The sequence below is a fragment of the Myotis nattereri genome (genome assembly GCF_964212035.1).
Source record: "Myotis nattereri genome assembly, chromosome: 8".
Lineage (NCBI taxonomy): Eukaryota > Metazoa > Chordata > Mammalia > Chiroptera > Vespertilionidae > Myotis > Myotis nattereri.
In genome coordinates, this window is record NC_138083.1 from 39,319,488 (window position 1) to 39,462,508 (window position 143,021).

General features: G+C 47.9%; 4 protein-coding genes and 1 long non-coding RNA gene across 5 annotated transcripts in view; 4 read left to right on the forward strand and 1 right to left on the reverse strand.

Annotated features, from left to right (window-relative positions):
• Positions 1-5,112: 5,112 nt before the first annotated feature.
• BPI (bactericidal permeability increasing protein) lies at positions 5,113-36,823 on the forward strand. The gene is made up of 15 exons (XM_081097538.1): positions 5,113-5,266; positions 9,551-9,665; positions 11,084-11,212; positions 12,651-12,812; positions 14,045-14,108; positions 18,979-19,042; positions 20,361-20,452; positions 22,552-22,728; positions 23,820-23,879; positions 25,176-25,343; positions 26,661-26,728; positions 28,827-28,869; positions 32,640-32,703; positions 33,661-33,737; positions 35,293-36,823. Exons 1-15 carry the CDS (start codon positions 5,137-5,139, stop codon positions 35,329-35,331), a joined length of 1,452 nt encoding a protein of 483 aa, XP_080953664.1. The 5' UTR covers positions 5,113-5,136; the 3' UTR covers positions 35,332-36,823.
• Positions 36,824-45,026: 8,203 nt separating this feature from the next.
• On the forward strand, positions 45,027-66,092 carry LBP (lipopolysaccharide binding protein). The gene is made up of 15 exons (XM_081096583.1): positions 45,027-45,153; positions 46,960-47,074; positions 48,458-48,586; positions 51,584-51,739; positions 52,353-52,416; positions 53,652-53,715; positions 55,536-55,627; positions 56,166-56,342; positions 57,649-57,708; positions 58,483-58,650; positions 59,880-59,947; positions 60,482-60,524; positions 62,563-62,626; positions 63,434-63,510; positions 65,715-66,092. The coding sequence occupies exons 1-15, from the start codon at positions 45,030-45,032 to the stop codon at positions 65,757-65,759; spliced, it is 1,446 nt and encodes a 481-aa protein (XP_080952709.1). The 5' UTR covers positions 45,027-45,029; the 3' UTR covers positions 65,760-66,092.
• Positions 66,093-91,416: 25,324 nt separating this feature from the next.
• Positions 91,417-114,401, forward strand: LOC308522920 (lipopolysaccharide-binding protein-like; the record flags this gene model as incomplete). The annotated part of the gene is made up of 15 exons (XM_081096544.1): positions 91,417-91,540; positions 92,184-92,298; positions 94,878-95,006; positions 95,878-96,033; positions 98,322-98,385; positions 99,819-99,882; positions 100,905-100,996; positions 103,239-103,415; positions 105,024-105,083; positions 105,621-105,791; positions 109,254-109,321; positions 111,323-111,368; positions 112,204-112,267; positions 112,957-113,033; positions 114,369-114,401. The coding sequence occupies 15 exons, from the start codon at positions 91,417-91,419 to the stop codon at positions 114,399-114,401; spliced, it is 1,440 nt and encodes a 479-aa protein (XP_080952670.1).
• Positions 114,402-114,820: 419 nt separating this feature from the next.
• Positions 114,821-122,067, reverse strand: LOC308522986. The gene is made up of 6 exons (XR_013996280.1): positions 121,926-122,067; positions 120,144-120,213; positions 118,565-118,657; positions 117,034-117,130; positions 115,817-115,917; positions 114,821-115,710 (listed from the first exon to the last, which is right to left on the reverse strand). It is a non-coding gene; the product is annotated as an uncharacterized lncRNA (long non-coding RNA).
• A 20,247-nt stretch (positions 122,068-142,314) lies between these two features.
• The window catches only part of LOC308522921 (oxalate decarboxylase OxdC-like), a gene marked incomplete at both ends in the record, with an annotated part of 11,581 nt that continues 10,874 nt past the window's right edge, over positions 142,315-143,021 (forward strand). Inside the window, one exon of the mRNA XM_081096545.1 lies at positions 142,315-142,398. Coding sequence (XP_080952671.1) covers positions 142,315-142,398 — 84 coding nt within the window. The remainder of the gene's footprint in view (positions 142,399-143,021) is intronic.

Genomic DNA, 143,021 nt, shown 5'->3' on the forward strand with positions numbered 1-143,021 from the left:
TGTCATCTAACATGCCTCTGGCTCTCCACATTTCAAATGTCTGTAAACCTGGAGCTAGAGAAATGAAAATGCATTTAAAAGACTTGCTAAATTTGCAGTGGCTTTTTCTCAACCTACTAGCTGCAGACTTAACTACTATCATGGGCAGACCTTCCTACTTGAAAAACTTGGGGGTCATTGGGTTCCAAGAACAAGTTCACATTATGATCCCATGGCCCACCCCCCACCCCCTATCCCCCCCCTCCCCCAATTTGTAATCCCACACTGAAGCCCCTGGGAATTCTAACCCACTGTGCCTTTGCTTAAATTGTTTCCTCCACCTGGTCTTCCCTTCCCCCACCTTCAGCTCAAGGGGGCATTCCATAGTCACCTCCATCGCACAACCCAACAGGAAGTGCTCCCTTCCCTCATTTTGAAGCCCTCAGCATCCCTTTGCCACTTCTCTGCTGTGTGGCTTTAAACAAGCTACTTAACTTCTCTGAGCCTCAATTTTCTCATCTGTGAAATGGAGCCAGTAAGACCAACTTTCAGGGATGGCTGATTAGCCAACGGTTTGCCTTGGTTTCCGGAGTGGTTTAAGCCCTCCAAAGACGGGACAGCTCTTATGGGTGAGGACCCTGGAGCTCAGAGAGGAGCAAAGACTCTTCCAAGTTCACAGAGTCATGTGCAGGCAAGCCAGGACTCAAAGCCAGGCCATTCCTCACCGCCCTCCCTCTAGTTCTGGTCTGTCTGTGTCCCCAGACTGGGAAGGGCCAGGCAAGGGAGCAGTTTGCTCTTTACCAGCAACACTTCCTTTGGGACCAGCCCTCGGCCCCCTGGGGCTGGCTGAGCACACACCTATTTCCCAATGTGACCGAGGGAAATGGCCTGGGTGTTGGAGGCCCTTGGACGTTTGGCAAGTGTTGCTTATACTTCCTGTGATCCTCCGGAGGCTGGAGGAGGCCCAGCCTGCTGGAGCCGAAGCTGTCACACGGGCCAAGTTCTGCAGTTTCCAGAGAGAAAGGAGAAGTGAGAGCGGGGCTCTCTCCCCTCTGCCACCCCCTCACCACGCCCCCAGCAACTTCTTTTCTGTTCTTCCCCTCAGTTCTTCATGCAAAGTCAATTCCCGCAGTCTCAGCAGCAGCCCGCCTTCTATCAGCCCTGAAGCACAAGGTGGGTTCCCACCACTCACCCACCCTCACCCCCAGGACCAAGGTCGATTCGTGTCTCCTGGAAGTCTGAGGGGATTGCCAGGTCAGGCTGAGCTTGCCCTTCTCAGGCCCCAAACATTTATTGTCTGGAATGTATGCTCTGGGTTCTGATCCTTCTTTCATTTATCCACTATTAAATATATCTTGTGATCTACTCTGGACTGCAATAATCCTACATAATAAAAGCATAATATGTTAAGTGTCCAACTGATCAATGGACCTTTTGGTTGACCACTCGACCAGTTGCTATCATGTCCACTGACCACAAGGGGGTAGACGCTCTGACCATTAGGTTAGCTTGCTGCTGGGGTCCGGCCTGTCGGGACTGGGTGAGAGGGCCAGACATGCCCTGGAGCCCTCCAGCGGTCCCTCCCCTGCCAGCTGGCCAACCTTCTGCAGCCCCTCCCCAGCTGGCCAGCCCCCACTGGCCCGGATTGGGACTGGGCAAGACAGCCCGATAGGCCCCCATCTCTGGCCAGGCGGAGGGACCCCACCTGTGCACAAATTCGTGCACTGGGCTCTACTAGTAATAATAATAATAATAATGCCATAAGAAAGATCTTCCAGGACCAGGGTACCCAAAGGGGTCCTTTTATGAGACTCAAGGCTCAGGCGACAGACAATTTTAGCATAACCAGGTAGGAGAGATACCCTAATAAAGAGGTTATCTCGATAGTGCAAAATGTCTGATTGCCCTTTAGATATGAGGTCAGATCTCTGGAGGGCCCACTCCCCTCTACCCCTCCACCCCCAGGGCCCACCATGAGCCACTCCTACTCTTGCATCCCTCATCCAGGATCAGAAAATGACCAACAATATACACTGGAAGCCAGACACAGAGGAGGCAGGACAGGGTGGGCGAAGGAGAGAAAGAGCAGGAGAAGCCAGGCCTAAGGGGGAAGGAGAGACTTGTGGGGCCTCTGTGGAGAAGGGCCTGGGCTGAGAATGGAGAGTGGGGACAAATGAGGAAACTGCGGTTCAACAAGGTTAAGGTCAAACTCCCACAGCAAGAAAGTGGAAGCTGGGATTCACGCCTACGTCTGTATGACCCCAGCCCAGCTCTTGACTGCTGTGCTGTGCTGGTACCGGCCGAGTCACACGGCCCAGCTGCCCCCGCAGGCTCGCCGAGGCCATGTGAGCCATGAACGCCTCCCTCTCTGCATGTATCCCACCCAAACCCAAGACCGGAGCGCTGAGAGCTCAGCCTGTGGTGCCAGAAGCATGTTTTCCTGAAGGTGGGGTGATTGTTAACTCAACACCTTCTCCATGCAGATTGCTTCATACCTATTATCTCGTTTAAGCCTCAGAACGACCCCCACGACAGGCAGTTTCCCCACGTTTCAGAAGGGTCAGAGGACTTGACCAGAGTCACACCCAGCGTAGGTAGCCTGGCTGGGACTGTGCAGGTCTGCAGGCTCCAAACCCAGTGCACTTTCTTCTGGAAAAAGTCAACATTGTAAGGGCACACTCACTCTGAGCCGCAGGTCCCTCATCTCCAAACGGAGCAATTACCCCTCCCTCCTGGGTGGTTCTAGGCTTGGAGGTAATGCATGTAGAGCCTCTGGAACAAAGTCCATGCTGTGCAGCCACGTTTTTCATTCTTAAGCAAGCCAGAAGGGTCTTGTTGTGGACGGGAGCATGAAGGAAGCCCTTTTAGAACCAGGCAGCCCTGACTGGTTTAGCTCGGTGGATAGAGCATCGACCTGTGGACTGAAGGGTCCCAGGTTCGATTCCAGTCAAGGGCATGTACCTTGGTTGCGGGCACATCCCTGGTGGAGGCGGTGCAGGAGGCAGCTGATCGATGTTTCTAACTTTTTATCCTTCTCCCTTCTTCTCTGTAAAAAAATCAATAATATATATTTAAAAAAATAATAATAATAAATAAATGTTTCCCCATTCTGCCCTTTAAAAAAAAAAAAGGAACCAGGCAAAGAGAAAGGAAAAAGAGAAGACACTCGGGAAGTCTCCCATCTTCCTGGCTCCGTGCGGGCTTCATTAGACTCATAAAATCAAAGTCGGGGGAGACAGGGCTCCAGGGGGCTGATGGGGACCCAGCAGGAGAGACGCTGGTCTCCCCTGAGAACCCACCCCCTTCTCTCATCACCATGGAGACGGAGCTGGCTGCCCTGCAGGGTTCCTGCCCACCCAGGGCCTGAGGTTGCTACAAAGGGAGGGGCAGGAGCTCAGCAGACAGTGACCAGTCTAGAAAGCTGGGGATTGGGGGAATTGTGTCTACATCTTCCTCCCTCCCACCCCCCGCCCCAATCCCCAAGGCGCTGAAGGACTCAGGCTAGTGTGGAATGTATCTGGCGGGTCTGAATCCCAGCTCTGCTAGCAGCTGGCTGCATGACTGTGGGAAAAACACTTCTTCTCTCAAAGCCTCCGTTCCCACATCTGTCAAAAGAAGGGGTAAAAGGAATAAAATGAACATTTGATGAAGAAAACTGTGGGATGAGGAAGAAATGAAATATGATGCACGTAGAAGAATATTTAGTGCTCAGGGAGAACATTTACTACATACTGTTTATTGAGAAAAAAAAGAGAATTTTACAAAACTGACCAGTGTGATCCCATTTCTCTTTGTTAAGAAAGCACACACTCTATTTATGTTTACCAAGAAAAGGAGCGGGAGAGGTGAAGTACTCTAAAACACTCTGCTTGTTGTCTCTAGAATGGGGACTGCAGGACATTTTTTATTATTTCTCAAATTTTGGCCAATGACCATGGATTACCTTTAAGGTCAGAGTGACATGAGTAGCTATCATCTGTGTTTATTATGTAGGGACATTGGCGTGCACGTGGTTTAAAGCCTCTTCTGCCTTCACAATCACGCAGGGAGGGAGAGTACCCTGATTGTCCCTACTTTACAGAAGAGGAAATTGAGGTTCAATGAGGTTAAGGGCCTTGACCAAGGTCTAACCACCGAGTGGCAGGGCTAAGATTTAAAATCACACTAAGATACTGGACTCCCAAATTCAAGCATTTAATCATTATCGCTACTGTCTCTCAGGACAAGAAAACACTAAAGGTCCTATTTTCTTAAATGGTTCACTATGGAAAATATCGAGGAAATAAAAAATCAAAAGCAGAAGGAAAAATGTAACTTTCAGCTGTAAAATGAGTAAGTCCTAGGGGTCTGATGTACAGCATGGCAACGATAGTTAAGAATACAATATTGCATACTTGGAATTTGCTAAGAGAGTAGATTTTAAGCGTCCTCACCACACACAACAAACGTATAACGATGTGAGATGCTGGACGTGTTAGCTTGGTTGTGGCAATCATTCACAATGTAAACCTACATCATATCATTATGTTGGCTTTGGCCAGGGAGCTCTCAGTTGGTTAGAGCGTCCATTTCCGGTCAGGACAAATACAGGAATCAACCAATGAATGCATAGAGACGTAGAACAACAAATCAATGTTTCTTTCTCTCCCCCTTCCTCTCTCTCTTAAAAAAATGAATAAAAAGAACCGAATCTCTAAAAGAAATCATTATGTTGTATGTATATATATCCTTTTATTATATAGGTCAGTTATGCCTCAATAGGACAGGAAAAAAGAAAAGTATTCTGAGCTCTGTCTGATGTACCCACCACCCAGCTCCCAAGGAGTCCTTAAATGAAGGGCTGTGGGTGGGCTCAGAGAGGGGGATGAGAATGTTGCCAGAGCCTTACACACACACACACACACACACACACACACACACACACACTCCCCACACCACACACACCTCCCAGACTCCACTTCTGGCTGCCTCTGGGGCTGTGGCCCCAATCTCGGTGGGGAACCGCAGGCAGCCGTCCTCCCCCTTTCCCGCCCCCACCCCAGTTCCTTCCTCCTTTCTAGCTTCTGGTGTAACTTGCGTTTCCCCAGCCGGCTCCTTTATAGGTCCCTAGTTCCTTGCCAAGACCTTGAGGCTTTGCCAGCTCCGGAGGACGAAGACATGGCCCGGGGCCCTGACAACACACCCAGGTGGGCAGCCCTGATGGTGCTGGCTGCCCTGGGCACAGCGGTGACGGAGACCACCAACCCTGGCATCGTGGCCAGGATCACCCAGAAGGGCCTGGACTACGGTAGGCCTTCCTTCCCTCCTCTCCCACCCCCAGGAGCATTCACTGAGCACCGGCTGTGTGCAGCCCTTTAACTCCAGTGCACGGCATGCTCACAGCTCCTTCACCCATCTGTATGAAGAAACCGAGGCAAGGAGAACTGCCCGAGATCACAGGGTTGGGCAGGAGCAGAACTGGGACCGGAGTGCGGGGCCTGGAGGACTCCAAGTCCAGGGCCCGGGCCCCCAAGGCTTTCATCTTCATGGTACCCGCCTTCCCTCTATCCAAACCTCAACTCCGGCGTGTAGGCGCTTTACTTTCTTCCCCAGCTTGCTCTCATTTGCCTACAGATCACTGGCCCCGTCTTCAGCGTGGGCAGAGCTCAGGCAGCGAAGAGGCTGAGTGGGCAGGGGGAGGGGCAGCGGGAGCCTAGGGAGAGCCCTTCTTAATGGCACCTCCAGGGCAGGGCTTGGCGGCCATACTGTGCACACTGCCCATCTGGGTCCCGCAGGCCGCTCATCCAGCCCCAGATAGAGGAGTGCGGGGCAGGAAGCGGCTCCTGCTGACCCGCTCACCTCTGAGCGAGGAGCTTTAAACACGTCATCTCGTCTCATCTTCATGTCCCCCTGGGTGGGGCATACTGTTACTAGCAACGTGAACGATGAGCAAACTGAAACTTGGAGAAGGCACTGACTGGGTAGGCCAGAGGGCCGCCTGGATTTGAGCTCTGGGCTGGTCTGATGTCCCCTGGTGGAGCTGCTCGATGCTGCCTCCCAGTGGCAGAATGATGAACTGCAGACGAGTGGAGACAGACCAAGAAGGCAGACCTCAGGCCCTGGTTTCCACTGCTGCATCAGGTCCCGACTCAGGGGGACCTGGTCTCTCATCCCTGAATTCCTACCCCGGCAGAGGCCGGATACCTCTGAGTCCCCAGGGGAAAGGAGTACGGCCCTTCTCTGAACAGTGCTGGGTGGCCCTGAAGGCTCGCCAGGAGCAGAGGTTGGGCTCAGCCTTTAAACCCGGAAGTCTCCAGATTCTGTCACAGCAGCCTGCTTCCCCTTCTACTCACACCCCATGTGGAAACCACAGCGGGTTTTCTGAAATGCAGACGACCTGCTTGTGTCCCCCTCCTACTTACACTAGTCAGTGGTTCCCTAGTGCCCTCAGATGCCCTGACCCCTGGGCATGCATTCGAGACCCTTCATGACCTGGCCACTGACGACCCACAGATCCCGGCCAGCCCACACCACTCCCCCCCACCCCTCCCCCACCCCCGGTAGTGACAATGTGTGTGTGTTATTTACTTTTGACCCCCCAGAAGGCTCATCCCAGGGTACAGGCTCTGGGACCAGAAGGCCTGGATTCAAATCCTGCTTCATCATGTGTCAGCTGTGTGGCCACCTTTCTGAATTTCAGTTTTCTCATCTGAGAATTGGGGGTGACAATGGACCTACTTCCGAGGATTGTTCAGATTCAGTAACTTGATGCATGTCCAAGGCCCAGAACAGTGCGGGGCACAGAGAGGTTGATAGATGTTTTATTATTATTATTATTATTATTATTATTATTACTACTAGAGGCCCAGTGCACAAAAATTTGTGCACTCGGGGGGGAGAGGGGGGGTACCTCAGCCCGGCCTGTGCCCTCTCGCAGTCTGGGACCCCTCGGGAGATAACGACCTGCTGGCTTAGGCCTGCTCCCGGGTGGCAGAGGGCAGGCCCAATCCCTAGGTGCAGCCCCTGGTCAGGCTCAGAGCAGGGCCGATTTGGGGGTTGGGCACTGCCCCCTGTCACACTCAAGGCAGGGTCGATGGGGAGGTTGTGGCGCCACACCCTATCAAGCACAGAGCAGGGCCAATCAGGGGGTTGGGGTGCTGCCCCCTGTCACGCACAGAGCAGGGCCGATCAGGGGGTTGGGAGCTCCCCCCTGTCATGCACAGAGCAGGGCCCATCAGGGGGTTGGGAGCTCCCCCCTGTCACCCACAGAGCAGGGCCCATCAAGGGGTTGGGTAGCTCCCCCCTGTCACCCACAGAGCAGGGCCCATCAAGGGGTTGGGGAGCTCCCCCCTGTCACCCACAGAGCAGGGCCCATCAGGGGGTTGGGGAGCTCCCCCCTGTCACCCACAGAGCATGGCCCATCAAGGGGTTGGGGAGCTCCCCCCTGTCACCCACAGAGCAGGGCCCATCAGGGGGTTGGGGAACTCCCCCCTGTCACGCACAGAGCAGGGCCCATCAGGGGGTTGGGGAGCTCCCCCCTGTCATGCACAGAGCAGGGCCCATCAGGGGGTTGAGGAGCTCCCCCCCATCACTCACAGAGCAGGGCCGATAGGGGAGTTGGCCCACCGCCCCCTGTCACACACAGAGCAGGGCGGATCAGGGGGTTGGGGTGCCACCACTGTCACACTCAGGGCAGGGCCAATGGGGAAGTTATGGCTCTACCCCATCACACACAGAGCAGGGCCCGTGGGGTGGGGGGTTGGGGCGCCGCACCCTGTCACACACAGAGCCGCAGTGTGATCAGGGGGTTGGGGAGCTCCCCCCTATCAGGCACAGAGCAGGGCCGATCAGGGGGTTGGGGCGCCTTCCCCTGTCACGAACAGAGCAGGGCCAATAGGGAGGTTGTGGCCCAGCCCCCTGTCACACACAGAGCTGAAGGGCGATCAGGGGGTTTGGGCGCTGCCCCCTGTCATGCTGATCCCGGTGCCGGGAGGCATATTACTCTTTTACTATATAGAATAGAGGCCTGGTGCATGGCTGGGGGCCGGCTGGTTTGCCCTGAAGGGTGTCCTGGATCAGGGTGGGGGTCCCCACTGGGGTGCCTGGCCAGTCTGGGTGAGGGGATGATGGCTCTTTGCAGCTGGTCACACACCCTTCAGGGTGGGGGTCCCCACTGGGGTGCCTGGCCAGTCTGGGTGAGGGGCTGAGGGCTGTTTTCAGGCTGGGACTGAAACTCCCAACTGCTCCTTTCTTTTCTTTTCTTTTTCTTATTCTGGGCCAGCTTTAGCTCTGAGGCTTGGCTCCAGCTCTGAGGCCTCAGCTGCTGAAAACAAGTATCTGGTTTGTTTCGGTTCTATAATCGAAACTCTGTATCAACTCCAGCTCTGAGATCCCAGCTCTCTGAAAGCTGGTTTCTGGGGTTTTGTTTAGCTTCTATATTTGTTACACTGTTTCTTAAACTGCAAGCTCAGAGGCCGGCAAGGCAGGCGGGGAACGTTGGTTTCCTCCATCACTGACGCAGGCAAGCCTCATGTTCACTTCCAGCTGCCTGGCTGCCTGCCGCCATCTTGGCTGGCAGTTAATTTGCATATCGCCCTGATTAGCCAATGGGAAGGGTAGCGGTCGTACGCCAATTACCATGTTTCTCTTTTATTAGATAGGATTATTATTATTATTATTATTATTAATTTATTAACTAGTTCTTGGAAAGCACAAAGCCTGGGATCCCTCATTTTACAAATTACTCCTTCTCACGTATTGTTTGCCTTTTTATTGGTTCTTTGACCAAGCAACAGGATTGGCACATGCAGAGACCCTATAGAGACATAGTCCAAAAGCCAGAGAGATGGATACCTGTGAGGGCACAGCACAAAGCTAGGCACAGAGTATATATGCAATCAATACCCATAGGAGGCATGACTGGGTGTTTAGGGGTGATACTTTAGATCAGGGGTTGGCAAACCACAGCCTGCAGGCCAAATCTGGGCCACCGCAATTTTTAAAATATGTTTTTATTGATTTCAGAGAGGTGGGGAGAGGGAGAGAAAGACAGAAACATCAATGATGAGAGAGAATCATTGATTGGCTGCCTCCTGCACGCCCCACACTGGGGACTGAGCCCGCAATCCAGGCATGTGCCCTTGACTGGAATCGAACCCGGGACCCTTCAGTCTGCAAACTGATGCTCTATCCACTGAGACAAACCAGCTAGGGCCCACCACATGTTTTTGTGTGGCCTAAGAACTAAAAATGACGTTTACATTTTTAAACATTGAAAAAAGCCAAAGGAAGAATAATATCTCACAACATGTGAAAATTATACAACATTGAAATTTCAACGTCCATAAAGTTGTATTGGAACACAGCCACACTCATCATTTCCATATTGTCCATGGCTGCTTTGGGCCAATAGGAGCAGAGTTGAGTGGTTATGACAGAGACAGTAATAGCCACAGAGCCAAAAATATCCACTCTCTGGCCCTTTACAGAAAACTGTAGCTTTAGACCTTTTCAATCCCACTGTCCTGCGATGGACAGGGGCCCAGGCTCCCAGGCTGTGCCCCTGACAATAACTCCTGCTCTCTTCCCTCAGCCCGCCAGCAGGGAGTGGCCACGCTGCAGAAGGAGCTGGAGAAGATGGAGGTTCCCTCTTTCTCAGGGAGCTTTAAGATCAAGTTCCTGGGGAAAGGGGACTATAGCTTCTACAGGTGAGGCCCGTCGAGCTCAATCGTCAGTAGCAGGACTTGGTAGTGTTCCGGGGCCACCAAAGCCTAGGATCGCAGGGCCACAAACTCCTAAACTCAGAGTGGAGTCCCCCAAGCTTCCGCCATAAAAACTGTCTTCCAGGAGCTCACCATGACTCCCCGGGGGACGTGTCACGAACCCCAACACTCTGTGGTAGGCCCCTATATCAATTAGGATTTGTGGGGAGAGGGTTTAAGGACAGAGAACCTAATCCAATAGGACCTAAGCAGAAATTACTGGCTCACATGGCTGAGAGGTCCCTGGAGTAGTCTAGCTTCAGGTCAGCTGGAGGCGGACTCAAATGTCCTTGCACCTGTTTCTCTCTGGCCACCCCTGGGCATCACTTCCATGGGCAGGTCTAACTCTCAGGCAGGTGTCTTCTCCAAGAGGCAAGGTGAAGTCCTGCAAGTCCTGGGGAAGGAGAGTCCCTTCTCCTGGCAACTCAAGCAAAAACCCTGATTTTCACTCTGGTGTATCTCAGGTTATGTACAGACTCCTGAACCACGCATCGTGGTCTGAGGAATAGAATCTGCTAATTAGCTTATGCCCAGTTCCTAAGCGTCACCCCCCTGAAGATGGAGGCAAAGTCAGCTTTCTTTGGAGCAGCACAGAAAAGTTAAATGACAGCTCTGTTAACGCAATAAGGGGGTATGGGTGCTGGTGGAAGACCCACAATGTTCTGTAGAGAATTTTATACACCTATTCATTCAACAAATATTTTTTTAAATATATTTTTATTGATTTCAGAGAGGAAGGGAGAGGGAGAGAGAGATAGAAACATCAATAACGAGAGTCATTGATCGGCTGCCTCCTGCACGCCCCCTACTGGGGATCGAGCCTGAAACTCAAGCATGTGCCCTTGACTGGAATCGAACCTGGGACCTTCCAGTCCGCAGTCCAACAGTCTATCCACTGAGCCAAACCAGCTAGGGCTCAACAAATATTTTGGAGCACTTACTATGTGTCTGACACAGTAGGCTTTGCTAAAATAGTGAAAAAAGACAGACACATTTCATCCCTTCACAGAACTTGCAGTAAATTGGATAACATTTAACTTTATTGATCGTCACGCACCATGCAAGACAGAATTTATTGTGCCCATTTTACAAATGAGGAAACTGAGGCTCAAGGATGATTAAGTGACCTGCCCAGGGTTACATAATAGTACATGTAAGAGCAGGATTCAAATACAGATTTGTCTGACTTCAAAGCTTAGCCACCCTGCCCAGTGCCCAGGGTTCCCAGGGCTGCTTTCATAGCGTCTGGGTTGGGTGGGGTGGATGGGGTGTAGGGCTTGGGTGGGAAGGATGATTCTACATGAACCCTTGGCTGAGTCCTTGTGTGGGCTCCCCGAAGGCTAACAAACATTTCTTCTTCGCAGCCTGGTTATCCGTGAAGTCCAGCTGCCCAGTTCCCAGATAAGACTGTTGCCCAACGAGGGCCTGGCTCTCTCCGTGACAGATGCCAGTGTCAAGATCAGCGGGAAATGGAAGGCACGCAAGAATTTCATGTGCGTTTCCAAGCCTGGGGTTGTTAAGTGTGTGGGTAAGCTCTTAGCGACACTTGGAAGGGATGAGAACCAGGATCTCAGGAATACCCAGTTTTTGCCTTGCCCATCACCACTTGTCCTCTTGGGGTTCCTGGGGGAATTTTTCACAGAAGATTCAACATAACCCTCGTTTGGTAACTGAACATGTGTCCTCATCTCAATGCAGGACACTGCCAAGGCTGAGTTAGTGCATGTGGCTTAGGATGGAAGGTGAAGTTACCCCTTTAACAGTTAGCTATTGCCGTGTAACAAACATTGCTATCTCAGTGGCTTAAAACAAGTCATATATTATCACTTGCACATCTATGTGTTGGCTGGGGTTCCCCTATCTAGGTTGGGCTTAGCTGAGGCGGCTCTTCTCCACTTGTACCTCTTCCTCCTCTCAGGGCCAATGGACTACCCAGAGCATGTTCTTGGCGATGCAAAAAGACAACAGGAAACATGCAGTTTCCCTTAAAGTCTAGACTCAGAACTGGCCCACGGTCACTTCTACTCATATGCCATTGGCCAAAGCAAGTCACAGGACTATACGGGTCAAGTGCATGGATGCACATCCCTCCACCCCCGCGCCCCAACACACACCATAGGCAATGGGGAGGGTTCAGATGCAGGAAGGGGTAAAACATTCGGGCAAATCAACCAAACTATACCCTGAATCTAACTAAATATTGGACTCTCACCACATTAGTGACCCTGTCCACTAATGATGGCTCAGACTCACTGTCACTTTAGCAACTTCTCTCCTTTGTGGGGAATCCAGGGAGGAAATGGAGGAGAAGAGTGTGAATCTGCCCTCCCTTACAAGGACCACTGGGTCTGTCCGTTCCCTACAGCAAGAATGGCTGAGGCCTTCACTTGGGCTCTTTTATAGCTATTATTTCACTTCCTGATCTCACACACACACACACACACACACACACACACACACACGCACAGAGTAATATTTCATTACTTTGTAGAAGAGTTGACTTCATTCATGTCCACCGTCTTATCCAAAACTCATCCCCAAGGGAGGCGTTATGAACTCCGCTAAGGAACAAGAACGTTCATTGATTAAAGTTATTGACCCCAGACAACCAGCTTTTTAGTGGCAAAGCTGGTGTCCCACTGCTGCTGCAGGCTCCGGATGAGGCAACGGAAGCTCAGAGAGGGGAAGAAATACTCCCCATGCTACACAGCATGGGCAGAGGCTGAGGCAGTGGGTGAGAGCAGGGTTCTGCCCGGCGGACATGGGTGGAAACTTCAGGGTGGACTCCAGCTTTCACTCAGCTGCGGTGTGACCGTGAGCACGCTGCCTCCCTCTCTGAACCTGGAGTGGGGGTAATAGCAAAACCTACCTTCTAGCATCGGCCTGGAGTTCAAAGTGCGTGCTCCAAGCCTTCTCTTTGTCTCCTTTCAGCAAAACCAGCGGCAACTTTGATCTCAGTGTGGAAGGCGTCTCCATTTCGGCTGGTCTGAACCTGAGCTGTGACCCCGCTTCAGGCCACTCCATCGTCACCTGCTCCGGCTGCAGCAACCACATTGACAGCATCCACGTGCACGTCTCAGGCAGCCACCTGGGGTATGGCCTCCTGGGGCTGTGGGTGGCAGGGGGACGTCAAGGAGGACTGTCCTAATCATCCCTGAGTTTAGAAAACATGCCCTGAGTGTCACCTCCCTGCCAGGCCTTGTTTAGAGACCTCGGGTGTAGGGGAGAGGACAGGAGCCCTCTGAGGGAGCAGACACCGTCCCTGCCCCCGGGGGGCACTTGCTCACTCAGCATGCATTCAGCAGACTTGCTGAGCTCACGCTATTGCCCCAGGCTCTGTGCCCACCGCTGGATGTGCAGCGCGTTATACAATCCTCACCACAAAGCTGCAGGCAGGTAGCCAGCCAGCCAGCCAGTCAACACATATCTGCTAAGAATCCTGTGCACCAGGCTTCTGCAATGTGCTCAAGAAACAGCAGTGGCCAATACCAATGTAGCAATAGCCAACTAGCTAGCAGCGATTGGAAGCTCACCGTAGTTGGCGCTGTTTGAAGCACCTGCATCCCCTCATTCAGTCCACACAATGACACTGAGGTTAATCCATTTTCAGGGGCGACAACCCAGGCTCAGAAAGGATAGGAAATAACCTGAGTTTTCATACCTAGTGATGATTGAGAAGGGATTCAGCCCAAGACTCTCTGGCCCCAGATTCTTAGCCACACAGTCCCTGTTCTCTTGAAGCCTCCAGCCCAGTGGGGAAGACAAACATTAATCAGATCATTACATTAATGAGTAGCTCACAGAGAATTGCAAAAAGAATTGAGGGAAAAAAAAAGAGGTACAGAGTGAGCAAACACATGGAACAGGAGGATCTGACTAGTCTGGGGGTTGGCCAGTCCTTCCTTGGTGAAATGACATTTGAGTTGAGATGAAAAGAATAAGTAGGAGTTAATGAGGTCATTGCTGGGGACAGGGATGTGTTAGCAGAGAGAACAGCACGTGCGAAGGCCCTGGAGTAGGAGGAAGCACAGGACACAAGAGGATCTGGCAGAGCCCTGTGGCTGGAGTGCAGAGGGGAAGGGGAGTGGCCAGGAATGAGGCTGAGACAGGGCAGGGGCCTGGCCACGCCCCTATTGAGGAAATAACCTTATCAACAGGCCCCTGCCCACAGGGGCAGAGGTGTGTAATGGGTGAGTGCATCCCAGGGACCAGGGTGCCTATGCCTTATGGAGCGGGGAGAAAGGCTTCCCAGATGAGGCAACCTTCTCGGGGCGGCCCAGGGACACCTGGGAAGCCTCATGTATGTCCCACATGTCAATCTCCAGGTGGCTGATCCAACTCTTCCACAAAAAAATCGAGTCTTCGCTCCAAAAGGCCTTGAACGACAAGGTAGGAGGGGCTCCGGTCAGAGCGGGAGGGGCCCTCCGTGTCCACACACTTCATGCATCACTGGACACTTCTGCCCTCACCAGACTCCCTGCAGTCCTTCCAGCCCTGTGAAACCACAACTCCAGCTCTAAAAACCAGGCATGTCTCTTTTTCTGAGGAGCCCAGTGAGAGGCAAAGAAAGGGTCATCGCCCCCACCCACAGCAAACCGCCACCTCGGCGTGAATTACCTCTGTTCTCCCCCAACATTCGTCCCTGCAAAGAAACTGCCATCCTCTCCCCACCAGCCCTCTCTTCTCTTAGCCCTCTGGTCTCCTTCCCCATCCCCAGACCACTCCAAACCCCCTTCCTGGTGTTTCCCCGCCGAAAGATGTGCAATTGCTGAGGTGGCCAAGCTATTCTCTGAGGCTGGAACTGGTATGGACGGCAGGCACTGGCCAGTCCTCCAAACCTGCCTTCACCCCAATTCTCCTGGCCCCACACAACTTCTACAGCAGAGAAAGGGGCCCTTCATTGGGCTGGTTTTCCATTAATAAGCCATCAGCTTGCAGGACACCCCAAGCCTGTTGCACAAGCCAAGTAAGCTGGGCTTCAGGGCACTGGAGAGCCAGGGAAGGTTCCAGGCCAGGCTACCTGCCTGACCTGTGCTTTAGAACAACCTCTCTGACTGCGTGGGAATGGCTGGAGAGGCCAGAGTGGGGCAGGAATTTCGGGGAGGCTGAGGAGGCTGTGCAGTCTTCAGGTAGGAGACGTTGGTTTCTCAGTCCAAGGCATGACAATGAGATCATTTACCTGAAGGAACGGTCAAAAGTTGTGTTTTGTTTTGTTTTTTTAAATCAATGCATGGTTACCAAAATATGTAACCATGAATTATACAATGGCTTTTAGAGTCAAACTTTTTGGGTTTTAATTCTGGCTCTAAGGCTGGACGAGGTGTATGAACTTGAGCAAAGTACTTGACCTTTCTGAGCCTCAGTTTCACCATCTGTAAAAAACCTTCTTCAGAAAGGAAGCAAGGATTACTGAGACAATGCAGGCAGTGTGCTTCCCACCAGCCTTGCAGACCCATCGTTCAACTCTCTTTGCAATTAAGTGATAGTATGAGGGGAGTGTTGGCATGTATTCAATATTCAGAACTGTTAAAACAGATTATTTCTTGGTAACACCTTTAGAGTGGCCCCTTGATAGCAGCCAAGCTCAAAAGCAATAATACTGCTGCTGCTGGTGAAGATGATAGTGGGGAAGATGGTGATAGTGAAGATGGTGGTAAAGATGGTGGAGGTGAAGGTGGTGGTGGTGAAGGTGGTGGTGGTGATGAAGGTGGTGGTGGTGATGGTGAAGGTGGTTGGTGGTGAAGGTGGTGGTGGTGATGAAGGTGGTGGTGGTGAAGGTGGTGGTGGTAAAGGTGGTGGTGGTGGTGAAGGTGGTGGTGGTGAAGGTGGTGGTGATGAAGGTGGTGGTGGTGAAGGTGGTGGTGGTGGTGACGGTGGTGGTGGTGGTGGTGAAGGTGGTGGTGATGAAGGTGGTGGTGGTGGTGACGGTGGTGGTGGTGAAGGTGGTGGTGGTGAAGGTGGTGGTGATGAAGGTGGTGGTGGTGGTGAAGGTGGTGGTGATGAAGGTGGTGGTGGTGAAGGTGGTGGTGGTGGTGACGGTGGTGGTGGTGGTGACGGTGGTGGTGGTGGTGGTGGTGAAGGTGATGGTGGTGAAGGTGGTGGTGGTGAAGGTGGTGGTGGTGAAGGTGATGGTGGTAAAGGCGGTGGTGGTGAAGGTGAAGGTGGTGGTGGTGAAGGTGAAGGTGGTGGTGGTGAGGAGGATGGCCTACATAGGCAGCGTGCTTTCAATGGGCTTGGAACTATGCAGAGAACTCTGTACAAGAATTAGCATTTAATCCATACAAAATCCTTACAAGGGCGTGTATGTCATGATTATCCCATTTTAGAGATGAGTAAACTGAGACACACAGAGAAGAAGTGATAGTGTGGAATGCAAGTCCAAGCCACCCCACTTCAGAGGCAAAGTTCTTAATCATAACAAGAGATTGTTTAGAAGAGGATACTGGCCTGAATGAATGGACAGATGGATGAAAGAATAAAGGAGGGGCCAGGGTGTCCATGATGCCAGGAAGGGCTGGAAAGGGGGAAGAGTGAGCTGGGGAATGGAATTCCAAGAAATCCAGAGTGAAGGGTGGTACAGGAGGGAAGAACAAGTCTATGTCAGGTTTGGGAGTGGGGGTGGAGCCAGGGAAGAGGGGCAGCAGCAGGGAGCCAGGCTGCAGCTGTGATGTGATTTGCTATGGTTTGGAGCCATCTGGAGGCACATGGGCAAGCAGCACTGGAAGCCAGCAGCCTTGGGCAAGCAGCCCAGGTGTCCAGCCGGCCCCAGTTACCAGATTTGCTGTCCTTCCCACCCCTGGGCCACTTGGAGAAGAGGCACAGGTTCCTCCAAGAATGACGTTCCAAGTCCTCTTGGGACACGCAGAGTCTTAGGCGATAGAAACACACTTCAGGAAACCAAGTTTCCTCCCTCCTTTATCCCTTTCCTTTTCCCTCCTGATTCCCTCCCACCTTGCCCAGATAAAATAATTTGATTGACTAAGGCAGCGGTTCTCAACCTGTGGGTCGCGACCCCTTTGGCGGTCAAACGATCCTTTCACAGGGGTCGCCTAAGACCATCGGAAAACACATATATAATTACATATTGTTTTTGTGATTAATCACTATACTTTAATTATGTTCAATTTGTAACAATGAAATTGGGGGTCACCACAACATGAGGAACCGTATTAAAGGGTCGCGGCATTAGGAAGGTTGAGAACCACTGGACTAAGGGGAAGAAGGGGAGTGTGAATGCACTCCGGACAGATGGCGGTGGGGACAGACCTGAGGAGGAGTAAGAACCTGAGGGGCTTGGCTGGGACAAGGTGGCCTTGGGGACCTGTGGCCAGGAGGCAGCTGGGCCCTCAGGCTGGGCCCTCAGGCTGGCGCTCCGGGGAGAGGTGTGGGCAGCTCACCCTAGACTTGGCCACATGCTGGGAGCAGGGAGGAGGTGACTGCTTGGGTCCCCTGCCCCAGGCAGGTGCTGAGACAGAGATTCGGGTGCAAGACATTAATTGGGAGGGGACCCCAGGCAGAACAGCGAGGGGGAAGAAGGGGCTGGGGCATTCTGAGTGGGCTAGCGCTGGGGTTGGGGACACTGGGGCTCAGTCCTGTGGGCGATTCTCAGGAACCATGGGGCACACACCTCAGAACTGCCCCTAAGGGGAGAGGAAGCTGGGGTATTTAGCCACCAACCCTCAGACCTCTTTGGTTGGGGCTGTTTCTGGCACTGTGACTCCTTGGCGCTTGGGAGCAAGGCCAGGAGAGTTGCGGGGTGTGGGGAGCTGTTCACACAGGTGCAGGGGACGCGGTGGGCCTAGCAGGGGCCTGGGTGCGCCTGGCAGGGCTCCGGGGAACCTGTGAGCGGACACAGGGAGCCCAGGAGGACGGAGCTCCGATATGCAAGAGGGAAGAGGAGCTCACAGGGTGTCCGGGGAAGAGCGAGGGAAGGGACAGGCGGAGAGCGGGGGGAGTCCTGGGTCCTGGGACGCTAGGAGGGCATTTCTGGGAGACAGTGGCTCACCTGCCAGGGGCTGCCCAACAGTCAAGAAAGGCGAGAACCAGGGAGACTGAGGCAAAAGTCACCAGATACTTGGGGCAAATCCCAAACGTGAAGGTGGGGGCTCATCTGACCCCAGCCCGCCCCCAGCCCCTATGCCTTCAGTTAGGGAAGCCCGAGACTTTTATCCTGTTTCCAGCTATGTCTGGCTTGGAAATAAAGAGCCCCAAATATGATGTCATAAAGCAACTGCAACTTTATATAATCCTCACAGGTCAGGGAATCAACAGGCTCGGCAAGGCGGCTTAGCTCGTCTCTCCTCCTTGCTGACTGGGTCCCATCAGGGGAGACTCAAAGCTCAGGGCTTGGTGCCTGGGCTGGAGACCCTTGAAGGCTCCGCTCAGCTGGGACTGCTGAGCCGAGCAACTACCCGTGGCCTCTCCATGCAGCTAAACAGCATGTCCCTGGGTTCCCGGAGGAAGCGACCAGAGAGGCAGCATTTCAAGAGGCCAAAGTGGAAGCTGCACAGCCGTTTATGGCTGGTTTCTGAAGTTACACAATGTCACTTCTGCTACCACGCCCCCCCCCCCCCCCCAGATTCCAGCGGGGAGTTCACAGATCCCACCTCCTGATGGGGGGTGGCAAGAATGGAAAATAGAAGCTGTCACGCTCCATTTTACAGATGGGAAAATACAGGTCTAGAGAAATGAAGTTACTCCCTCGGTGGCAAAATCAGCATGTGACCTAGGACTTTTCTGACTTGTGCTTATTTCCTTGAGAGTCATGTGAGGGGCAGGGAGGTCAGGGAGTGTCCATCTGGCCACACTCAGCAAAGGTGAGTGTGCCCAGGCTTGAGCAGAGGTCTGTCCCCTGCTCCCAGAAGCACAGACCGGAGAAGGCTGACACTGAGCGCCTCCTGTTTCTCACCACTCATTCCACAAAGGATCTGAGGCAGCAAAAACAAATGGATAAATACAAACAAACAAAAAGTCCCACGTTAAAATAGAGAAAACATAAATACCCAATAAGAAAGTTCCACACTTGAGTAGTCAATAAAATGCGGACATGCAGGTCATCCAGTCATATACAGTTACTATTTCCAAGCTACATGGTGGACTCTGAGCTTCCTGGTGGCCAAAGAGAAAAGGGAAACTGGATTAGTTACATGATTTTCAAGGAAGCATTCCAGGAAAGCAAGGCATGTCCAGATCATTATTCTCAAAGAACGTTTTTACACTATGGGAAGTCCTCCCTGATCACTTCTTTTGTTCTCGCCAGATCTGCCAGGTAGTGACCAAGTCTGTGTCCTCCAAGCTGGAACCTTTTTTCCAGACAATGCCAGGTGAGTGCTAGATGGGGTCGAGGAGACCGAGGTAGAAGGGGTTGAGGGGTAGGGAGACAGGAAGAATGTGATGGAGCCTGGGCCTGGGTGTGAAGGGGCAGAACAGATTAATTTCACATGGCTATTGACACTGGGTCCCTATTGGGCCAGGTCCTGGGGCAAGTCCAGAAGGGAGGTGGAAAAACACCCACTCATTCTCCTATCCCCACAACCAAACGCCCCCAGCTCTCTGAGGCCAGACACACATACTGTCCTGAGATCTGAGACTGATCACTTTGCCTCTCTGGGCCTTAGTTTCCGTATCTTTAAAACAGAGACAATTCTGTCTGTCCCCAAGTGCTTGGCAAACTGTGAAGAGCCACAGTAGGTGGGGGAGGACTCCCCTGGCCGAGTGCTCACCGTGTGCCTTGCACCCTGTAGAATTGTCTCTCCATGTCCTCACCACACCCCACTGAGTTTGCATTACCTCCCAATTTTACCACGAGGAAACTGAGACTCAGAAAGGAGCCGTGACTTGCCCTGGACTCCCTCCCTGGAAGCCTGGTGTGGCAGACACATGGTTTATGCCCACTGATGATGCTTTACCTTGCTCCAGGCACCACCCAGCCCCTCCAGGGACAGAGCCCATCATGGGGATGTTCAGTGCAGTTGCAATGCCCAAGGATTGGCCTCGCCAGGCAGGAAAAATATGTTGGGTTTGAGTCCCAGTTCCGTGCCATCTTGCCTTGGACAGGCTGCCATTTCTGAGCCTCTAACATAGGAAGAACGGGCTAAAGGAGAGACCGGTGTTTATTTAATTTGTACTGTTTGCTGCTGGGAAACAGAGAAACCTTTCAGACCTGAGCCAGCCGGGGCTCAGCCTGGGATATTATTGATGCTAATATCGGTGCCTTCTGGTGTTTGAGCCCCAACATGTACAGGGCACAGGGCATGTACCTTCTTCTCATTTAGTCCTCAGCACCATGAGCCACTGCTATCACCCCACTCTACAAATGACAAAAAGTGACTCAGAGAAGCAACAGGACATGGCCAGGGTCTTATAGAGTTTGATGCAAGCCCAAGTCTCTCTGCTCCTTTACCCTGTGTTTTAGCTTCATAGAGGGGCTGTTGGAAGAAGGGGGGAAGATGATGGCTGTGAATGTGGGGTGTGGATTCATTTTCTTTTAAAGGGAGCTCTGGGTGGGCTCCCTGGAGGAGGTGGAAACGGAACAAGCACTACAGTTCTTAATTCAACTTTAGGGGATACTGACCCTGCATCAAAGGCCCCAAAGACACTGCCATAGGGAGCCAGCTCATGGTCCGTCTTCTTTCCCTCTAGTGACAGCCAAAATAGATAATGTGGCCGGGATCGATTACTCACTGTTGGCACCACCGACAGCCACGACTGAGACCCTGGATGGGCAGCTGAAGGTGAGACTTATACCAACAATCATATACCCTCACTCCTGGGGCTCCCCATCATCCTGGGAAACAAAGACTCCACCCTTTCCTCTCTTCCTCAACCACCTGCACCCGAATCTTCTTCCTGCTCAGGCACACGGTCCTCCTGTCATTCCTGGAACACACTCGGCCTGCTCTATCCCTGGTCTTGGTCCTGGCCACTCCTTCTGCCCAGAGACCCCCCCGGCTCTCCCTTCCTTCCTTCAAGTCTCTACTCAAATACCCTCTCTCCCTGGAGACACCTCCTCAGACCAGTGTCACTAAATAGCTCCTCCTCCTGCCCCATATCTGCTTTATTTCTCTCAGCAGCATTTATTACTAACACGCACGTACAAACACACACAGTCACTCACTTGGATTGAAAGAGAAGGGGCTGTGACTGCTTTGTTCTTTACTGTATGTGCAGCACCTAGAACTGTGCTTGGCATATAGTAGGTGCTCAATAAATGTTTATTGAATGGGTGGATGCTGTGGAAGACACCCATTGATGTTCTCTCACATTGTTGTTCCCTCTCTCCCTGTCTCTCTCCCCTTCCTCTCTTTCTAAGATCAAGGAGCATATCCTCAGGTGAGGATTTAAAAAAACAAAAATAAATATGACCATTTTGTCATATTTGCCTCTGACTTTTTAAAAATGAAACACTGTAGACAAAAATAGCTCAGGCCCTCTTGGGCCCCCTCTCCAAACCTGCCATCCCACCCTCCTGAATTAATTACACTGAGGATGTTGGTGCGTGTCCTTCTTGCCTACGTGTGTCTGTAATTCTTACACAGTTGTTTTGTAGGCCTTTACATTTTACATAAATAGTATCTGACCATATGTATTCATCTACAATTTGCTTCTTTATAACGCAATATTATTATTTTTTAGCTAAATAGATTATTTTCTTTTGCAGTGTGTGGCTAAATTGCTCTTCAGAAACATATCCTAGCTAATAAAAGGGTAATGTGCAAATTAACTGTCACTCTGTCACAAAGATGGCGGCGCCCAGTCCTCTCAGCCCCACCAGAGTCCCCCAGTCCTGGGCAGCGTGAGCGGCCTGGTGGAATGCTTGCTTCATTGCCATGATGATGAGGCAAGTGTTCCACCCCGGCCACAGAGGGCCTCTGGGCAGCGGGCACGGAGAGGCAGGGGGAGGGTTGGGGAGGGAATGCTTGCGTCATCGCCCTGGCAACGAGGCAAGCGTTCCACACCTGGCTGCAGATGGGCCTCTGGGCCACGGAGAGCCTCTGGGCAGTGGGCGTGGAGCGGCCAGGCCCTGCAGAGAGCTATTGGTGCACGGATTCATTCACAGGGCTACTAGTAAAAATATATTCTCTAAGCCTGTGAATGCTTTTACCATAAACTGGATAGGGTGGGTTTAAAGTACATGTATACGGCCTAGCCAGCATGGCTCAGTGGTTGAGCATTGACCTATGAACCAGAAGGTCATGGATTCAAATCCCAGTCCAGGTACTTGGCCGGGTTGCAGGCTTGATCCCCAGTGTGGGGTGTGCAGGAGTCAGCCAATCAATGATTCTCATCATTGATGTTTCTATCTCTCTCTCCCTCTCCCTTCCTCTCTGAAATCAATAAAAATATATTACAAATAAAATAAAGTACAAGTATACTCACAACAGTTCACCTCTCTCTTTGAAATTGCTGCTAACTTGATGGATGAAAAAACAACACAACTCATTGTTCGTTTAGTAGAATGTCTGTGCTTCCTGGCAAGGTTGAGGCAGAGCCAATGGGATGGTGGGGAGTGTGATGCTGGGCCCCTGATGCCCGGGGTTCCATTCCGGCTCTGCACTTACCCGAGTGACCTGGGCCAGCCTCTTCACCTCTCTGTGCCTCATTGGGGGCTCCTGTGAAATGAGCATGATCGCACCTACCTCACAGGGTTGGTGGGAAGAGCACGTGGACCGTGGCACCCAGGAGACGTTTGGTGCTATTGTTAGTTTCTGACCACGGCTTTCTTCTCTGTGCACGCATGTTTGGTATCCTCAATGCATTTTTCCTGGAATGAACATGTTGAATGATAATGCCTGAAGGATGCCCAGGCTCACTCTGCTGCCTCCACCTCCAGGGGGAGTTCTTCAGCCTGGCCCACCGCAGCCCCCCTCCCTTCACCCCTCCGGTGCTGGCCATACCCATGGACCATGACCACATGGTGTACCTGGGCATCTCCGACTATTTCTTCAATACGGCTGGGCTTGTGTACCAACAGGCTGGAGTTCTGAACCTGACCCTCAAGGATGACATGGTACGTCCGGGCCCGGGGTGGGTGTGGGAAGAGCAGCAGACGGTCTGGATTTGAGTCTGTTCACTCTGGGGAGACCAAGGTCTGGACCTGAGTCAGCCAGACCTGAGTTCGAATATTGATTGGCCCCTCTTCTCCCGCTGGGTCACCTTCGGCTGGTTCCTCCACCTCTCAGAATCTCAGTTTCCTCATCTGTAAAACACCAATAACCATATCTGCCTCCAAAGGGGGTGATGAGGATTAAATGAGAGAGAAACGCACGGGAAGCACTCAGCGCAGGCTTGGCAGTGGGAGCACTCGGCGAGTGCTCCTAGTGACAGCCAGCACTGACTGAGTCCTTGCTTTATGCCAGGCTCTGTAATCCAGTCCCAGCATCATGTCACCATGATTGTCCTCCTCCTCATTGTCTCTAAATAGTCATGGCTGAGTCCCGCTCTAGGACTCAGTTTACCCATCTGTAAAATGAAGAGATGGCCATCGTCTCCAGAGTCTAGGTGCAACCTGATCCAACCCAGTCACCAACCACATGGGATTCCTCCTGTGCCTCTCCTGGAAGAGATGTCATATTCTCCCTCCCCGCAGAGGCACCACAGGGATGCTGAGGCCCCGCCTGCCCCTGTGGAAATAAATGAAGGCCACCCCAATGAGACTCTGTAGGGCAACGGGGTCAGCCACCACTTGCATTTGGCAAAGACTCAAAGGCAGGCAGGGGGGTGGGAAAGCTTCCTAGTGAGAGAAAGGGAGGGCTTCAATACATGAATTTGGGGATGAGGGGGACACGGAGGTGTGCGCTTTCGGAGCTTGTCAGGTGGGGAAGCTAGATGTGGGTTAATAGAAGCTGGGCATCCTAATACGATTGGTTTAAGAGCATATTTGACTTTGCGGGGCAAAAAACTTTGGGCAGCTGGCAGTCATGGAGCCGGTCCTGACTGGCCTGGGTTGGTTGCTACAGAAGCCCTGATCATTGTTCCACTGTCCTATAGGTCTGGCCATTGTGTTTGTATATTCTGTTTCTTGCCCTCATATGGAATTTGCCCCCTAATCTAGAACATAATTCCCCAGAATCTTTTTCTTCTTCTCTTTTCTTGCTACAGATTCCAAAGAAATCCAAATTCCGACTGACAACCAAGTACTTTGGAACCCTCATACCTCAGGTAAGAAAAGGCCTGATCCCTCCCACCCCCACTGTAGTCAGCTCATGCATCAGCCCGGGGGTGCTGGGAGAACAGGGCTCTGCTGAGCGGACTGACGAGAGCCCCCTCCAGACCCAGGGGTAGTCCAGCCTGAGAGGGTAGCAGTAATTTGCAAAGTCCATCCCCAAACAGAAAGGCTCAGGTGTGGGAGTGGCTGTGTGCTGGGGGCCCTGGGCTGGGTATCCAGCCAGAAAGACCATATCCCTGCCTTCCCAGGGCTCCAGTCTAGTGGAGAGAGAAAACGATTAGTCAGGCACCCAACACAATAAAAAAAGAAATGCAGACTGTGATAAGTGAAGCCAACAGGTTGATAAGGTCATTAGACAAGGCAGCTAAAGAAAGCCTCTGTTCAAACAGCTCAGCTGCCATAACCAAACGCCAGACTGGGTGGCTTAAACATCAGGGATTTACCTCTCACAGTTCTGGTCCAATATCGAGGTGGCAGCTGGTTCGGTTTCTGGTGAAGGCTCTCTTCCTGGCTGGTAGATGCTGCCTTCTGGCAGTGTCCTCAGATGGCCTTTCCTGTGAGCACTTCCGGAGAGGGGGAGCTCTCTGGGGTCTCTTCTTACAGGACACTAATCCTATCAGAGCAAGGCCAGACCCTGATGACTTCATTCACTTGCAATTATTTCCTTAAGGCCACATCTCCAAACACAGCCACACTGGGGATTAGGAATTCAATATATGAATTTGGGGATGAGGGGGACACAAATATTTAGTCCTAACAGCCTCTTTAGTGGTGATACTTGAAGGTGTGACTGATAGGGTAGCTAAGGGAATTGTCTTGAAGCTTAATTTGCATAGCATTCGCATTATTTTTACTCAGACTTTGAGTTTACCTGGGGAGGATTGGAGGCCAGCAGAGATGGGATGTCACCAAATCCCTCCTCATTCCTCCTTGAAGCCACCACTGCTTTCTGAGGGGGTGCCATTTGAACTAAGACCTGAGGGAAGGGAAAGAGCCAAGCTGGGAAAGAATGGAGGGACAAGCATTCAGGGAGAGGGAACAGAGAGTGCAAAGGGTCTTGGGAAAACAGCAGGTCCTATTTGCACAACAGGAGTCCCAGGTGGCTGGCACTGGAGGCGGGTAGAGTGGGGTTGGCAGGGTTTCAGCTGCCAGATCATGCGGTCTCAGGGTTTAGTCAAAATGCAATGGGAAGACATTGGAGGTGTTTATGCAGGGCCAGGACAAGACAGAACTTAGAAACAGTTAAGTAAAAGTGTCCCTTTTGTTGGTTGTCCCCACGGGGGCTGCAGTTGGCCAAGATGTTCCCCAACATGAGCATGCAGTTCCTCGTCAGAGTCTCTTCTCCACCGCACCTCACCGTGTCCCCCGCTGGCCTTGCCTGCACCCCGGTCCTGGAGGCCCAGGCCTTCGCTGTCCTCCCGAACTCCTCCTTGGCCCCTCTCTTCCTGCTTGGCATGGTAAGCTGTTCCAGGGTGTGGGCAGATGGGGGGCCCTGGACAGGGCTGAGGGCACGCCCTCGGGGTCAGGGGACCATGTGAATCCTGCCCAGATTCAAACCTGGACTCTGTAGCTGCAGGGCTGTGACCAGAGCCATTACACTAACTGCTTTGGGCTCCTGCAGGCGCTCATTCATTCAATGATTCATTCGTCATTGGTTTGAAGTATGTGTACTGTTTCTGATTCATTCACTCATATCTTCAGTCATTTATGCATTTGTGTATTGTTCATTCATTTATTCATTCAATTATTCATTAGATTGCTAACTTGAAATATGCTATATCTCTTCTGGTTTATACATGCATTATTATTCATTTATTCATTTACTTATACCCTTGTCCAATTGATTATTCATTTGTATATTTGTTCTTTCTTTTTTTTTTCCTTATTTTTTTTTAATTTATTGCTTAAAGTATTACAAAGGGTATTACATATGTGTCCATTTTATCCCCCCGCCCTAGACAGTCCCCTAGCCTCCCCTATCCCCCAATGTCTTATGTCCACTGGTTATGCTTATATGCATGCATACAAGTCCTTTAGTTGATCTCTTTCCCCCCTACCTCCTGCCCCGCAACCCTCCCCAGCCTTCCCGCTGCAGTTTGACAATCTGTTTGAGGCAGCTCTGCCTCTGTATCTATTATTGTTCAAAAGTTTATAATGGTCTCTATTATCCATGAATGAGTGAGATCATGTTCTTTCATTCATTATGTATTCATCCACACATACCTTTGTTTATGCCTTCATTGGTATGTTCAATCCCTCACTTATTCAAGTTTTTATTCCACTGTTGATTTGTGCACTCACTCATGTGATCACTGTGCCACGCCGTGAACTTTCAGAGGCACCCACTCTGGCCGCTGGGAGTGAGGCCAGACTTTCTCCCACCAGGAGGCACTCACAGGCCGCAGGCAGGTCTGCGCAGTCTCAAGCTGAGACCCATTTTCCCCACTTTGCAGATTAAATGGGTTCTCACAGAGTCGCTGAGGCAGGAAGCTCGGTTTTCTAACTCACCAAATATTTGTTGAATGAATAAATGAATGAATGGCTGTGGGAATAGGGCTGGCCTGTGGCCTGATTCACAAGTAGCTTGGGAACTCAGACATGGACTCAGAAGCTGGGGAGAAAATGGTACTTGGTCCCAGCCTATGATTCATCAACAAGGAGGAAGTAAAAGGGAGGTCACCCCCCACCCCAAGCTGACCCTCCCAGCCGTGGAGGCCTTCCAGAGCCCCCAGGCCTTGAGCCAGCACCTCACCTCCTGGGTTGTTGTTTTGCAGAGCGCGAACGCTTCTGTGGAGGTCGGTGCCATGTCCGACAGGCTTGTGGGAGAGCTCAGTTTGGACAAGTAAGTGGACCTGTGGGTCAGGGGGAGGGAGCTGCCCATTCATTCGTGGGGTCCATGGGCTAGCAATGACCTTACAGTGTGCCAAGTACTATGCCATTGCTTTCCCGTTCACCCATCACATCGAAGCTTCAGTGTGCAGAGGGCACAATGGTCCCATTTCACAGACAGTGAAACTAACACTCAGAGACGAAGGGACTTGCCCAAGGCCACACGTCGTAGGGTAACCAGCCATCTCAGTTTGCCCGGAGTGTCCCAGTTGGGGCGCCTCTCAGTCATGGGCCAACTCATGGCTGATGCCACTCCACACTGAACCACAGCAGCCCCCTGCCACACCACACCCCCGGCCTTCCTTGGCACTTGGAAAACCCACTTCACCCCCATCCTTGGGACCCTGTAAGCCCTCCCCTGCTGGGAGACTGGGGTCCATGTGCTGGGTTGAATCCCGGCAGAGGAGGTGTGGGAGCATGGTGTCTGACTTCCAGGCACCTGCATTGAAAGCATAGGTCGCTGTGGTAAGCAACAAACTTTCCAAACTTCGGCGTCCCTGGCTGTAAAATAAGCCCAAGAATTGCTCTTTCACAGCAGCATTGCCGTGAGGATGAAATGAGGCACTAATATGTGTTGTTGTGTTTGGAACACTTCAAGGGATAAAAATAAGTGCTCGATAAGTAAAAGGAAAAGAGAGACACAGAAAAAGAGAAACGCAGAAATTTCAGGAGAGACAGAGAAAGAGAGACATTCAGAGAGAGGGTCACACACACAAAGGAAGGAAGAGACGTCAAGAAAGAGAGACGGGGCGTGAGAGACAGAGAGACAGGCAGATGGGGAGACACATAAGAGAGAGACACAAAAGGAGGAAGAGGGAGGATAGAGGTGACACAAAGAAAAAGAAAGACACCCGGAGAGAGTAGATGCCGTGGCCCCAACATTTAGACCTGGCATCTACCTCTTACTCACACTCACGCTGGTTAAACGGAGTCTTGCTTGACCCAGGCTCCTGCCCATGCCCTCCTTCGCCCTGGCACGGAGGCGTCCTTCTTCACCTTGACATGGGTCCCTGAGGCCTCTATGCTGCTCATTTCTGTGACACCCTTTTGAGAAGTGTTACTGCTTTGGGAACAGATGGATTTAATGTTCCTTGAAGCTCCCGTGGGCCTCTCAGATAGAGGAGCCGGAGAGGACGCAGCTGGGTGGTGGCTGAGCACAGACTTTCTGAAATAACCCACAGGGCTGGGGTCCTGGGGCTCCTAAGTCTTGGTGAACAAGAGTGAGTTTTCAAACTTTGTAGGTAATGGAGACAAGAGTGTTGGCCTCTGGGGGACTTATTAGAAATCCTGCTTTGCTCATTGTTGGCTGTGTGGCCTCAGGCAGGTTGTTTGACCTCTCTGAGTGTCAGTTTTCTCGTCTGCAACATGCCAGTGCGATGGCCCTTGCCTCGTGGAGTCTTGCAGGAATTCATTGGGACAAAGTACTCAAGAGGGTGAATGATAGGGGTTTTAATAAATGGCCTTTTATTCCTCCCTTTCTCTGAGATTACATTTAAAATGCCATAAAGGCTATAAAGAGGAGGTAGTTGATTGGCTCAGGCAATTGAAAAGTCCAAGGGTTTCTGAAGGCCAGGGTGGATCCAGGTGCTTAAGTAATGTCCTTGGGACTCTGACTCCCTCGTCTCTTGGCTCTGCTATCCCCGACGCTGGCTTCATTTTCCAGAAGGCTATCGCCAAGTGGTGACAGAAATGGTCACCAGCAGCTTCCTGATTTCCCTGGAGAAAAAAGAGCATCTCATTGCCAATATTTCCAGCTGAGACCACCTCTCCTTGGGCCAGCCATGAGCCACAGGGCCAACCCTGAAACAATCACTGTGGCCAGGGAGGTGGAACCTGCCCCTTGGCCAGCCCACCCGCAGCTCAGCACTGAAGTGTAGAGAATGGGTGGTTTCCCCAAAGGAAAAATCGGGGAGCTGTGACCAGAAGAAGGGGGATGACTACTGGGAGGGGAAACCAAGCAGCCTTCACCAGAGTGGCCCGTCCTCCCCAGTAACTGAATTCTCATATGAATCAGGAAAATGGTGTCTCAGCTGCCCCTCCCCTTCTCACAGGCTGCTCCTGGAACTGAAGCACTCAGACATCGGCCCCTTCTCGGTGAGTCTGAGGCCCTTGGAGGCTCCTTCCTTCCCCTGATCTTGAGATAATGGTCCTGAAGACCCCTGGGCTCATGGCATCATTTCAGGAGGCCACTGGTCATTTGCATACAATTTGCATGTGAGGTAATGATGGGAGGAGCTTTGTGGACCTTGGGCAAGTCACTTTCCTTTCAGAACTTCAGCCCTTCCCCACAAGTCAGGGATAATCCTTCCCATTTGAGCTAATATGGTGAGGCTTCATTGGTGTTAAATGTGCGCAATCTGGTATAGAAAATCTGCCCAGTAAATGTTTGTTGAATGAACAAGTGAATTACTTTGCTGAGCACCTGCTATATGGCAGGCGCTGCTCCAGGCGTTGGGATATGCTCATGAAGAAGACAGGGAAGCCACCCCTTCTAGAGCTTCACATCATAGCGGGAAAGCAGACAATACGAAAGGAAGATTACTTCAGTCAAGATCAGTGCTATGAAAAACAAAACGGAAGTGGGGTAGGCAGTGATGAGAAGGTTGAGGGTTAGACAGTGAGACCAGGGAAAGCCTCTCTGAGGAGGTGATATCTGGGCCGAGGGAGGCAGCAGGGGGCAGATCTGCCGCAGGCAGAAGAAATAGCAGGGACAAAGGCCCCGGGGCTGGCTCACCCGGGCCTTCCCGGCTAGAGCAGATGGTGTCTGAAGGGCAGTGAGGAGCAGTGAACTGCTTCATACAGAGTGACATGACCTGACCTGTACCTTGCTGAAAGTTGCCCCAGGCTGGGATTAGGAGAATGGAGTCTGGGGACAAGGTTAGACCACATTAATAAATGGGGAGGTGGGCACATTTGTCCATGTGAGAGACGAGGCCAGGAAGAATGAGAAAGATGATAGATCAGGGACATGTACTTTGGAAGTAAGGTCAGACAAAACCTTTTTTTAAATTTTGTAAAATATGTTTTATTGACTTTAGAGAGAGAGAGGAAGGGAGAGATAGGTAGAAACATAAATATTGATTGGCTGCCTCCTGCACGCCCCTCACTGGGGATCCAGCCTGCAACCTGTGACCTCTTGGTTCATGGGTCGTCACTCAACCACTGAGCCACACTGGCCAGGGCAGGCAAAGCTTATTGAGAGATATGATGTGTGGGGTGAGGGAAAGGGCATTGAAGAATGACACCTAGATTTTTGGCTTGAGCAGCTGGGTGAGTGGCAAAGTCACTGAGATGGAGAAGGGCAGGTGGGAGGGAGAGGAGCAGGGTTCTCACCAGCCCAGGTAGATGATGCCAGTACCTGAAATCCCTGCCCATCATTAAGTAGACTCACCCCTGCCTCCCTCGCCCAAGGAGGGCCCTGCTGGTGAGCTGCCCACGTAAGTAGCAGCTCAAATGCTCTTCAACAGCTGCCCCGAGTGAGCATCACCCTGGTGACTCCCTTTAGACGCCACAGCATGCGGATTCTGCCCACAGCGCCTTACTGCACCTGGCCTCTTGGTGAACCCCTGGAGAACATTTCCTTGGATCTCCTGCCCTGCTGGGGCTCTTGTCCCAGCATCAAGAAGGGTTCAGGAATCTGGGAAAGGGGCTGTGCGTAGATGACATAGGAATCCAGAGACTAATAAAGAGTCCGGAGATGAGATATAATTTTGAAAGGCATTGGGGGTCAGAGGACCTTCAGCTAAAGGAACTGAAGACTCCCTCCTTGTCTAGGACCCTTGCTTTTATTCACACAATTTGTCCTAAGGCAAGGTGGAGATAATACACTTCAAAGGGTAAGGTTTCAAAGGCTACAGAAGCATTGTCAGTTTGGGGGAATTAGCCTACGGTTGTTCAGGTGTTTGGCCAGTAGGAGGCAATGACATGTAGATTAAGATGCCCCTTAACTGTCTGGCAGCCACAATCAGTTTCCTATTCAGGTTTGGGGAAATGCCTTTAGCCATTCCCAACAGGTGACTATATGTGTGACTCAACCCTGTTGAGTCCCCAAGTTTCATCAACCTTGATGAAACTCTTAAAATTATGTCATGCTGGAATTGGTCTACGGCACTGCCCCAGTACCCCCACCAAATGGGTGCAACCCCAAAGTCAGACCGCCCCAGTGTCCCTCCAAATCCGATGGAACTCCAACCAGCCCTTTCCATCTGATGAGAGATTACAACAACAACAACAAAACGGCTCACAGCTACCGCACTGTGTTCTCATGGCATCACTGGTGCTAAGGCACCACAGTGTGATGACTCAGTGGGTAACCAACTGCTGCTTCTGCAGAAGATAAAAATGTTAAGTTCCTAGATTCATGGGAAGAAGGGCACCGTGTTTGATGAGCCCAGAGAATTACAGCCTGGGAGAGGAAGCTCAATTGTTCCAGAAACAAAAATGTGCATAATTACAAGTTGTAAATGTCACCATGGCAGGCAATGCTCTTGAGGGTGTTACATTATAGTTGACTTTTTTTTTCATTGCAAAAGCAAAACATATACGTTATAGAACAATCAGCACCTACAGGTTTTCAAAAGAAAGAAAATAAAAACCATTTCCTAATTTCCCCATTAGCTAATAATTTGAAGTATATCCTTCCTCACCTTTTGCTATGAGTATTCAATAACAAAATGCAATTCTGTGGTTTCCACAGCCCACTTTCCTTACTCGAAAAATATCATAAATATGTGATTATAATTATACTTCTACACTGTCATGCATAACAATTGTGTAGTTTCCTAGCATCAAAGTGCCACCATGTCCTCCAGATGGCTCCCCAAGTGTGGACATGTAGGCTGCTTTTTGAACAACTGTTATTACAGTATAGCTGACATGCAATATTCTATTAGTTTTCAGGTGTACAACACAGCGACTTGACATTTATATTCTTTACAATGTGATCACCACACTAAGTCCAGTAACCATCTGTCACCGTGCCAACTTAGCACACTATAAGTGACTATATCCCCCTCCACCATGTTCCCCCCCCCTCCATCCCCTCCCCTCTGGCGACCACACATATAAGTGAAATCATGCTGTATTGTCTTCATCTGTCTGAGTTATTTACCCTCCAGGTCCATCCATGTTGTCACAAATGGCAGAATTTCATTTTTTTTATTTTTTTACTGCTGAGTAGTATTCCATTGTTTTTGTTACATTCATCACTCTTTGAGCATCCTTGCATCTGTTTCTGCCCACATCCTGGTCACTTCCTCAGGATAAATGCCTTAGAGGCATGTTCGCAGCCCACCAAACGCACACGTTTTTAAGGTTTTTGATGAACATCGCTGAATAACCCTGGGATAGGTTGAGCCAGTGTGCCCTCTAGCCCGCATTTTCACATTTAAATACTCTCTGCCTTGCACCTTAGAGTCCAGGACAGTGATGGCGAACCTTTTGAGCTCGGCGTGTCAGCATTTTGAAAAACCCTAACTTAACTCTGGTGCCGTGTCACATATAGAAATTTTTTGATATTTGCAACCATAGTAAAACAAAGACTTATATTTTTGATATTTATTTTATATATTTAAATGCCATTTAACAAAGAAAAATCAACCAAAAAAATGAGTTCACGTGTCACCTCTGACACGCGCGTCATAGGTTCGCCATCACTGCTCTAGAACTTGCGTTGCCACTGGAACCTTTAGAGTTAGAGACCACTTCCACTTCCGTGACCTTGACCGAGCTGCAGAATTTTCACATCACTGGGGTCCATCTCTCAGCCTTTTCCAGCTGGGAGGTGCCCTGCGTGGGAGGGAGGGTGATGGAAGACCGCGCTGCCTGCATTCCTGACGTGGGTCCCGTCCTCCTCTGGTTTCCAGGTTGAGCTGCTGCAGGCCATCATGAACTACATTGTGCCCACGACTGTGCTTCCCAAGGTTAACGGTAAGGAGCTTTGCAGAAACACCTGAGCTTTAGTCCTGGGAGAAGTAGTAGGGATAGTTCTTAGAGCCACCTAACACCTGGCTCCAGGTGTGGGGGCTGAGGGGTGGTCACCTCAGATGGCACCTGGCCCAGATTCGGGATGAAGAAAACGGAACTCCGCATGGGTGGCATTCTTATTAAGGCCCATCTGATCCTTATGAGGTGGGGGATTATTAATATCTCCTGCTTTCATGGGAGGAGGTCAGAGAAGTTGAATGACCAGGCCACAGAGCAGGTGAGAGATGGAGCTTGGGTTTCATCCCACCTCTGAAGCCAGAGCCCTTGGCCTTTCTCCAACTCTGGGAGGAAGGCCAGGGGAGAAGAGTCCCCGCTAAGGTCTTATGCTCACCACACTGGTGAGCCTGCCGCTAACATTGGCATAGCCAGGGGCGACGGTACACAGAGAGGCCCACATAGCATGTGGCTAGACTATTAAAAATAATAAATGAAGGCAACAAATTATCATATAGAGTCTGACTCATCCTCCCACCTGGACACATGTAGCTTCATAATGACCTAGGAGACCAGGTTTGAATTTAGCATCGTCCTGAGTTCCAATTCAGAACGTGGTGGTGTCAGAGAGCTGATCCCTGGCCACCGCCCATCTCTGATTTCATCCTAAACATGGAGGGGCTTCCTGCAACCACAAGTAGATACCCCCAATCACATGTCCACAGGCCGTCCACACTTGTGTGAGCAGCGCCCCCTGGTTGCCACCCAGGCCTGGTGCCCACCAGCAGGGTGCTCACCCTCAGCAGGTGATCGTGGTCAGGAGGCCTGCTCAGGTCCTGGACGTGAGCTTGGGTGATGGGGCGGGAATGCGAGGGTCCCAGGTTTCTCTCCAGTCCAGGGAGGCCGCCCACCTGGCCCCATCTCCTCCCGTCTCCTCCCTGATCCTTTCCTGAACCTCCATTGCAGAGAGGCTGCAGAAAGGCTACCCTCTCCCACTGCCCACCCACGTCCAGCTCTTCAACCTGGTGCTTCAGTCTTACCAGGTGAGTCCCAAAGGCCTCTTTTCACTCTGTCTCCTCCACAACTGCAACTGGTGCTGAAAAGCTTTCCCTATGCAAGCCCCGTGCCAAGCACTTTCTACCCTTACAGCACCCCTGGAAGGTGGGCGCTCTTGATAAACAGAGAAGGAAGCCCAAGACTCAGAAATGCCACGTGGCTATTTAATGAAGTTCAGATCCAAAGCCAGGCCCCTGCATATATTTTTTAATTGATTTTCTTAGACAGAGAGGAAGAGAGAGAGAGAGAGAGAGAGAGAGAGAGAGAGAGAGAGAGAGACATGGATGTGAGAAACATTGATTGGTTGCCTCCCATACGCACCCCAACCAGGGAGCCAACCTGCAACCTGGGCATGTGTCCTGACCAGGAATCAAACCAGCGACTTTTCGAACCAACTGAGCCACACCGGCCAGGGCCAGGTCCCTGCTTTTAACTGTTGGCTGCATCATTTGCACCTGACACCTGGTAAAAATGGAACTCCCTTGGTGCCATAGAGCCTCAGCGGCTGCATTTAATTATTGTTGCATGCCTCTTCTTTTGCATCGGCGTCATTCCACGCCTGTGGGTATGAAGCCTGGTTAGTGGCTGGCAAATTCAGATACCAGTCCGGCCCACCTCCTCCTGCCCTTCTCCCAGCCCGACCCCCAGCGGCATCGGGCACTCTTTACCTCTTTCTTGGGAGCAGTCTTCTTAGCTTCAAAGAGCCCCCTCTCCCTGTTTGCCAGCCGCCTCTCCCTGGGCCTTTCAGTCCCCTTTGCTGCTTCCTGCTTCCCCTTCCTTCCCAGAGGGAGCTCCCCGGGTTCCTGCCCAAGCTCTGCCTTCCCCACTATGGGCTTTCCCTGGTCACGGCCATCGGCTCAGGCTCAGCAGCCACCGTTATGCCACTCTGAGGCCCGAGCCTGTCCCAGCGAAGCTGATCTCTCTGCAACAAACCATCGCCTCCTGTTGCCCTCCTTACCTGAGTCATTGTCTTTCCTGATAACCTCATGGCCCCATGGGAACCCCACCACCCAGATTCCTTGCCGTCCCTCATTCCCAACATCCAAGCAACCCCCAACTCTTTAGACCAGGGAACTAATAGGGCGAAGAGACTGGAGAAAGTCGATGAGAGAGCAGAGAAAACACATCTCCTATTTGCCCACCTTTTCCCAAGTTCATCCTTAAAAGAAATAATGACCCCACGGCACCATTTTATTTCTTCATCTGTGAAAGTTCTGAGTAAAGGGCAGGAAGGAGCAGGGAAGTAGGTTGGCAACCTTGGCTGGAACAAGGGTTCCCTTGAGCTGCCATGAGGCCGGGGTGACAAATGAAGGCCCCGGAGCTGCCCGGGGGTCTGCACGTCTGAGAGCTGACGACACATTCAGGGGCGCTGTGATGTGCAGACCCCAGAGGCGCGACCCGAGTGCCCCTCAGTCCCGCCTTTCCGTCAGTGGACAGCACCACTCTGCCCTCTCCCAAAGTTCTCTTCTAACAACCCGGCAGCCCCACCCTCACCACGGGGGGTGCGCTTCCAGCTGTTGACAGCATTGTGTCTCTTCCTAGAACTTCCTGCTGTTTGGAGCAGATGTTCTCTACAACTGAAGTCGCCACCGGTGCGGGGCTGTCAGCACACCAGCACACCAGCGGCTGAGGGGTTGTCAACACTGTCCCCGACAGGCCCACAGGCCACCTTTCTCCAGGCGCCCCCTCTAGCTCTTGACCCAGAGACCCTTGCGAACGTCTCTGAACTCAGGTTTAGAAATGACCTAAGCATGGAGAGCCTTGTTGCTTGGGAGAGTGTGTGCTGTGTATTTTAGGGATTATGAGCTTCTTTCAAAAGCTAAGCCTGCCCAGACATTTCCGCCAGGAATTGCATTTCAGTTGCGTAACCACAATATGTCTCTTTGTGCTTCACACACACACACACACACACACACACACACACACACGAACAAAAAAGAGAAACACCTGGGTTTTTTTTAAACGTGGAATGCTGTGTGATGGTATTGTTTCTTGTTTTATGTCCATTCATTCATTCATTGGCTGTACCCAGCCTGGGCATCAGTGCACAGCACAGATACAGTCGCCTCTTCATTTTTCTAGTTACTACCTTGGGCCCCCACATGCCTCTGTTAGCAAGAAGCGCCATTGCTCCCCTTTGGACACTGACTAAGAGTCCAAAGGGAGTCTTGCTTTCTCATGTCAGAGTGCTGTGTAGATGGGCCCGCTGGGCTGTTGTTCCTGCCACTGCCACCTGGTGTCGCTGTTGAACAGTTATCCTGCAAAGCCTGTTTTCCCTGCCCCACGCTCGGGCCCAAGGATGATGGTTCCCTTAATCCAGTGGTTCTCAACCTTCCTAATGCCGCGACCCTTTAATACGGTTCCTCATGTTGTGGTGACCCCCAATTTCATTGTTACCAAATGAACATAAAGCATAGTGATTAATCACAAAAACAATATGTAATTATATATATGTTTTCCGATGGTCTTAGGCGACCCCTGTGAAAGGGTAGTCTGACCCCCAAAGGGGTCGCGACCCACAGGTTGAGAACCGCTGCCTGTGCTCTCCTCTCCTGCCCAGCCCTTGGGCCCAAAGCAGAACTGGGCCAGGGGACAGAGGCCATTGCAGGTTTCAGTCGATCGCATTTTCAGCTGCAATTAGCCCTTCCCCGTGACTTTCCAGGCTGGTGTGGAAGCCAGGTCACTAGTCCAGGCCGTCCTTGAACTCTTAGTGAGCCTCCTCCGGGGCTTCAGGATAGTTCCTGCCATGGAACAGCAGGTGTGGCTGTCTCAGGCCATTAGATGGGCTCTAACAGCATTTTATTTCAAATTGATTGAGCATTTCTGGAAGGCCTCTTTGAGCTGCTGACATCTGGTCTGAGACCAGAGGGGTGAGGAAGAGTTTGAAGCAGTCAGTGGGGTGTGGGGTGACATGACCAGGGTTAGCTTTTAAAATGTTTTGTTGTGACTTCTGAAAGCATTGGAGGGGCAAGAGTGGAAGGGGGTGTGCATAAGTTAAGAATCTGTTGTTCAGACTTCATCCAGGCAGGCGATAATAAAAACAGACAAAAGCGTTTGTCGTGATGAAAAAGCGGATAAAAGGTGTTTTTAAAGAAAAATGTACACACTTCTGCTAACACTATCAATCCTCTGACAAATGGAGGTGGAGGCTCTGGGGCCACAGGGGAAGGGAGGGTCATTGATCAAGCACAGCACATGAACGATTTTATTTAATCCCACGGCACTCTCACCTCCCAAAGTGGGAAGTGGCCAGTCCTCTTAGATTGAGTCACTTTCCCTGGGTTCACAGCTTGCAAGTGGCAGAGCTGAATTCCCACCCTCTCTGCCCTCACAGCCCATGGTCTTTCCACTCCTCCCAGGTGTCAAAGTCTTGTGTGTCTGATGCTTGGGACATGCAAGGCAGAACTACCAAGTTCAGTTGTACCGGTTTGCACTGTAGACAGGTGTCAGGCTGGGGGAACAAAATCCTTTCTCTAGTTTGCCCACCAAGAGGATGTGCCTTTTCCTACTTGCCTAGCGGAGGCTCTGAAATAAAACAGAAAAGCGGCCAGTGGGGCTGGAAGGAAGAGCATGAGTGGGGACACAGCACGGATGAGCAGGGGATGACACAATCCAATCCTCGTTTTTAAAAGACCCCTCTGGTTGGAATTGGGAGCAGAGCTGGTAAGTACAGGGACACAGCCCTGCCTCCCGCACCTTCACCTCATCTCCCACCTTCTCTTTGGACATAGTTGCCTCCCCACCCCCATCCTCTACTCTCCAAAAACACTCAGGCAGCCCCTGTTCCACTCTATAGGAAAAAAAGGCAGTATTTCTTGAGCCTGAGGACTGGTGAGTGGAACACACTGTGCCCTGGAGACCGCTCTCTAGTGGCTGAGAAATAGGCAGTTGTTTGGGGGTGTGATCTGAGGACTCCCCAAGACAACCCAACTCATCTGCCAGGCTGCCTACAAACCGCTGTCAGGGCAGCTTCTCCCTTAGGCGGTGCCGCTCCGAGGCCTGCTGACAGCCGGTTTCCTCGGGGAGTGCTGAAAGCGCTCTCAGATTAGATGACTGGGATAGTTGCACACGTCTGTAAATACAGCAAGAACCACTGAACTGTACCCTTTACATGGGCGAGTGCTACGGTATGTGAAATATATGTCGATAAAGCTGTTAAAAAGCAGAAAGAATTGCCTACTCCAGGCTTCCTAAAAGCTCTCCATTTAATCAGCTTCCTTTGGGGGTCAAGCATTGCCCTCTGGGGTTCCTTTTGGAAATGGAGACACTCAATATGATGGAGGGGTGCCCTCTGTGGGGAGACGAGGGGAGGGCCGTGCGGAGACTAACGCTGTGCTCAGCATTTTTGCCACATCCCCTCAGAGGCCATGAGTGCCCCAGCCCTGGGCTAGTCTCTTCACATCTGTTATCTCATCTAATCCTCACAACTCTGAAAGTAGACAAGGGGTCCCCATTTTCCGGATGCAGAGTCTGAGGTGTGGGGAGGTGCTGTGGCCCGCTCGAGGTCACTCAGAGCTTGGGCTAGGGAGCACCGGGCCCTTGTTTCAAAAGTCAACCCAGCTATGCACGGCTGCACAACTGTCCAGATGGTACTTACCCTCTCCAATCCTCTATTTCTTCCTCTGAAAGTAGAGGGAAAACCTCGCCCTTGTGTTTGGTGTGAGGTTGTTGGGAGGAATCGGTGGTATCATTAATAAGCTCATGGCATGGTGGTTATGAGCATGGGCGGTGCTCCCAGACACTCTGGGTTCAAATCCCAGCTCTGCTATTTATCAGCTGTGTGAACCTGGGCATTTAACTCTCTGGGCTTGGATTTTTCTTATCTGAATCATAAGAATACCAACCTCACAGGGTTGTTATGAGAATCAAATATATGTGCAACCTGTGGGCCCAGGACCTGACACATAGCAATCAAAGTTAGCTCTAAATATCAGTAAATCCAGTAACTCCTTCTCTCTATACTATAAGGACTTGCCATAGTTGCAGTCCCAATGCCTGGCATATAATAGGCGCTCAGTAAATATTTACTTTCAGAATCATCTAGGATTTGAATTTATGTCTGAATTCATAGTGACTCAAAGCCACTATGTCGGTGATTCTCAAAGTATAATCCTGAGCTGCCTGCCCAGAGAGGCCTGAGCCCAAGAATCGGAACCGCAGGCTGGCCAGAAAGCAGGGCTCAGGGCTGGCCCACAGTGTGACTTGGGCCAGTCTTCTCCCCCTCTCGGTTACAGTTTCACCATCTGTAAAAGCAGGGGCCCTCTGGAATTCCGGGAAAGGAATCCAATAAAGTGATCTCTGGCAAATATTAAAGAAGTTCTGGCTGAGAAATTTTCATTTTAACAGAAGCTCCTTAGGGTCCCCAAAGCTATCAAGACCCAGTGAAATGAGGCCACTGCTGGGATTTTAGATGCTGCCAATTGCAGAGGCAAAGGGGATGGGAGGGAGAGATGGGAGGGCTCTCAGGTTCCTCGGGGTCCCCCTGGGGTGAGGGGTGGTGTATCCATTTGGCCAGCCCTGCTCCAGGGGGTCTCCTGGCATCTCAAGTAGATGATACACAAGCTTCAAACCACACTGGATTGTCACTGACATTCCTATTTTTCTTCTGTACATCCCCATGCCTCAGGGCTCGTGTGTGTGTGTGTGTGTGTGTGTGTGTGTGTGTGTGTGTGTGTGAGAGAGAGAGAGGGGGGGGGGTGGCTAGGAGAGGGGCTGCCAACAATATTAAAGCCTGGAATTCAAAGTACCCTACGGAGATCCAGAACCGCAGGTCTTCATAACATCTTTGTCTTCCGGCGAGAGCTGATGCTCTCAGGAGTGTGGGCACCGCCAGGGGAAAGTGCACTGAAAACAGAAGTGAACAGAGACACAGAACTGCGAACGTGGAGCTCATTTTGCCCCTGTACTCGAAGCGAGGTCCAACATCAGCACCACCTGGGAGCTTGTTAGAAATGCAGAGACCTGGCCCCCAAAGGAATCTCCTGACTCAGAATTCGCATTTAAACAAGATCCCTGGCGTATATATACCACATTCTTTTTAAAAAATATATATGTTTTATTGATTTTTTACAGAGAGGAAGGGAGAGGGATAGAGAGTTAGAAACATCAATGAGAGAAACATCGATCAGCTGCCTCCTGCACACTCCCTACTGGGGATGTGCCCACAACCAAGGTACATGCCCTTGACCGGAATCGAACCTGGGACCCTTGAGTCCGCAAGTGGACGCTCCATCCACTGAGCCAAACCGGTTAGGGCTATACCACATTCTTATCCATTCATCCATCCATGGGCACTTAGGTTGTTTCTCGATCTTATTGTGAATAATGCTGTAATGAACATGGGGGTGCCGATATTTCATCCATATCCTGTTTTCATTTCCTTTGGCTAAATACCCAGCCCTGGAATTGCTGTATCGCATAGTAGTTCTATTGTTAACTGTTTAAGGAACCTCCATACTGTTTCACATAGTGGCTGCACCAATGTACAGGCCCACCAACAGTTCACGGGGGTTTCCTTTTCTCACATGCAGAAGTTGTGTGGTATGTGTATACAACGAGTGCTATGGAGCAGGAGCAGGAGCAAGGGAGCAGGAGACCCTGCCATGTGCAGCACATGGATGAAAGTTGAGAGCATTATGCTAAGGGAGATAAGTCAGACAGAGAAAGACAAAGACTGTATGATCTCACTTACATATGGAATTTTAAGTAGCCAAGCTCATAAAAACAGAGAGTAGGCTGATGGTTACAAGGACGAGGGGTGGGGCAGTAGGAGAGATGGTGTTCAGGGCGACTTAGAACCAGTGGATAAATAAGTCCTGGAAATCTAATACATGGCAGAGTGATCGGAGACAGCACCACTGTATTAGGGATGTTAAAGTTGCCAAGAGACTAGATTTCAATTGTTTCCACCCCCAAAACCAAAATGATAATTATGCGACAGGTAGAGGTGTTGGTTCATGCTATAGCGGCCATCATATTACAACTAGAGGCCCAATGCATGAAATTCGTGCATGGGTAGGGTCCCTAGACTTGGCCAATGATCAGGGCCTATCTGCGGGGAGACTGGCGGGGTGATTGGGGGAGCCCTCCCCCCGCCACCCCGCACTGGCACCCACCTTGGCTGGCCTGGGGACTGCAGGCTGGGGGCAGCTCCTGTGTTGAGCATCTGCCTCCTGGTGGTCAGTGCGCATCATAGCGACCAGTTGTTCCACCAATTGTTCCGCCATTTGGTCAATTTGCATATTAGGCTTTTATAATATAGGATTATATAGGACAGTGATGGCGAACCTATTGACACGTGTGCCAGAGGTGACATGCAAATTCATTTTTTTGGTTGATTTTTCTTTGTTAAATGGCATTTAAATATATAAAATAATTATCAAAAATATGTCTTTGTTTTACTATGGTTGCAAAGATCAAAAAATTTCTATATGTGACACGGCACCAGAGTTAAGTTAGGGTTTTTCAAAATGCGGCACGCCGAGCTCAAAAGGTTCGCCATCACTGACATAGGATATGCTAGTATAAATATATCAAATCAACACGTGATATACCTTACCCTTATAGGTCAATTATATTGCAATAAAAATACATTTAAAAATAAATAAATAGGAGCCCTGGAGGATTCAAGAAATGCTGTCCTGGTCCAACACCGTCATCTGTACTTGGAGGGAAAGTGAGGATCGGAGAGGGTCATGGTTTGCCCCATGTCACACAGCCCATCAGGAGAGGAGCCCAGACAAAGACCCAGGTTTCTTTGCTGTCAGTGCTTCCCACTTGAAGCAGTTCCCTCCCCCACAAAACCTCCGTGTGACCTTCCAGATCCAGCAGAATGTCGGCTCTCCACAAAGGCTTTCTCAATGGCCGCCCGAGACTCCCTTGGTGGCATTCATCTCTGTGTATTTTCAGTTCTCTCTCTCCCAGCCCACTGTCCCCGCACAAGACCTGCAGACTTTGGAAAAGAATTCAGAGCTCTCCACAAGAGGAAGGCGACTGCTACAAAAGATCCATGAACTGATTGTGCCACTCAGGGTCCAGGCAGGAAACCGGAATCCAGCTCAGATGGCTCTTGGGATTCAAATGAAGAGGCTGGGAGAAAGGCTTAAGGAAACTGGTGAAGGAAGTGCAGCCCCAGGAACTAGCATCCCTAAGCTTGAAGAGCAAAAATGGAGTCGGACGTCCACGCCCAGTGAGGGCTGGAGACTGGTGAGGGGCTCAGGGGTGACACGATCATAGCCAGAACTCTCTGCCCACCTGTGGCTGAACCCAACTACAGGTGGGGAAGCTGAGTCACGGAGTGCCCAAAGTACCCAGTGGGCGAGTTAGGGTTCACACCCAGGCCATCTGTCCCCAGAGTCCACACCCTTCACCTTGCACTATGTTCTGCTTTATGTTCATTCACTCTTTAAACCAGCAGTTCTCAACCTGTGGGTCGCGACCCCTTGGGGGTCGAATGGCCCTTTCACAGGGATCGCCTAAGACCATCCTGCATATCAGATATTTACATTACGATTCATAACAGTAGCAACATTACAGTTATGAAATAGCAACGAAAATAATTTTATGGTTGGGGGTCACCACAACATGAGGAACTGTATTAAAGGGTCGCGCAATGGGAAGGTTGAGAACCACTGCAAAAACAATTACCTCCTCCATCCACTCAGCATTCCGAGCACTGTGGTTTCCAAATTCTGGGTTTTCTAAATTCTTTTCAACCTTTGTAATCAGAACACAGTAAATATTGTTCTTTTGAAAGGGGGAGCATGTTCACTGCTGTGGGACTTCCTGGTGACAGGGTGGTGGCAGCTGTGGCTTTCATAGAAGTGAGTGGACAGCCTGGTAGGAGAAAGGCCTGGGGGTTCTGGCCAGCACTGGGGTCACACTGCTGCTGGGGCCCCTGCTGGGTCACCAAGGCTCCTTGAGCAGGGGGAGCCCCTATAGCAGTGGAGGCCTGGCCTGAGGCCACAGGGCACTCCGGCCAGGGCAGATCTAAGGTCCAATGTTTGCCGCCGTGGGAATTCCCCCAGCCCCCACAAATGGCGCTCAGCCTGGGACATCCTCCAACTGCCACCAGAAGACAAACCTCTGTGTCCCCATGAGGTCCTCACTCTCACACTCTCCAAGGGTGAAAGGGCCCATGGGAGTCACCTGCTCTGTCCTCATTTTACAGAAAGAAACTGGGGCACTGGAGGACACAAGGCTTGCTGAGGGTCACAGGCCAGGCAGGGCTGAGCCAGGTTGGGACACTGGTTTCCTGATTCCCAGCAAAGGACCGGTCCCCACCCCGGCAGGCTGAGCCCAGGAAGCAGAAGCCCCCAGGATGGCTGAGTCCTCTCAATCCTGCCTTCAGGAGCACCTGGGCTGCTGGGGCGACAGCCAGGACCTCAAGGAACCACAGCCCGAGGACAAGAGGAGCTGAGAGGCCTGGGCTGTGTGCTCCGTGTGGGGAGTTCCCAATTTTAGTGCCTTTTGTGACCCGCCGGGAAGACACTGTCACCCCACCCCGTTTGATTGGTTGAGGCAGTCACCATGACCTCCCAGTCTCAAGGGCGGGCACCCAGACTGCAGCTTTTGATGGGAGGAGTAGCAAAGAATTTTTGTCCGTATTTTTAAAGGACCACAATTAGGAAACAGCAGAGAATGGCTAATGCTGTGGTGGAGAAAGTGCAGAGGATTCTGGGACCGCAGAATCCCTGGGGGAGACGAGGGAAGGCTTCCCGGAGGTGAGGGTAGAACAAAACTCACAAATATAGGGAGTCCTTGGGGACCCCAATGAGTTTAGCACAACCCCTACTATAGATTTTGTTTTCCCAAATGAAATTTCATCATCTTTACTTGCTGCAAATACAATATTACCCAGAACCATGCCCCCAATAAAAATTTTAAATACCAACAAGCAAACAGATTTTTATTATTTTTATTTATTTATATATTTTTTGATTAATCCTCAGCCAAAGATATTGTTTCCATTGATTTTTGTTTGTTTGTTTTTTTAGAGAGTGGAAGGGAGGGCGGGAGGGAGGAGGAGAGAAACATCGATGTGGGAAAGACATAATTGGCTGCTTCCTGCATGTGCCCTGACCAGGGATCAAACCTGCAACCCAGGTACGTGCCCTTGAGTGGGAATCAAACCCAAGACCCTTCGGTGCACGGACCGACGCTCTAACCACGTAGCAACGCCAGCCAGGGCAAAAGAATTTTTTTTAAATACCTATAATCCTGCCCATCCAACCAGAGACAATCTCTCATAACTCCTTGCTAAGAATTCTTCTGATTGGCAAACATGGAAATAGAACAAAGAACAGAACCTCACCCGATGGTGCCATGAGAAACCGACCCCTCCTGGCCCTCCTTCCTTATCAAGAAACTCACTGATTGCTGCAGCCTCACTTAGCTTCACCAGTGCCCCTTGGTGGGACACCGTAGGTCGGTCCCCCTCCTCCTTCCTGTTTCACGTAGCGCAGCAACGGGCACCTTGGAGCAGCGACAGGTTTGCAGGCTGACTTAGCTCTGTAACGCTGGGTCAGGTGGCTGGTGTTTACTGACTTGCCGTTGTTACCTTCCTGAAATGTTACTACCACCCTGTTTTCCCAGGGCGGGGCGCGTGGGGGTGGGGAAGGTTCTTTGTTAAACAGAGTGGAGTATAAAGAGGAGAGAATCTGGAGGCGCCAGGCTGGCTTTGAGTCCCAGCTCTGCCCTTTCCTGGGTATAAATCTTTTAAAAAAAAAAAACTATATATATTATTGATTTTTTTTACAGGGAGGAATAGAGAGTTAGAAACATCAATGAGAGAGAAACATCGATCAGCTGCCTCCTACGCATCTCCCACTGGAGATGTGCCTGCAAACCAAGGTACATGCCCTTGACCGGAATAGAACCTGGGACCTTTCAGTCCGCAGGCCAATGCTCTATCCACTGAGCCAAACTGGGTAGGGCCTGGGTGTAAATCTTGAGCATGTGCCAGCCTCTCTGAGTGTCATTCCCCCCAGCCTTCCTAGCAATGCTCACGGGGTTTTGTGTGAGCGGGGTGGACAGATGTTGTCACCTGGGGCTGGGCCGACCTACCCTCTGACCCTGGGGCAGCAGCAACTGGCATCTAAGTCTGACCCATGACCCCGGCTGTGTCGCAAGCAGGTTCCAGGCCCTGTGCCTCCCCCTCCTGTCCTGATTCCAGGAACCTGTCCCCACACAGGAGCTGCCCCAGCCAGCGCAGCTGCTACTTAAGGAAGGCGGGCCCCGCCTGCACTTGCGCAGTCCTGCCCATCCACCTGGACTCCAGGATGGGAGCCCCGGCCAGGGCCCTGCCCTCTCTGCTGCTGGGGCTGCTGCTCTCCTCCTCCCCGGGGGCCCCGGGGGCCAACCCCGGCCTGGTCGCCAGGATCACCGACCAGGGCCTGCAGTATGGTAAGGAGCGATGGCTGTGGGCTGGACTGGCTGACCCGCTTGGCACCAGGCTGCTCTGGGTTCGCGGCGCACAGACAGGGCGCTCTTCCTCCGGGCATGTGGCCTTCCGGCCAGGCGGCCCTGGCTGGAACTCTGGCCTCCTCACCCAACCGCTGAGTCGCTCAGGCACTTCCTTGTCTTAGCTGGGTTCCCGCCAGTCAACAGACACAAGGATTGGGGTGCAAGTAGTTGATTTGGGAGTTGATTTCAGGACACACCGTAGGGGAGAGGCAACGGGAGATGGGAGAGGGCAGGAGGGCAGGAGGGGGATGTTAATAAACCAGCTCCCACCCAGGGACTGCAGCAATTCCACTGGGGAAATTCTTGGTAAAGTTTGAAAATATGTGCCTGAGAACTAGAAGTCAGAGCGGTGGTTACCTCTGGCCAGTGGAGACCGGGAGGCGTACGAGGGAGCCTGCAGGGTGCTGGGAAGGTGCTGCCTACCTCTCAGCTGGGGTGGTGGTTGCAGGTGTGTATCGAAGCTTTAAAATTACCTGGCAATTTCTTACGATTGGTGCCCTTTGGGTATTTACGTATTTTATGCCTCCATTTTAAAGAATAGGCAAAAGTAGGAGTATTTTTTAAAAGATGCTAAAACAATGCATCAGAATTCATCCATCCATGAGGGCAAGGGATCGGGGGTATTTATACACTGCTCCCCACAGAACTGATCAAGGGCAGCTCCTCATATTCATGGAGCCTCGATTGCCTTATCTATTAAATGGGGTAATAACATTCCCTCAGGAAAGGTTGCTGGGAGCCCAGACTGGCTGGGGGCAGAGAAGGAAGTCAGGGAAGTCTTCCCGGGGAGGGGAGGTAGAACAGGTAAGGGGAGTTAGCCAGAGGCAAGGGGTAGCACTCCGCACAGGGGCCGGCTCATGCTTTTGCTGAGGAAGGAATGCATGTTGAAAAGAGGCAGACCGCTGGTCAGCGGTGTAGCATGTCCTCCTTGAGGGCAGAATCCTGGCTCCCTCATACTTCAGCACAAGCAGAAGGTCCTGTTTATACTGAAACCCTAAATCAAGCAAAATTTGCCTTTGTCCCTTCCGCGTGTGACTGTGCCATGTTTATTTAACCCGCTCTCTGGCGTTGGGCTTTTTGGTCCTCCCAGTGTTTTTACTGTGTAAACCCTCCTGGCCGTTCAGGGCATTGCTGAGTGCCTGCTGTGCGCCAGGCACCACACCAGGGCTGCCTTTGATCCTCCCAGCCCCTGTGTGCTCTGCAGGGGTTTCCTTTCATCCTCGCGCACCCCAAGGAGGAAAGTATCATCACTGCGTTTTGACAGATGGAGAAAGTGAAGGCTGAGGACTTGTTCAAGGTCACCCAGCTAGAATGATGCCAAAGCCTGGATTCTATCCCTAAAATCCTCACAGTTCCTTCTGCTCAGGCTAGAAGACCCTTAGCTGGGTTCCCACGAGCCAACAGACACAAGGATGCAAGTAGTTGATTTGGGAGTGAATGGGAACCACCCACGAAGGAACGAGAACCACCCACACAAGCACACGGCTGCCCTTCTCCCCTCGTGGAGTTGCTGACACGGGCATTCTGCTTGCGCACCATGAAATGGGCACGTAACCCATGTAATGCTGTGATATCCCCAGTGTTTCTCAAGCCACCTGGCATGCAGAAGGGCTCCATAACCCATAACTGGAGTGAGCGTTAATAAGGAAGTCGGCGTCTCTCCCTGGGTGGTGGGAGCCTCTGAAGGGATTGGAGGGGAGGGAGGCAGGCTGACTAGGTTGACTCTCAGCTTCTTCCTGTCCACAGTGGCCAAGGAGGGGCTGGTGGCCCTGCAGAGGGAGCTGCATAGAATTACGCTGCCCGACTTCACTGGGGACTTCAAGATCAAGCATGTTGGACGTGGGCACTATGAGTTCCACAGGTGGGGCTCCCTTCTGCTGGGGCCCCGAGCGGGCTGGGCAGGGGTGGGAGCCTGGAGAGGGAGGGAGAGCCAGAGGAGTGGGTCGGAACCCTCTGGGACAGACAGTGGCATAGTTTCTCACCGAGTTCAGAAGGAAGTTCAGGGAGGGCACTGGCTCCGCTATTTGCTCATGAAACAAATATAAATGAAGACATACTGACTGTGGACCTGAGCCTCAGTTTCCTTACCTGTGAAATGGGGATGGCACTGCTACCTCCTTTGGGTAATAATAATCCAGGCTCTCCAGTCTGACCCCTTGGATATAGTCTGGAAGGGAAGATAGACCTTAAACTTTAGACACAGTAGCCCAAGGGTTAGAGCTGAGGTTTGAACATCTGGAAGATTCAAGGAAGGCTTCCCAGAGGAGGTGGCATTTGAGCTGAGTCTTCAAAGGATTATTATATACTAGAGGCGCGATGCACGAAATTCATGTACAGGTAGGGTCCCTAGGCTGGCCGGTGATCAGGGCCGATCAGGGCCTCCAGCTGCCAGCCGGGGCCTGCCTTCCTTCTGTGCCCTGGTGGTCAGTGCACATCATAGTGATCGAACTCCCAAGGGGACACACTTTGCATATTAGCCTTTTATATATATAGCTGAGCAACTGATGCTAAAAAAAAAAAAGACATGAGGCAGTGTTTGAGGGACAGACAATGAAAGGAGGGGAATTGAGCCCACAGCTCGTCACTCCCTCCCTGCTCACGACCATTGTTTCCTTCCTTCCTTCTTTTATTCAGTCCATCAGCAAGCGTTTATTGAGCACCTACTCGTTACCAGGCAGATAAAATGGAACGTGGCCATTCTTTTCCCATGGATGGCCCACAACAGTGTGTCATCTTGGTTTGCTGCCCTCGGCCCTTTTGGCGTCTTTATTCCAGCTGCCCTTGGCCTTCCCTGAATCTGATCCTCACTCCCCCCACGCACACACACCTGAATGCATTAAGGGAGGGGATGGCAGGGGGAAGGAGGTGCAAACCCAGAGGGGTGTGTCCACGGCCGTACTCAGATCCCCCCCTTGCCCCCCCCCCCCCATGCATGAGATCTGTAGGCTTGATCCTGAGTGTGTGACTTTGGGCAAACGCCCCTCTTCTGTGAGTTTCTATCTCCTTCTCTGTGAAAGGGAACAAGGATAGTCCTGACCCCTCTGTGAGGCTGTGACACAGTGGGTGCGAGGTGCTTGCCTGGCGGTGTGGTTGGTGTGGGGCGCACAGCAGGCACTTGGTACGTGGGGGGAACCAGACACCTGCCTGAAGCAGCCCTGCTGGTCCAATTCCCACTGGGGGGAGGTACTAGGCGAGATCAAGGCCCCGGCCAGGGCTGATGCTCCCTCCGTGTCTCTCTCCCCAGCCTGCACATCCACAGCTGTGAGCTGCTGAGCTCTGCTTTGATACCCCTTCCTGGTCAGGGCCTGAGCCTGTCCATCTCCGATGCTTCCATCCGGGTCCAGGGCGACTGGAAGGTGCGCAAGTCATTCCTGTAAGTTTGCTCGGCTCCCAGGCTCTCGGGCCCTTGGCCTTGGTCCCATTCTTCTCGGGTCCAAGGAGCTCCTCCCTCTTCAGAAGGCCACATGGTGGATGGAGGGAGTCCACGGCCAGAGACCCCCAGGTTCCAAGTCCTGGCTCTTGGGCCAATCTCTTCCCATCTTCTGCCTCCCTGGTGGGGTGCCCGTGAGAAAAGTGAGATAATCCTGTGCTTTCTCGGTTTGCTTCCCCCGACAGCAGACCCCAAGGCTTCACGTGAAGGTACCTTATCTGGGAAATGATCTAAGGAGGCACCCGTAGGCGTTGGGGGAAGGGAGGCAGGAAGGGAAGGAAGACACTCTGAGACCCTCTGGGGACAGTGTGGGTGGAGCACGCCTCTGAGTTACCCCAACGCAGACAGGCGACCGTCTTCCTATTTGCCATTGGTCAAGGGAGGCTCCCCAGGCACTTGGACCCTCTAGGGTCCTTTGATGGAAGGTGGGTTCGTCTGCCGTTAGGAAATACCCCAGACTCCCAGTTGAAGCATCAGAGTTTTATTTTTCTTGCACGTCTGGAGGCTAGGGGTCCGAGATGAAGGTGTCAGAAGGTCTAGTTTCTTCTGAGTCCCCTCTCCTTGGCTTGCAGATGGCCGCCCCCTGTGTGTCCTCACATGGTCACCCCTCTGTGCATGCACCCGGGCCTCTCTGCGTGGGTCCTAACTCCTCTTCTCACAAGGTCACCAGTCAGATGGATTAGGGCCCATCCTAGGGGGCTTGTTTTAACTTAATCACCCCTTTAAGGCTCCGTCTTCAGTACAGTCACATTCCGAGTCCTGGGGTTTAGGCCCTCTACGTATGGGCTGGGGGCGGGGCCCAATTCAGTCGGTAAAAGAGGGCTGCCCAGCCTCTTCTGGGGAACCTGGCCTGTCCACTTTAGACCTGCACTGTCTGTGTAGCAGCTGCTGCCACATGCCATCACTGAGGATGTGAAAAGAGGCTGGGACGACTGTGTGAAACCCCCGATTTGAAGATTTTAGCACAAAAAGAACACAAGAAACCTCATTAATAATTTTTAGATTGATTACATGTGGAAATGATAATTATAATGAATTACTCTTTCTTTTTGCCTTTCTTAACATAGCTACTAGAAAATTTTAATGACCAATGTGGCTCACATTATACTTCTGTTGGACAGTGATGCTTTAGCAAGATGCTCAGTGTGTGTGTGTGTGTGTGTGTGTGTGTGTGTGTGTGTGTGTATCAACTATCTATGCACATTCCTTCAATTCCATGAACGAAATCAGACCACACTCTTCTGCCCTGGCTTTTTTCACTGAAGTATATTCAAGATCTCTTCATAGGAGCATGTAAAGATCTACCTCATTTTTTTAAACCTTTTTTCCAATGTAAAATTTTTATTGAGGTGAAATCCACAGAATATAACATGAACCATTTTAAAGTATATACTGGTAAGTCAGTGGTGTTGGTACATTCACAGTGTTGTGCAACCACTACCTGTGTCTAGTTCTAAAACATTTTGTCACCCCAAGACATAAATGACCCCATACCCATTAATCAGTCACTCCCCACTTCCCCCTCCTCTACCCTGAGGTAACCACCCGTCTGCCTTCTGTCTGTGGATCTGCCCGTTCTGGACATTTCATATCAATGGAATCATACAGTATGTGACATTTCGTGTCTGGCTTCTTCACTTAGCATCATATTTTTGAGATTCATCACATTATAGCATACATCAGGCCTTTATCCCTTTTATGGATGGGTAATAGTCCATTGTATAGATAGACTACCTTTGGCCTTTTTTTAAAAAAAAAATCCTCATCCGAGGATATGTTCATTGATTTTAGAGAGAGAGGAAGGGGGGGGGGGAGGGGAGAAACATTGATGTGAGAAACATCGACTGGTTGCCTCCCATACATGCAACTTGGGTATGTACCCTGACTGAGAATCGAACCCTCGACCTTTTCGTTTATGGGACAATGATCCAACCAACTGAGCCACACCAGCCAGGGCTGGCCTGATTCTTTTAAAGGCTGCATGGCATTGATGCCCACAACTCACTGAACCGTCCCTGCTGGTTGACCTCTAGGTGGTTTTTTCTGTTTCCGCTATTACTCGTGACCCCCCAGTGAACTGCCCGCACATCTGTCTTGGCCAGAAGAGCCACAGAGTAAAGGCTTAGAGGTCAGGCCACTGGGCCAAAGATGTGTGTGTCATTAGGAGGGATCCCACAAATCTGTATTCCAGAGGTGTTCGCCCAGCCACAGCGCCTGGGGCTCCTGTGGCCCCTACCTTCGCAAGCGCTGGCCGTTAAAACTTCAAAAGTTTTATCAACCTGGTCGGTGGAAGCTGGCATCGTAGTGATTTTTATTTTTAATAACTTTCACATGCTCATTTGCAGTCAAACTTCCTGTTCCTGTCTTTGATCTCTTTTCTTTTTGGTTGGTTTGTCCTTTCCTTATTAATTAGTGTAAGCGTGTTCTTTGTGTATTAAGGAAATGAGCTCATATTCGAAGGAAATTAGCTCTGGCTCGCTCGTGGTGCGGTTTTGTGTTGTTTTTTTTACTTTGCCTGTGGCACTTTTTGTTCACTGGAGTTTTAATTTTCTGTGCTGGCAAGTGTACGACCATTTCCTTTGTGGCTTCTGAGAGCTGGATCCTTCCTAGAAGGGCCTTTGCCCATCCCTGACTACAAACAAGCAAACCCAGGCTTTCTTATAGACCAAGCATGTCAAACTCAGAGGCTAATACGGGCTGTATAAACAAGGCATGCGGACTGCGGGCTGCGAGTTGGATATGCTTGTTACAGATATTTTTATGGACTTCTTTGTAATAAATCTTTGCTTTGTAATAGTATTTGTAAAATTTTTTGTAATTAAATTTTTGCTCCAGCTCCACTTATTTTGGGGTGAGAACTGGGCTTCAGATTTCATATTTCCCCCCACACGGTGGCTGACCTAGCCTAGGAATTCACCATTCTTCTCTCATCTCCTCCAGGAGGCTACACGGCTCCTTTGACGTGCACATCAAGGGCATGACCATTTCCGTCAACCTGGTCCTGGGCAGTGAGTCCTCGGGGAGGCCCACGGTCACTACCTCCAGCTGCAGCACCCACATCCGTGATGTGGAGGTGGACATGTCGGGAAATTTGGGGTAGGTCACCACAGGGGCAGTGCCAGCTGGACCCCTGGCTGCAGCCCGAGGTTCAGCCAGCCAGCCAGCCGGCGACCTGGCCTCTGACAAGCACAAAGGTCCAGGCGTAATGCACGAGCCCGTCACAGGCACTTGGAGGTTGTTATTGGGGACACTGCTGAGATGGACAGATTAACAGACGCACATTCCAGCCAGGAGTCCTGGGGAGCCATTTCCACCAGACGTTTTCAGGAACTACCTCAGGCCAATGAAATGTGGCTGTTGGAGGAACACCAGGGCTTTTGGCCAAAGGAGAGTTTATGAAAAACATACAAGCCCTTGGGCAAGTGTCTTTGAGTGGAGTGTCCTTGATTAGGGAAATGTGGGTTCTTGAGCCCCTCCCCCAAATCGACTGAATTCGCTTGGGGCACAGCAGGGGCTGGGATGCCAGATGCCCTGAATCAGGGAGTGTGCCGGAGCTGGGGCTCAGGGTCACAGCAGGTACCACACCGGGGCAGGGAGGGCTCCCTCGGGAACCGGCCTGCCGGAGGCCAGGGCCTGGCTTTCCCGGCGGCCCCGCCGACACTGTGCTCAGTGGCACACGGCTGACCTTGCCCTGTGCTCCATTCCCCAGGTGGCTGCTGAATCTCTTCCACAACCAGATCGAATCCAGATTCCGAGAAATACTGGAGAGCAAGGTAAGAATGTCAGCGCCACGCAAGGGCTGGACTCAAGTCACACGTGGGCCAAGGCCCAGAGAGAACAAGCCACCTGCCGCAGGTGGCAGAGCTGGCGGGTCAGCTGGGCCAGCACGCTGGTCTCTGGACTCTGCGTCTGTCCTGTAAGGCAGAGAATGGTTAGACGCCTGGCCAAGGGTCGGAAGCAGGGGCCAGCAGACTCCCGCCCCACCCTCCGCTGGGTCTTGCTCACTGGCCCCCACTCCCCCACAAAGGCCCAAAGGAAAAGCAGCACTTAGATGCCTGCAGCACCCAGGCAGGAAACTTCAAGAGCGTGTGAACCGGGTGAGAACCTGGTCCCTACCTGGGCCAGCACATGAGCACCTGCCTGGGGGGGCAGGCAGTGATAGTCAGTTTTTCCCATTTAAAAAATTATGTGAAATCTCCAAATTGTTATATCTCTGGCCAAAACAAAAACGTTTCACTCCCATTTCGGAGGTATCATACACCTGGGGCTGTGTCTGTAGCAGCGTGTGCGTGGGGAGGGAGAAAGTAATGGAGGAGGAAAGAGAGAAATACACGCTCTTATATCCCTGCGCCTTGGCCCAAGGTCTGCTTTGGCTCTGAGTGCCCCCTGGTGGTTGAATCGGAATAGCGGGCATCCCCACAAACTGGTGTGGCAAGCTGCATTCTGTGCCTTATCTTCTGGGGTCCTGGGGTCTAGGTGAGTGTGGGAAACATGCAAATCTGCTTCTCCAGCACCTCACTGCCATGTTGTACTGAGTCGGAGGACACAGAGAGCAATGAGCAATCCAGCCAGCCTGTTAAGTGATGACATTTGGAAGTACCTACTTTAAATACACACTTATGTGGATGGCAGATCTACGTACTATCCAGTTCTGCTCTTCCCCTCTACATTCCAGGAGCCCGGGGCGGCTCAAAAGAACTGTCTGCAATGGGGGAGCTCAGGGCAGTGCCTCTGGCCAGTGTCCACTCATCAGGCTGTGTAGGCGGCTCCCTAACTCAGATGTCCAGCCCTGGGATCGACTTGGGAAGGTCTGATTGGTCCCTCTTGGGGTCCATGTAGGGACCTAAGTGTCTCTGATTATTTCTGTTTGTTCAGTGCCTGGCACATAGTAAGTACTTATACGTTTTTATGAGCAATGAGCAAATATGTGAAATGTGACTAAAGCAATTAGCACAGCGCTAGCCCAAAGCCAGGGAACTCCCTCAGGCTTTCTCTCCCATCCTTTCAGGTTTGCGAAATTATCCAAAAATCGGTGACCTCTGACCTACAGCCTTACCTCCAAACTCTTCCAGGTAGGGTGCCCCCCGCCCCCGCCACCAGACAGTTTATTTCTATTAATTCTCATAAGAGCATATATGTATCTTACAAAATCTTAAGTGGGACAGAAGTATAGAAAGTAAAAATTAAAAGTCCCTTTTTCTCCTCAAATTTTCTTCCAAGAGGTAATCTCTGTGTTGGGTGTATCCTCTTCAATATTTTCTTTGCATATACAAATATGCATATACATATAAATACACATGCACATATGAACATACATTCATATATATATTCCTTTGTTCACGAATATAGATGCATATGCATAATTGTGAGTAATATTAATGTACACAGGATAGACATTGTCCTTGTGTAACTTGTATATGTTGAAGATCTTTCTATATCAGTGCATATAAATTGATCTCATTTAAAAAAATCTCTTTGTGGAAGTCAATACTTAGAGAAAAGTGCTCCCATTATAAGTGAACAGCTTGAAGAATTTTTACAAACTGAACACATATATACCAGCTCCCAGATCAATATACAGAATATGATTGCTCTCTCGGGTATCCTTCTGTCACTATCCACCGCTCCACGGGAACCACTACCCCAACTTCTACCAGCAAAAGCTAGTTTTGCATTTTGTCCATGGATGGAGCCTTGCAGCACTTAAAGTCTTTTACCAAAAGCAAAGCCTTTCTTTGTTCAACCTTAAAATGAATTTGACCCGTGTTGTTGTAAACCGTGAGCTCATTCATTCTCCTTGCTGTGTAGTATTCCACTGAGTCAAAGTCCCTCCATTCTACTGTTGAAGGTCATTTGGGTAGTTTCAGTTTTAGACCATTATGCATAGCACTGCTATGAATATTCTAGCTCATGTGACGCATGTCTTTGGGTTACACTAGGAGTGAAATTGCAGGCTCACCTGGTATGCATAGTTTCAACGTGATTGGATCCTGACAAACAGCTTTCCAACAGAGTTGTAACAGACCTCATTTTAGTAGCTGTGTAGTAGTCCCTTGGATGGCTGTGTCTTCATTTATTTATTAAGTCCCCAGACTCTGGGCGTGCAGGCTTGGTGCCTTCCTTTGCTATCGCCCATATGGGGAAGGCGGCACCTCGCCCAACCTCCTTGCCTGCACATGTGAGTGTATCGTAGCACAGTCCTCAAAAGTGGAGACCCTGGGCTCAGGATGCACAGGTAAAGTTTGTGGTTCACTCCCTGACAAATAGCCTGAGGTGTCCTCTGATAGCATGGCCCCTACGCTCCCCTGTGGGCATGCCCCTCCAGTGGAGGCCCAGGCGGGCACAGACAACCCTGTGTGAGATACAGATCCCCTGTTCCTCCAGGGCGTTAGGGGGGAGAGTCTGAGCCCTCTGCACATGCCGACTTTCCTGACTAATTGGTTTGTGTTGATAGGAGGTCAGTTTCCCCTCAGTTGTAAACTTGGGGAGCAATACCCTTGGTCAGAGAATTCTCCTCATTGTGTAGCTTCCTTGGCATGAAGCTCCTGGTGTGAATGGGCTGGCAGACCTGGGCTCCTCTCGCCTTCAGGGTGTGTGTGTGTGTGTGTGTGTGTGTGTGTGTGTGTTCACGCACATATGCGTGCGTGTTCCTGGAACCTGCTCACGCTCAGGCAGAGCACACCCCTCCCCTGATGGCTAATCCACTAGTGGGACAAAAGACCCAGCTGGTCTCTCTCTTACAAAGCAGCTCTTTGCCCAGGGCTGGGCTGGGTGGAGGGTCTGGAGGCAGAGGGGCAGGGGCTCTGAAGAAAGTCACCGGAGTGTAGGTCATCAGAGCCCTCACACCTTCTCCTCCTCTGGCTCCTGATTCTGCCCCTCCCCCGGTTCACAGTCACAACAGAGATCGACAGTCTCGCTGGCATTGATTACAGCCTAATGGAGGCCCCACGGGCAGCGGCCCAAATGCTGGACGTGATGTTGAAGGTGAGGGTCCTGGAGCAGGGGCTTGGGTGGGTCCTGCCTCAGCGATGCATTCATCCGTCAAGATCAGCTCTTTCTTGGAGCCTCCTGTCCGCCTGGCTCAGCTCTGTCCTCATCTCCCCTGGTTCCAGCTGTGTTGAGGGCGGGGCAACCAGGAGTGGTGGGGAGTGTTCCCAGACCCTCTCACAAGGGTCTGGTCTGAAAACGCCTAGGCTTGTAGCTTCCCCTCCTTCCCTTCCTCTCCTTCACCTTGCCCACCATGCAGATGAGCTCAATCAGGAGGTCTGGCCAATAGGTCTTGTGGGTTAATACACCAAAGCTGGTGAGTGTTTTATTAAGGGATTCCAGACATGCACCACTTTAAGAAAGGAAAGATCCAAAGGAAAACATCTTTGATGGTGGAGTCTCAGGCAGTGTCTCTAGCCAATCCCCCCCCCCCCCCCCCACCTCCCCATCAACCTGTATAGTGACTACCTAGCTCAGAAGTCCAGCCCGGAGGTAAACTTTGAAAATTCAAATGGACCTTATTTTCTCTCTCCAGGCTGAAATTTTTAACCGTGAACATCGCACCCCAGTTGCTTTCCTTGCTCCTGTCATGAGCCTTCCTGAGGAACACACCCGAATGGTCTACTTTGCCATCTCTGATTATGTCTTCAACACAGCCAGCCTGGTATATCATGAGGCAGGGTACCTGAACTTCTCCATCACAGATGATGTGGTGAGGCTGGCGGCAGAATAATGCTTACAAATGATGATGTAACGTGGCTTCTCTTCCTTCTTTCCTTTCTGCCTGATTTACATCAGCGAAGTAATAAATTATGACTAAGAAAAAAGATCGGGACCAGGAAAAATATGTCAGTACAATTTCCCTTTTCACTTTGGCTGCCAGGAAGCTCAAAATCTAAATTCTTTCTTATAACAACTGTAGAAGGTTCTGTGGCTTGCTTGTCTGTGTTTTATTCTCTCCCCCTTCCCTCAGTCTATATCTGTTATTCTAATTCATAATTTCATTCTGATAGTTTGTAGGGTTTTGTTTGTTTGTTTGTTTGTTTTAAAAAAAAGATTTTAGAGAATGAAATGCATTAAGTTACATAGAATACTAAATAAAGACCAAGTTAAAAGTAAAGCACAATTATGAAAACACTGGACCCATAAATATCTGTCTGGGAGCTTCCTTGTAGCCAAAGTAAAAAGGAACATGATTTAGTGATTCGTGGTAAAAAGCAGAAACAAAGTTCTCCTAGCACATACCTCTAAAACAACGTTCTCAAAAGTGGCTTTGTATAAGGGATACTAAATCTTAGAGTGGATCACATCTTTAACCCTTTGCGCTCCAATTTTATATTTGGAATTCAAACAGTCTGGTCCGAATTGGAAGTCCTTCCTCTCTTGGTTGCAGTAGTTCCCTGGTGGAAATTGCCAGTTAGCTCAATCACCAACTCAGCTCGACGTTGGACCTGCTACTAGCGCCTGGTCTGTCGAGTCAGCCTCGATGTTGGAGCGCAAAAGGTTAATATGTCTGGGTTTCAGAAGGTCATTTCTAGTAGCTCTTATAGCCTGTGAACAATGTCAGGATGGTGGGAAAACACAGGGTGGTCCAATTTGGGTGATCCAGTTTCCCTGGTGATAAATCAGGAACCACCTGGTGAATGACTGGGTGACTTTCCCTCCCATCATCACATCTGATTCCCCCATCCCACGGTGCTGCAGTCCTTTCTCTTGCAGATGGGATCACATAACTATGTTTTACCGAGTGCCCACTATATGCTAGGCCTTGTGCCAGATGTGTTGTACCCACCATTTCACTGAACCCTCACGATGCCGTGGTAGGTGGGGACTATTGTTAACCAATTTCACAGGTGAGGGAGTCGAAGCTCAGAGAGGTGAAGGGAGTGGCCCGAGACCGGTAACCGCAGGCATTCGAGAAGTTCCAGTCCGAAACACCCCCCCACCTCTCCCTCTCTGTTCAGACCTTCAGTTCTGGAAGGAGCACCCTAAAACTTCTTTGTGTCTCTTCACTGCAGGTTCCACCGACCTCCAACATCCGACTGACCACCAAGTCCTTCCGCGCCTTCGTCCCCCGGGTAAGGCTCCCCTCGGCCCTCGGTGGTGCAGGCCAGCCTTCAGGGGTCTCTCTTTAAAACCCACAGGCTCCTCTCAGCTTGACCAAGAGTCAGAAGACAGCAATGAGCCCCTCAGTGAAGGCCAGAGTGCTGCAGGCTTTGGGACTTTCCTCCCTTCAAAGCCCCAATAGCACTGGCCTGAGCCCCGGGTCTCCTGGGACCACAGGTTGCCCAGCCTTACAGGTGCCATCTGAGAATCCCAAGGAATGCCATCATGACCCATGCACAATGGAATACAATGCTTGGGGACTGTCACTGATCTAACCCCACTGGGCATTAAGTTGTCTGTAAGGTTTTGGTTTTTTTTTGTGTGTGTGTTTTAAATATTTCTTTATTAATTTCAGAGAGAAAGGAAGGAGAGATAGAAACATCAATGATGAGAGAGAATCATTGATTGGCTGCCTCCTGCACGCCCCCTTCTGGGGGTCGAGCCTGCAACCCAGGCATGTGCCCTTGGCCGGAATCAAACCTGGGATCCTTCAGTCCACAGGCCGACGCTCTCTCCACTGAGCCAAACTGGCTAGGGCTGTCTGTAAGGTTTTGCCATGATAATGTCCACTCCCTGTGTTCATGGAACGGTGTCCTATGACACCGCTAAGAGAAAAAGGCACAGAGCATTTTATGGGAGTCAAACCCACCAGAAAGCATGCTCAGAGTTACCTGTCGCCCTCCAGGCTCTCCCTGCAAACCCGTACGTTTCCTTCTCTTGACATAATCTCCTCATTCTGCCCCCAGCTGGCCAAACGCTACCCCAACATGAACTTGGAGCTCCAGGGAAGAGTGGTCTCTGCCCCCGTCCTGAACTTCAGCCCCGGGAACCTGTCCTTGGCCCCCCAGATGGAGGTTGAGGGCTTTGTGCTCCTGCCTAACTCTGCCAGGGAGCTTATCTTCCAGCTCGGCGTGGTAAGGTTTGCTTTTGCAAGTGCTGTTCCTTTTTCCCCGTGTGCTTCCCCCCACTCACCACAGGTCCAGTTCCTTCAGATTTCAACTTGAACACCACTTCCTCAAAGAGGCCTTTCTCGATTGCTCTTACCCCAGTGCACCTTAGGCTCCTTGTCATTTTTCTCTTGTAGCACCCTAGTCATTTACTTCATTACATTTATTATGAATAGACTTAGGCAGCTGATGGCAGGTTTATTTGTTTAATGTAGTTGTCTCCCAGCAAGTGAGTCTGGGCTGCTGTGGGAAGGAAGGCATAGGGGTCTTTGACCTGTTGGCTCTGCATCGATAGCTGACCCCTGAAGACTACATTTCCCAGGATCCCTGGCAGCACTCTGACATCAGCTAGGTCAGCCAATCGAAGGCACTATCAAGAGAATGGAGGGCAGGAGGAAGGAAGAAGCGGAGTATTTTTTCCTCTCTTTGTCTAGGACGGAGACAGGGGGAGTGACCGTCTCCTCCACGGTGGCTCCCATAACCCCAGCTCTCTCTGTTCTTCTGGCCTTGAGGTGAAGTAGCTCCCTGCCTCTGTTAATCCCTGAGTGGCCACTTCAACTCTCTTTATTTTTTGGCTTTTCAGCAATTCCATCTCTTGTATCACCAAGTCCCTGGGTTACATTCCCTCTGAGTTAAATACCGAGAGAGCCCCCCCTCCCCAGGGGACCCTGTCTTCTAGGGAAGGGATTTGGAGCCTTTGGGGACTCTTGCTCACTGGGCAGAGAATTTTGTTCTTTTCTTTTAGGTTTGAAACCCAACAAGACACATTTCTGGAAGAGTAATTGCGCCCACATGCTATATCTATAACTTGATGTTGTTATGAGAATTTTTGCCACCAATATATTTTAAATGAAAATATAATCTATTATTACTCTCATGGCTATTGTTATTCCCAGGGCTGAATCGTAGTCCTGACATAGCGAGAAGTGAGCCCTTTGAGGTCTCGGGGACAGGCACTCTACACTTGCTCTCAGTAGCCTGTTCAAAGTTTACTGTTCTCATGGTCAACCATTTCAAGTAAAAATGGTTCAAGTTCAAACATCAAGCACCTACCGTGAGCCTTCTGGGAGTCTATAGTCTACTAGCAGGTTCCTGCTTTAATTCATCGAGCTGTTTATTTAGAGAAGACAGCTGGTCCTTGCAGTACGTGACAGCCTCCCTCACTCAGACCTGTTTCCTTCTCCTGGAATCTCCAGACCACTAACCTGTCGGCCACGTTGACCTTCAACGCCAGCAAGATCACTGGGTTCCTGAAGCCAGAAAAGTAAGTCAGCCTCCCACCCACACGGGGGCGCTCAACCAGGCTTGCTCCATCTGGCTGGCACTCGCTGATTCTCTGTAACTGGAGGTGGGGATGTGACCAGGTCCTCCTGTCAATGTTTAGGGCCCAACATTTAAGAGGGAAACTTAAATCTTGCCCCAGTTAGCCAAATTCTTTTGCCCCTCTAGCCCCACTTCCACCAACTTCTTTTCCACCTAAGCCCCATTACTTCCAGTCTTCTACAGAATGTAGCAATACTGCTTTTTCTTAATCTACGAATTTTAGACATCAGCTGTCCTGACTTCCTGAAGTGATAAAGATTGAGCTCTTGTACACTACCCACCTCCCCTCTTTGAGTCTTCCCAATAAGGTGATATCATTGTTTTTAGCTAGTCATCTTTTTCACTCCCGCCCGTACCCCACCCGTGGCCATGTGCCTTCTCAAGCCAGTGCCTCCTTCTTTCCAGGGAACGCCACCTAGCTTAGGTACCATGGGCGTAGTACCCACATCTCTGAGTCATTTCTGATCTGTTGTAGGGTACAAGTGGAACTGAAAGAATCTAAAGTTGGACTATTCAATGTAAGTTATTATTGTTTTTATCAATATTATTGTTTTGGTTGGGGTATTGATTAATCCAGAGTCTTTACTAAGCAATGCTACACGGTGCCTAAGAGTAGAAAATGGAAAAGGAGAAGAGCTGTTCTCTGCCCTAGAAAAGTATAGAAGCTCTCAAGGACATAAAACCCAGGGCGAAGCAAAAGTTACATCCCAATGTAAGGCCGTCTATCCTTAAATCTCCTGTTGGACCAATTTCTTAAACTGCAAGGAATAGAAAGCCAACTAAAAATGTCTTAAGCATACGAGAGGAATATATAGAAACATGTGATTAAAAAACAACCACAAAACAAAAACAATGAAAACTACTAAGGCTAGAGATTCCAGGCATAGCTGGACCCAGGTGCTCAAATTAATGCACCAAGAATCTCCATCTCTCTGTTTGCTTTTATCAGTGTTGGCTTTATTCTTGGGCAGGTTATTCCCATTGGTGAAAAACCCCTAAATTTCCTGTGGTTTCATTAAAAAAAAAAAAACACACACACCAAAATCCCTGTGCTAGCTCTCATTAGATCAACCTTAGCCACGTGCCCATTCTTTAGCCAATCACTATGGCCAGAAATACGACAAGGCCAGTCAGCCAAGTTTCCTGGAGCCAGAATTTTCAATCCCCAGTAGTATAGACTGAAATTGGAAAGGGCGTTCCCAGGAGGAAAATAGGGACTTGTATTAAAACAAGAGAAATTAATTGCTGGGCACACAAAATGAAGAGATGATTTTCACAAAGAGGAAAAAAAGTGGTGAAATAGTCCCCTATTAAAGGAGGAAAGAGAATGGGAAGATGGGTGTGGGCTGAAGCAATCATGGGGAAATTTCTGAAAAGAGAGAAGGTGGGATGATGGCAGCTGCTCCTCACAGGCCGAGGAGGAGATGGGAAGACTTGAACTTGTGGTAGTTGTTTTCCTCTTCAGCGTCCCAAGGATACTGACCTCTGACCACACTCACCTGTCCTCCTCTCCCAGGCTTTCCCTTAAGTACTTATGAAGAGGAAAGAAACACATGAAGTGTGGAGAGACACTGTGCACAGGGTCCCCAAAGAATGACTCCTTTCAGAGAACAAAGTGGATAATGACACACTAACATTGTATCTGGGCATGGCATGTAAATGTTCTAAAACATTTGTAAAACATATGTAAAGATTCACACAAAGAGTATTCATTAAGTTTTTGGAACATGTGATAAAAAAGAAAGCCAGAGCTATAGAATCAGATAAATCTGGATTCAGATTCTGACCCTGCAGCCCAGTGTCTAACAAGCCACTTTCATTCTGATGACCTCAGCTTTCTTATCCATGATATGGGGACATTGATGTCCACTTAAAGGGGTTATTGTAAAGACTAAAGCAGATATATGTAATGCTCTGGGTCCTACACCTGGCACATAGTGAATGTTAAAACTTGTGTATCTTGCCCTGACTGGTTTGGCTCAGTGGATAGAGCGTCGGCCTGCAGACTGAAGGGTCCCAGGTTAGATTCTGGTCAAGGGTATGTCCCTTGGTTGCGGGGTGTGCAGGAGACAGCTAATCGATGTTTCTCTCTCTCATCGATGTTCCTAACTCTCTATCTCTCTCCCTTCCTCTCTGTAAAAAATCAATAAAATATATTAAAGAAAAAACTTGTGTATCTTAAATTTTGTTTATTACACAAGTAATTCAGGAAAAAATTCTCACTGTAAAAAACTGTTTTTGAATATTTAAGACAATGCTAAGCCAAACTTCGATGTTCTTCCTAGAGGAAAGATGGTTGGGTGTGCAGTCTTCCAACATTTTTCTCTTTTTGCACACTTAAGTGTACATCTTGATGTAGGTATCTATCTGAAATTTGCTTTTTCCAAGTCTTTTGCCATGTCAGCACATACTGTACCATGTCACCTCCAGGGTGGCTGTGTGGGGGTTTATCGGTGGGCAGTATGGCGCACGTGGTCACAGTGTTCTCTGCCAGGTGGAGAACGCTGTGACCAGGTGAACAGTGGCCACATGTGCCATTCTCCTGTTCTCCACCAGGTGGAGCTGTTAGAGGCGCTGCTCAACTACTACATTCTCAACACCCTCTACTCGGAGGTCAATGGTAAGTATCACTATGGATTTTTCCAAGTCAAGAGTGGACACTGCTTTTGGGGGGAAAGAGAGCTGGACTTGGAGTTGGGAGACAGGGTTCTCCTGCAGGCTATGAGACCTGGGCGCGTCACTTCCCTATGAGCGCCAGGGGCTGTCTTCGTAATGGGAGTGTTGAAGTCCACCTCATCTCCCTCCAGGGCTTAATGAAGGCTGGGGCCTGGGGCAACAATTCAGAGCACAGGAAACGCCTTCTAAGAGAAGAAGAGACTCACGAAGGTGCCCCCCGCCCGCTGAAGTGGCAAGGGAAAGACTAAAGACCAAGTTCATATAGAGAGCACAAGACCGCCCCCTCTAAATTCACATTTCTGATTCGGTTGCCAACACCCTTTAAACATTTAAGCATAAAGACCTAAGCCCTGTTTCATTTGGCTGCAATAGAAAGCAACATGGGGTGGAGGGCAGATGCCCACGGCTTCTTATCATGAGTGCATCCCGCCCCATGCCTACCACTCCTTCCAAATAGCCTCATGGCGGCAAGCTCAGGCTCCTGTAGCAGCCTTCCTGGGTTTAAATCCCAGTTCGACCCCTTTCTAGCTGTGTGAGCAAGGATAAAGTTACTCGGCCACTCTGTGGCTCAATTTCCTTATCTGTAAAATGAGAATAATAATCCTATCTACTTCACAGTCTTTGGTGATAATTAAATGAGACTATGCTGTGTATAGAGTTTGCACAGAGGCCTTTTTTTAAAAAAAAAAAAAATTCTTTGTCTATAATTGCTATTAACAAATTTCTCTCAATGTTGTGCCTCGACCTCCAGCTAAACTGGCATCAGGCTTCCCCCTTCCTCTGCTAAAACATATTCAGCTCTACGACCCTGTTGTCCAGATCCACAAGGTGAGTGGGTTCAGGGGGCTCAGGTGGTTTGGGGAAGGGACTGTTGAGCTTTCCAGGTTCAGAGGCCAAAGCTCAGTGGGTGAGGTCCAGCCCAGCTCTGCAGCCGGGAAAGCCTGGCCTGGGGTGGGATGCTAACTGCCACGAAGCCATCCACCTGTCCTTCCAAAATGGCTCTTCTGTGGGAGCGGAAGGTAGTTGACACGGTCAGTGCTAAACTGCTTTCTACCCCTCACCGTGAGTGACCTGGGGCGGCCGCAACACTAATTCATTTTTAAATACTGTGGTTCTAGATATGCCAACAGGCTGAGTTCTAAAAGCCATTTGTAGCTTTTTAAAATGTCTTCTAAATTCTTAAGTGGAAGAGCTTTATTATAAACTAGTGGCCCGGTGCATGAAATTCATGCACAGGGGGCAGGGGAGGTATGTGTCCCTCAGCCCGTCTTGCACCCTCTCCAATGGGATTGGGCCTAAACCAGCAGTCGGACATCCCTCTTGCAATCTGGGACCGCTGCATGCCTGCATGCCTGATCGCCCCTAACCACTCTGCCTGCCAGCCTGCTCACCCTCAACTGCCCCCCCACTGGCCTTCTCACCCCCTTCTGCCCCCCCCTTGCTGGCCTGATCACCCCCAACTGCCCCCCACCAGGCTGCTCCCCCCGAGCTGCCCCCCCTGCCGGCCTGATCACCCCCAACTGCCTTCCCCTCCTGGCCTGATCGCTCCTAACCACCTCTGCCTCAGCCCTGCCACTATGGCTTTGTCTGGGCAGCGGCCATGGAGCCGGCTGGGGCAACCAAGAAAGCCAAGCTTCCCACGCTCGCTCTCTGGCCGGCTTGGTTCCATGGCTCCCACCGGCGCCACCATCTTTGTCACATCAATTTGCATATTCCCTCCTTATTGGCTGTGGGCGCCACCATCTTTATCGTGAAGTGGTGGTTAATTTGCATATTACTCGTTTATTAGATAGGATATGTGTTTGGTGTGCTCCCCCTCATAGACCCATTACCCCCACATATATCCACAGTTTGAATTTTAATATACTTCCTTCAGTATTTTTTATCTCGCTAAGCATTTGAAAAAATTGTGTTTTGAATAGTTGCATTGCTAGTACTCATACATGTTTTCTTTTTGTTGCAATCTAGTCCCCCACGCGCCCCCCCCCCCCCCCCAGTGTTAAGTACTGCCTCATCCATCAGATGGACCATAATTTACTGAACTATTTTAGGACTAAGGAACATATCTAATTCTTCACTATTCTCTCCACTGCTCGATCGAGCATTTTATGGTCCATCTGTGCCTCACAGTCCAGGGTATCTTTCTAGGGCAGCGTCTGTGAGGTGGGGTGACTGGGATGGTGGGCACTGAAGGAGAGGCTGCTTTGTGCCTGGCACAGCATCAACATCCAGCAAACAACAGCTGCGAAGAGAGCGAAGGGCAGCGGCGTGGCCAGGAAGGTTGAAGCTCTGGCCACCTGATATATTTGAAAGTCAAATCTCCAAAAGTCTTTTGGGCGCTGAGATACTCAACACCCAACTTCGGTTGGGCATTTACAAGGAGTCAGACGGATTGTTGTTCCGAGCAAAGACTGAGTGACAGTTCATGCAGCTGGCTCCAGTTTCCTCCTCTGTAAAATGGGGTGTAGCCCGTAGCCTGCTGGGCTCCTGGGACAGCAAGAGGCCAAGCACGGGAGCGTCTCGCTCAGTGTGGCACGTGGGAAGTCATTGGAAGATGTATGACATGCTCGTATTCATTAGAATTGTGAGCTCCATTCTGTCCATTCGTTTGACACCCAAAGGCAGGGGATGTCTCGCCGGGGGAAAGACTAGGACTTGGCCTTGAGTGCAGAATTCCTGCCCCTTTGGGTGATGGAAACCTACGAGGAAGTGGGAGTGGAAACCCTGGCGGCTCACAGTTTTGTATCGTTTGCCAAGGAGAGAACATTCAGGTGACACAGAGGACATTTATGAGGCCTGCCGGAAGCAGCAGCTTGGGAAATGGCAGATAAATCGCCGCCTTAGAGCAGGTCGCTGGCAAAAGCAGTGCTTTATGGAGACCTTGGGGACGGAGGCACACTGCGATTTATGTACTGACCTGGTTTCTGGCAGAGCTTGTGTCTCCAGAGCCGTGGGCCTCCTTTCAAATCGGAGAAGCATCTCTTTGAAGCAGAGGATGCGTTTACCATCCTGTTCTGTCTTGTCTCTCCTAGGACTTCCTGTTCTTAGGCGCCAACGTCCAGTACCTGAGAGTTTGAGGGCGAGGAGACAGACGGGCACGGAGGCCGCAGCGGGGTCAGCAGCGTGAAGCTCCAGATCTGCAGGCTATTCCCGGAGATTCTGGGAGGATGAAGACTTTCCTGTTCTCTCTGGGGGAGGTCTGCCTGGCCTCTGCCCCCCACTCCTCTTCGGGAAGTGTGCCCAGGCCCTCTTCAACTCCGGACTTTACTTTCTCCGCCAGGATGGAACATCGTCCTCACTGGCCTGTAGATCGTCAAGGGCAGGCACCGTCGTTTTCATTCACTGTCTGATCCCCATGCACAGTGCTGGCACGTAGTGGGTCCTCAATAAATACATACTGAATGCTTCACTGAAGGAACCACCTGGTCCTCCCTATTGCCCACGGGATCTGTGGATGGTCAGTCCCATCTGTGGTCTCCAGTGCCTGGCCCTGACCACACTCCCCTTTCCCATCCGCTGCTGCTGTGGGAACCTCAGTGAGAGAAGAAGGGATTCTGCTCCCCGCTCAGCCCTGGACCTGGCACTGGTGCCCTCTCTCTTAAGGGGCTTGTCCATCTTGGTTTATGGGGAATTCGTGGGCTCATTTTAATATATGCCTCCCAACCCCCTCACCTCTTGCTTGCTGCAGACATGGAGCCAATGGGTCTCCCAGAGCAAAAACTCAGCTTCCGACTGCTTTCCCCATTGACACGGGTGTAAATTAGGAGGAAATTGACCCGTCTCGGGTTTTGGTCTTACCCAAATAGAAAGCTCATCCCCCTGTTGTTTATAAGCTGCCAGCCTGGAGAAAGAGGCCTTGGTTTCTAATCATCGCGCAACCAGACTTTGATCAGACTAAAGAGCCGCTTCCAACCTATGTGGTTGGTTACCCCAGGACTGGGAATCACCAGGATCGTTTGGTATTTTTTTATTGTGCACATGAGCAGATGGATGGCGCTGCCCGTTAGCAGGTAGGTCACAGGGAATAGACGGATTTACTGTGTGTGACAGATGCGGTCCAAGATGGGACCATGGCTGTGTGAGCAGTGGCTGCCCCTCCTCCCTCCTAACTCCTTTGGCTCACTTGTCCGCCACCATCATCGGTCACTCTGGTGGATGGGGGAAGGGCCCAGGCTTCTTCCAGTGCTAGCCATGTGGTCTTGGGCAGTCCCTCCTCTTGGAATCCTCACCTATGAAATAGCGGTGATAGTAATAGTAGCTACTTCCCAGGGCTGTGATAATGATGAGGTTAGGTAACCTGTATAAAAGGATTTATTTAGCCATAGTGAGGACTCAATAGGTATTGGCCAGACCTGCTTACCACGCATCTCCCATTTGCAGGCACTGGGTCGCTCAGCGTGGGGTATGGAGAGGCAGCTTAGACCCAGTGCCAGCCCTGCTCTTAAGAGCATTGCCTCGGATGTGGTGGAGGAGCCAGCCTTGCTCCCGGTGTACTTGCTTTGGGCTCCTGGCAAGGCCTCGCTGAGTCTCAGTGTCCTCACATGTCCAGTGTGGCCGGGGACCCCTCCTTTCAGGGTGACTAGGGTCGCGATGGGTTCATGTCAGGCTTCTGGGGATGCCCCGGGCATAGCCAGGTCCTGGTAAACGGCTGGTGCTACTTCACCTGCCTCACTTTGGGGTCCCCGGGAGCAGACCCTGCGACAAGGAGGAGAGGTTTCCAGTGGAGAGAAAATGAGATGGGGCAGGGGAGGGAGCCTACGAAAGGTATGTGATCAACCAGTGAAGGGCCACGGGTGCTGGGGCATGTATATACCCTCCCCTCTCGGTCACTGTTTGAGGGGAGCTCCTGGCTCCAGTCTGGGCAGAGCGGGCACTAGCAGCCACAGAAACTTCTCATCAAAGAACAGCAAGTGTCCGATGCGCCTCTTCCCTTGGCCGACTTTAGTTGGCATCCTTTCCCTTTAATAAGCGGTTACTGTGAGTGTAACAGCTTTCCGCGAGACCCGTGAGACTTTCCAGTGAGTTATAGAACTGACGGGTGGCCCTGGCCAGTTTGGCTCAGTGGATAGAGCGTCAGCCCGCGGACTCAAGGGTCCCAGGTTCGATTCCGGTCAAGGGCATGTACCTTGGTTGCGGGCACATCCCCAGTGGGGAGTGTGCGGGAGGCAGCTGATTGATGTTTCTCTCTCATCGATGTTTCTAACTCTCCCTCTCCCTCTCTGTAAAAAATCAATAAAAAAACTGACGGGTGGTCGTGGGGACCTTCAAACGCACACCTGGTGGCAGAGTGAGGGTGGCCTGTGGACTGGGCCACATCTCCCTTCACAGGGGGGAGGGGGGGGGGGTCTCCTGTTCTCCGGCTCCTCAGGACACGCTGCTGCCTCAGACGCTGGGCCCGAGGAGAAGACACTTGGAACCTGTTCTCTGCAGCCTGGCTGAGCCTGGAGGGCCCCCACCTCCTGCCCCCAGCTGACTCCTCCTCAGCTCTGCTCTCGTGGCTGCTACAAGCCCTGTATCGGTCGGGCTCCCTAACTGCCCACGTCATAACCCACTGTGGTTAGCAGAAGCAGGAAGTCCGTCAGGCCACCAGTGGCTGCTCTCACCCTCATGCACAGTAAGTCCTCAATGTCTTCAATAGGTTCTGTGACTTTAAGTGAAGAGACACAATGAAACCAGTTTTACCACTGACATAAACAAGAATTAAGTTCCTCTGGCATCTCATCAACATTGTAATGAAAAGACACTGAATGAAAGAACAGTGTTCAAGGACCTGCTATCTATGCCTTTGGTCCAGACCTCTCTTCTGTCCCCTAACAACAGGCTTGACATCCCCTCGGGCGGACTGGCTGTGAGGGCTACGCCTGGCTCCTGTGACAAGGGAATCTGTAAAGGCGTCCTGAGGCTTTTCCCTGGAGTCTGGTGCATAAATCCCTCCACCCTCCCGCCCTCAGCACATCTGCCTGGGCCTGCTTCTCCCAGGCCGCAGAGGAACGCTGACAGTAAAACACAGCAACACAGACGGCTGCTTTATGGGCCGAAGAAACGATTTTCCACCTGGGGCCACTAAAGAATCCAGAGCTGAATCTCCACTTCCCTGAGCGAAGGCTTTCCTCTCGCCACAAGTGATCTCACGGGGCCCGTAGGCTGTTTCTAAAGGGATGCTTTCACCACTACCACCTCGTCTTGGGTGCAGGGGTAGGCCCGAGTCATCACCTGCACCCCCAAGACCCACTCAAGCCCAGCTAGATTTCAGCCCCACCCAGCCCACCCCCAGAAAGCTTTCTAGATCTGCAGTCCAATCAAGAATGGTTCTCTAAGAACTGTTCCTGCACAGAATCATTTTAAGAGTCAATATAGCCCAGCTGGCATGGCTCAGTGGTTGAGCGTCGACCTATGAGCCAGGAGGTCCTGGTTTGGTTCCTGGTCAGGGCACGTGCCCAGGATGCGGACTTGATCCCCAGTGTGGGGGATGCGAGAGGCAGCTGATCTGTATGTGATTCTCTCTCATCATTGATGTTTCTATCTCTCTCTCTCCCTCTCCCTTCCTTCCTGAATCAATAAAATATATATATATATATTTTAAAAGAGTCAATATAAAATGGCTAAAATGAAAAACACAGACAAAAATCTAAGCATTGGCAAGCATGTGGACGGAGTAGCTGGAACACTTGTCCATTGCTGGTGGGAGTGTAAAATGGGTACATCCAGTGGAAGGATCTGCTAACGTTGAACATGCATGTCCCTATGACAAGCAATTCCACTCCTCAAGGACTGGCTGCATATGTTCAACAAAAGACACGCGCTGGTACGTTTATGAAGCACTCTTCATAACAAGCCCTCACTGCAAATACCCCCCATGCCCCTCAGGAGGGCACAGGCGAACTGTGGAGGAGTCGCACATGGAATAGTAGGAGCACTGAGCCAAAATGAACGTCCCCTGCATGCAGTGACAGACGAATCCTGCAAACAGGATGCTGAGCGAAAGAGACTGGACACAAAAGGGTACGTACTGTTTGGTTCCATTGATGCAAAGTTCAAATACAGGCAAAAGGAATTCATGGAAGTCAAAGTTGGGAGGGCGCTCATGCTGCCAGGAAGGAGTAACCGGCAAAGGCCAGGAGGGTCTCCTGGGGTTTTGATACTGTTCTGCTTCTTGACACGTGTGTGAGTTCACTTGGTCAGCATCCATCTATGTGTACACTTATTATTTGCACACTTTTCTGCACATGTTATACTTCAAAGAAGTACATATAAGACACGCCTGTATTTATGAGACTTTTTATAATGTCTTTGATTAATTAGGCTCCCAATAAAGTTCCATTTCTCCGGGTTTTTCCATCCAATAAAACAGAAGCACAATTTGCATAGGCTGTTTATCACGGCACTGTTTATAACAGCAAAAGAATAACAAAGCACAACATAACAAAAACTGAAAGCCACCTGTGGCCTTGATAAGAACCGGTAGATAAAGTGTGGGGCATACAAGCAAAGGGAGACTATCAGTCTAAGAAGAATGACCGTATGAGCAAACATAAAAGCCGATAAAGGCATTATCAGGTGGAAAGAGTAAGCTAGGCAGATACGGTGTTCTCTCCTTTAACTGAAAGCGCTGTAGACACTTCCACATATGCTCATAAGTATAGAGGAAATTTCTAGGGGGTTATCCAAAATGCTGGGAACGAAGTCAGTTCTGAAGATTGGAAATGAAGGGTTTGTAAAGTTGGGAAGCTTTTACTTTCCTTCTTATACCTGTTTGGTTTTCTTTTCTTTCTTTCTTTCTTTCTTTCTTTCTTTTTTTTACACAAAATATTACTTAAAAAAAATGAAAATGTAAAGATGTAAATCAAAGTAATTTAGGCACATGCTTAAAAAATCAAATGTGCAAAAGGGCTTATAATAAGAAGCCACGGTCTCAAAGGGAATATTAGCTCCTTGCTAATATTTTAAAAGTATAAATCATAATGAATTCTCTTAGGAGCATTATACTTGTGTACTCTGTTGCTTTATGTCTCATTTTTAATTGGACATTAAGGGAATGCAGTATTTTAATTGTAACTCCGCCAATATCTTCATCTAGAGACGTGTTGCCGTTTTTGTCTGTTATGAAATTTCTGTTGCCAAGAAGGTCAGGATTACATTCTTTTCTTTCAGATTGCATTGGTGTAGTGCATTCTTGGTTACCAAAGTACTCAGATAGCTTAGGGGCTATGAAACGGTAAATATTCATGACGTGTGAGAGAGCATGATACATAACCGTACAATCCCAATTCCTAAAGAAAGGGAAGCTTAGCTGTGTAGGGACGCAGGAGACTGAGAAGGACACGTCAGGCTACACACTGCTTGTGATTATGGATGGCTTGTTCTTCGCTTCTTGTGTTTTTCAGTTTCCTACTATATGCACATGCTAACTTAAAAAAATAATGTTATTTTTTTTAAAAAAAAAAACAACAAACTAAAAACAGTTTCATTTTATTATTTTGCATCTAGATACCTAGTTTCCCCACCATCATTGGTTAAAGACAATATGTTTGTATGGGAAATAAAGCAACAATTAATAATCAATAATACAAGAATAAACTCTATGTTTCAAGTACTCACAACTGAAAACCTACTTTTGCCCTACCCTGTACTTTACCCTGCCCCCCCCCCCACCATTGTGTAGTCTGGCACCCTTGTTGAAGATCATTTTGCCATATATGTGTAGGTTTATTTCTGAGCTCTCTATTCTCTTCCATTGGCTTATATGTCTGTCTTTATGTCAGTACTGTTTTTATTTCTGTAGCTTTGTAATATGTTTTTAAGTCAGGAATTGTGAGGCCTCCAGCTTTATTTTTCTTTCCTGAGAATGTTTTGGCTATTCAGGACCCTTTTTGGATCCATATAAATTATAGGGTTGTTTTTCTACTTCTGTAAAAATATGTCATTTAGCCTGGCCAGTGTTGTTCAGTGGTTGTGTGTCGACCTATGAACCAGGAGGTCACAGTTTGATTCCCGGTCGGGGCACATGCCTGGGTTATGGACTTGATCCCCAGTGTGGAGCGTGCAGGAGACAGCCAATTAATGATTCTCTCTCATCATTGATGTTTCTCTCTTCCTCTCCCTTTCTCTATAAAATCAATAAAAATATATGTATTTTTAAATGTTATTTAGATATTGATAGGGATTGCACTGAGTCTGCAGGTCACTTGGAGGAGTATGGACATTTTGACAATAGTATTAAATCTTCCAACCCATGAACATAGGATGTCTTTCCATTTATCTGTGTCTTCTCTAATTCCTTTCAGCAATGCTTTTTAGTTTTCAGGGAACAAAGTCTTCTTTCTTAGTTAAACTTATTCCTAAGTAGCTTATTCTTCTTAATGCTATCATAAATGGGTTACTTTCTTAATTTCCTGTTCAGATTTTTCACTTTTCATGTGTAGAAATGCAACTAATTTTTATATGTTGATTTTGTATCCTGCAATTTTGTTGAATTTGTTTATTAATTCTAATGGTTTTATTGTGGAACCTTAATGCTTTATACATAAAAATCATGTCATCTTTGAACAGAGATAATTTTGCTTCTTCCTTTCTGATTTGGATGCCTTTTTTTCTTTCTCTTGCGTAATTGCTCTAGCTGGGACTTCCAGTACTATGTCAAATAGAAGTGGTTATAGTGGACACCCTTGCCTTGCCTTCTTCCTAAAATCAGAGTATAAGTTTTCAGTATTTCCCCATTGAGTATGATGTTAGCTGTGGGCTTTTCATATATGGGCTTTATTATGTTAGTTAGTTTCCTTCTTTTCCTCATTTGTTGAGTACTTCTTATCACGAAAGGTGTTGAATTTTGTTGAATCCTTTTTCTGCATCTATTGAGATGATTATGTGATGTTTATCCTTCATTCTGTTAAGGTGGTATTTGATTTGTGTATGTGGACCCATCTTTGCATCCCACGGATAAATCCTATTTAGACATGGTGTATGATCATTTTAATGAGCCGTTGAATTCAATTTGTTATCATTTTGTTCAGGATTTTTCTCATCTAGAGTCATCAGAGATATTGACCTAGTGCTTTTCTTTTCTTGTACTGTCTTTGTTTGGCTTTGGCATCGGGGTAACACAAGCTTCATAAAATGAGTTTGGATGTATTCCCTCCTCTACAGTATTTTGGAAGAGTTTGAGAAGAATTGGCATTAATTCTTTTTTAAAATGTTTGGTAGCATTCTCAGTGAAGCCATCTGGTTCTGGGCTTTTCTTTGTTGAGTGATTTTTAATTACTGATTTAATCTTCTTACTAGTTATAGGTCTGCTCAAATTTTCTATTTCTTCATGATTCAATCTTGACTAGTTTTATGTTTCTAGGAATGTATGCATTTCTTCTAGCTTATCCAATTTGTTGCATGTAATTGTTCATAGCAGTCTATTGTAATCCTTTTTATTTCTGGCATCAGTCATAATGTCTCCTCTTTCATTTCTGATTTTGAGTCTTCGCTCTTTTTTCTTATTCTAGCTAAAGGCTTATCAATTTAAGGCTTATCTCCGATGCACTGTGCAGAGGATCAGATGGTGAGGTGGCTGCTGATGTTCGGCATCCAATTATTTGGAAAAATCCTCATTGTTTCCATTAGAATATTCAGTTTCCTCAATCTATGTGCCAGTGTGGGGAGGAAAGGAAATTCACTCATAAGTTGATCTCTGTAAAAAAAAAAATGAAACAACTCTAAATTTTATTGATTGTCCTTGCTCAGTTAACCCTTTCTTTCCTCCAGGAAGAACATATGCACCTGTCTAGACAATAAATAACCAAATGATCACTTCTGGTTCAGAATTTTAGAAGCCTGTTTTCAGCTCTACAGTTCATCTGGCAATTGATCATGGGGTACTGTAACCTGCTATTTAATATTTTGTTATCTAACTTCTGAATTGCATGTCTAACCTCCCTAAGAAGATTATAATTTCCTTGAGGGCAGGAAACAGGTATTATGTCTTTGTGTCACCCACAGCTCATTGCAGTGCTCAGTCGGGCACTTAATATGTATCTGGTGGTTTAATTTGAAGTCCTTTGTCACTTGGCCTAACATTCCTATGTTTTCCCCAGTTACCAGCTGCCTTAGGAACCTTATCACACAGCTCCTCCAATCTACAGTCAGCTGTTCATTGTCTCCATGTCCTCTGCGTGTGCTGCACATGCTCAGTTGCCCCACACTCCTGTTCAGATCACAGGGCTCCCCAAAGGCTATCTCACCCTGTTCTCACGCTTTCTGATGGTTCCAAGCTGTCTGCTGGGGCTCCAGAGGGCACTCAGAAGGTGGATGAGCTGCGAAATGTTAAGTCAGGAGGGTGGAAACCCGGGGCAGCAGGACACAGAGGCCTACATTTTGGAGGGTGGTCAAGAGCAACAGGGATGGGAGGCCTGGTAAACTGAGATAATTTTTGCCACAGTTAATATCTGGGTGAATTTCCATGACAACTTCCCTTTCAGGAGAGCCTGGGCATGGTTAAGGTCATGCAGAGAAGGAGTATAGACCGTGTGGGGAGGAGCCTCCAAGGAAAAAGTCCCTTTTAGCTCTAACATTCCATAAGTTGAAGTTGCTTACTGTTAGGGGCTGAATTGTGTCCCCAAGAACCTATGCTGAAGTCCTAACCCCCAGTCCCTCAAACTGTGACCTTATTTGGAAACAGGGTCTTGACGGAGGTAGTCAAGTTAAAATGAGGTCACTAGGGTGGGCCTTGTCCAATCTGACTGGTGTCCTTATAAAAAGGGCGGATTTGGACAGAGACAGACACATACCCAGGCAAGATGCTGGAAAGGCAGCCCTGCGATGACAGAGGCAGAGATTGCACTGATACCGTTGCTAAGGAGCACTTGAAGCTACCATAAGCGAGGAAGAGGCAAACAACGTTTCTCCTCAAAGTCCGAGGGAGCCTGGCCCCTCTGTGGGTCCCTGGTTTCAGACTTCTGGCCTCCAGAACTGTGAGACAGTAAATATGTGTTGTTTTAAGCCACCCTTACCTTGTCCACATTTCCTTTCTCTTGTCCATAAAATGAGCACTTAAGGTCAACGTCCCGAGAGGGGGAGGGTTCCCCTTGAGATAAAGACTCCAATGGGCTTACTTAGCCATGCAGAAGTCAGCTTTCTCACCCAGGTTGCAAACTCACCACAGCTGTTTCAAGTATTCTCATGAGAGGAAAATCTCCCGAAGTGTTCCCTGGGAAAAGGGCTCCCAGGTTGGCATGTTCTCTCCTAGGGGGATGTCCTAGCTGCTCAGCGCCCTCAGGACTGCTCCTGCCCGCCGTGTGAATCTCCGATGCACTGTGCAGAGGGTCAGATGGTGAGGTGGCTGCTGATGTTCGGCGTCCAATTATTTGGAAAAATCCTCGTTGTTTCCATTAGAATATTCAGTTTCCTCAATCTCTGTGCCAGTGTGGGGAGGAGAGGAAATTCACTCATTCCACAAATATTTACCGAGTCTGCACTGTATGCCAGGTGTTAAGGTACTTGGAATATAGCCGTAAACAAAACACCTCTGTAAAGCTCTTATTCTAGTGGGAGAGAGAGGCAATAAACAAAATCATAAGTTAATTATATAGTAGGTTAAGGGATGATCATGGTTATGGGAGAAAATAGAACAGGGTTATAATCCAGGGCACATTCCCAGGTGTGGGCTCGATCCTCAGTTGGGGGTGTGCAGGAGGCAGTTGATCAATGATTCTCTCTCATCATTGATGTTTCTATCTCTCCCACTCTCTTCCTCTATGAAATCAATATAAGTATAAACAAATAAAAATAAATTTAAAATCTTTAAAAATAAAATAGGAAAATTGTAGTTAGAAACCATGATCTGGGCACTAGATATATAGGTGCGCTCATTGCTACTAGGATGTCATTGAACTAAGAAATACACATGGGTGAACTAACACATTCATACACACATTCATATTTATTTTTATGTTAATCCATCTCTAAATACATGTAAAATCATGGGTTTATATTTATATTTCATATTTCAACCCACACAGTGTTCATTCTAGCTCTTCTCTTAATATCTATATGTATAAAATCATAAGTGACCATTATGACCAGATGATCAGATGACCAGCCAGTAGCTATGATGCGCACTGACCTCCAGGGGGCAGGCGCCCAATGCAGGAGCTGCCCCCTGGTGGTTAGTGAGCTCCCATAGCCAACCTCCCTCGACCAGCCAATCTCCCGTGGTCCCTCCCCCATAGCCGGCCAGCCCTGATCAGCTCCAATCTCTGGCCAGGTTGAGGGAACCCACCTGTGCATGAATTTGTACACCCGGCCTCTAGTGTGTGTGTGTGTGTGTGTGTGTGTGTGTGTGTGTGTGTATGTTTCTTTTTTCTTATTTATTTTTTTATTTTAGAGAGAGGAAGAAGGAGCGAGAACAAAACATCAATTTGTTGTTCCACTTATTTACCCATTCATTGGTTGCTTCTTGTATGTGCCCTGACGGGATCGAACCAGTAATCTTGGCATATCGAGGCAATACTCTAACCAACTGAGCTACTCAGCCAGGGCTCTTTCTTTACTTTTAATTTCTTTTTCTGATGATGAGAAACATGGCTTTTGTTACCCACAACACATTTAGTTTTTTGTTCAATACTAGTATACATGTATTACTAGATAGAACACAACATATGTGTGCAATTCTGTCTGTGGCCGCTTGTACAGAGGAAAGACCATGTGAAGAGGCAGCAAGAGGGCAGCCATCTGCAAGCCAAGGAGAGAGGCTTCAGAAGAAACCAATCCTGATAACACTTTGACCTTGGACTTCTAGCCTCCAGAACTTTGAGAAAATAAATTTCTGTAGCTGAGCCCCCTGAGTCTGGTGTTTGTTATGGCAGCCCTAGCCAGCTGAGGCAGAGGGCTTCAACTTTTTGCTCTATTTTTATTTCTTTGACTTTTGTTTCAACTGCACATGTAGCCATGCATTATTTATATAATTTTAAAACACATATTAAAATGTCCTCTTATTGTGCTTATCTGTCATTTCCAATTGTGCTTTCTCTCCCTGATTAAGCTTGCTAGAGGCTTATCGCTTTACTCTGTGAGGCTTCTTTCCACAAGTCAGCTGTTTGATTGATCAATTCTACCTTTGTTTTGTTTTCTGACTCATTAATTTCTGCTTGTTTTCATTCTGTACTTCTTTCCTTAGATTTATTCTGTTGCTCATCGTATATCTTCCAGGGTTGAATGTTTAATTCATTTCTTTCTCTTTCTCTTTTCCTGAAATGTAAGCGTTTAGACTAAATTTTCCTTTCAATGTGGTTTTAGCTATATCTCATTGCTTTTGACATGTTGCATTTTCCTTTTTTTTGCTTTTTCCAATGTGGTTTGAGCTTGCAATTTTGACTTTCTTTACTTCTCAAATGGGAAATTTTGAAGAGGGGTTTTAAAAATTTTCATGGGGTTGGTTTTTGTCTCATTTCTACTTTTGTTTTAACTTCTGTTTTCATTTCTTGGTGGTGAGAGGGTTTCTACTGTATCTATTTTGGGGAAAAGGACTGATATTTTCTTTATAGCCATGGTCAATTTTTGTAATTGCTCTTACGGGTGTTTCAATGAAAGCTATGTTCTCTGTTTTCAGGATACACAATGCAATGTTATCACTAATATCAACCTGATTAGTTATTTGATTCAGATCCTCTGTATCCCTTTGTGGCCTATGGTTCACGGTAAAGCCTTGAGCCACCCTTTCTCCAGTGAGGTTCAGTTTGTTTATTGCTGGTCAGCTGGCATTGTGAAAGGGTGGTGTTGGAGTGCCATCCCATCTCTCCTCCTCTCGCCCTGCACTCAGGTTGTTGGTTTGGGTTAGGAGCCCAGCTCAGAGGAAAATGAGGTAGTGAGGTTCCTGGGTCTGCCCTAAAGCCCCAAAGACAAGCCCAAGTTGTGACCTGCCCTAACCCTCTTGAGTCCACCTCAATCAAAGATGTTGGCCAGTCTCTTCTGGGTCATCTCGTTTACTTTTTGTTGTTGTTAATCCTCACCTGAGGATATCCCCTCCACCGCCCTCCATCCCCCCCCCCCCCCCCCATTGATTTTTAGAGAGAGTGGAAAGGAGGGGGAGAGACAGCGAGAGAGACACATCAATTGGTTGCTACCCGCACACGTTCCAGCTGGGTTAAGGATTCAGCCTGATACCGAGGTATGTGCCCTTGACTGGAATTGAACCTGAGACCCTTCAGTCCGAAGGCCAACGCTCTAACCACTGAACTAAAACAGCTAGGCCTACTATTTTCACAGTTCCTGGCTAGCTCTTCAGAAGGAGGGTTCTCTCAAGGAGTGGCTCATCTCTGGCTTAGGAACCTCCAAGTGAGTTCTGACCACTTTAGGATCCTGGGGCACCCAAAGAAGTCACTCTGAAGGGGCAGCGGGGAGAGCAGAAGGCAGGCAGCTTAAGCAGCCAAGCTCTTTTGGTAGCTTCAACTCAAAGGAGGCATCACAGTGAGATGGTCCAGAAACGCCGAAGCTGCATTCAAAGTGCAGGCTGCAGCGCCATCTACTGGCCATGTCTTGGAATGTTATGGCTGGAAAGAATGAGACAACTGGTCACCTAGAGAGCAGGTTTACCATGCAAACTCCTCGTCCACACTCTCGTGGGTACAGAGGTGTCTGCATGTTTAGTCCCTCAGAGAATTTTCGTGAAGGTGGTACAGTGCTCCCCACCTCTTCCCATAGGGCACCCTATTTTAAGGTTGTGAACTAAAAGGTTCACAATGATGTGATGCACTGAGATGTACTCCTGCCCCAAACACCCAACCTGAATCTAATGCTGAGGAAACAACAGATAAACCTAAATAAAGTGACTGGCTGTACTCTTCAAAAATGTCAAGGTTATGGAAGACACAGAAGGCTAGGGACCTGTTACCAACTCAAAGAGTCTAAGGAGACAGGACAACTGAATGCAATATATGATCCAAGATTTTCTTGCCTATATAGGACATTACGGGACAATTGACAAAATCTGAATATGGTCTGCTGAGAATGGTATTGTATCAATGCCAAATGTCAATTTCATGATTTTGATCATTGTACTGTGACTACATAAGTGAATATCTTTGTTTTTAAGGAATACAAACTGAAGTACTTAGGCGTAAAGGGCCGTCAGGTCTGTATCTAACTTGCAAACAGTTCAGGAAGACAAAATATATATAACATATATATGTAATCTTAGCGAAGATTATATAGTGTTCAGGAATTCTTTGTACTGTCTTTCGCAACTTTTCTAACAGTATGAAATTATACTAAAAGAAGTTAAAAGATGGTTCACATCCCTCCTGAGAAAATAGAGTGGCATATGCTAACATAATTCAGTTACACATTAAAACAGTAACTTCTCACCTTTTTATGGAGCCCTTAGTAGGTGCCAGGCATGTGCTAATTCCTTTTCATGGTTTATCTCATTTAATCCTCACAGCAATCCTAACACAGAGTTGCTATGATTAACCTCCAATTTTCAGATTTGGAAACCTACATTTCAGAGAGGTGAAGTGACGTGCCCAAGGCCCACAGCTTGCAACTGATGGGACTGGGATGGGTTCTCTGAATCCAGAGCTGTACATATTCAACTAGCAGCACAGAGGGTCCACAGCAGTAAATGACAGGGTTCTTATTAGTGGAAGGACTGGGACCACCTCCTACGGCTGCCAGATTGAACTCTACAATGTCCTCCAAACATACTTGGGCATTGACTCTGCCGCTGGCCATGCTGTTGCCCCTGGCTGTCCTTCCCACTGTCTAATGTTCCTCCCCTCCCTCTTCTGCCCTCCCCCATCCATAGTTCCTTCCCAAGCCCTCTTCCTGGGAAGGTCCTCTTCCTCCTTTGCAGTCCCATCTCCTCCCATAATTCCTTTTGCAGAGGCAGAAGAGTGTAGCTATTGCTAGCTCCAGCTCTGGATTCAGTCAGGCCTGAATTTAAAACCTGGCTCTGCCATTCACGGGCTGTGTGGCTTTGGGCAAGTCACTTCACCTCTCTGATCATCTTATAAATAAAACGGAGCTATTATAACCCAACCTATTATAAAGAGAAAGTAAATTGAGCTATACAAAATTTTTCCTATCACATCTGGCAAGCAGCAAGTGCTTACATGTTAGCTACTATTATTATGTCCTATCTCCATAATGTCTCTTTTAAATTTTTTAAGATAAAATTAGTTAGAAGCATGTTTCAAAGTTTTATTTCAATCTTGCCACAAAGCCAAGTCTTTTTTTTGTTAAGGACATTTCACAGGAAAAGAAAATGGTTGGGTAATCATTAAAATGAATACAAGACAAAGAATGTCTGATAATAGGCTGAGTGTTTGGGTAGCTGATTTCCCCAAAGAGGTTTTAATCTTGTTAAAGTTTATCAGAAAATTGCTTAAGCATTTATCAGGAATGCTAATTTTCTCTCAGAAGAAATTGCATCAAGCCAGAGAGTTCTATACCAGACTGTGAATGGGACACGTTTCTTCATCACATCCACCATAATCAAGGCTGACATTTCTTGATTCCTCACTCTGCGTCCAGCCTCAAGCTGCATCCCTAGCTTAGCCTTGAAGCAGATCCTAGATCAGCCGTGGGCAAACTATGGCCCTCGGGCCAGATCCGGCCCGTTTGAAATGAGTAAAACTATTGAAAAAAAAGACCGTACCCTTTTATGTAATGATGTTTACTTTGAATTTATATTAGTTCACACAAACACTCCATCCATGCTTTTGTTCCGGCCCTCCGGTCCAGTTTAAGAACCCATTTTGTTAGGGCCCTCGAGTCAAAAAGTTTGCCCACCCCTGTCCTACATACATGTCAATATTGCCCCTCTGACCCTCCTTGCTCCCACCTAACCTATTCCCATCTAGTTCAGGGTCAGACTAGACAGGTGACTACTAAACCCTGATGGAATGGATGAATGGGTGTAGTAACAGTCTCATCCCAGGCCTTTGCACAGAGTGGGACACATACCCTTTCCTGTTCTCCACACCAGCAAGATGGAAATAAGTGGAGTTCGGAGAGTAGAAATCCAATTTAGTGGGTGTAAGCAGGTGCTATTCAGAAGAATGTGACTTGGTTTCCTGGTCCAATACCATCAAGTAAGGCCTCTACCAGTTAGATGACAAGATGTTTTATTCTGGCCATAGAGCCCAGTGGAGCCACCAAAGGCTCATTATCTAGCATGGATGCCTTTCCTCTGACAGACAATAAAGAGTTGGATCCAAGTTACTTGTTAGCTTCTGTAAGGATTTGTAGGATATCTGGCTACTGCATGAACAAACTGATGGATTTGGCTGTTGGCTGCAGGGATATTTTGGAAGAAGAGCTGCCTACCCATTGTGAAAAAGCAAAACACTGTATCCGAAGGGGGTGCACTGTGTCCAAGCTGGTTTTAGATGAGGTCAGTTGTCCTCAAAGTGGTCCCCAACAAGCAGCATTAGCATCACCTGGGGACTTACTAGAAATGAGAAGTCTTGGTCCCCACCCAAACCTGCTCAATCACAGACTGTAGTATGAAGCTCAGAAACATGAAGACTTCTAGGTGGTTTGGATGCAAATTGAATTTTAAGTTGGGTTAAGTTGTGATAACTTTCCGTCTTCTCTCACTTCCTATCACCTTCTCTTCCTCTGTATTGTCTCCCATCCTTAGATTCAATCTACATACCCAGGTGGGTTGTGAGACCCCCTTGGTGGATCACCAAGGAAGATGAAAGATGGAAGATGATTAAGCGCCAGGATTTGTCACATTCTCCAGGTGAATGTTTGAGAGCAGGCCTGCCTGGATGAGCTAGAACATCTTGATGGCATCTGAGGCCATGGCTCCGCATGCTTCTGGGGCAGATGCAAGATCAGGTCCAAGTTTGGAATCTGTGCTGATTATAAGGATGTTTGAAGCAACATGGTTTAGGAAAAGAATAGCAACTGGGAGAAGAGGTAGCGAAGTGGTGGAAGGTACCACAAGAGACACAATGGAGCCGTTCAGAGGAGAAACTACAACAGCTGTGGGATGGAGCTACTGAAACACATGAGCAGGCTCTTGTATGGATTTCTTGCAGATCTGGGGGCTGATGACATTCAGTGAATGTTCAAGGACAGAGTGACTCCTGAAGGCTGGAGAACTTGGGACACTTGTACAACACCCACAGAAAAGAAGACTCAACCCAACTGATTCTTTTAATAGTCATTTGCAATTCACCATGGCGCATGCTGGATGCGAAGCAGAGGGCAGATATGGTGCCTCGCTCTGGTATTATGGTCCCTTCTAGCCAGCTCCACAGCCATGTCTGGGTCTGCTTAGGCCACTCAGGATTCCCAGGCAGCTCAGGGAAACTAAATTTCAAGGCCTCCTGCTACGGACTTTGTCACATTTATAGTGCCAAAATTCATATGCCTAACTCCAATGTGACTGTACTGGAGTGAGGAGATAATTAAGGTTAAATTAGCATAGGTTGAAACTCTAATCCAGTAAGATTAGTGTCCTTGTAGGAAGAGATACCAGGCCATGGAGGCAGGAAGGTGTTTCTTTCTCTCTCTCTCTCTCTCTCTCTCTCTCTCTCTCTCTCTCTCTCTCTCTCCATATGAGAATGTGAGAACACAGTGAGAAGGCAGACATCAGCAAGCCAGGAAGAGAGCCTTCACCAGAAATCAAATTGCCTGGCAACCTTGATCTTGCACTTCCTAGCCTCTGGAACTGTGAGAAAATAAATTCTGTTGTGTAAGCCATCCAGTCTATAATATTTTGTTATGATAACCTGAGCTAACTAACACACCTCTCTCTGCCTGACCCCCACTCTAAGTTGTCCAGTTGTCCTATAGGCTAGGGCAGGGACAGTCTAAGAGGCGGCTTCTTTCAGAGTGTTATATGGGAAGCAAAGTCAACAATTCCCTCCTATCCTCAGTGTTTCCTCAAATGCACTTTCTCCTTTTCCCCTGCAAGCCAGTTCACAGAGGGAAAATGAAAATAGAAGTAAGAAAGTTCACAGAAGGGAAATAATACACCCATCTTATCTTTTTCCCCACCTACTTCTCTGTTCTCCTTCTCCTTCCTCAACCCCCCAAGGTCGACATGCAGCAGGCTTCTCTCGTGTGACTCTGAAATCTACGTTTATTCTTCCTGACTCCAGCTAAGCCTTAATAGTGGACAGAAGTAGCGAGTCCACATTCCTGAAAAAATTCTATGGGAATGTGTTCTTCAAGTTTGTTTTTTGGTATGAGAGAGAGAAAGGAATTGGGGGAACTCTTTCTTGCAAGGCTATTGACCTGTTGCACAGTCATATTTTTGAATGGCAAAAGATGACACCGATTTTCCTTGGCAAATTTTAATTTCTTTCTTTATGAATAGTCCCAAACCCTGAAATGGAAAAGGTCTGAATTTGTTAAAAAGGCTCAGAATTGTTTTAGGTTATGCACAGTTATGGTTATTTCTCTTGGAGGTGATGAAAATGTTCTGGAATTAGATAATGGTGATGCTTGTATAACTCTGTAAATTTCCCCCCAGCTAAAGTAAAGAAACTCTAAATAGGTTTACAGATTTAATTTACAAAATTTATAAAAACGTAAATACTTACATTTAACAACAAACACTATTGAAATACTCACACAAAATACCATGAAAAATAACTACATTATTCATGTGATAAATACAAAATCTGTTTTTTAAAAAATTAATTCATAGCGCACCAGATGCACTGTTGGCCCAGTAAAGAGACACAAATTTTGGGGTTATGGAATACTGTGTTAAGTGTTATAAAAATAGACAATAGGGAGGCAAGCATCCCAAAGGACTAAATTTTATTAAAAATTATTTTTTAAAATCTAAGTTTTCTCATTGGAAGAATATGTGAGGACTCTTGCAACCCCTCCTTAGAGCAATGCCAATTTTCTCAATCCTACATGTCCACAGGTCTCTTTCCCATAAGCTTCAACATTTCTTTACATATAAAATGCAAGGAATAAGGAAATTGGGGCACCTCGCAGCCAATGGACTGTGGTAACCTGTCTTTACAATGGAGAGAGTCCAACCTTCTCCCTGAGTCAGTATAAGGCCTTGTGGGGGTTAGATTTTGTCCTAAGAGATATGAAGAGCCATTGGAGTGTTTTAAACAAAGAAGTGACATAAGCAGATAATGTTTCATTGATTTTTTTTCCTTTGTTTTCTTTTTTTTTTTAGAGAGAGAGGAAGGAAAAGGAAGAAAGAGAGAAACATTAGTGTGAGAGAGAAACATTGATCGGTTGCCTCCTCCTAGTGGAGATCGAGCCTGAAACCCGGGCATGTGCCCTGACCAACTGGGAATTGAACCAATGACCTCTTGGTGCATGGTATGACACCCAACCAATTGAACCACACTGGTCAACTACTATGGCAAATAAGCTTATAGGGGAACAAGAATGGAACCAGGAAGACTAGGTAAGAAGTTACTTGCCATAGTCCAAGTTAGAGATATAGTGGTAGTTTGGACAAGCAGTTGGTGATGGTGAGAAGTGGTCAGAGTCTGGACACTAGCATGACAGGAGTTCCTAATGGATTGGAGTGGGGTCTTCCTCCCCTTAAGTATTTGGCTTAATTGCTAGATGGATGGATGATGGAGCCATTTGCGATGCCTACTATACATTCAAGTGGAGATGTTGGGTAGAAATTTGGTGCTATGAGTCTGGAGCCCAGGAGAGAGGTGGGAGCTGGAAATATAATGTGGGGTGTTTTACATGTAGAGCAGCGGTTCTCAACCTGTGGGTCGCAACCCCTTTGGGGGTCGAACAACCCTTTCACAGGGGTCACCTAAGACCATCGGAAAATACATATATAATTACATATTGTTTTTGTGATTAATCACTACGCTTTAATTATGTTCAATTTGTAACAATGAAAATACATCCTGCATATCAGATGTTTACATTACGATTCATAACGGTAGCAAAATTACAGTTATGAAGCAGCAACGAAAATAATGTTATGGTTGGGGGTCACCACAACATGAGGAACTGTATTAAAGGGTCACGGCATTAGGAAGGTTGAGAACCACTGGTGTAGAGGATATTTAAAGCCAAGAGGCTTGATGAGGTCACCTAGGAAGTGAGAGAAGAGAAGAAGGCCAAGGCTGAGCTCGGGACTCTTCAACGTTTAAAAGTTGGGAAAAGGAGCAAGTGTGAGCGAAGGACCCTGAGAAGAAATGGTAAATGAGGAGGAGGGAATCCAGGAGAAGGTATTGTCCCAAGGAGGGAGGAATCAACTGAGTCAAATGCTACTGAGATATGGCCTGTGAAGAGATTGGCCCAAATGAGGAATAAGAACTGACCATCGGATTTGGGGTGATGGAGTTTGTAGGTAACCTCAATGAGAACAACTTTGGTGAAATGGTAGGGGTGAAACCTGATTGCCGTGAGTTTAGACAAGACCAAGAAAGAGAGAGTAGTGAGCCATTACTTTTCCATTTGCTCTTCCAATAGTAAGGCAACAAAGACACCAACTGAACACCAACGGGGTTCCCTACCCTCTGGTTTCAAAATGGGTCTGACAAGAGATGGGAGAGAGGAAGATGAATGGGCGTATCCTCTACAGGAGGCCTCTATAAAACTCTTCTTCCAGTCCAGTAACTGCTTCCTCCCTTCTCCTTTTGTGCCTGGGCATATACCCGTTCAGCTGTCACTAACTTCATGTTCCTGCGCTTTTCCTTGTGGTTCCTCTATGACTATCCCATGCCTTTGAAAACGGACCCTTTGTAAATAAACCCTCCTTTAATTGTCCTAACTTAAATGTGTCTTTCATTTCCTGTTGAGACACTGATTATACAAGCTATTAGCCAAAAATTGAGCAGCTGGAAACCTTTAAGAAAAACTTTTTTATAATAAAATTTTTCAAAAAATATTAGAGAGCCTTTTATGATAAACTCCCATGGACAGATTACCTAACTTCAGCAGCTAACTATGGCCACTCTCATGTCATCGAACCCCCGCCCACTCCCCACCCCTCCACTGGATAATTTTAAAGAAGATCCTGGACATTTATTCATAAGTAATTCAGTATAGATATCTAAAAAGTAAGAATTGTTTCTACAATACCATTATCACAGCTGAAAATTTAATATGAATTCATAAATATCATCAGAATATCCAATCAGTGTTTGCATTTCCCTGATTGTCTCAAAAATGTTTTCTCCTACTTAGTTGGTTCGTACAGGGACCCAGACAAGCTCTCTTAAGCCTCTTAAGTTTCTCAATGTCCCTTATAGCTACTCTTTTTCTTTATCAGGAAGCCATCTCCAAGTGTTAATGTTACAAGCAGAAAGCAAGTGTAAGAACCTGTTTCCTGGTGTGCTCCTATGGTCACCAGGTGCTTCTGGAAGCATGAGAAGGACACAGCCTCTGGGGAAGGAGCTGGAGGACTGGAGACAGGGGTGGAAGGAAGAGTTCTTTTCACCTTTGTATCATTTGTACCATTTTTATCATGAACAGTTATTGCCTGTGAAGGTATTTTTTCATCAAGTGAGCTCGAGGATCAGCCCAGTCCTAGAAGAAGCAGATAAATGGAATTGAGCTTGGGTAAAGGACCAGTGACAGGCACAGCTTGGGTAAAGGACCAGTGACAGCCGCAGGTTAAAATCTGTACTGACCCAAGAGAGAAGTCAATTGGTCCCAACTAGGAAGAGAAAAAAAGTGCCAAGGCTAGGCCACCCATGGGTGTTCACAGATTGGAGTGAGTTCCCTGTCTGTGTGAGAAGAGGGACTTGGGTGGAGGGCGGGGGGACTATCATTCTCAGGGAACATTAAATCAGACATGTTCAAGATGCCTGGAGGGCCCATTGTGCTGTAAAAATAGCTTGAAGACACGTTTTTCAGCCCAGAGCTCCTGAATTCAGAAGCATGAGCTTACAATTTCCTCAAAAAAACTGACCTCAAGTTTTGGCCAAAGAAGAAGTGAAAGCTGCAGTTAGGTTCTTCTACTACTGGTTTCACTTTTCTACTAAGATCTGAAGTTTCTTGTAAGATTCAGTAAGATATTTCAGAAAGCCAGCTCAGAGGACAGTCCCAATGTGAATTGCCTCACTGCCCAAGCTCAGCACTCAATGCCTTTCCAAATATTATCTTATACTAGAGGCCCGGTGCACAAAAATTTGTGCACTCGGTGGGCGGGGGGGGGGGGGGAGGTCCCTTAGCCCGGCGTGTGCCCTCTCGCAGTCTGGGCCCCCTCGGGAGATAACGACCTGCTGGCTTAGGCCTGCTCCCAGGTGGCAGAGGGCAGGCCCAATCCCTAGGTGCAGCCCCTGGTCGGGCTCAGAGCAGGGCCGATTGGGGATTTGGGGCGCTGCTCCGTCATGCACAGAGCAGGTTGGATTGGGAGGTTGTGCTGCCACCCTCAGTCACGCTCAGGGTAGGGCCGATTGGGGGGTTGGGGCACCATCCCCTGTCACACTCAAGGCAGGGTCGATGGGGAGGTTGCGGCGTCACCCCCTGTCACGCACAGAGCAGGGCCAATCAGGGGGTTGGGGCGCCGCCCTCAATCACGCACAGAGCAGGGCCGATCAGGGGGTTGGGGCGCTGCCACTCTCACACTCAGGGCAGGGCCGATGGGGAGGTTATGGCTCTACCCCATCACACACAGAGCAGGTCCTGTTGGGGGGGGGGGGGGGTTGGGGAGCTCCCCCCTATCAGGCACAGAGCAGGGCTGCTCAGGGGGTTGGGGCCCCGCCCCCTGTCACACACAGAGCCGCAGGGCAATCAGGGGGTTTGGGCGCTGCCCCCCGTCATGCTGATCCCGGTGCTGGGAGGCATATTACCCCTTTACTATATAGGGTAGAGGCCTGGTGCATGGGTGGGGCCGGCTGGTTTGCCCTGAAGGGTGTCCTGGATCAGGGTGGGGGTCCCCACTGGGGTGCCTGGCCAGTCTGGGTGAGGGGCTGAGGGCTGTTTTCAGGCTGGGAGTGACTGAAGTTCCCAACCGCTCCTTTTTTTCTTTTTTTTTTTTTTAATTCTGGGCCAGCTTTACTTTGAGGCTTGGCTCCAGCTCTTAGGCCTCCCCGCTGAAAGTAGGTTTCTGGCCTTTGCTTACAATGTTGCGAATCTGCTGGCTGAAGTCCATCGGTATTTGTTACAATGTTTCTTAAACTGCCCGCTCAGAGGCCTGCAGTCGCAGGCGGGGAATGTTGGTTTTCTCCGTCACTGAGTCAAGCAAGCCTCATGTTAGTTTCAAGCTGCCTGGCTGCCAGCCGCCATCTTGGCTGACAGTTAATTTGCATATCTTGCTGATTAGCCAATGAAAAGGGTAGCGGTCATACGCCAATTACCATGTTTCTCTTTTATTAGTATAGATTGCAAAGTTGATAGTATTATGCCTATTTGGGGGATGAGATCCAAGCTCACGAAGAAACAATCATGACTCATATTTAGCATCTTCATTACTGCTATCTTCATGCCTAACAGAATGTGACCTTATTTGGAAATAGGGTCATTGCAGATATAAGTAGTTAAGATGGGTCAATATGACTGGTGTTCTTATTAAAAGAGGAATGTTGGAGACAGACACACAGGGAGAACGACATGTGAAGATGAAGGCAGCATTCAGGTGATGCATTTATAAGCAAAGGAATACCAGAGATTACCAGCAAACCACCAGAAGCAGGGAAGAGGACATTAACAGATTTTCCCTCACAGCCCTGAGAAGGAGCCAGTGCCTCCAAAACCTCAACCTCAGATGCCTACCCTCCAAGAAGTGTGAGAAAATAAGTCTTTTGTTAAAGCCACCCTGTTATGGCAGCCCTAGCACATGAATATAGGCAATATGTTCTGTTCTCTAAATCATTATTTTTTTTAAAAAAGTAATATATATTTTAAAAATTATTTCAGAGAGGAAGGCAGAGGGAGAGAGAGATAGAAACATCAATGATGAGAATCACCAATCAGTTGCCTCTTGCACGGCCCCCACTGGGGATCGAGCCAGCAACCCCGGCATGTGCCCTGACCTGGAATCAAATCATGACCTCCTGGTTCATAGGTCAACCACTGAGCCATGTCGGCCGGGCTCTAAATCATTCTTGTGTGTCCAACCCTGTGGGCCTCCTTAATGTAGATCAGCTCCATCCTGCAACTGCTGCTGTTCTCCTGACCACTCTCCTGATAAATTACTTCCTAGAAATTGCAAAGAAAGACCTCAGCTATCCCTTCCACACACCATCCTACGGCAAAGCATTCTCTACTGGTTGGTTCCCCTAAATAAAGCCAAGGCAGAAGGGCCCCCAAGAGAACAGCACCAAGAAATGTAGGGGCTCTGCACCAAGCAGACTGACCTCTCATTTCCTAATTGATCATCAGCTGTTTCTGGGCTTGTTGAGTGGCCCTAGTGACCCCGAGCAGGGAAAAGAGCATCGGTGAGGAATGACAGGATGTTATGGGCAGACGAACAAGGGGCAAGGACCACCTCCCTGAGGTGCTGGTTTCCAAAGGAAAGGAAAGCTGAACTCAGTTCTGGCCACCGGCCTAGGGTTGAGGTCATGAAATTGGGAACTGCAGGTAGAAGATGATTCTCCCAAGGATTGATCTTTGCCTAGAGTTGCTTGGAATGGAGGAGGCTCTGTTTACACACCCTGAGCTGACAGACATCAAGCTTGGTAATGACTCTCAGCAAGGGTCACCTCACCAGCACTAAGATAAACAAAGAGAATACCAAACTCCCCCAGGGAGCACAGTAACAGAGCAGGGAGGAGAGAAAGGTAGGTGAAAGAGAGACCATCCCTACACTGCACACACACATGTACACACATACATGCAAGCACATGCACGAACACACATGCTTGCTCACTCCATGCTATGAACAATGGAAGCCTGCATGGCAGTAGAGGGAAAACATTAAGAATATGAGACTGAGATTTGATATGGACAGGACGAAATCTTAAGTTGAACCAAACACAGCTGGAAAGTCATGGAATCAGGACTGAGATGTCATGAAGGGAACCCCCTATTCAGAAAAAAAAAGGAGAATTTTAGACAGCATTGGGAGTGTCAATTACTGGAAACTGAAAATGATTCCATGTTTATGCTTCAAGGACTGAATAACAAGGCCTTTCAAAAGGATATCCCTTCTCATGTTTGTGCCTCTTCTTCCACCACCTCTCCTCCGTTCACACCCCTCACCTTTGACTCTCCCACAAGTCTTTGTACCTTCTGGAATGTGCAGTACTCCTTCAGGTTTCCATGACTTGGCTCATGCTATTCTCTCTGCCTAGGATAACTTCTCTCTCTCAGTTGCTAAACTCCTACGTGTACTTCAAAACCAAGCTCGAGCACCTCTACCATCTTAATTGCTCCCTCTCTGTGTTCCCATAAGCCCTGGAATATAAACTCTCAAAGCACCTTCTATGTCTCCTAGCACTTATCATAGTGGAATTGTATGTTGATTTGATAAAGAGGAGATAGGAACTGGGAAGATGAAAAGAGGGATGAACATGAGATTTTTCACATCTTATTATGACTGATAGATTTTTGAACCATGAATGCATTTTCTCTTTGAAGAAAATTAAAAATGTTATGCAATGAAAGAATTATTCTCACTACTGTGCAGAGTACTACCCACAATAAAAAGTAATGAATTGTTGATACACAAAACAAATGGATTAGTCTCAAAACCTAATGCTGCATAAAAGAAGCCAGTCAGAAGGGCAGATGTACTGGATGGTTCCATTTGTATGAAGTTCTAGAGTGGGCAATATAAATGGTAACAGAAATGTATCAGTGGTTTTCTGGAATAGGAGGTGGGAAAGGAGATTGGGAAGAGGCATGAGAGAACTTCTTGGGATATCAGAAATGTTTTTTATCTTGATTATAACGTGGTTACATGGGTGTAGACATGTGTCAAGACTCATTGAACTGTACACTTAAAATGTGTGCATTTTATCGAATGCAACTTATCCTATATAATAAAAGCCTAATATGCAAATCGACCAAATGGCAGAACAACCAGTGAAATGACTGGTCGCTATGATGTGCACTGACCACCAGGGGGCAGATGCTCAACACAGGAGCTGCCCCCAGCCCACAGGCCCCAGGTCAGCCAAGGCGGGTACCAGTGGGGGCCCCCCAATTACCCCACCGATTGCCCCACAGATCATCCCTGATCGCCAGCCAGCCCTAGGGACCCTACCTGTGCACAAAGTTCATGCACTGGGACTCTAGTACCTTAATAAGTTGACTGAAAAACAATGTAGGCAAGAGAACATCAAAAGTTTCTGGAGCCTAGAGTTGCAGAATCCATTTGTTGTATTTGCAGACTGAATTGAGATGGCCTTCCTTGATATAAGCAGAGAAAAGTGGATTCCAGCAAAGCCAGGGTGAAGGCTCAGCAGGCTGGGCAGTGGAAGTTCTGGTTGGAGAGGTACATCGCAGCCAAGTTGTGGTGGCCTTCACTGCGAGGCTGGGTGTTTAGGTTTCAGTCTGTAGATAATGAGGAATGAATAGAGGGTGTCAGCTAGAGCCAGGTGTGGTGGGGAGGCCCTTTGGCTCTCAGCAGTACTTGGAAGAGGAAGAAGCTGGAAATTAGAGCAGCATTTTTGCTACTCTCAGGCCAAAAATAAACCACAACCTCTCCTCATCTCAAGTTGCTGAAACTTGGGCTGCCCCAAAGCCTTGACTCCTCCCTGCTCTCATTCCCAGCTGGCTCAGTTCCCCATCTGGCCCCTGGGTTTATAAGCACCTCAGTCTTTGCTGTCACCTTCAGTAAGTGAGGCTCCTACAAAGAAACTCTGACCAACCTCTACCCAGGAAGAAGCTGAGGACAAGATGATGGCCAGACCATACTGTGTGGTAGTGGCCCTACTGCTGCTAGCAGAGGTCTCCAGGCTTGGAGAAGGAGCTTCTAATCCTGGGTTTGTGGTCAGGATCACCAGAAAAGGCCTCGAATATGGTAAGTGGGTTTGGTCATTCCTCTGGTGCCCATTGTTGCCCATCAAAGTGGTGTCACCAGGATTTTTTAAATCTCAGGTGTGCCCTGCCTGGCTTAGAAACCTTGGCTATGTCACCCTCTGGACTTCAGTTTCCTCATCTTGAATGATCAAAGGTTAAGGGTAGGACTAGATCAGCATTTTTTCCTGGGTGGTCTGTGGAGCCCCCACATTAGAATTGCTGAGGCACAATTCTGGAGATTTACCCAAGATTGATTGATGTTGGGCCTAAGAATCTGCATTGTTGACATGTGGTCCAAGCAATGGTGAAAACCCTAAGGTTTGACCACACTATGGGGAATGATTCCTCCAAAGTCCCATTGTATTCCATCATTGCTTCCATGATCTGGTTGAATGAATAAGTAACAATGATTGCCACTTACCAGACACTTTGAGTTCATGATCTAATTTAATTCTCAGGCTCAGGTTGGTATTATTATTATTATTACATCATTTACATGTGGGGAAACTGATGTTTATGGAATTTAAGGGACTTTCTTGAAATTATATCAACAGTAAGTGGCAAATCTTGCATTAACCTGGCCACTCAACCGTTATGCTTGGTACCTCCCACTGAAAGAGCTAACCCCCTCTATGTGCCCCCAGCCCGCCAATATGGAATGGCCACCCTGAAGAAGGAACTGTCCACCATCAACGTGCCTGATTTATCAGGAAGCTTTGAAGTCGGTTGGATGGGAAGTGTGAGTTATGAGTTTAAGAGGTGAGGTCTCCATTCTTTACCACAGGGGCAATGGAGGAGGAAAAATGGGGGCCTAAGGTCAAGGGCAAGGGAGATAAACATGGAATCATCACTTGGACTAGAGGCAAAAGGACTATAGACAGCTCTTATGGGGCCTCTGGAAAATGCTATGTGTTTCCTGAATCATCCGGCTGGGAGGGAAACCCTTTGAAATCTTTCACTAGCCCTTAGGTCAGCCCTGGATTTTCCCTCTACCAGGAATCCCTGGCACTCTCCTGATTGCCCAGATTAGGAAACTACTTGAGACAAACCATCCATCCCTCCAGAGCCTGGTGGGGGTCGGCAAGCAAGGACTTAGAGTCTTGCTGGAACCTATTCACATTTTATTTGCATGCCATCTCTTGAGGACAGCATCCACACATATCCCCAGTGAGTAATAAAGCAGGGGGCCTCCTGGTTCCTGGTGAACAAGTTCTGATTCCTCATCTCTCTCCCCCAAAGACTTAACTGACCTTATTCTCCCTCCAACTTTCACATATTCAGTATTAGAGTCCTCACTCCTCTCTCTCTCTCTTTCCCTCAATATGTTTTTATTGATCTCAGAGAGGAAGGGAGAGGGAAGGAGAGATAGAAACATCAATGATGAGAGAGAATCATTGATTGGCTGCCTCCTGCATGGGATGGGGCGGGGGGGGGGGGGCGCGAAGGGTGGAATGGGGACCAAGCCTGAAACCCTGGCATGTGCCCTGATGGGGAATTGAACCGTGAACTCCTTGTTCATAGGTCAATGCTCAACCACTGAGCCATGCTGTCTGGGCTCCTTTCTCTTTTTTCATCCACTCTTTAGTTGCTTGGATTTTTCTTCCCCAGCCTCCTCAGTGTCCAGAGTCAGCCCTTGGGGATACTGATAGAAAAGGCTCCTCTTGGAATCCTTCCTGGAGACAATTTCCTGAATACAGTGGGCAAAGAAGAGCTGTTTTAAATTTACGCGCGCATATACACACACACACACTGTCCAGGCCATGCCATTTAGAGGTCAATGCCCCTTCCCGTATCCCTAAACGCCTCTTACATCTGGTTTCCACAGTAGGTTACTATGGTCTGTTAACACATTCAGACCTGCCACCAGCTATGAGCTTTTCGAGGGCAGGGACTGTTCTGAATCTCTGTGGCCTCTGTGCCTACAGTCGGGTCAGACAGAGCAGGATCTCAATGAATGTTCAATGAGGGAACTCCTAAGTATCGATCTGGCAACAGTCATAAACTCCAGTGGCCACAGGGGAGTGGGTAATGTAGATGAGTATTCCAGGCAGAGTGACTATATGCAGTGGGTGGGGATCAGTGGGAAAGAGAGAACTTCAATGGAGGGAATTTAATAGAAGAGCTGAAAAGCCAAATAGGGAATGATGAAGCAACCCAGAAATTAGCAACCACAAAAAGTTATTAACAGACCCAGAGTGGGCAAGACAAAGAGAGGGAAGGTATCAACAGAGCACAGCAGCTAGGGCTTCAAAGCAGGAGTTAAGAGCATGTCCAGCAGGAGCCAGTCCGAACTAGAATTCAGTTGCAAAAGATCCTGGGAAATGTAGTTTTCAGAGGCCAGTCACATCCACTATAAGTCAGAGCAAGAGCAAGAGAATGAACCTGAGAGCAAATAGGCAAATTATAAGTGTGATGTTTGTCTGGAGGGCATCTGCCCCATCTAAAGGGGGCAGCTGCTATGCACTGTAGTTGATTGATGCTGTAAGGAAATAAGAACATTCCCTTTTAACTTTTTCTTTTCTTTTCTTTAATTGACTTGAGAGAGAGGAAGGGTAAGGAAGAGAGAGGGAGGGGGAGGGAGAGAGAAAGACAGAGGGAAACAGCAATGTGAGAGAGAACCATCTATTGCCTCCCACAGGCACCTCAACCAGGGATTGAATACACAACCCGGGTATGTGCCCTGACCAGGAATTGAAACCACAACCCTTCAGTGCACAGAACAATGCTCCAATCAACTGAGCCACACTGGCCAGGGCTTTTGACTTTTTCAAGAGAAACCAGAATCTTAGTTAGTTTTGTTTTTCCTCATATGTTTACAAGGAAATGCCCTCATTTTAAAATGTTGGCAACTGATTCAAATTGTTAAGAACGTTATAGGAAAACGTTCAGTGCAGCATATTGATCATATGTTTGGCCCACAGGTCACCAGGGCGTGATCTCAGACCTAAATTGTGAGCCCTATTTGTATTTGAAGTGTGGGGAGCAGAGAGAGGAAGCTGCCTCCTGGAGACAGGACACATAATGCGAAGCCAGCTCACAGGGTCCTTGCAGTGGTGAGGGTCAAGCGAGCACGACAGAAGTTAATGGGGAGGAGCAGCTAGTGGAGGTAGGTGTCACAGACAAGAGGACGGTCTTGGGTCTCAAGGGAAATCTTCCTGGAGGAGGGAAAGCCCATGCAGACCTCGTAGGATGTGGGTGCAATGGTTTGAGTGTCCTTTGTGGTTTAAGTCAATAAATCAGGAAGAGTGTGAGAGGCTGGAGAAGGTTCTGGGGATTCATTCAGAGGACTGTTGTGGCCCTAGCTTTTCTGGATTTAATAGTCTGCCTTCCTTCCCTAGCCTCAGAATCCGTAGCTTCCAAATCCGAAACTCCGATCTGAGTCTACTTCCAGGGAGGGGTGTCAGAGCCTCCCTGTCCAATAACTACGTGTCTATCAGTGGGAACTGGAAGGTGAAAAAGGCTTTCATGTAAGTAGTACTTGGGTTAGGGTATCTCTCAGCTCTGGGCAAGGGCATGTCCCACTCTGGACTTCCATTTCTGGATTCTTAAACGTCCAATCTATAAAGGGCCCAGATCTGATTATTTCTAAGCTTCAGTTTCATTGTCTGTAAAATAGGGTTAATTATAACCCAACCCAGATGCATTTGTGGATTAAATAAAATAGCAGATGTAAGGTATTTGCAGTGTGCCTGGCGCATAGCAAATACTCAGTAAACACTGGCTGTCTTTGTTAGTGGTAAGAAGAGGCTGTCAAAATAATATAAATGGAGCCACTTGAAAATAGAGCCGGAGCTGCCATGCCAGAGGAACTGCCTTGCATGTCTTATGTCTCAAACCTTTGGAATGTTAAAACAGGGCAAAATAACCTTTGCACCGAGTCTAAAACAATCCTGTGCCCCAAAGAACTGTTTGCAAAGATAACAAGACAGTAGATACATGACTACTGGACTGATGACTCCTGGAGTTAAAATTAAAAACAGCATTTAGAATGAATATCACGACGTTACATCTTCATTAATAGAAATGCCTTCCTTCCATTGACATGGTTGTTCCCCTTCCCTTTCTCACAAATACCCATTGCCTTTGTCTCCTGATTGAAACATTACTTGGGCTTCTGCCTTATCAATGCTTCCTGAATAGCTATTGTGATTGATCTCAAATAAATGTTTGTTGCCTCTCACCTTGAAAGGCCTTTCGATTTTTAGGTCACTAGGGCTCAGGTAGGATGCGCAGCTGGTTAATGGGGAGCTAAGAGATACGCCTGGGTCTGAGTTCTTCTGGCTCCTGTTCTAGAGGCCACTGATTATTCACCATTTGGTTCTCATTTCTCCCAACCAGCACCCTACAGGGTACTTTTGATCTCAGTGTGGATGGTGTTTCCATCTCGGTTTATCTGAACTTGGGCGAGGACGGGTCTGGACGACCCACTGCCTCTGTGGCCCACTGCAGCAACTCCGTTGGCCACGTCAGCATTCACATTTCTGGAAACCTAAGGTAAGGCACCCCATACACTTGCTGGAAGTTGTCAGAACTGCCTCAGCATCCAGCTTGCCCACAGGATGTCCCTGATGGGCCAGAAGAGCAAGATTTAAGATTCATCAAAATCAGAGGTCAGCCCTGGCTAGTGTTCTCAGTGGTTAGAGCACCAGCCCATGGACTGAAGGGTTGTGGGTTCGATTCCCAATCCCTGTCAGGGCACACGTGAGAGGCAACCAGTCGATGTGTTTCACTCACATCAATGTTTCTCTCTCTCTCTCTCTCCCTTCCAATCTCTCTTTCTAAAGATCAATGGGAAAAAAATATCCTCCGGTGAGGATTAAAAAAACAAAAGATCAGAGGTCAGTGAACTAAAGTCTGTGGGCCCAATCCAGCAGGCCACCTGTTTTTGTAGATGAAGTTTCATTGGATCACAACCATGCTCATTTGTTTGCACTTGTCTCTGGATGCTTTAGCACTATGTTAGCAGAGTTGAGTAGTTGCAACAGAGACCATGCAGCATGCAATGCCAAAAATATTTATTATCTGGCCCTTTAAGAAAGTTTGCTCACCTCTTGCAAGACTGCCTTTAGGGGAAATCCAGCATCTCAAAGCTATGTGCCTGGAGCAGATGCTCAGTGGATACCGAAAGGATGATGGTGACTGCCTCCCCACTCTGTTCTGGTTGCACTGCATCACTCAGATCCTGGCAGGAAACAGAGGGCAACCCAAAAGGCTTAACTGCCAAGAATCTAATGAAGAGAATATTCACTGGAGAGTAGCAGCAGCAGGGAGCTACTACCACCCCTAGGGTTGAAGGTAAGAGGAAGGGAAGGGTGTTTCCAGAGCCTGGAAAGAGCTGGAACCTTGGAGAAGAGCTCTGGGACAGGAATATAGTGGGACAGCAGGCGGAGGGACCTGGGTGTAAATATCCCAACTCCTCTCTGTTTTCTACCTGTGTCTCCCTTTGGCCAAAACAACTAGAAGCCAGAGAGCAAGAAGGCTTGAGAGATGAATCTGTACATGTCAACCCCAGGATGCTACCTGCAGAACTCCAGGAAGCTCTTGTGTCTAATGCTACCACATCAACTTATAATACACATACATTTCTAATACATACCACTAATCATTCAATCAGCAAGCATCGAACGGTCAAGAAAACTTTATGGGAGAAAAAATTTTGCTGGAAGTAATTCCACTAACGCAGTTCACTTATTTCCCTCAACCTCCCACCCTCACCCCCAGGTGAGAACACAGTGTGAGAGGCTCTGTTTGGCGCCATGATTCTCACAGAGTGGTGTCTGTGACTGGGAGGGGATCTCGGTGGGCAGCTTTACCTGAAGTGGGTGAGACTCACAGCCTGAGCACCATGAGGTTATTCAGCAATGTCCCTCCACACCTCCCTTAGCAGGTAGAAGGGGCTCAGTGCACGTTTGCCAAATGAAGGAATGAGTGAATGATTAATTGCTAAGTGGCCAGATAAGTTGTGTGGTGGATTTTGCAGGGTACAAAGACTAGGTCTTACTCTCCTTATTATAACTTAAAAATGTAAATGCTTCTGAGTTCATTTGCATAGTTCAAAATTCAAAAAGTGCAAAGGGTACAGAGTGAAACAACCAACTCTCTTTGCCAGGGCAACCAATATTAAGTGTCTAATGTCTCGTTCCTGAGTGTCTATGCCTGAACACTTAGATATTTTACTACTTTATGTTAACACAATTGGTAGCATGCTATAGTACAGAGAGTGGTATATCCCTAGCTCGCCTTACTTCACTATGTCTTTGTAAGCTCTTCCACACCTGAACATAAGAGCTTCCTTTTCAAAGTACTCCATTATATGAAGACAGTAAAATGTAATAATTAGTCCTCTATTGATAGACTTCTATTTTTAGTGTAAGGGGTTTTCTTCCAGTCTTTCGCTACTACAAACAATGCTACAAAGGATAACCTTGTGCATAATATCATTTGGCATCTGGACAAATAAGTTATAGAATAAATATTTAAATGGTATGTGCATTTTGTCATTTTAACAGATACTAACAAATTGCCCTTGCCGTGGTTTGCTAGTTAGTGGCTGTTTCCCCCCATTACTGTCAATACAGCATATTATCAAAGATTTAGGTTTCTGCCAGTCTGAAAGGTGAGAGTATGTCAGTATCCAAGGGTCACCCACCCTTGGATTAAATTCACCTGGCTGCGATCTTCTTGGGATAACATGGGGAAGTTTAAATCTATGGGTAGCCCTCTTCTTGGAAATCTCAGTTCATTGTAAAGTGGATCCTGACCCTCTTTCCTCTTTTCTTCAGCTGGCTCCTGAACCTCTTCCATAAAAGAATTGAAAACAAGTTAAAAGATATCTTGAAACAAGAGGTAAAGAAAGGATAAGTATATTTTCCATTAAAAATCACTGACAGGTGCATATTTGATATTTGGAAACAGTCTTGTCTTTTAAGGAGGTTACCATTTGAATTTGCTTAAAACAACCTTACTCATTTGTGGTGCAAAGGCGAACATCAAGGCTTTCCCCAGTGTGAATGATCACATATGCTAAATTGGCATTTGAAACTGACAGTGTTTGATATCTAGTTGTAGATAATATTAGAGAGATATGGAGAAGTGGCTTTGGATCCCTGCCTCACACCATACACAAAAATCAATTCCCAATGGTCTAAGGCAGGGGTCCTCAAACTACGGCCAGCGAGCCACATGCGGCCCGCCGAAAACATTTATCCGGCCTGACGGGTGTTTTTGCCACCACTGTGTGCATAGGAATTTGTTCATAGTTTTTTTTTTAAACTATAGTCCGGCCCTCCAATGGTCTGAGGGACAGTGAACTGGTCCCCTGTTTAAACAGTTTGAGGACCCTGGTAAGGATTTAAATGCCAAAACAAATTGAAAACTTTTTAGTAGATAAACCTAGGATATCTTTCTCACCTTGAGGATAGGAAAATGTTTTTTAAATAAGACTACCCCCTCAAAAAAAAAAAGGCATCATATTGAGAACCACACTGGAGTTGGCCCTCAGTATCTCTCACCTCTGGAAAAGGCCTTGGCCTTGGAGGCAAAGAGGTACCTCTTACATTTACCCTTTGTGTATATTAGGACAAATCGACACACATCCTGGAGCATCAGAGATGGAGTAGGAATAGGAAATCACAAAACTAAGGGCTTCTGGGATCTCCCAAGCTGTAATTCTTGGCTTACAGAGGAGTAAATTGGTCTACTGAGGAATACAATTCTGGAGCAGACCCTCCCTCTGGCTTTACTTTGGAGCCCTCTGGTGGCCATAGTTAGTACTGCCCACAGACCAGGGGCCATGCTCCTTGACGGATTCGCTGATGACAGAAACCCCAGTAGGTAAGGGAGGCAAAGGAGCTGGGGGCTGGGATGGAGGAACCTCTAATTCAAGAGCTGCCTCTTGTACCTAGAAGCTCTTCTGCTTTGTCCCTCTGCTCTCTAATATCAGTCTTTATGTACTACATTGCTTGCCACTCAGCTGCCAGAAAACCATGACAGTGGTAGACCCTAGGGCAGTGCTGACTTGACCACCATCCGCTGTAACTGGGTTCTAGGAACTTAAATTGGGCCCATCTGTCTGAGAGGCCAGCACAAGTGGGACAATAACCAGGTGTCGATGGGGGTAGTGGTCTCTTCTCCCTTTTCACCATATTCTCTCCCTCCCCTCACATACCTACCTACAAGTAGGTATGTATGTGGGGATATAACACACAGTTCCTAGAATGGAGGAGGTGGGAGGAGGGGGAAGGAAGGACTTGCCTGACTTTCACCCACTTTCTCGGCAGATCTGCGAAATCGTCAGGACATCAACATCCTCACACCTGGAGCCCTATCTCCGGACTCTGCCAGGTTAGGAGCCCCCTCGCTTCTCGGGTGCCATCAGATGTCATGACACCCAGTAGCCCTGGAACCACCACCCCCACAAGAGCCCTGGGAGGATTTTCCCCATTAGGTATCTCTCCATCTTACAGAGTTAGATATGGGATGACCACCTCTTGGGGGGCAGGGGTCTGTTCTCTAGAGGTGGGGGAGTAAGGTGATTAAGGGTGGTGACTCACAAACCTACTGGGAGAACAAGGTGGGCAGAAAATTAGGAATATGTGGGAGAATCATGTGTTTGCTTTTACAAAACAGGGCTGCTCTGGCCTCCCTGTGCAGGGCTGGAAACCCTCCTAGCCCTGACCCTCTGGCTGACACAGGTACCTTTTACAATCACACATCAGGTCAGGTCTCCCCCTCTTCTTGAAATCTATCAAAGACTCCTCCGACTCTCAGAAAAATGGGCCAGCTGTGGGGGACAAGGCCACCGCAGCACTGTCTTCAGCTTTACCCTGTTCCCATCCCCAACTCAGCCAGCCACTCTGGTCCCTAGTCATCCCTCTAATATACAGTTCTCCATAACATTGCAAGATCTCTGCACATACCATTCCCTCTGCCAGTGCCTTTCTCCACATTTACCCGCCTTCACCAGGCAACACCTGCTGTTCCTTCAGATCTCAGCCAAAGCAACGCCTCCTCTGGGAAGTCTTCCCTGACTCCCTGTGCGAGTCACTTTACCCCCTGTTATATGGCTGGCACCATCCTATGGACTTCTATTTAACATCTAACATACTAGCAATTGAACATTTATTTCCTTGAGTATTTGATTATTTCCTCCTCTGGACTGATGCTCAGCAAACACTGAATTAATGAATGAATCAACAAATGAATGAATGAATGAAGTACTCTCTGTGACAGAAGATACATGGATATGCCCCAGCCCATTTCCATTCTCCAAAGGCTACAGTCCCTGTGAAAAGAGTTCCCAGTATAGAATTTGCACAACTGTGTTTAGCCACTGTTCACAATGCTGCCTCTTTCCCATTCCATAGTCACCTTGATGATTGACCAGGTTGCTGGCATTGACTACAGTTTAGTAGGAGCTCCCCAGGTGACCTCCCAAGGCCTGGACACGCCCTTCAAGGTAAGGGGTTGTGGGTAAAGGGTCTTGGAGCTGAGAACTGGCAGGAAATCAGCTCCACCTCTCAGAGTCAGCTCCTACCCTCCCTCTCCAGTCCACCTGCCTGTCAGTCCATATCCTTGACCAGGGCCCACAGTGGGCAGATGTGATCCTCAGCACTGCAGAGCAAAACCTAAAACAAGGTTTCTGAGCCAACGTGGTAAATCTCTCTGGAGTCCAGAGAGAGCTGAACTCGAATCCTATCTCTATCCCTTATGTGGTGGGGAACCTTGTAAGAATTAACCTCTCCATTACATTGGAATAGTAATAGTCTTCCCCATAAAGTTGCCATAGGAATTAAGTGAGATGTGTATGAAGTGCTTACTTAGCAAGTGCCTGGCACATAGCACATGTATAGGGTAGCATTGTTATCACTATCTGCCCATGCCTGAAGAATGGCTCTCTAAAAGGTCCATGTCCTGGAACAGAGTGTGGAATCTCGGAGGGAAGGCAGGGGAGGGTGGGTGGGTGGGAAATGATCAACCAAAGACCTTGTATGCATATATGCATAACCCATGGACACAGATAATAGGATGGTGAAGGCCTGGGGAGCGGGGCGGGGGCGGGCTGGAGGGGATCAATGGGCATGTCCTATACCTTGAAATCTGTAAATGTTACCTTACAGCCTTAGCCAGTTTGCTCAGGGGATAGAGCATCGGCCTGTGGACTGAAGGGTCCTGGGTTTGATTCTGGTCAAGGGCATGTACCTTAGTTGCAGGCACCTCCCTGGCCTGGGCCCTGGTCAGGGCTCATGCAAGAGGCAACCAATTGATATGTTTCTCTCACATTGATGTTTCTCTCTGTCTTTCTCTCTCTCTTCCACTCTCTCTAAAATCAATGGAAAAATATCCTCGGGTGAGCATTAAAAAAAAACAACGTTCCCTTACCTGGCAGAAGGGATTTTGTAGGTGTGATTAAATTAGGGGTGCTGATGACAGGATTATCCTGGCCTGTTGTAATCACGGAAATCCTTATAAAAGGGAGGTAGTAGATAAGAGACAGAAGGCAATGTGACAATGGAAGCATGAACTGGAGTGAAGCAAGAGGTGATGCAACGGAGGGACTTCTGGAAGGTAGAAAAAAGAAGGGATGCAGGTGGCCTCTGGAAGGTAGAAAAGACAAGGAAGCAGATTCACCCTTGAAGCCTCTAGAACAGCCGTGGGCAAACTACGGCCCGCGGGCCGGATCCTGCCCATTTGAAATGAATAAAACTAAAAAAAAAAAAAGACCATACCCTTTTATGTAATGATGTTTACTTTGAATTTATATTAGCTCACACAAACACTCCATCCATGCTTTTGTTCCGGCCCTCCGGTCCAGTTTAAGAACCCATTGTGGCCCTTGAGTCAAAAAGTTTGCCCACGCCTGCTCTAGAAGGAGCCCAGCCATAATAACATTTTGAGCTTAGGCTTCCGACCTCCAGAAATGTAAGGGAATAAATCTGTGCTGATTTAAGCCACTAAGATTAAGGAAGTTATTACAGCAGCCGCAGGAAACCAGGACACCCCCTCTTCATACCGGTCTCTTCCACAACTCCCCCGTGGGTTGAGCCAGGCCCTGGAGTGCCACGCCCTCCAACCTTATTTCTTTAACTAACACGTATGTGCTTCTTACTATGTCCCAGATGCTGTTCAATATTAACTTCTTTAAATTTCATATTACCTCCCACAGTGGGCAGATGTGATCCTTAGCACTGCAGAGCAAAACCTAAAACTTTTAGCATCGTCCCCATTTCAAGGTGAGGAAGTTGAGGCACAGGCAGTTAGTGACTTGCCTGAGGTTGCAGAGTCAGTAAGTGGCAGACCAGGGCTCCAACCCATACTGTTAAGCTCCAGAGTCCATGCTTTTCACCACTGGCTGGGCCTCCTGTCCTATGTCCTGAGCCTGAGTGAACACAGGATGTATCTCCCCACCAAAAGAGGGATTTCAGGCAGCTGTCAGGACCTAGATGTTGTGGCACCAGAGGGAATATTTCAGGACCCCCGACCACACATTCTGGAGAGAAACTGCGCCCTCCCCGCCGCCCCCCCCCCCCCGCACCTCCCCCCCACAACCCCAGCCACCTCCCAGGAATAGGAGGCCTCCCCCAGGCACAGGAGGCCTCCCCCAGGCACAGGAGGCCTCCCCCAGGCAGGCTTTGGATGTCTCTGCCTGACATCCTCTCTGGAAGGAACCTTGGGTGACTGATATGTCCTTCTGTCTCCAGGGTGAATTCTTTGGCCGAAGCCAGCGCTCCCCAGTCCCCTTTGATGCTCCTCCCATCAGGCTGCCCCAGCAGCATGACCGCATGGCCTACTTTGCAGTGTCCCAATATGTCTTCAACACGGCCAGCCGGGTTTACCACCAGGCTGGGCACATGAACTTTACCATCCGGAATGAGGACGTGAGTAGGGGATGGAGGAGGCTGGGGGTCCAGGAGAGAGCATCAATGTTTCTCTCACATTGACACCCACTCTGGGTGTCCTCGGAAGCTAGGGGAAGAATGTGGAACTTGGAGCCTGCCCAACATGAGTGCCAAGCCAGGCTGTGCCTCAGTTTCCCTGCGTGTGCACATGGACCCCCAGGGATTCTATGAGAGCTTGTAAAGAGCTTGTGTCTGTCACACAATACACGTTAGCTATGATTCGCAGGAATTTACAAAAATCAGACAGACTCTGGTGTGTCAGAACAGGTTCTCTGAGCAGCAGATGCCAAGACAGCATTAGACTTATAAGAGTTTTATTAGGGAAACACCTGTGGAGGGTAAAAGAGAGGAGGAGGAGGAGGTGGGAGAGCCCCCAGACTGCGATGCGATGTGGTACCATGTGCTTTTTCAGACCTGACCACAGGCGATTACACTGGGGCAGGGCCAGTGCTTGTCAGTCTCAGCTCAAGCCCCGCCCCACTCCCGCTGGAGGCTGGCATATCCGTTCAGAGGTCTCCTTATGGGTGGGGGAGGAGGGAACCTCAGCCAAGACACTGTTCATGTGCCTCCGATGAGACCTCTTCCTGGAGGACTCGAAGACAGTTTTCTTCAGTCTCAGTACTCAATACTCTTCTACTTGGGGCCCTTCCCTTTCTCCTCCACCTCTTCCCCCTGAGTCCACAGAACAGCAGGGGCCTTTTGTTCAGGGCTCCCTTGGCAATAAGATGACCCCCCAGCCCATCTGCATTGGTACATCTGACCCTCGAAGATGCCCTGCCACAGGGGAAAATGGACAATGGGGTCGGGGAGCGCCTTTTCCTGTTGGTCTCTTGCTTATACTACCACTTCGAATCCTGGCAGTGATCTGAGAAAATTCTCCAGCTCTACCACCCCAGCCATGCTCCGCAGGGGCTGCAGCCGCCTGGGAGAGTGCGCCTCAGGTGTGAATGGTGTGGGCCTGAATGTGAGGCAGTGGCAGCCAGCTGCCCTCCTCTCTGCTGACCCCCCTGAAGGGAGTTCTGAGCAGCACAGCCCCAGAGCCTATGCAGTGATACATGCCATAGGAGCTGCCCAGGTAGAGAGTGGGGATCTTGAGGGAGGAGAGATGATGGAAGGTTGGCTAAGAACAGGTATAGGCAGGGTTCCCCAAGCTGAAAGATCAGCAAGTCATGAGGTGGGTAGAGAATGACACCACAAGAGATGGTGAGAAACAGATTTTGGGGGAAGCTATACCTGGAAGCTCACTAAATCCAGATTGTGGTGGTGATCAGTCCTCATTGGCCTTTTAGGGGATCATCCTGAAAAATAATAAATAACAGTAACAGGCATTTATTAAGTACATTGAATATGTTCCAGGCACTGCATTTGGTGCTTTCTCCACATACTATCTCATTTAATCCTCGTACAGTCTGTACAGCAAGTGTCATTATTATCATCCCTATTTTACAGATACAGAACCTAACCGAGTTTCTCAGCGACCACTCAGCTAAAGAATGGTGGAACCCAAGCTGTCTGGCCTCTGAGACCATGCCTTTCATCGCCACGATGTCCTGCTTCTTAAGCAACTCCCTGCTTCTTCTGCTGCAGAGTCCCCTGGACTTTCCAACTCACTTGCACACCAAATCACTAGGGGCCGTGATTCCTCAGGTAAGACCTCTGCCTACTCATCATAGAGGACAAGGCAAGCCTCTTGACCTAGGCCAGTGGTTGGCAAACTGTGGCTCGTGAGCCACATGTGGCTCTTTAGCCCCTTGAGTGTGGCTCTTCCACAAAATACCACATGCGGGCACGCACGTACAGTGCGATCGAAACTTTGTGGCTCTTGATCAGCTGCCTCCTGCATGCCCCACACTGGGGATCGAGTTCGTGACCTGGGCATGTGCCCTGACCAGGAATTGAACCGTGATCTCCTAATTCATAAGTTGACATTCAACCACTGAGCCACACCAGCTAGGCAACCATCTATTCTTACTGGAACATGCCCATTGGGGTGTCTCACCCATCTCACACACTTAACCCGAGTGTCCTTTCCAATCACACAGCCATCTATTGAAAAGGAGTTCTGGAAAATAAAAGTTTCTCCATCCTGAGATATTTCCACTGCTGATTTCAGGCCCTTAGAGACTGAGCCAGAGTCCCTCCATTTGTGTTCTGCCCTCCCCTGAGTCTCTGCCCTTTCTCCAGCTGGCCAGGTTGTACCCCAATACAGAGCTAGAACTTGAGATGTCACCTGAATCAGCTCCATTCTTGATGTTCACCCCTGGAAATGTTACCTGCATGCCAGTGATGAACATCCAGGCATTCGCCCTCCTGCCCAACTCTTCTAACCGCAAGCCACTCTTCCAACTCAGGGCGGTAAGTCTGATTCTGGCTGGGGCAGCAAAGGGTTATGTCTGCCATGGGTGTAAGCCCCTCCCTCAGCTGAAAGACTAGCAGGCTGCACAGCTGATAGATGCTGGAGACTATTTACTTCCACTGGAGGTGTAAGTGGGCCTTGCAATTCTGATCTGAACGCCAGGCTTCCCCAGGGCCTCTATACCTCTATATATAACAGCCTAAGCCAGTGGTCGGCAAACTCATTAGTCAACAGAGCCAAATATCAACAGTACGATTGAAATTTCTTTTGAGAGCCAAATTTTTTAAACTTAAACTAGATAGGTAGGTACATTGTTATTAACTTAATTAGGGTACTCCTAAGGCTTAGGAAGAGCCACACTCAAGGAGCCAAAGAGCCGCATGTGGCTCAAGAGCTGTAGTTTGCCGACCACGGGCCTAAGCGACCGTTAAGGTGAAACAACCAGAAGGACCGGTTGCTATGATGCACACTAATCACCAGGGGGCAGATGCTCAATGCAGGAGCTGCCCCCTGGTGGTCAGTTCGCTCCCACAGGGGGAGCGCTACTCAGCCAGAAGCTGGAGAGTGCAGTGGCAGTGGTGGGAGCCTCCCCCGCCTCCATGCAGTGCTAAGGAGCAGCCCGCTGGGCAGTAGGGAGTGAGCAGGCAGGCGGTAAGGAGCGAGGGATCCCAGATTGTGAGAGGGCCTCTAGGCGGCAGTTGGACATCCCCCGAGGGGTTCCAGACTGCGAGAGGACTGCAAATTTCGTGCCCTGGGCCTCTGGTAGTTAATATCAGAGTTTCAAGAAACCTTAAAAGTCGTTCACTCCAGCTGAGTTGAAAATTTTAGCTTTCTCACTGCTATGTTTGTTATAAAAAATCGTTTAAAGCATAACCCTATTTAAATTGCTATAAATGAAAGTCATCAAATTATATTTTTAAAGAAGATATAAAATTTAAAGAACTCTTAAAATAGCAATACTCTTGCTGTTGATTTATAGATTCAACATAACACCTATCAAAATCCCAGCTGGCTTTTTTGCCAGATAACAAGCTGATTCCAAAATTCATATGTAAATTCAAGGGACCCAAAATAGCCAAAACCATCTTGAAAAAGAAAAATAAAGTTGCATAACTCATACTTTCCTATTTCAAAATGTACTATAAAGCTATATTAATCAAGATAGTATGGTACTGTGCAAAGACAGATATATAGATCAATGGAATAGAATTAAGAATCCAGAATTAATTCCCCATATTTATAGTCAATTGATTTTCAACAAGGGAACCAACACAATTAAATGTGGAAGAACAGACTTGCAGGAAATGGTGCTGGGGCAACTGTACATCCACATGCAAAAGAATGAAGCCAGACCACCATACACAAAAATTAACTCCAAAAGGATCATAGACCTAATGTGAGAGCTGAAACTATAAAACTCTCAGAAAAAAATATAGCAATAAATTTTCATGACCTTGGGTTAGGCAGAGCCTTCTCAGATCAACTCAAAAGCATAAGCAGCAAAATAAAAAATAGGTACATTGGAGTTCATCAGACTTAGAAGCTTGTACTTTAAAGGATAATGTTATGCCCAGATTTCAAGATCCCCCAAAGATCCACCAAGGAGCCGAGTCCGATGCAAAAGCATAGAGCCTTTATTCAAGCTGAGCTCGGTCCCTCTGCCTCCACCGACACAGTGGCAGGATGCGAGAGAGCCCCAAGTCTCAAAAGAACAAAGATTTTATAGGGCTTGGGGTCGGGGGCGGGGGGGAGGGGTGTGAGGGCTCACTCAGACCACTGATTTGGCCGATTCCGGTTGGTTGAGTGTGGGCCGGGGGCTAGTGATGCAAGGGCAGGGTGTTGCTAGGGTCTGGTTACACAAAGACAGGGGGGTGGTCAGCATACTTTTGGCCTTGGGTTTGTTCCCCTTGCATTCCTATTGGCTGAGATAAGGGCAGGCTGAGTAACTGATACATTCTGTGGATTTTTCTTGGAAGAGGGGTCAGGGACACAGCTATCAGTCCCATTCTGTCCTTTCAATACCACCATTCTAGGAAGTGAAAAGACAGCCCACAGAATCAGAGAAAACATTTGCAAATCATATATCTGACAAGGGCTCAGTATCTGACAAGGGCCCAGAGATTCTCTGAACTTCCTTGATAGTCTGCTCCAAAGTCATTCTTATAGGGGCAGTCTCCCAATTCGAATACTCTGAGTCTAGTTTGGGCTTATTACCCCTTCTTCTTCTTTTTGGTTTCGTGTGCGTGTGTGTGTGTGTGTGTGTGTGTGTTAATCCTCATCTGAGGATATTTTTTCCCCATAGCTTTTCAGAGAGAGTTAGGGAGAGAGAGACACACACACATTGACTGGTTGCTTCCCACACATGCACTGACCAGGGGCAGTGAGTAAACCCGCCATCTAGGTACATGCTCTTTACCGTGATTCAAACCCAAGACCCTTGGGTTCAAGGGGCAACGTTCTAACCATGGAGCCACACCAGACAGTGCTTATTCGCCCCCTTTTTTATGCTTCCATTAAGATGGAAACCTCAGCCCTAGATGGTTTGGCTCAGTAGATACCGAGCATCAGCCTGCGGACTGAAGGATCCCAGATTTGATTCCAGCCAAGGGCACGTACCTTGGTTTCAGGCTCAACCCCCAGCTGTATGCAGGGAAACAATCAATTGATGTGTTTTTCTCATGTTGATGTTTCTCCCCTCCTTTACACTCTCTACAAAAAAAATCAATGGACACATGTCCTCGGGTGAGGATTAACACAAAAGCACACACAAATGGATTTCTCTTTCTATCTCCCCATTCCCCCTCAAATAAATAAATAAATAAAATAATAATAATAATTTTTCCCGGGGTCTTATCTGCATCTACTAGGGTTCAGGAATCTGGAGAAAGGGCTGTGATGCAAATTAATAAACAGACTAGACATGAAATACAAATTTGGGAGGCATTTGGGGGGAACCAAGGGAGGCTTAGCTTTAGTAACTAAGTTCCCTGAATCTCAGGACCCAGGGCTTTTTATTCACACATTTTGCCCTATAGCAAAGCAGATGTACATATCAAAGGTAAGGTTTGGTAAACAGTAAAAGATTATCAGGTTGGGGGAACTGCCTTCGGCTGCCTGGTAGCAGGCAATAATATATGCAGATCTTCAGCCCTGCTGAAGTCCCAAGGCTCATCAGCCTTTTGATGAACTTCTTGCATTTTATTATGTCCTGCCAGAATTTGCTTCCAGCAATTTTCTAAAATGATGGAAACCTCAGAAATCTTAGCTCACCTTTCTTAAAGTTAGCTATGGAGCCACCAACATCCTGCATCCTCACTCCATAATCCTTGAGTAGCTGCCTTTTCCTCCAAAGTCCCATATCTGGCCGTGGTTTCTATTTCCGGAGATTTGTCTCCTGGACTGGGAGCCAACACAATGCCTACTTAGCCTGAGAATCTGGGTGATGTCCTTTTGCTTTCTAGAGAACTGACATCTCCGCCACCATCAGTGTGAGCTCCAGCAGGGTCCTTGGCTCAGTGACCCCAGGAAGGTAAGAGGCCACGGGTGTAGGGAGCAGAGCGTGTGGAATGGGTGGTCAGAGCATCTAGTCTGGTTCACTGATAGGGCTGGAACTGGCCCTTGGAAATAGGAGTCTCCACTGGGGCTGTCTCATTCTCTAATCTGGCCCCTCCAAAAAATGCACATTGACAATGCCTCAGGAAAAAAGCCAGAAGCCGAGAAAAGCTGTCAGGTACCAGAGATCACCTTCAGGTTCCCCATCACTATGGGCTCCTCACTTCCCCTCATAGGCACCAGTGAAGGAGCTGAAACTTCTGCAAAGAGAGTACTTAGGAACAATAGTCCAGTTGGAGAGGGTGGGGCTTGGAGCTGTATTTGCAAGGACTTTACATATAAGATTGAGAAACACTGTCAATATTACACATCAGAAAGTGCAGCTTTTGGATGGAGGATTAAAGGTGCCCCAAGCCACTACTTACTGCTCCATTGTCCAGGTACCCAATCAATAGGCAAGTATTTATTTAGTCAGAGTTCGGGCTTTGGATAGCAGAGACTATACCGCCCCCCGTGGTTGGCACTTGCCCTAGCGGTACTCTGTCCAGAGCCCTCACCTGGGCCATGTCTTAGCTGCTCTGGCTGCTGCTCCCTGCTGAGGTACAGGTGCAATGGGTTCATCAGAAGAACAAATTCCTGGCCTCAGGTTTAGATGTCTGTCGGCTGACAGAATGCCCTAACCCCATTCAAATGAACATCTCCGTACGAGGTCTTTGAAAAGAAAAGCTAGTCCAGCCAGTGTGGCTCAGTTGGTACAGCTCCCCATGCACAAGTAGGTTACAGGTTGGATTCCCCATCAGGGCACATGCCCGGGTTGAGGGCTTGATCCCCAGTAGGGGGCATGCAGGAGGCAGCTGATCAATGTTTCTCTCATCGATGTTTTTCTCTCTCTCTTCCTCTCTGAAATCAATAAAAACTTATTTTTTTAAAAGAGAAAGAAGTTAATGGTGAGCTTTTGGAGGTCCTTGAATTTGAGTTTATGCATAGACCTGGCTTGGGGAGTGTCTGCAGTGTCAAGGAGGAGAGCCAAGAGCCTTAGACTGAGGAGACAGCAAAGTGAGCAGAGGATCTGACCCAATAGTTTACTCTGGAATTATTAAAATGGCTCTGCCCCATGAGCAGAAAGCAGAGATCTGTCCGGGGTAATTACTATTCCTGAACAAGGGAACCAGGTCAGCAGCCAAAGGGAGCAATGGGGAAATTGGTGTTCGGCTCTTACAGTGACAGCAATCCAGGTGCCGAGTCCCTCTGCCTTCCTTCACTCCAGTGGCTGCCAGCTGCCTGCCATTACCATTTGTGGTGCCTCTCTTTTCCGTTTTTTGTTTGTTTTTTTTAATATATTTTTTAAATTGAACTCTAGAGAAAGGGGGAGAGAGGAACATCGATGTGAGAGCAAAATACCAATTGGCTGCCTCCTGTATGTGCTCCAATTGGGGAGTCAAGCCCACAAGAACCGAACTGGCAACCTTTCAGTGCACGGGACAATGCCCAACCGACTGAGCCACACCAGCCAGGGCCTCCTTTCCATTTCTATTGTCTATTCCCATATTATACAAATAATCCATGCTCATGGCAAGATAAAAAAAGAGAATTAAAAAAGTCTAAACAAAAATCACCCATAATCTTGCCCCATTGAGACTATTACTCTTAATAGTTTCATGTTTCCTCCCAGTCTTTTTTTATACATTTATATATAACTGGAAACATACAGTGCATTACTTCTTATACTCCATTTTCTCCAGTTAATATTTATGTCATCATAGTTTCTTCCAAGTTATCGAAGGTGCTCAGATAACACTATTTTTTAATGCCACTTCTTAAATCACAGCACATGCTGAAAGCCTTAAATTGCAGAAGAGCTGGTGGGGCCCAGCCCCTGAAATGCCCTTGCCCATAGGGACTGCACACCCCACGGCATAAGTGTGAAAAAGTATTAGCCAAGGCCTGGAGTGACCATGCTTCTCTCTTCTCCACACAGTAAGCTGAAACTGGAACTGAAACACTCCAACATCGGTTTCTTCAATGTGAGTTGTTTTCTCTTCAGTGTTTCTTGACTGTCTTGCCCAAGCAGGGCATCATGGGGTTCAAGAAGTGATAAAGTCCCAGAAGATGCACTGCAGCCTTGCTGGAAATGAGACACCACATCTGAAAGTTAACCGGCCAAGAGAAGCATTGACTGAGGGCTCAAGAGGGGACAGGACAGGGACATTGAGAGTATGAGCTTTGAAGGGAGGTAGATCTAGGCTCCTAGATCAGCTCTGCCACTTGCTAGCTGTGTGAACTTAGCAAATCACTCACCCTTTCTAAGCCTCAGTTTCCCTGTCTGTAAAATGGGAATAATAGCGTTTACCTCAAATGGGGGCTGTAATATAAAATGGGGCAATGAATTCAGTAAGACACTTTTATAAAATGTCTCACATAATAAGCTTTCAACATATGTTCATTATTGTAATAATAGAAGCCCACATCCACAATCCCTGATGGTTTTCAAAATTGAGATTTTTTGAGATAATATGGGGCATGTACCACATTATATAACAATTCCAGCAGGATCTAGGGCAGCACTCTATAATCAAACACATTACTATTTTTGCCACCAAATTTTTAAAATATTCACACAAAGTAGATAGCCCTGTGACAGTTGTGGTCATTTTGCCTTAAAATGAGCTTGCATGCAGTTATGGAGAATGAAGTTCAGAGATTTGGAGTTTGGGGGAACTGTGAACAGGGAGCTGTTTATCTGTGGTGCTGACAGGACAGTCAACCTCTATTTTGTAAGTGGAATGTGTCCAGAGGTGGGGGCAGATGCTCTTTTCTTGGACTCATTTGATCCTTTTGCTCTGGCCCCTCCTGTTCCAGGTGCAGTTGCTGGAATCCATCTTCAATTACTACGCGTCCTACATTATATATCCCTCTCTCAACGGTAAGAATAGCTGTTACTGACTGCCACGTGTGAAGGCTGAATTCTACCCTTTCTGTAGCATTTATGGTTCATTCATTTAACAAATTGAGCCTGTCTTCTGTGCAGGCTGGGGCACTGTCCCTCACAGAGTTTGCACTTGGTTGGGAAGGCACACGTGTAAGTTGATAAATGCCATAACAGGAGGAAGCACTGGGGGCTGCAGGAGCTAGGAGGAGGCACTGAACCTCCTAGAGGTCACCCCAGGAGGTGAGGGCTAAGTTGAGTCCAAAGCACAAGGAGTTAGGCCCAAGAAGAGGGAGCATTCCAGGTGGCACGTGGACAACACCTGGAGTTAACACCGTGGGTGCTGAGCCAGGTTAGGACTGTGGTCCTTGGGGATGAGTCCCTGGACAGAAACACTGCACGGCCCAGCCCTGGCCACTTTGGGTGACAACTGAGGAAAGGCTCTTGAAGGGACAGAAGCCCAGGAGGCTGTAGACTCCTAGAGGCTGCATTTCCCAAGTGTTTGCCTGTGTGTACCACTCCTTCCCCCCCGCCCACCCCTCCAAAAAACACACACACACAGCCCCGAATCCAATAGTCTCCATTTCAGGGGCCCACTCTCATTGGCCAGCTGCAAATGCAATGTCTGTGTCTCCACGCCTCCCAGTGTTTCCTGTCCTGCCCACTCTCTGCTGTTCATCTTCCAGCAAAACTTGAGAAGGGCTTCCCACTCCCTCTGCCCAGGGACACCTACCTCAGCAGCTTGGAGCTCCAAATCCACAAGGTCAGTGAGAAGTGGGGGCTGGTGGGGAGCTCTAAGAACGCCTGGGAGGGCTGCTTTCGGGTTGATGGATATTAGGGGGAGTCCTTAACTCCCACTTACATCCTAGACCTAATTTTCATAGTAAAAATGAATTTTGGAGTATAAATGGCAGGTCTTGATGATCTGAAATCTGCGCTTCATGTGCAATAGCTCAGTCCTCAATAATTCTGGTCCAACGTTAATTGAACATCTACAAAGTGCAAGGTCCTTAGCCATGTATGGCAGAACGTGCAAAGGCGTCAGATCAGATGCAATACTTTTGGGTTGAGGAGAGGCCATCTGAATAAGCCCTGGATGCCCTTGGTGGAGTGAGGGTCCCCACTGGGCACTGACCAGCCCTCCTACCCACAGCAGCAAGGGATGGTCCTGGGGAAAAACTGGCCATGCCTTCTAGTGGCAGGAACTTATCAGGGCAGGGGACAGGGACCATCATAGTACAACTTAAGATATAAATCCAGAAGGACTAGTTTGCAGTGTCTTCACTGTTCCTATGTTCTTTTTAAAAAAAAACGTATCGATGCTATTTTTTACTCTAAGGTAATCCAAGACTACATTCTCAGAAATTATGTGAGGGGAATAGCTCAAGCGGCACCTGGTTTATGGATGTCTTCCAGAAACCAGAGCTTAGGATATGCAAATAATTTCTTGGGGGCCAACAGCTGATAAGGACAGTTTTATTTTAAAATATATTTGTACTGATTTCAGAGATGGAGAGGGAGAAACATCAACGATGAGAGAAAATCATTTATCGGCTGCCTCCCCCACACTGGGGCTCAAGCCTGTAACCTGGGCGTGTGCCCTTGACCAGAATTGAACCCAGGATCCTTCAGTCCACAGGTTGATGCTCTATCCACTGAGCCAAACCAGCTAGGGCAAGGACAATTTTATAAAGACCTCCTTTTAAAAAAAAAAAAATATATATATATATATATATATATATATATATATATATATATATATTTTATTGATTTTTTTACAGAAGGGAGAGGGCTAGAGTTAGAAACATTGATCAGCTGCCTCCTGCACACTTCCTACTTGGGATGTGCCCGCAACCAAAGTACATGCCCTTGACTGGAATCGAACCTTGGACCCTTGAGTCCGCAGGCGACACTCTATCCACTGAGCCAAACCAGTTAGGCCTAAAGACCTCCTTTTATAAAAGCCTAAGGTCTTGGTTTCTGCACTGACTGGGTTTTTATTTGATAACTTGCCTCTCCCTATGAAAGCTTCCCTTTCAGGAAGTTCCTATGCAACTCAGATAATGGCCGTTCTTGTCTGCCCTTTGCTTCTCTCCAGAACGTCTTGTTCGTAGGGGCCGACATCGACTAGATAAAAGACTGAGGAGCACCTGTGGCTGGAGGGGACACGCCTCGGCTGCACTGGCCCTGCCTGCCCTGTGGAGCCAGTGGCTGACATTTCGCTTCCTCTCATGAGTGTCCCCGAGTAACACAGGCCCAGCCAGCGCCTTGGGTAGGTGTTCAAGGGCAAGGCAGAAAAGGAAGCTTGGGGGCAGGATGGCACATGCCAGTCATGAAGAACGCCTGCCCCTGCAGTAGAGGCCACCGAGGTACCAAACTCAGGCAGGCTAGACAGCCCGAATTCTGCCCCAGCCCAGCCAATGTGGTTTCTACTTCAAATGCAGAAAGTGGACAATTAACCCAAGCCTTTCATCATGGCCTTCGGGACATACTCATGTACAGACCCCTCTATCTGTAAAATGGGATTAAAAAATTCAGGCACGCACACCCTCACATTGTGGCAGTTTTTTATTTTAAACCAAAGATCTCCAAAAAGCCTGACCCTGAGAACACCAGGGTGTTATCCAACAGCAGATGCTCCATTCACCCTGCTCCCACCTTTATTTTACACCCCAGATAAGTCAACCAACTCGCCCGTTTGCCTGGGACTTACCTGGTTTTAGCAATTCAAGTCCCTCGTCCTGGGAAACCCCTCAATCCCAGGCAAACTTGGACAGTTGGTCACACAGCAGGCAAATTTTTATGAGCCAAGCCCCAGAACTCCAGGACACCCCACTTTCTCTGATATCAGCATCATCTCTCTAGTCCACTGTCACCAGCCACCCTTCCAAAGCCTTGGCCTGACTGCTCCTCAACACCTCAACTGTCATGGGTCCTAAATCTGAACCAAGTACCATGCCTCGTTCACCGCCTAGTCCTAACTGAACACTTCAAACAACTACCCACGTGCCCCGCCTCAGGAGAGTGAGAACACGCCAGGACTGAAAACGAGATCTGGCCGGTGACCCACTTCCTCCAGGCCCAGCCTTGCTGGCACGTGGCTTGATGCTGATTTAAAAGGCAGACAGAGCACGGTGGTCAGGTTTATTCAATGGGTGGTGGAGGAAAGTGATGAGCAGCTACAAATTCAAGAGAAAAATTCTTGGCTACTAAAGTCATTCCGGGCATGGCTGAGGGACACGGGCTGGCCCTCTAAGGGTGCTGCTGTCAAGACGCAGAGCTGGTTGAAGTGGACCCCAAGCTTCCCTCTGATCTCTTGTGCGGAGCGAAGCTGTCCGTGATGCTCTGAGCGGGCAGAGGGGAGAGCTGTGGTGAGGCTTCATGTGGGGACCTGCCTCTCAATTCTCTGACCCTCTGGTCTCCACAAACACCGAGAGAATCTAAAAGAAAGGAACGGTGAGTCCAGTGGTTTGGAGCTCACATCTGCATAAACACAAAACAGCTTATCCTCTAGCTATCGGTTCCCAGCCCTCGGCAGTAACTCACTTCGGTGAGAAATATCAGGAAACCCAGCTCCCAAATCATCCCGAGGGTCACTGGTTCACGGCCGTGGGACTTTCTTCAACAGTCTGGGATCTAAGGCTGGCCTAGGAGGAAGCATACAAGCATTCAGCCTCTAGTGCCATCTTCTCCCCAAGCGACATCACCAAGAGGGCCCCGATCAGCCAGGCCCAAGCTCCCAGTGTATGCACACCAAACTAGGTAGCACCTGAATGGAAAGGGCAATAAAGGAAAACCAACTTAAAATTAAAAGCCCACTTTTTATAGGAAATGATTTTCTTTCAAGTGGTTCATGATCAGGACAGCTGACCCAGATAAGAGTAACCCTCAAGAGGACAGCTCAGCCCTCTGTCAGGTGCTTTGACACAGGTCCCATGGCATCTTGACCACCATCTTCAGCGGCTCTCACATCGTATTGTCATTATTTATCTGCCTAGCCTGTCACCAGGCCCCAGCAGCAGTCATCCTATTCTGCAAAGACCCACTTTATATGACCTAGCCATAAAAGGCAAATAAAAGATAAACCTCCAGCAAGACTTGTTAGATGCCCAGATCTTTGAAGATCAAGACTGCCCGGCCCTGCCCTGGCCAGTGTGGCTCAATTGGCTGAGGATCGTCCCATGCACTGAAAGGTCGCCAGTCCAGTGTGTGTGGCAACCAATGGATGTTTCTCTCTCTCTCAAATCAATAAAAACATAAAAAAAAAGACTGCCAGACCCACTGAAAGCTAAATGAGAAAACATCATCAAAGCCTCAACACATTACATAAGCGAGCCCCAACTCAGTCCACAGGTTGCTGCCCCCACAGGTATGAATTACCAGGTGGGAGTGGTGGTGGTGATAAACTGTCTTTTCAAAATGGTCACCACTGTCCACTAAATCCTTCAACATGACTGAGGAGCCCCAGGCCTGGTAACCAGGCTGTGGGACAGGACAAGCCTCTGATGCAAAAGGGGCAGAGAGCAGGTTTGGAAATCTCACGTTTATTAGATGGCTGCCTGTACCAGGTGGCTTACATGTATTATTCTCACTACTTCATATCATCATGAGACATATGGCAACAAACATGGCAAAACTGCATCCCATCCTCAAAGACGAGCGACATGAATGTCAATGGAAGAGCACCTGGGAACTAGACAGGAGTCCTCTGACCAAAAGTGGGGACCGATGAGAAGAATACCTTGACCTCACCTCCAACTCACCTCAGCTAAGACATGCCTTTCAGGGGCACCATGTTGCATCTCCTGAGTCTACAGAGTGAAGGCAGCGCCATAGGTTTCTGCCTCCTACAGGACACACCTGCACAGAACAAAAGGCAGAAGAATGGTTGACTCCATGTCTGGGTGTCCAGTCAGCAACGCACCATTCTAACAAGAACCAGAATGCAAGCCACGGTTCGAGTCTACAAATACAGATTCCAAAGAGCCACAGGCCTGAAAATGTCTTCTCTAGTAACACCCAGGATCACCCTTTTCAAGAGAAACCACAAAAGCACAGGTTAAATGTCAGCGAAAGGAGAATAAATAGTCAATGTGCTTGACTCTCCTCTGTGACTGACAAGAAAACTCCTCAATCTTCTGGTAGATTGTGACAATACAAACTGATTCGGAATTGATAGAACACCTCTTTGCCACTATACTTGGCCCCCAACTTTACTTTTTTCCCTCCATTAATTTGGTATTACCGACGGCTCCTAGAGCAGCAATATAGTCGTGCTCAAGAGTCAAGGAGCAAAAACACACAAACACCACTGGCTGTCTTGAATAATGTATTATTATGGATTATCCTACACCCCTATAAATTTATAAAGCAGAACCCATGAATTATGCATGCCCTTCAGCACTATCTGAATTTACTCCACTGTGAGGTACAAATGTAAACACATGGACTGGTTTCTGGGGAGGGGATCCTTAACTTGAAAAGACAGAGTGAAGCCACAAATCAGAGGGTAGCCCAGTCACTATATCACATGAGGTCAGCGAAGAGAATGGCAGGAGGAAACAGCTAGTGTGTGAAAGTTCCAAGGTTTGGAAGGGACAGCCGGACCCTTCAAACACGGGGAAAACTCCTTTCAGCAATCCTCTCCCTGCACTACCAATGACCAGGGCACAGCAGCCCACGGTCACTTTCGAATGCAGGAGCAGAAAAGGACAGTCAGGGCGGGAGGCTGGTACCAGGGACATGGCTGAGACAGGCGAGCGGCCCAGCCGAGCAGAACCCCAACAGCTTCTGCTGCATCCTGCAAAGACCCTCTGAAATCTCTGCCAGAGCCTAGACACTACCAGCATAAAAAATTAGAAATGCTTTAGCGTTGGGAAAGATCAGGATCATGTGGTCATGACACCAACATGTAAAAGAGTTAAAAACCTTCTCTGCTACCCCAGCTGTGATTTTCAGATGAAGAAGCAGAGAGACTAGGGCACAGCTGGATAGGTTCAGAGGTGGGAGCAGAGTCTCTGGCGTCTGAACCTACATGCTTTCCATCACAGCACCTGCTGACACTCCGGCACTTAGAAGGGCGATGCCCCAGGGAGCTCCTTACCCAGGCAGATTCCTAGAGGCCCCTCTCTGTAGGCATGTGAAGGACTGCCCAGAGCAGGGACACAACTGTGAACTCACGGATGCCCCCTCTACCTCCCTTCCCCTTACATTTTCATCCAAGTCCCAGGGAATATGCATGTGACTTTACAGATGTAAAACAACAAATTCCAGAAAATGGTCCAAAAAACTTACCTCAGGACCCCATGGCCTAGCGCCCGGCTGATATGGAGACTGACATGAAGATGACTGCCGACTCCCATGGCACCCCTGCACCCGCAGACCCATCTGCAAGGGACAAGCCATCAATGGGCACTCGTAGCAGGCCCCGGGGCACAGAACACGGCACAGTAGCGGGCAGATTAGAGCACCGACAATGTGGGCTGTTACCATGAGTACCTGAATGGCCGGCCACACTGCCGTTGCAGGAACAAGAACAACTTAACTCCAGGAAGGGGTCTGCAGATAGTCTGTGATCATGAGTAACATCCGTGTTATCCTATGTGCCAACTGTGATCAATTTGTTACTAACAAGTCTATGTTGAAAGGATGCCAAGCCCAAGTTTTAGGGAGGGTGCCATGGCTGACTGGCAGTGACTAGTAGGAACTGGGGGGGTGAGGGGGTGGTAATCAGGTAGGGGAAGGTCCCATGTCTACCATCTAGTTTAAGAGTTACTTACATATATATCCTCAACTGTATTGTGTTTGGCCCAGCTCTATTATTGTTCCCCTAACCACCCACAATGGGATGAGCCTCATTCTGTTATTTTGCCTTGTTTTTGTCGAGGTGCTGTATGTCAGCCACTGAGCACAGTGCAAAACAAGACTGAGCCACTGCCCTCAAGATCATCGCATGGGGACATGATAAACAACCAACACTTCCCAGGTGTGATTAGCACTAAGAGGTGGGGCTGGGGATGTGGGAAGGGGTGCATGTGATGGGGAGGGAGGCACAGAAAGGTTCCAGGAGGGGAGCCCTAGGAGGGGAGTTACTATCCCTCATCCATAAACTCGGTGCGGCAGGGCAAAAGGGACTCTTCAAAGAGCCACACAGCACCAGGTACCAGGAAGTAACACAAACTAGTGGGAAGACGTGTCCGAAAGCGCCAGGGTTTGGAAGGGACACGGGTGGACCCTCCAAACACGGGGAAATGCTTTCGCAGTCCTCTCCCTGCACTATCAATGACCAGGGCACAGGCAGCCCACGATCACTTTCGAATGCAGGGGCAGAAAAGGGCAGTGAGTGAGGCGGCTTAGGGAGGCCACGGCCCGCAGCCTGAGAAATGGCAGAAGTGAGAACGGACCAGCTGACAGGTCAATGACCAGATTACAACCTAAGATTACAGCAGCCACGTCTGACTGTCAGGGATTACTTACCAAGTCCCTGCCAGAGCTGAGAATTAAAGGGAAGACTAACAGTAGATATACTGAGAGTCCTTGAGTTCCGGAAGACGGGGTGTGAGTGGTACCAACACTGAACATTAGACAGCATTCCCACTCAGGCTCACAGAGCACCGCTGGTCACACATACATCCAGGCTTGGCTCTAAAACACAGCCCCCTGTCCATTCCAACACACTGTTTCCTCTCCACATCACAGGAGCCTTCACCAGGGGCTCTCAGAAGAGGGCCGGGACCTGTGCCTGCTGGCCCCAGGGGTCAAACCCCGGAACACTGGGGAAGCAGCCTTCGCCTGCACCCTCACCCCCCACACCTCTGGCCTATTAGCCTGCACAGAACTTGAGCTCTAGAGAACCAGACAGGGCATCACTTACCTGGCATCTCAGAATCCAGGATCTCCCTGAGGACATTTCTCATTCATGGGACAGCAGTCACATGACACTCCTGCAGGGGACAAGAACCCAGCATGTGATGGGCCACTTGGCACTGCTTAAATGTCCAGAAAACCATCATGCTCAACAGAAAGCCATTTGGGGAATCCAAGGGTTAGGATATGAATGCAATGACAGCCTGTCTCTCTTGAACCTCAGTCTGCTTCATGCTTGGTCACTGCCACTCACCTAAGGCTGTCCCCTTAGGAAGGGGCAAGAGTGGGTCCTCTGAAGATGAGGAAAACCTTACAACTTTTCCTTGGCCTGCATTACAGGACAAAGGCACCCTCACTCACTTCAAGCACAGGCAGAGAAAGGGACAGAGAGCTGGCCAAACTGGAGACCATGGCTCCACAAGCAACCCATGCATCGCCTGAGGCAGGACCCCTCTCATTCTCCCTGAAGGCCTCACAGAAACCAGCTCTGAGCCCACACGCAATAAACCAGACACCAGGGGCCTGGAGGCCTCTAGAAGGTGGTGGGAGGGCGGAGGTGTGTGAAAGCGCCAGGGTTCGCAAGGGACGGGGTGGACCCTCCAAACACGGGGAAATGCTTTCGCAGTCCTCTCCCTGCACTATCAATGACCAGGGCACCGGCAGCCCACCATCACTTTCGAATGCAGGGGCAGAAAAGGGCAGAATGAGCCAGAAAGAGGAGCCCATGTAAACGGCCAAGCCCAGGATCCTGAGCTCTATCACCACTCCGTACAGATTCCATCTCCCTCATCAAAACGGTCCACAGGACCCGCCCGCTTGGCTCAGTGATTGAACATCGGTCACTGGAATCCGGGTCACCCACATGCCCAGGGTGCAGGCTCGATCCCCAGAGGGGAGCGTGCAGGAGGCAGCCAATTATCATTGATGTCTCTCTCTCTCCCTTCCTCTCTGAAATCAATAAAAATGTATTAAAAAATTTTTCGCAGCTAAGGAATGGCTGAGTCAGAATCTGAACCTCTCTGGCCCCCAAACCCAGCCCCGTCTACACCACCAGGCCCCCGGGCACAAGAGCTTGGCAAGGCAGCTCCCGGAGCCAAGGTGCACTCCAGGACCACCCCCTCCGCGGGGGGCAGGAAGGCAACAAGCCCGGAGTTCAGGGGCTCAGGGGCAGCAGCACTTACCCGGGGGGCAGCCTCACCCTCCGGCCACAGTGAGAAAGGGCGCTGGCTGGTGCAAAGGCCGGCCGAGGGAGGGCTGTCACGGCCTCCAAGAGCCGGAGCCCCTGGCCGGAGCCCCGGGAAGAGCAAGGGGGAGACTTTAGTGCAGAGCGGGGGCCGCACGCCAGGCTCCGGGCGAACTTAATGCTCGGCCAGCAGGTCGGTGAAAGGAGGTCAACACTTCCCTTTAAGGTTATTAAAGGGGAAGAATTACGGTCATAAGAGCACCGTATAGGCAACAGACGAGTGGCTCCGGGAGATTAAATGCCGGGGCAGAGAAAATCGGGGACTTTGTCGCCCCTCCGTTCTGGCCGTCAGCGGGCACTGGCCTCCCCTCGGGCGGGTGAGCGCGGGGATCGGGCGCCCGCACCGGCTCCGAGGCAGCGGGGCAGAGGGCGCGGCACCCTTTTCTCCAGGGCACGAACCCGGAGAGACCCACACCCGGCCACCCGGCGGGAGAAACGGGCACCGGAGTGGGAGCCGGGCCCAGACTCGGAGCTGACCTCCAGCCTCGGGTTCCCGATCCTGGAAGGCGCAGACCACGCGCCCATCGCTCTCCGCAGTGGGCTCACCTGGGTGCCGCGACCAACGGCTCGGGACGGCGGCGGAAAGGGCCGACACTGCGGGACGGCGTGGATGTCCGCGGATTTCGGGAGGTGGCCTGGGTCGACTGCAGACGTCAGCCACCCGACCAGGACCCTCCTCCGGATGCTCGTCGCCGGCGGAAACGAGACTGGGGCGCGGGCTGCGGCCCAGAGCGGCGCCTCCCGGGACAGAGCCCGCGAAAGCGGTTCTAGCGCCCCCTGGTGGAGCGGAGTTCAAATTCTGACTGGAGGGATAATTTCCCAAAGCAGTCTGAAATTAGAAAAATAACATTCTATTTGTTCTGAAGGTGTTCCTTGAAGGTGTCATTAATATGTAGAAACTATAGGCCCAGTGCACGAATTCATGCACCAGTGGGGTCCCTCGGCCTGGCCTGTGGGATCAGGCCAAAACCAGCTCTCTGACATCCCCTGAGGGGTCCCGGATTGCCAGAGGGTGCAGGCCAGACTGAGGGAACCCCACTGGTGCACGATTGAGGCTGGGGAGGGATGCAGGAGGTTGGCCAGTGGGAAGGGACTGTGGGAGGGCTCCAGGGCGTGTCCAGCCCATCTCATTCAGTCCCCATTGGCTGGACCCCAGCAGCAAGCTAACCTACCGGTCTGAGTGTGTCTTCCCCCTGGTGGCCAGTACACGTCATAGCGAGTGGTTGAGCAGCCTTATAATATCATTAGCATATTACACTTTGATTGGTTGAATAGCTGACTGGTCAACCAGACACTTAGCATATTAGGCTTTTATTGTATAGAACTAGAGGCCTGGTGCACAAAAATATGTGCACTCGTGGGGGAGTCCCTCAGCCCGGCCTGTGCCCTCTCGCAGTCTGGGACCTCTCGGGGGATGACCACCTGCTGGATTAGGCCTGCTCCCCAGGGGATTGGGCCTAAGCTGGCAATCAGACATCCCTCTGGCAGCCCGGCAGCCCTCGGGGGATGTCCACTTGCCAGCAGGGAGCAGACCTAAGCTGCAGTAGGACATCCTTAGTGCTGCTGAGGAGGCAGGAGAGGCTCCCACCACCACCGCTGTACTGGCAGCCATCAGCTTGGCTTGTGGCTGGGCAGAGCTTCCCAATGTGGAAGCGCACTGACCACCAGAGGGCAGCTCCTGCATTGAGCGTCTGCCCCCTGGTGGTCAGTGTGTGTCATAGTGACCAGTCATTCCCAGTCTTTCTGCTGTTAGGGTCAGTTTGCACATTACCCTTTTACTATATAGGATAGAGGCCTGGTGCATGGGTGGGGGCCGGCTGGTTTGCCCTGAAAGGTGTCCCGGATCAGGGTAGGGGTCCCGCTTGGGTGCCTGGCCAGCCTGGGTGAGGGTCTGATGGCTGTTTGCAGCTGGCCACACCCCCTTCAGGGTGGGGGTCCCCACTGGAGTGCCTGGCCAGCCTGGATGAGGGGCTGAGGGCTGTTTTCAGGCTGGCGGGCGACTGAAGCTCCCAGCCTCTCCTTTCTTTCTTTCTTTCTTTCTTTTTTTTTAATTCTGGTTTTTATTTACCTTCTATATTTGAAACTCTGTTGCCTTCACTGGTGCTCCCAGCTCTGAAACCGCGGCTGGCTGAAAGCAGGTTTCTGGGATTTGTTTAGCTTCTATAATTGAAACTTTGTTGCTTTTGGAGCTGTTGCTTTCGGAGCTTAGAGCAGGCCGCAGCAGGCGGGGAACCTTGGCTTCCTCCATCACTGGAGCAAGCAAACCTCCTGCTCGCTTCAGCTGCGTGGCTGCCGGCCGCCATCTTTGTTGGCAGTTAATTTGCATATCTCGCTGATTAGCCAATGGGAAGCGTAGCAGAGGTACGGTTAATTACCCTTTTGTCTTTTACTATATAGGATGATCACTCTTCCACGTGAGGAACTTTTATTAGCAGGATTCGTTGTTCACTGTGTTTAGTTTGGGCAATAGGAATTTGTATGAGTGACCACTGTATTCATAGCACCAGCTTTAGTGGCTGGCACAGTTGAACAAATGAGTGAATTCTGTCCATGTATTTATTTGGCCATCACCAGTCTAAAATATTGTCTGCGACTGGACTGTGAGGGAGCCTAGAGGGGTATGCAGGTGCTTTACTGAATCTCATCCTAAAATTAAATGGGATAAGAGTCCTTGAAGCAGAAGGGACTTGATCAGATTTGCATGTGAGGAACCTGATCAGATTTGCATAGTGGCGGAGAAAGCAGAGGTCCTGTGCTCCAAACATCACATTAGACACTGGCCTGGGAAGGGACTCATGGCTCCCAAATCTCACAAGCTCTGGCACTGCCTGCATCCCAGGCCAGGTGTACCTCTCAGACCCGGGGCAACCCTGCCACTAACTCAGCCCACATTCTGAAGTGTAAAACAGCGCACCCTTGGCCCACAGTCAGATTCCTGGCGCTCACTACGTCAGCACAATGCAGAAGCCCAATCCAGATGTATGCAACCGAGAGAAAATGGGGTCTCTGGGCGTGAGAACACTCCATATTCAGTGTTCTGGGAGAAGTTGCTGGGATTCTAAGACTGTAAGAAAATTGGTGGGGGCGGGGGGGCCCTCTGTGATGGGGAGGGACCATGGGATGCTGTGGCTGTGAGGACACTGGACAAAGGGGTCAGGTATACACACTTGTGGCCACTCAGCCTGCTGCCCTCTCCTGCCTCCTGCTCTTGCTCTTACTCTCCGTGCAACCTCGGCTAAGTGACCTAACTCCCCTACCTAGCCTTAGTTCTCCTTTCTGAAAGATGGGCAGAATCAGAGCTCCAGCCTCATAGTGTTGCTGTGAAAATTAAGGGAAATGATTCATATCAAGAGCATACCACAGAGAACATGGCGAGGCGTGGTAGTTGCAATACTTTAGTACTTCTGAGAAAGCTGAGGGCTTCTGTCACTGTGAGGACCCTGTGGGATTATTTTTGAGGCAGAGCAAGTGTGCTGTTTGAAACGTCTAGTGGGCCAGACTTGACGTTTAAAATAGTTGATTGGAAGTTGTGTTCCCTATTTTTAGTGATTATAAGACTTACTACCTAAGAATGGTCAGAAAAGCTATGAGGCCTGCCTGCCTGATATTTCTCTAGGGACAGGTGAAAGATACTTCTACTTAGAAAGTCTAAAGAGGCTGGGGAAAAAAAAAATTATGATTACATACGAGGAGTCCTGTTTTCAACATACTGGTTGCATTAATAATGGATTGGGCTGCAGCTCTGAGGCCAGCATTCCACCAATCTAGAATGTGTGATCTCACAGTAGCTGAGAGAGCCCCTTCCCTTGGGGGAAATGAGACCGTTGGCTGGGCAGATTCTTCCAAGAAGTTGATGCCCAGGGTCAAGGCTGGAAGTCAGCAACTGGCCCTGTGAGGCCTGCAGGAGCTCCAGGCTCCACCCCCACACTAAGAATGATCAGCATGCTGGAGACCTCACTGTACCTGTCCATCCTCCTCCTTGCCTTCTTACTGCTCCTCTGCTACTGCATCTTTCGGAGGAAATAGGCTCCGGCTCCTGCAGTTTGGAACTGAGGCCTCGGAGAAGCCTTGACCATTCCAGCCCCCTGGGGCTTCTCAGGCAGGTCGGGCCCTCCCCGAGCTGCCTCATGCCCGGCATCTTGGCCAGTTTTGGAGTCTCCAACAGCCCCGGGCTCTCTTGGAATGCTCTGGCAGACTGAGATGAGACAGAGGGTCTTTCCACCAGAGTCTCAGCACCTCCTTCTCCCTGAGTCCCCTGCTTGGATCCTCCAACCCCACAGCCTCTCTCTCTCTCTCTCTAGTTTTGCCTCTGGCTCATTAAAGGCCACTGGTTTTGAAGAGGGGACCAATGTGGGCTCAGTAATGATATAAATGACTCAGGCAGCCTCTGCCATGTGGACAGGCATGAGAAGCTGTGGTCCTCGTCCTTCAAAAACTGGCAGGGATGTGCCCTGGGGAATGGAGTCCTAGATAACGACTGATAAACTCAGCAACCAGATTGGAATTTCCTTCTATCCATGGTGGACGACCCTTGCAAACAACCTTCTTGACTAATAAATGTGGATGATTGATTAACCTGGGCTTCCCTGAACAATGATTTTTTGACCTTCCTTGCTAACTAAATCACTGAGATATTTGTGGCTAATCACTTAAGCTGCCTGGCTTGAGAATTGTTAACTTTCTTGCCTGAGTACTTGGGTATTCCAGGACAATGATACATGACTTTGGCTCATTATCTTTCACCACGCTAGCTGACCACATCAGCTCTTCACTCTGAAGACCTTGGGTTTCTGCCCTGGCTGGGTGACTCTGGTGGCTGGAACATTGGCCTGTATACCAAAATGTTGTAGGTTCATTTCCTGGTCGGAGTACATACTTAGGTTGTGGGTTTGATCCCCAGTCAGACTCATATAAGAGGCAACTGATTGATGTTTCTCTCTCTCTCTCCCCCTCTCCCTTCCTCTCTCTAGTGAGGATTTAAAAAAAAAAATTGAAAAAGAAAAAGACCTTGGAGTTTCCTAGCCAAGGACATTAAACATCCTTGGCTATTTTTCTGGAACTTCCAGGATAAAAATAGAAGACTGCTTCTATGATTTTACCATTATGTATGATGTTGACTGTTGTTTACAACGTATATTCTATTTCTAAAATTTTAAGAATTTTTAAAAGTTATGAATGGATATTAGCTTTTATAAAGTGATAATGATGATGATAACTAAAACTAATTAAACTAGCTTACTATTAACAACTATTAAAAAACACTTATGAGCCCTAACCGGTTTGGCTCAGTGGATAGAGCTGCGGACTCAAGGGTCCCAGGTTCGATTCTGGTCAATGGCATGTACCTTGGCTGCGGGCACATCCCCAGTAGGGGACCTGCAGGAGGCAGCTGACTGATGCTTCTCACTCATCGATGTTTCTAGCTCTCTATCCCTCTCCCTTCCTCTCTGTAAAAAATCAATAAACTATATTTAAAAAAAACAAAAACAAAAAAACCCACTCATGATACTGCATTTCAATGTATTATTCTACCTATTTTTAAATTGTGATAAAATCCACATAAATATAAAACTTACCATCTTGACCATTTTAAATACTCAGTTCAGAAATGTCAAGTACATCCACATTGTTGTGCAACCACCACCACCATCCATGTCCAGAACTCTCTTCATCTTGCAAAACTGAAACCTTGTACCCATTCAACAAAGAAGACAGACGTGGTCTCTGACTTTGTTGGTTGTAGTCTAGTTGGGGATAATAAACAAATGAGCCAGCAAATGTAGTAATTAAAAATCGTGACAAGTTCTACAGAAAAAGCAGGGGCACTGATGTAAAATCAATGAAACAGGCGCAGAAACTAAAGTGGATTAAAACGAGTAAAACCATATTCAGAGCAGCCCTCCCCATACTCAAGAATAAAAGGATGTTTGGGCCTTGGCACATCCTTTTGCCATGGTAAAGGGATGGCCCTTGAAAGAATGATTATTAACTTTGGGTCTTCAGCAGGACATTTTGAGCTGGGAGTGGAGGTTCAAGGGAAGAACCCTTATTATTTCTCACCCTTGGGGCCTCTTTCCCATACATATAATGAAAGCAAGTTTAAAACCAGTGTAGTCTCCCCAACATCTCTCACTTTCAGCCAGGAAGAAAAGAGAAGGTATGAGGTAGGGGAAGAAAAAAGGCAACAAAAGGTGAAATAAAGACTGATAACATCACTATTTTGAACTAATAGATCCTGCTTAGGTGACTTTTCATGGATTAGTAGAAGCTTTAAATTCCTACCTGGCCTAGTTACTGCCAGGCCTCCACTTAGCCATGGCCTCAAAGGGAGCCCCCAGGCATGGAAGGGTGTGTAGGATACAGAGATAAGGGGTGAGGAGTAGAGTGGAGAATCTATCAGGATAACTGGAAGGCTAGGGATTCTCTAATGCCCAGTGAGGATAGAGGGGGCCTTGCCTTTGAGTCATCTCTGTGGAGTCCTGAGTTATAAATCTAGGACCTGGATCCCTAGTAGCCCATAGATATTTCACAGTATTCTCTATGACCCACAGTCTCAGATTCAAATCAAGTCCAAACTCTTAGCATTAACTGTGTTATCAGTAGCCTCTCTGGCTATTGGAAGGCCTCACTTGTCAAGAATGACCCAAACCAGGGCTTTGGTTCAATAATTTGTACAGTATCTTGCCAAGGACCACATGTCCTGACTTGCAATAAGAAGGGGGAAGGGTTGCCCAGCCAGCGTGGCTCAGTGGTTGCGTGTCAACCTATGAACCATAAAGTCACAGTTCGATTCCTGGTCAGTGTACATGCCTGGGTTGGGGGCTTGGTCCACAGTGTGGGGCGTGCAGAAGGCAGCCAATCAATGATTCTCTCTCATCATTGATGTTTCTATCTCCCTCTCCCTCTCCCTTTCTCTCTGAAATTAATAAAAATGTAAAATAAAAAAGGGGGGGGAATGCTTTTAATGTTGGTAGAATTTAAATAAAGGGTGAAATTAGAGATAACGAAGGGGTTTTCCCAAAGGTATTGACTTAATTAAAAATGAGTAACAATGGGTTCTACGGATATTAGGTTATAAACAATCAGAAATAATCACACTTTCAGTAAAGCAGTATCCACCCTACCTGGAAGAGAGGCAATAAATGGTGATTAACTGATTCTTATCGCACATCTTTCCTGATGATCCTGGTTCCTGAATCTGGGAATGGAGAGAACTGTATTGTAGACCAGGCTGGGCAAGCAATGACCCACAGGTTGAATCTAGCCTGCTGCTTGTTTTTGGACAGTCCTCAAGCTAAGAATGATTTTACATTTTTAAATGGTTGTATAACATTAAAAAGATGAATAACCCTGGCCGGGTGACTCTGTTGGCTGGTGCATTGTCCCATACACCAAAAGGTTGCAGGTTCAATCCCCTGTGGGGGTGTGTGTGTGGGAGGCAACTGAGCGATGTTTATCTCTCACATCAATCACATGTGTTTTTTTTCCTCTTTCTCTTTCTCTAAAAAATCAATAAACATATCTTTGGGTGAGGATTAAAGAATAATAATAATAAAATATGAATAATATTTGTTGACACCAAAATTAAGTACAATCTACATCAACATTACTAAACTAAGCATTCATTACAATATTCCCAACTCACAGTGAAGTGACAATTAGAAAAAAATTTTAAATCATCACAGTGGAATTTCTTGACAAAAATAAACAGTGAAAATGAGGTTGAAGCCACAGTAGGTTTGAGTGGCTTATTTGTTAACCAAATAAGAAAAACCGAGAGTGGATTAATTAAATAATGATTGATTGCTGCTACTGAAGGAATGTGTCCAGAGAAAATAAACTTGTTTAAGACTATTATTCTTTTTGGGAGACTAGTTGACCAAAGAATTGACGGCATGGGGAACAACATTAATAGTCAATTAAAAATCAGGATGAATGATTTTTCAAGTTTTTTTGACTCTTGATGAATCCAAAAGATGCTACTGATACTACTAGGCTGTTTTTTATTCTAAAAGTCAATGCTGACTTTGAAGTGAAAAAAGAATTAGTCTCTATGAATAGCCTGTTATAACTAAAGGGGAAGTACTACAACTTCTTTGTGCTAAGATGTATTAAACTTACAGTTATAAAAATATGTGTGAAGCAGAAAAAAGCTTACTTCACAAATTTACAGAGCTTGTGAAAATGTAACGTTTAAGGCTTATTCATTAGCAGGTGCTTTGCAGAAAATGTTTGACTGTATCATGTATTACTGAAACAGTAGTGTGAATGGTGAACTTCATTTGCTCTTGTGGACTTAACCATCAGTTCTGTCAAATCTTGTCAGGAATTTTCCTTGGCAGTAGCAAAATTTCATTGCAGATTTTAAAAAATCTTATCTAATATTGAAATTTTTTTTCTTAATGAAAAGAACCAGCCCCAACTATAATAGAATACTGAATGGCTTGGGAAATTAGCTTTTGAGGCAGACATAATGTTTCCTAATGAATGGAACCTAAAATTGCAAGGCAAAATATCAATGATATGCAATCTTAAACTGTAGTAGTCATTTTGATAGCAATCAATGTTGCTTGAATCTTTTTTTAAATTTTATTTTTATTGTTAAGGGTATTGCAGATGTCCCCCATTTCCTTCTCGTTTGCCCCCCCCCCCAGCCCCCCCCCCCCCCTGTCTGGCTCCTGCCCCATCCCAGGCCTTGACTATTGTCTGTGTCCATGGCTATGCATATATGCATATAAATTCTTTGGTTAATCTCTTCCTAGCCCCCTTTCCACCCTTCCCTCTGAGATCTATTAGTCTGTTCCCTGCTTCCATGTCTCTGGACCTACTTGTTCATTAGTTTATTTTGCTCATTAGATTCTACATATAAGTGAGATCATGTGATATTTGCCTTTCTCTGACTGGCTTATTTTGCTTAGCATAATAATCTCCAGGTCCATCCACACAGTTTCAGGATAAGAGACCCTTCTTTTTCACTGCTGCATAGTATTCCATTGTGTAAATGTACCACAGCTTTTTTATCCACTCATCTACTGATGGGCACTTGTGCTATTTCCAGATTTAGCTATTGTAAATAAAGCTGCTATGAATATAGGGGTGCATATATTCTTTCTGATTGGTGTTTCAGGATTCTTAGGGTATATTTTACTTCCTCCTTTTCATTTTGGATGCCTTTTATTTTTTTCTTCTTGTCTGATCAACATAGAAGTTGAATAAAAGTGGTGAATGTGGACAACCCTGTCTTGTTTTTGTTTTTAAGGGCAACACTTTTAGTCTTTGCCCATTGAGTATGATGTTGGCTGTGGGTTTCTCATATATGGCCTTCATTATGTTGAGGTATATTCCCTCTATTCCCACTTTGCTGAGTGTTTTTATCAAAAATGGGTGTTGGATTTTGTCAAATGCTTTTTCTGCATCTATTTATATGATCATGTGATTTTCATCCTTCATTTTGTTTATATGATGAATCACATTTATTGATTTGTGAATATTATATCAGCCTGCATCCCTGGAATAAATCCCACTTGGTCATGATGTATACCAAATCCCACTTGGTTTTGATGTATTGTTGGATCTGATTTGCTAATATTTTGAAGATTATTTTAGCATCTTTGTTCGTCAGGAATATTGGCTCATAATTTTCTTTCTTTGTAATGTCTTTATCTGTTTTTGGAATTAGGATAATGCTGGCCTTGTAAAAAGAACTTGGAAGTCTTCTCAAATTCAAGTCTTCTTGAAGTTTTTGTAATAGTTTGAGGAGGACAAGTGTTAGTTCTCCTTTGAATGTTTGGTAAAAGATGCCTGTAAATCCATCCGGTGCAGGGATTTTGTTTGTAGGAAGGTTTTTTTTGTTTTTGTTTTTGTTTTTTATTATTATGTCTTTAATTTCATTAGTTCTTATTGGCTTATTCAGGTTTTCTGATCCCTCCTGATTGAGTTTTAGAAAACTGCATATTTCTAGGAATTTGTCCATTTCACCCAGGTTGTCTACTTTGTTGGCAAATAGATGCTTATCATTTTTTCTTATAATTCTTTATATTTCTGTGGTGTCAGTTGTTACTGTGCTTCTTTCTTTTCTGATTTCATTTATTTGAGTCCTCTCTTTTTGTTTCTTGATGAGTCTGGCTAAAGGTTCATTAGTCTTGTTTATCTTTTCAAAGAACCAGCTCTTAGTTTCATTGGTCTTTTGTATTGTTTTTTTAGTCTCTATGTCATTTATTTCTGCTCTGATCTTTATTATTTCCTTCCTTCTACTTCCTCTGTGGTGCTTTTTTTTTTTCATTTTGTTTTCTTTCTAATTATTTTAGTTGTAGGGTTAGATTGTTTAATTGAGCTTTTTCTTGTTGCTTATGGTAGACCTATAAAGCTGTGAACTTCCCTCTCAGGACTTCTTTCATTGTGCACTGCTGTGGGCTCATTTTCATTTGTTTCCAGGAAGTGTTTTATTTCTTTCTTCATCTCTTTGGTAACCCATTCATTGTTTAATAACATAGTATTTTGCCTCCAGGTGTTTGAATCTTTTTGAGTTTTTAAATTATAGTTGATTTCTATCTTCAAGGCTTTGTGATCTAAGAAGATGCTTGATAAGATTTCAATCTTCTTGAATTTGTAGACTTGTTTTATGTCCTAACATGTGGTTTATTTTTGAGAATGTTCTATGTGCACTTGAGAAGAATGTATATTCTGCAGTGAAGTTTGTCCCAGCAGATTTTAGTGCCTGCTAGGATTTCCCTTTGGGTCCTGCTCTTATGCCATCGGAGGCTAACCATTTTGTATGCTGATTTCAGGCTTCCAGGAAGTATTTTGTTCCAGCCAATGCCAGAAGCTGTCCGAGCATGGCTGTCAGCATCCTGTTTAAAGTGTTATGTGACCCGCAGCTTGCGGCTGCTTTCACTGGGCTTATCTGCCCACAGGAGGAGCCAAGTTGAGCTCCCAGGTTGGCTTTTTAGCAGCACGGGGCCCTCCTAAGGCAGGTGGAGGATGTGTGCCCAGACTACTTCCCTGTCCTCAGTCAGGCTAAGACCCTCTTGGTCAGGCCTTTGGGTCTGCTGGAAGCCAGGAGTTTCTATCAGCTCTCTCGTGAGAGTGGGCACCTTGAATCTTAAGTAATGTCAAACACTTCCCATGCTTTCAAACGTTAAGGCAAGAATCCAGGTCTCCACTCCCACACAGACTTGCAGTGGGCATATTTTCTAAGCTCAGACTAGTTCCAGGAGATTTCCAAATTTAAAAATCCATTTGATGGTGCAATTCAATAACGTTCCACTTACCTTACGTTGGAGGTGATTAACATAATGATGTGTTTAAAAAGGCAAATACCAGGAAAAGAATCTAATAGAATTCTGTAAATGCTTTCCAAATAATGACGATGCTCAACTAAAATAGTATGTTTGTGGAATGGTTCCCATATTTGCCAGTAACTGTCTGTGTGAGAAGACTTTTTCAAAGTTGAAATGTATAAAACACCATAAGGATGAACATTCACAGCTGAACATTTATAATTGGTTTTGATGAGGAGCACTAATTTTGAAACCCAGTTAAGCAAAATGTTACCTTGCCCACCATAACTTGATTTGTTTTTCTATGTAGGCTTTTATTACAAAAATAATTATACCCATTGTTTTGAGTTTTGTGAAAACATTTGTGGAAATTTATTTTCTCTCTTGATATAGAAGTACATATGTAATCATATCTTTGATTTTGCTTCTTGGTCCACAAAGCCTAAAATATTTACTATCTGGTTCTTTACAGGAAGATTTGATTGACCCCCTGCTTGAGAGGAATGTTCTTGGAACGTAGGATTGAGGAGTAACCCTCTAAGTACACAGCAGAAACATAAAGTGAATACCTATAGCCCTGTAGAGACTCAATTGAGGCCTGAGGCCGGAAGTTTTCTACATATTTTAAATTCTTATTGATAGCCTCTTTTCCCCAGAGACTTCTGAACAAGGATAGGAACACTACCACCAACAAATGATTACATTGTAAACATATACAATTTAAAATCTAACTTTTCCAAATGTTTAAATGATTGCAAACTGACTAAATTTATTGAAGTAATTTAAAACTGCATTTTCAAACTAGTATATCTGATTCTTTTGACTTCAAATAGATAAAATGCATATAAATACAATGATTTAAAAAGTATTTCTAGGGGTATGGTTAAACAATAAAACATCAACACTATTATTTTAATTATTTCTGTCTTAGGTCCTGTGCTTTCCAAGGGGTTCTGTTATACTTCCTTTGATAGCTTCCTAGGGTCTTAATATTTTGATTCTTGCAGGAAGTGAGTATCAACAGTTGATTATTGGTTGAGATATTGGACCTGTTTATAGGAGCATTAGATGGAGTAGTTTTGTTTTTTTACAATTACATCATGAATTTTACCTTTTATATCATGAGATCTTAAATACTTATCTTTCTTACACATTTCAACTTTTGAAACTTGGCATTTTCCCCAGAAATAATTTAACCTTTAAATTTACCATGGCCAATAGTGCCTGAGCCATTGCTTATATTATATTTTGTTGATCTAGTGTGTTGGCATTTTTAAAACACATGCATTTCTCAAAGAATTTTATTAGAATTCGTAGGACCACCTAGAATTTTTTTCTCCTAGGAGATAAGGATTGACTCTATAATGAACTTTTCTTTTTAGAAATTTAGCTAATCTATTCCTTTGGGACACACAGCTAAATCCTCATTTAGTTGGTAATTGTGTCTAACAACAGGTGCCGATTAACTGTTGAGCTCATCTTCCCACAGTTATTATGTGTGACCTTTAGTCCTTCCTGGTGTGGGTACAGTAGCTGCTTTTCCCAGGAATACTCAGCTCACTCACTGTTCTTTCCTGTGTTCACTGTGGTATCTACATAGAAATCAGTATCCTATATAATAAAAGGGTAATATGCAAATTGACCCTAATGGTGGAACAACCGGTCACTATAATGCGCACTGACCACCAGGGGGCAGATGCTCAATGCAGGAGCTGACCCCTGGTGGTAAGTGTGCTCCCACAGGGGGAGCGCCACTCAGCCACAGCTGGGTTGACAGCTGCGAGCGCAGTGGAGGTGTCAGGAGCCTCCCTCGCCTCCTCAGCAGCACTAAGGATGTCTGACTGGTGGCTTAGGCCTGATCCCCTAGGGAGCAGGCCTAAGTGGGCAGGTGGACATCCTCCAAGGGGTCCTGGCCTGTGAGAGGACGCAGGCCAGGCTGAGGGACCCCTTTGAGTGCATGAATTTTCGTGCACCGGACCTCTAGTATATCTATAATGAATAAGAACATATATCATTAGTAGAAGAAATAAAGTCCCTATATATTAATACTCTTCTACCTATTAAAATATAGAATATATTCTATTATATTTAATCCTTTTACATTACAACTACCTTTATCAACCCTTTTTATTACCTTTTATCTTTTGAGTATCATTATGAACTCAGAGCCTTTTACAGCTTCAATATATCCCAGTTAACCATAATAAAACTATTATTTGAAGCTCAAATGATCACATTCTGGTTTGTGGGGGCCTTTGAAAGCCTCACTGGTGTTGACATTCTTGAAGCATCTTTGCTTCCTGGAAACAACAGGATGTTCTCAACCCTCCTGGTTTTTTCCTGCCGTAAAACATAATCATAATCTCCTCCAAAGCAACCAAGCGATCTTGTTCTCATAGCAGAGGGTTGTGTTAGAGACCAAAGTCTGGACACTAGAAAAGCACACGCGAGTGTGGATGGAGGGCAAAAGTATAGCCACTGTAGGTGTTGCTTTTAGTAGTGACAGAGCTAGAAATGTCTACACAAATTCACATTGATGCTTCCTATTTAGCTCATCATGTTGCTATACCATAACTTAAAAAACACACATTTCTGTATATAATCTCATCAACCACTTAGATTTTCTTCTATTTAACAGCATTCTAGAAAGGGTAAGATAAAGGGAGACTGATGGAAGCTGGATGCATAAATCAGTAGTTGGCAGTGGTTTGGGGGAGGGATGTGGTCATATTGAATGTAAAGGTTATGGAATGATAAGTCATTTATTCATTTCAGCCTATGAAGTGCTAGGCCTTATGCTATGCTTTAATGACGATGCCTCTGCTCCGTGTAGCCTAGATCTGGCAGTGGAGGCATTCATGTAGCAATTAACTTAAATGAGGACTTCAAAGGAAACACATAGGCGGTCCTGAGAATGTATTATAGGACAACCTGATTTGAAGTGTTAGAGCGCTTAGATAGATGGAAACAAGAAAATGGCACTTGTCAGGTGGATGAGAAAGAGCAGGGAACCAGGCTCAGAAGGAAGTTGCTCTACTTGGAGACATTAAAGGGCCCATACACACAAGAGGTGAAATTATAGCTATTGTTGCTCTGAAAGAAATAATTTATTATTTTTTCTTCCAAAGTTTTGTGAATGTAAAATAGAGTCTCACAGGCTCAAAGTTTACAAACTATTGGTTCACACTAAGAGTGAGAAGAGGTGAGAATGTGCCACCATGGTGACTGCAGTCGTAACGACAGTGTTTGTCAGCAAATACGCAGTGACGTTGTTTACAGTAAGTTCCCCCAAATGTGTATGACTCACATGGCATACACAGTCATTAGTCAACAAGGCATTGGGACAGTACTGAGGTTTGGGGGTATGTTTATGTTTTCCTCAGGTCAGTTGCTATGAAAATGGAAAACTTCCATTTATTTACTGAGGGTAGGATTCTTCTTGGCAAACTCTCTTAATTTTATTCAAAGGATAGATCTCAACACACATCTGGAGTGGCCCAACAGCAGATAGAATGGGTGAAGACTTTAAGGAAGAATAATGTGGAAGTCATGCCAGGAGTGTGAGAAATCGAGATGTATATTTATTTCTCTCTGAAGGGGAAAGACCAAGAATTGCTAATCCCTTCAATGTTATGGTGAGTTTAAAAGTTTTCTAAAGTATTTTTTCTATATATATTTAAAAAATATATATTTTTATTGATTTCAGAGAGGAAGGGAGAAGGAGAGATAGAAACACCAATGATGATGAGAGAATCATTGATCGGCTTGCCTCCTGCATGCCCCACATTGGGGATTGAGCCCACAATATGGGCATATGCCCTGACCAAGAATCAAACTATGACCTCCTGGTTCACAGGTCGATATTCAATTATTGAGCCGTGCCAGCCGGGCTTTTCCTGTATCTTTTTACCACAGCCTTCTGAGGTGGATTGTTGGAAAGGCCTTATGACTTTACCCATTTACCTGAAGAGTAAGTAAGACACAAAGAATTTATATTCCTCGCCTACAGGCACCTAGCTAGTCATCAGTAAAGCTGGAACTAGCATAAAACCCCATTTTCTAGGAAATTTTACCAAACTCCAGACAAGGCCTATCCTGATCACCTTATTACAATTGCTCTCTCCCACGCCACATACTCCTATAGTCCCTGCTTATGTTTTTCCCCCAGAGCACATCACTTTCTAATTTAGTATTTAAGTTACCACTTTTTATTTATTTGTTTGTTTGTTCTGACTCTTCTGCTAAAGTGTAAGCTTCACTGTTGATATATCCCAAGAGCCTAGAACAGTGCCTGGCACATAATGAGCATTCATTCAATGTTTGTTGAATGAATGCATGTGAGCAATAGCAGAAATTTTCTGCAAGTGGCCTCAGCTGAATTGTTGTTCCTATCATCATTCAGTGGCCTTCTCTTCCATTATGCTATAAATTACATATGAAGCACTAATTTGGGGGAACAAATACTCAGAATGTTAAATATCTTGAATTATGTTAATGGACTCTTGAAAAACTGGGAGTGTTAGGAAGCTAGAAGTTGAATGTAATTTTTCAAAATAATTATATCCCCAAGTCAAGTGGGTCATTTAATCCAGCTTTAATTTTATACACACAAGGAAACTGAGTTAGCAACGTTAAGGAACTAGTCCAAGATCATACAGCTAGGTAGAATTGAATGAATAGACATTTCCATTTTCTTAACTTCATAAGTTCAGAGCCTCTTCTCAATGTTTTTGATGCTTACTGTAGAAGCCCATACTCACATAACACTGGTAATGTTAGAGTTCTTCCTGAGAACATTCTGGAATGGGAAACGGTGGGCTGTGGGAGTGGTGGGAATATTTATTGAGACTTTGCCCGCAAAGATCTGGAATTTAAATGTATGGCCTTGACTTTGAAGCAATGCATATTTTAAAATAATTGTTTAAATTTTATCTGTGGGGCCAGGAAGGTGATTTCCCCATCTTGTTATCCGGGTACCATAAAACAATGTTTTCCTGTTTAGTTTTCCTCATGCATTTGTTAACTGGAATGAATCATTGTATTGTAAAGTCTGTGAGGTAAGGGTCTATGAATCCCATGATTTCGCGAACCCTGCCTAGTGCCTAGTCTATAGTACATTCTCATTTATCTGTGATGTCCAGTGGTCATCTGAAAGCTGAGCAATAGATAGGAAACATTTGTGTAATGAGAACATTGGTCAGTCTTGTTTCTGGTAGGCATGTAAAAGGAAGTAATCAGAAAGAATTGCCCAACATTGTCTTACCAGCCTTTCCCCCTGAATGATTATAGGAGGCACACAACTTAGAGATGGGGGACGCTGGAGGAATGTTCTTCCTGGAACAAAGACGCACGGCCTTCTCTCCCCTAGCAACGTAGCAAGGAGAAAGGACCCATTTGGCCTAGTTTTTCTAAGGAAAGCACTATCCTTTTGTGATTGGCTGTGTTCCCGGAAAATAAACTCAAGTCATTTAATGAAGAGTTATGTCTTAATATATATTCAGTTTATTCCTTTCATAGATATTATAACCAGCAGCTCTTAGCACTTGCCAAATTTAATATTAGTATATTCCTAGCCCTTGTGTTGATAAACATGTCAAAGAATAAACCTGGCAGCATACCTCAGTGAAAATAATGGCTAGAGAGGGTATAAATATGTTTGTTTTAGTTTGTGGTAAAATGGTGCAGTACAACAGAACTTTGTTACTTATTTAGGCACGAATTTGAGATGGGTGTTTTTGGTTGGCAGGTGGGCTTCCTCTACACCGGCGGCTCTCAACCTGTGGGTCGCGACTCCTTTCCCTTTCACAGGGGTCACCTAAGACCATCGGAAAACACATATATAATTACATATTGTTTTGTGATTAATCACTACGCTTTAATTATGTTCAATTTGTAACAATGAAAATACATCCTGCATATCAGATATTTACATTACGATTCATAACAGTAGCTATATTACAGTGATGAAGTAGCAACAAAAATAATTTTATGGTTGGGGGTCACCACAACATGAGGCACTGTATTAAAGGGTCGCGGCATTAGGAAGGTTGAGAACCACTGCTCTACACAGTGATTTGGGAACCAAGCCTCCTTCCCTCTGGTGCCGAAACTCGAATGTCTGCATTAGGGGAAGGGAAAGGAACTTGATAAGGGCAGTTTAGAAGGATATCAGTAGGACCAGGGGGTTGTCCTAATTCAGTGTCCTGTGCTCTGGGGTGGGCTGCTGGTAACATACCCAACAACTGGGTTTAGATATTTGTGATAATATTCCTTGGGTTGTCAGGAAGGGAGAATTATTCTTCCAGATGATAGATAGAGATGGACAGCAGGAAGCAACAATTAGTCAAAGCACGTACATGTTAACTCGTCCCACCTTTAAACCCATCGGGAATAGAAATGTGCCTTCCCTGGCACGTGGCAGGATTTGGAAGGCAGTATAAAAATTATTGAAATCCCCCCACGGAAATCGGCTATAGTGAATCCTATCCACCACATTACTTATCTTGCTTGGTGGTTCTGTTTTCCTTTTTAAAAAGAAACTTAAGGTTCCCCAAGGGCTCGCTGGTCCATTCAGTTTCTTCTTTATTCCCCTTCTCGATTGGCTCTGAGTGACGGCAGGGTTTTATGCCAGAATGATGTATCCAGCTGGCAATTCTGGGCACTTTGATTACTGTAAGGGGTAGAAAGCAAGACAGGGTCTGTTCCCTACCTTCAGGGTGTGAGCTGCAAACCAGGAGATCCATCTCTCCAGGTCTTAATGAGGACCTGTGAGCAGGGCTCATATAAAAGAGGGGTATGGGCAGCTGTGAGGTCTATTTGGTGACCATATTCTTGTAAGGCTTGTTGAAATTTGGCTAGTGATATGAAATAAATGGTGGCTTTAGTTATTTCTTCTTCAAATAGTAGGTCAGAATAAAGGAAGAGTCTCTCCTATAGAGCCTCAAAGAGGCTTCATTGGAGTTGAGTAGTGGGGCTGGCTCAGGTCCTTAAACAAGCATTTCTGGTCTAATAGAAAACACTCCATTTCTGAGGGCTTTGGGGGTCGCTGGGATGCACCATGGAGTTACATTCACGTGCCCTAAAATGATTTTTGTAATTATCCTTCTTTGAGTTGTCCTGCTTCAATTCACTTTGCCCTATCTCAGTGATTTTATTTTTCTTTCTTTAAAAATATTTTTTATTGATTTCAGAGAGGAAGGCTGCCTCCTACATGCCTCCCACTGGGGATGGAGCCCACAACCCGGGCATGTGCTCTGATTGGGAATCGAACCGTGACCTCTTGGTTCATAGGTCAATGCTCAACCACTGAGCCATGCCTGCCAGACTATTTCAGTGATTTTCAACAGTGTGCTGCAAGAATTTTTAAAAGATACAATACCTGACTATTTAGTCAGAGGCACTGACCTCTTTTCCATGGTCAAATAAAATAAATGACAACAGCCAACGCAATAGCTGAGCAGTGTGAATGGATCAAAATTATACCTACCTTTTTTGTCATCGGCAAAAAATATATTTTTTGATGTGTCACAGAATTTTAGTAATTAGTTTACATGTGCCATGAGATGGAAAAGGTTGAACATCGCTAACTATTTGCATGTAGCATGTCAAAGGCATGAGGTTCTCCCGCAGCAGATGTAGGAAAAGCTCTGGCCGGAAGTGGGAGAGCTGGGCTTCTGTTCTGGCTCTGCAGGTGACTTTGGGGAAAATAGACTCCAATCTGCAAAGATGGAAGTACTTTACCCTGCCTCAGCATTCTTTAATTCAGTGCTAAAATGAGTTTCCATACAGTCTGGTTGACGCTTTGCTTGTTTTGTCATTTAAATAAACGCTAAATGTAGCTCCCAGATAATGCTGTTGACAGAGGGCTGTGCTCTCCTATTCAAAGAAAAGAGCAGCAAAACATGAAATTGAGTGAAACTTGTTTTGACAATTCACGTAGTGCCATTTGCTGATAAGACCTGAGAAACACAGCAAACTATATGTCATTGCATCTCAGAGAACACTCACTACGAACCACACTCCGGCTAACCACTGCACGAGGAGGATTAAAGAGGAAAGTGATCCCTGATGGCACCCCAATGACAAGGTGAGAAAATCACCACACCGGCCTCACAGGTAAGCAGGGATTTTACGTATCTTATTATCTCAAAATCAATGCCACACCTTTACATTCCAAGTCTTTGTGGGAAAGATAAAATTGATATGATGCACTGAAGTGTCTTAGGTTTTATGAGCTATGGTAGGAAAGCCACCAAGTTAACCCCCTGGCAGGTGAACACAGGGTAACCTGAAGCCTCGTGGTGCCTGAGGGGCTCAACTCAGGTAGGGTCCACACTTTTACCACACGGGCTCTGTTCCAAAGCTGCTTATGGACAAGCCCCAAATATGGAATAAAATGCAATCGACTAAGCGTGCGGCCGAGTGAAGCCGTGTTAGTCCTCAAAATGAGGACTTCAGCCCGGCTGGTGTGGCTCAGTGGTTGAGTGTCAACCTGTGAACCAAGAGGTCATGGTTAGATTCTCATTCAGGACACATGCCCAGGTTTTGGGCTCGATTCCCTGTGGGGACTGTGCAGGAGGCAGCTGATTGATGATTCTCTCTTATCACTGATGTTTCTCTCTCTCTCCCTCTCCCTTCCTCTCTCTGAAATCAATAAAATCATTTTTAAAATGAGGGCTTCAGAGAAGCCTTTCCTTTCCTTTCCACCCAAGACACAACCATTCTTCTCTACCCTGGCAGGGCCTCGCACATCTGGCATAACAGAGCCCCTTCTGGGGTAATGACTTCCTTTTTTTCCTACTGGATTGTAAACTACTCCAGGGCCTCTTGGTGTCTGGATTACAGTAGGCATGCAGCCATGTCTATGGAAGGACTAAGGGGAGGAAGACAGAAAGGAAAGAAGGACAGATGACTGCTTTGTGGATTTATAGCAGCAGTTTTCAGATTACTCAGGCCACTACTCATCCCCAGGTAATATAATGCGAATGAATTTTAAACAAATATTTAACTTTCAGGTAACAAATTATTCACTAAACCATGTAGAAAAACCAGTTACCTTATTTAGAGGCAGGCCTGATTTGGGTAAAAAGAGATTGTGCTAGACTAAGCACCTACAGGGAACTGCAGAGGACAGGTGTCATGGAGGAGTCTTTGCTTAAGGGTGCTTTGCTCTGACACTAAAACTAGCTGTGGGATTTGCGGGCAGTTGCCATACCTCTACATGCCTCCATTTCCTAACCTACAACATGGGAATAATGGTAGCACCTGCTAGGATCACTGCAATAATTAAGTTACATAATGTATGAAAGCACTTAGCATGCTGCCTGGCACACAGGGAGATAAGGAAATAAATGTTAGTGTGTTGCTATTATTACCTCTGTATGCGTCATCAGCGGGCAGAGTTGGGGACCATAGAGAGTATTTTATTGGCCTCTAATTTGGCAATTATTTCTAGGTGTTTTTTTTTTTTTAAACCAAGATTATAGTTTAAGAGGCAGCTTCCTTATTTCATTTCCTTAACTTTCCGCTCTATATAAGCACTCCCTTACTTAAGCATCATCATCTGCTCCTCTCAGAGACCTCAGGGGTCTCCCTGTGTGCTGAAGCGACATTTCTCCCTCTTTCTTTTTTGGTGAATCGCTTGCTCCCATCAGCCAATGGACAACGCAGCATTTGACATGCTTGAAGGCACCACACCAACTGTTTCCTATGTGGGGAAGATGGGCGCCAGCCCCAGAATGGTGAGTTGGGGGCTTCCATCTTGAGATGAGTTCTCCTCCAAACCTTCCTGCAGAGCTCAGGAAAGAATCTCCTCGACCAGCTTTCCTCAGCGACCTTCCTCACCGAGGCAGCATCGCCTGCTCTCAATATTTCCCGATTGGCCTTCTTACTCACAATCTCTGAACTCACACCGCCTTTAGCTCTTTCATGGCCCAACTCTCTATGAATCGTTGCTTATAGTACTAGTGAGTTATTTATTGTCCCATATAATACCCTTATGCAATGTTAAATGGAATATGTTGATAAATGATTCTGCTGTACCACATATGCCATTTAAGAAGGCTAAAGTACTAAGGACATTTGTGTTACAGTTATTAGTGATCAGAGATAGGGCTGCTCAGAGAGAAAGGCCAGGAACTCAGAAGGCAGTGGAACAAGACGCCTTGGCATCGGTGTATCATTTAATGGTCAGAGAAACAAGGGCAAATTGGTCCAAAGATTAGGATGCGTTTTCTCTTGGCAGCTTTCAGTAATGTGCATGGTAAGTCACAGAAGTGATACTATTGTTTTCAGCACATATTTGTGACGTGAAGTCAGGAAATAGTAACATAGAAATACATGGAAATACTGTGCTCAGACTTGG

Bases quoted from the DNA above. Each gene is read 5' to 3' on its own strand.
- BPI (XM_081097538.1), top strand. From the start codon at position 5,137: ATGGCCCGGGGCCCTGACAACACACCCAGGTGGGCAGCCCTGATGGTG. The intron at 9,666-11,083 runs GTGAGGCCCGTC...TCTTCTTCGCAG, and splicing joins GGGGACTATAGCTTCTACAG to CCTGGTTATCCGTGAAGTCC. The intron at 25,344-26,660 runs GTAAGCTGTTCC...GTTGTTTTGCAG, and splicing joins CTCTCTTCCTGCTTGGCATG to AGCGCGAACGCTTCTGTGGA.
- LBP (XM_081096583.1), top strand. From the start codon at position 45,030: ATGGGAGCCCCGGCCAGGGCCCTGCCCTCTCTGCTGCTGGGGCTGCTG. The intron at 47,075-48,457 runs GTGGGGCTCCCT...CTCTCTCCCCAG, and splicing joins GGGCACTATGAGTTCCACAG to CCTGCACATCCACAGCTGTG. The intron at 59,948-60,481 runs GTAAGTCAGCCT...GATCTGTTGTAG, and splicing joins GGGTTCCTGAAGCCAGAAAA to GGTACAAGTGGAACTGAAAG.